This window comes from Archocentrus centrarchus, chromosome 7 (genome assembly GCF_007364275.1).
Source record: "Archocentrus centrarchus isolate MPI-CPG fArcCen1 chromosome 7, fArcCen1, whole genome shotgun sequence".
Lineage (NCBI taxonomy): Eukaryota > Metazoa > Chordata > Actinopteri > Cichliformes > Cichlidae > Archocentrus > Archocentrus centrarchus.
This window is the reverse complement of record NC_044352.1, coordinates 19873448-20004061: the sequence shown is the minus strand read 5'-3', so window position 1 is coordinate 20004061 and position 130614 is coordinate 19873448. Positions and strand designations below refer to the sequence as shown.

Sequence of the window (130614 nt, the reverse complement as noted above, 5' to 3'; positions counted from 1 at the left end):
AAATAAATGAGCTCCAAAACTGGACCAGCAGACATGCACAAAGCTTTGAACGCAAACAGAAATATGGAAAAAATGTTCCTCCCTTGGCTTGAAGGGAGTAGAGGGGGATGTGAGGTGAGGCATGCATTAACACACATTCATCTCTCCCCTTTTATCTCTCCTCTATGCTCCCTCACTTCTACCTCCTACTCCCCCACACATACACGCAGAGGACTCATCTGCACATGTATGCTTGTTCAGATGCAGAGGAAGCAACTTGGAAGATGGAATAAAAATCTATACATTTACATTCACACTGAACTGGACTTGTTTGCAGATAAGCACTCTAGTAAATGGATGGGTATGACATTTTTATTTAGAGCTGGGCAGCCAAACAGGGAGGAGAGTATTTTGTTTCCAGTGAAAGAGAGAGTGAGCCACATTTAGAGAGGTGTGCTCAAAGTAGAAGATCAAGTATGATTTATGAATGTGCTGTAAATCAGCTCATATGCAACATTTCCTGCTCATTCTTTGTGCCACTCTTGGGATACATATATTGCAAACACTATACGCCTTGCTGAAGTAAAAACATTCATAATGTACAGCAATAACTTACAGAAGGAGCAGCCAAATACAGAAAATTATTGTGATATAAACATGCATGCTAATAGGTACAGCAAGTCTCAGTTCAGCAGATACGCAGTTGCTTATTCACAGTGTGTTTCCCAACCCCCCACTGACATTAGCCTCTCCCCACCTCATCAGTCTGCTAAAATCCTGCCAAAATATGCTCACTACTTTTCACTTTTATACCTCTTCCTCCTTCTCCTTTTCTCCTTTACTTCCTCACTCCCTATTTCTTTCCTTATTTTTTTCTAAGCTCTTGCTATTTCTGAGTGCCAATTAAGGCAAGCAGGCATTCTGGACAGGCCACTATGAGGGGGAGGTTTTGGGGTTTTTTTGGCTGAGGTCCCATCATGGAGCAGAAGTCATGAAGTAACTGTCCTGTTCTTTTCTCGTCTGCCCTGCAGAGAGCTGCTGTTTTTGTCCAATTAGACTAAACTACACACTGCTAGCATACACCGGGGAGACAGACGGGTGTGCCGCTCTCTGTCTGTGGGTGCATGTGTGTGTGAGTGTGTGTGTGTGTGTGGTGTGTGTGTGTGTGTGTGTGTGTGTGCACACTTCACCACTAGTACCATTGAGTACCTCCCATTGTTGTACCTCACCAAGCAGAGCTGCTCTCAGGCAGCCGTTCTGCAGTAGACTGCACAGAGGGGAGGTCCATGTTTCACTATATTCACATACCACCCACAATTACAAGCATACAGAAAAAGATCTGCCTTTGCACAAACATATACTCCTTTCCCCATCCAACTCATATTTTTCCAGCAGACCATGGACTTCAGCTGAAGCTTGTCAGAGTTTTCCACCTCCACCTGGCCCACAGCATCCCTCCCTGTCTTTATCTCCTTGGAGCTGAACTGTTAATCTTGCTCTAGAAGCAGCATGCTGCCGCTGAGACTTCAGGACTGCTGGTGACTGAGTTCAGGGCTTAAGTATGATCAAAAACGCCACCCAAAGGATAAAAAGGTAATTAAACAAATGCAAACCCAGGGGATTCTCTGTTGGAAAAAATAATTTATAAATGGCAGCTCTGTTACAACATGAGTTGAACCTAGATGAAATACTTCTGTATCCATATATAAAGATATATATCCTCCTTATCCACCAAAATACTGTAAAAACCTGATACTGCATGTCACTGCTGTGTTCACATTTTTTCCACTGCCCCCAAGTGGCCAAAACATATTTAGTTCAAGATGAAGAGCAAGCTTAGTTAGCTGATTGGTGATGTGAATTCAAGGTAAAGTAAAAAAAAAAAATTAAAGTAGATGTCTGCATGATACACCTTCCTATTTGACAAGAAGACCTTTTTTTTTTTTAATGGTTTGATGGTGCAGGTAACATCAAGACTCAAGAACTGAAACAAATGACAGAAGATCTGGGTACACTGCAGAGCAATCATGGTATTATCTCATCATTACACAGCAACAAAGATGGTACCTGTAATATTTATGATATAACTATAAAACTCCAAAAAAAAAAAGTTATGGCTATTTATAGGTTGTACATATAAGATGTGTCACCATTTTTGCTGATAAACCTCTGTGAGTTAGTTTTAGTTTATCAATTAATAATTATTATTATAATGATTAAATTTATATTGAAATTATATTACAGCATTTATGCATTTATCACATCTCTTCTGGGCAAAACACTAGACTTGTCACAAATAAACAGAAATAATTGTGTTGTTCAGTAAACTCTCCCTTCACTGGACTCTATACAATATGATGCAGCTTCAGGTTGATCTCTGCCCATTTAAGGTCATACACACATAGTTCAGTCCCAGGGTCCTTGGGGATCAGCACTCCGTGAATGGCACACTCTCCCAGCCTCTCGCAAACCAGATATGGACAAAACCGTGGATTTTCTGCACATTTCCCCTTACATTCACTTATAAAAAAAAAATATGAATAGTTTAATTTGAGAACCAGTGAGGTGCACTGTGCCAAACTGGGATGATTATCCCAGTGAACAAGACTGTGTTTCTATGAATTTCTCTCTGTTCTTTTGTTTTGATCCCTAGTGTTACACATTAGGAATGATTACGTGTTTCATGGTTTTATTGATATAAAAGTGTGATATCAACTTTTAATATTCAAAGTACCAAACAAAAAATAGTGTTCCTCCCACATTTCTGATAACTGCTGATCTCATATCACGTTTTCAGTAGTCTTCCTCTACACTGATGACACACATGAACACATTTAAATACAAATATGCAAGATGTTTTCTGTACACGTGACCCTTTTGTGTAGACATATAGACATATAAATATAAATTTAGACATTTATAAGACATATAAATTGAGCACTTTGCATTACTGGTTCAGTGAAGAGAAATAGAATTACTTTGCTGAGGTAACAGGCAGGTAACAGGTAATGTTACAGTACACAGCATAGTTTGATCTTTGGGCACCAAAGTTTCATGTCACCAATTCAATAGCTGACCAAATATGAAATACAGTTACAATCCTCCCTTCTGTTTCAGAGTTATGCTGATAATAAAGGGACGACATGTATTTCTAACAGAAAGTTATGATGTCACAGTAAAGTTGTCACTTTTTGATATAAAATGTCATTTTATCAACGTGTTTCTTTCATTAGACAGGCAGGTATACAACTGGAAATATTGAAGGAGAGGTCAGATTTAAAATACCAATGGCTGTGGACGTTGCCTTGTTTCAAAATGAAATAAAAAATGTAATTCACAATCAAAAATATTTTTGAATTGGAGAAAAAAACAAGGAAATGAACTGAGAAGAGGGAAGGGGGAGAAAAAAGAAAGTCAAAGTGTAGTAAGATTCACTAAAATGAGAAAAAGAGAAATGTGAAAAAAAATTAGATGAAAAGGGGAAATCTGAATTTTTGGAAGCTGGCACTGGCCTGTGATTCCTGGGAAGCCACTAGCAGGCATCTTGTTTCTAACACATAACAGATGGCCTTTATGGGCCAATGAGCCATGTCTTTGAAGAAAGCAGGGGCCTGTCCTCTTTCCTCTGTCCTACATTTTGAAAGTCAGAAATTGTGAAAAATCTTGATGATAAAAATCTATTTATATAGCACCCTTTGAAAGCGAGGATGCTGAAGAATGAGTAATTTGGTGTTTAACTTTGAGGTTACCAAGTCTGCTAAACAGTATTTTAAGGAAATGATTTTAAATGATTGGAATTAATGTGACATTGTGTCAAGGCCATAAACCAGAAGAAGTTGCGCTTTGTGGTTTCATGTTCTCTGCGCTGCCAGCGCTGAGCAAGAAATAACTGAAGTAGACAAAAATAGATATTAGGTAAGTAAGCAAACACTGAAGTAAGACCCCAAAATACTAAGGTCCAAAAACTTAATGAAATAAAATAAAACATTATTCACTTTGATATCTAAGATCACAATGTAAGAAAATTCTATTTGTTGATTTACATGTTAAAATCATAGATTCATGTAGGGAAATATAAGGTTTCTATTAAATGGAGAGCCAATAAATGCAAATGTGTATTGCCAAACCTACTCTGGGCAAAGACAAAGTCTGTCTGGTGTTTCAGTTCAGATGTTTCTGCCTTGTGTTTCATTGATTTTCCATCCAATTTTCCATCTAGAGGAAATTGGGCTGTGCAAAAACAATTGAGCTTGTCTGGAACTGAAGTAAACAATCTCCTTTTTGGTCATCATCATTCTACATGGCCCTGAATAATGCATTTCTTCACTTTTTTTTTCTCCCCCCCATTCTGAGCTCTGACCAAAAATAATTTCTGGCTGCATCAACTTCAATAGCATTCCCTGTCTGAGTAAGACCATTACAGATAAGCATCGCTGACAGCTTCCTCTGGCCTCACTCACACCCCTTCTGTAAGCCATATACTGTTCTGCACAACAGTTAGTGGTCCAGCCACATGGTACACACCACCAAACCTCCAATATATACACACACGCTCTAACCCAAAACCAGACCCGGCAACAAAGCTCCTTTTGTTCCATTCCACTCAAGTAAAATGGCAACGCACGCAACCCTTTCACAGAAAAATCAAAATAAGTTCAACTAACAGTGATGGGGCAGAAGGGGAGGGCAAGCAGTGGAGCATGTTTTCGCACCCCATCTGGAAAGCATTGCTTGTGTATATGCATACACACAAGAAGTCTTTTTCTGTCTCACGTACTCATATATGGTACATTACAGCAAAGCAATTTACTGTTATCAGGGCTAATAGAGGATATAGAGGGTGGAGTTTAATAAAAGCAAACCACCAACATTCAGGTGACTCCAATCTGATACTTTTCCTGAAGTTATTACTGCCTAATGACCATCATCAGATATGGCAGATGGGACCCAGGCCTGTTTTGAGTCGCATATGGCTAACATTCAAGAACAGGATGAACTGAGAGCAAAAGCATGGGCAGTAGCTCATGGCTCACATGTACCTTATCATTAAAAGAAGCTTTCTTAAATGTTACTTAACAGAAATCTGAGACAGCTCATAGCTGGGTCTGGAAGTTTTGGTTTCAGTAAGTCTTTAAGCTCTGACTGCTTTGGTGAGAGCCAGTGTTTGGATAGCACTGAAGGTTTGGGGTCGCTCGGTGCAACGCTTTCAGGTCTTACCTGTTCTTTCTCTCTGTTCTGGGCTTTCTGTAGTAGTGGCCTGCTGCTCCCAGTCCAGCCCCTCTGGCTCCCACTGGCCCTGGACAGGCCCCTTTTCTTCCTCGCATGATGGGAGGTCTACCTCACCTCCTTCTGAGAGCTATACACAGAGAGATGATTTTGTCAGCAGTGAAGCCCTGCATTCTAGGAGGAAGTGATTGTAAGATTGTATAGAGTACTTATGGTCACATAACCACAGAACATTATACCAGTGGCTGATTTTTTTTTTCCACAGTTTCCTGCATCTTTTTCATCCTTTTCTCCATTACACACTGAACAAGAATGCAATGGAAATGAGGCCCTACTTTTGCCACAGAGCTTGGATGAGAACTGTTTCACAGAAAGAGGTTTGAATCTGTATTTAAGTCCCAGCAGCACCAAAAGACAGGTTAATAGGGGCAAGCCAAGTTATCACTCCTCCGCAGGGATGGAGAGAGATTAGATTCACTGTTATGTTTTTTCCCTATATCTGCCAGAAAAGGAAATAAGCTATCAAAGTAAACATTTTCTAAAAGAGAAACAGATCTTCAAAAAGGAATTCAGCGGACATTCTGGTACCATCCAACTTATGTTTTGTGGTTTTGTTTTGTTTTTTTCACTTTTGTTTCAGGCACATCAGAACTTGTCTAAAAGAAGAGGAGGCAGACTGACAAAATAAAAGGAAAGGAGGGAACAGAACAGGTTTGCAGGGTTGGAGTGAGACATTAGACCTGCATGACTTTGTTTATGGTCAGATATTTTAATCAACACAACTGAGCTTCCTGTTCCACTGAAACATCCAAGATTCCTCCAAAGCAGTGAACAGAGACAAGCAACCTTTCCATGCCTCTCTCTCTCTCACTCTCTCTCCTCTCCCTCCACTCTCTGTCTTGACCATTTTAGGGTTATGACCAGGTTATAACAATGACACACACAAAAAAAACTCCAAAAACTTGGCATGTATAATGTGGTTTCTTGGATACGTTGTGCTCCGTGAACACTGAAAAATACCTCCATATGTGTCTATTGCTTTCAGTTTGACTTTGTGGCATTATGCTTTCACATAAACAGACAGTAAATATACAAACAAATATAAAGTGAGCCAGCTGGTCAGCAGTCACAACTCACCCACTGTTGATTGGGCATGGCCACGGAAGTAAGCACATCAGCCATGGCTCCTAACATCTGGTCAGTGCGTCCCTGATTCTTCTGTAGAGCTTTCATTCTCCTGAATACAAATACAAAAACTCTACAACCTTGGTCTCCGATTCCGGTGCAATCTTCGCTTCTTTAATGTCCCGTGTGAGTCTTGTGCTCCTGTTTTCTGCCCCTTCACAGTGAACAGTGCTGCAGTTTGGAGCTGAGCCCACCTCTTTCTACCATGACACACAGGAAACCTCATGTGTAAGAATAGATCAAGGAGGAGGAGGGCTAGTGTCCATCTGGGAGCATGCAGTTGAACAGGAGCCTCAGCACGTCCCTCTTCCAGTACGCACAGGTGAGCTGGCTGCAAGTGTCTTTGCAGTTTACTCCAGTAAATGTCTACACACTTTTGTCAATAACCTAAAAACACAGATAGTTTTTTTTTTCTTCAGTCTCCTTCTGAGTTTTTGTAAATTCCACTGTTCTCTTCCTTGTTCTTCTAAACTAAGAGGTTTGTCAGTGCAGCAGTATTGTGAAGTTGGCCTTCTTCTATGTTTTCTAAATGCTGAAATGAAGAGCAGTGGCTGAGCACACCACCCCCCCTGAAATCCTCCTTTCTTGTTCTTCATTGGCTATAGAGAATCACCACCCCCTCCCCAAAACCTCACCCTTTCCATAATTCTTTCTCTTCAGTCTTTCCTTGCACCCTGTCTCTATTACCTGTATTTTTTCTCAAGTATTTCAATCTGTTTTTTCTTTGAACTACTGTAAGACTCCACACTTTCTTCATCTTTGCCCAAGTCTCAGGCAGTGACACATGGATTGTGTGAACCCTTGAGCACTAGGGCAGCCCCAAATAAGGTATGAATACAAAGCAAATGAAGCTCAACTATTTAGGAGACTGTCGCCAATTGCACATTTATCTTACTAATTTATTTAATTGCTTAGATGCTCATTATTTACAGTTTGACACTGCAGGCCACGTAGAGAGACCATGTCAAAGAAATGTGTGCATGTGTGTGTGTGTGTGCATGTCCTGCAAATTCTTAATTTTTATGGGAGAACCATATTTAATCAAACTTTCAAGTTCAAGGGTCATGTGATTCTATCTTCTTTGATTGTTAGATTTTAACTGCAGCATTTGTTGTGTTCTTCCAAGAGAAACACATGTATTGTTCTCGCTGTGCTTCTAGCAATCTATATTTGATTGCTGGAACCTGATTCGCATTACTCCAGCAAAGAATATCAAGTTCACTGTGCTAGCATGTAAGCTACCATTATGTAGTACAGAGTTAAATCAGCAACCATTTCAGTCAAAGGAGGAATGACATTTTCACCTGCGCGTATTCATATATGGTGGTATAACAAAGAGAGATGCCTTGATACAGAAAAGAGCTAGTATCATTAACAATAGACATGATATTAATTCAATCAGACAGAGAATAACAGCGAGGGGCTAGGCTGGAAGTGGGCTACAAAGTGGCTTGCAGATGTGCAGCAACAGTTGACAGCTGGGAGGATATATATACAGTGCTTCAGTGCTTGACAGTTTAAGGGTATCTGTGCTGGCCAGATTGTCATAGCAACAATAATTAATCACTCACAAGGCAAGTTAAAGAGCTTTGATCAGTTAGCATGAGCCGAGCTAGATGCCTGTTACTATTTCATATAGCACTTCCCCTTTATTTGGATGTCTAAAGAAAAGATGTAAAATCAACTGCCCTGCTCTTTAAGAATAATTTTAATATGTGATTAATAAGTGATCTGATTGTCCAGTAGCAGCGCTGTCATATTTGAATGAACACTTTTTGATTGGATGGTGTCTCAACATTTTAGTGCAAGTGCATGCGTAGAAGGGTATCTGCTCAGATGTGGAGTGGCACTAGCATCGATCGCTATCAGCTGGGATTGGAGGGTGATTATGAATTAGTTTTATCGATTCATTTAGCAGATCAGCAGCCAAACAGTAAAGTAATTCTTACTTGGACATGTCTGTTTAAAAAGCAGCTGGGTCAATGAAATGATTATTTGAAATTTGATTTTGATTTTATACTGCTAAATGCAGACAGACTGAACATTATCCAAAACATCCCAAAGACAACTTGCCCAGATAAAAAACATTATTAAATACATTTGTTGTACTGCTTATTTGAATCCTTTTTTTTCCACTTATTGTTTTCCACTGAAGTAGAAATTATATAAATTTTTATAACAAAGCCTGTAAATAGCTGCTAATCATTTAAAGAACAAGTGTCAATCTATTGACACTCTAGTGCCAAATCAACTGATGTGGTGTCAATCTAGTCTGATGAAACATACAAATTACCATATGAAACATACAAATAATACAAATAAAACATATATATATATATATATATATATATATATATATCCTGGTGGAGGAAAACGTTTCCTGACTCGCTCCTCCAAAACACCCCAAAGTGGCTCAATAATATTTAGATCTGGTGACTGTGCAGGCCATGGGAGATGTTCAACTTCACTTTCATGTTCATCAAACCAATCTTTCACCAGTCTTGCTCTGTGTGTATTGGTGCATTGTCATCCTGATACACGGCACCGCCTTCAGGATACAATGTTTGAACCATTGGATGCACACGGTCCTCCAGAATGGTTCGGTAGTCCTTGGCAGTGACGCGCCCATCTAGCACAAGTACTGGGCCAAGGGAATGCCATGATATGGCAGCCCAAACCATCACTGATCCACCCCCATGCTTCACTCTGGGCATGCAACAGTCTGGGTGGTACGCTTCTTTGGGGCTTCTCCACACCGTAACTCTCCCAGATGTGGGGAAAACAGAAAAGGTGGACTCATCAGAGAACAATACATGTTTCACATTGTCCACAGCCCAAGATTTGCGCTCCTTGCACCATTGAAACCGACGTTTGGCATTGGCATGAGTGACCAAAGGTTTGGCTATAGCAGCCCGGCCGTGTATATTGACCCTGTGGAGCTCCCGATGGACAGTTTTGGTGGAAACAGGAGAGTTGAGGTGCACATTTAATTCTGCCGTGATTTGGGCAGCCGTGGTTTTATGTTTTTTGGATACAATCCGGGTTAGCACCCGAACATCCCTTTCAGACAGCTTCCTCTTGCGTCCACAGTTAATCCTGTTGGATGTGGTTCGTCCTTCTTGGTGGTATGCTGACATTACCCTGGATACCGTGGCTCTTGATACATCAGAGAGACTTGCTGTCTTGGTCACAGATGCGCCAGCAAGACGTGCACCAACAATTTGTCCTCTTTTGAACTCTGGTATGTCACCCAAAATGTTGTGTGCATTGCAATATTTTGAGCAAAACTGTGCTCTTACCCTGCTAATTGAACCTTCACACTCTGCTCTTACTGGTGCAATGTGCAATTAATGAAGATTGGCCACCAGGCTGGTCCAATTTAGCCATGAAACCTCCCACACTAAAATGACAGGTGTTCCAGTTTCATTGTCCAACCCCTGTATGTATGTATGTATGTATGTATGTATGTATGGATGGATGGATGGATGGATGGATGGATGGATGGATGGATGGATGGATGGAGAGAGAGAGAGAGAGAGATAAAAAAAAATTTGAGGTATAGTTCAGATTAAAATTAGAAAAACCATTAATTCCTGCAATATATTCTTATCACATTATCATATTAAGAATGTGTAACAGCAGAATGAGTTAACAATGGCTAAAATCTGTTTGCCTAATTTCGTCAATCAGCCTTACTCAGGCCTTTGATTAGAGCAGACACACTGTTAATGTTACACAAATAACAGGTTAGACAAGAAGCCCCCACGTGGTTCACATATGAATTGGGTTAAGTTATGAAGTGTATGAATACAGAAAAAACACTCTCTCCCTCTCAAATTTAAACTTTACAACACAGATATTTTTATTACATTTTATGACAAAATAACATCTAAACACAAACCATCTTTCTGAGGTAACTGTGGACAACTATGAGATATTATAATTTTTGCATTTAGCATCTTTAAAGTTACGGCAGCGTGAGGTAACCCTAAAAATCTAATGCCTTTGAGACAACTATAAGGTGGATGATTCTATCAATCATAGTGAATTACACATATTCACTGAGGAACAGCTGCATTATCCATCCATCCATTTTCTTCCACTTATCCTTTTCAGGGTCACGGGGGGGGCTGGAGCTTATCCCAGTTGTCACAGGGCGAGAGGCAGGGTACACCCTGGACAGGTCACCACCCTGTCGCAGGGCTAACACAGAGAGACAGACAACCATTCACATTCACATTCACAACTACGGGCAATTTAGAATCACCAGTTAACCTAATACCACATGTCTTTGGATTGTGTGAGGAAACCGGAGTACCCAAAGAAAACCCATGCAATCACAGGGAGAACATGCAAACTCCACACAGAAAAGTGGTTTCAAACCCAGGACCTTCTTGCTGTGAGGCAATAGTGCTAACCACTGTCCCACCGTGCTGCCCAGAACAGCTGCATTAATGAGAGTGAAATTTAAAATGTCACATAACCAGAAAACCACTATAAGAAGCCTCTGTGTTTCAGGAACTTTTTATTTATTTCTTTTTTCAAAACTTTTGTGAAGGATTGGAAATAATGCCATTCTATCTGCATTTTTCCTTCATTTATAGCTCATCTGGACAAAGGACAGATGAATTCATGCCACGGCCAATCATCCATCATCATTTCATCTGTCCATTCGTCCACTATTCACAAGAATCGCTACTTCTCCCATAATATTGGTCAGAATTTAATCAAACTTACACACAATGATCAACTAATGGCTCTTCACCCAAAGTTGCTCAAGGTCAAGGTCACAGTTGTTGTTTTAGGGTCAATAACCTTTGACTTGTGATGTATTGGGAGTCAGATGAGTTATGTTGAGTTATGATTTTTTGTGCCATGCTGATATTTTTGACAAAAGTACATCATCACCATCAGGGCTTAGTTATAAATAAATCTCAGGAAGTTTCCACTTCACTCACACTGACTGACTATGAACACATCAGAATCAGTTTCCATAAATCATGGTAGCCTTGCAGTGGCTTTTCATTTAATAACATACTCTAATATTGACAACTGATATTTTTGACCACTTTTAGCATTTTCATAAAGTGGTATTCTATAGTGCATGCAAGTGTGAATAGTGCTGTCTCTATGTGTTCAACCTGCGACAGACTGGTGACCTGTCCTGGGTTTACCCTGCCTCTTGCCCTATGACAGCTGGGATAGGCTCCTCCCATTTTCCTGACTCCTGGAGGATTTGTGCTTTAAGGCAAGTAGCATTAGAGGTGCTTCTGTTTATAGCCACATAAATGGAATTAATATAGCAGATGCACAGTCCTGCACAGGCTGCCAACAGTCTAATATTAGCTAAGCACGTTGCTGTTGTTAGAATCAGTCACTAAGCTGGCTAAACTTAGTTCACGTCGTCCCAAGCCTCTTTCCAAGTTCTTTTGCTCCAGCACTGATTTGTGCTGGGTAATGTGGTGTCTGGGGAGAAATTGGGCTGCCTTTCACAGTGATGAGTAAATGACTCTATGAGGAATTTGCAGAATAGAAAGAAAATAACTGACCCTAAAAGGAAAGTCTGAGTACTATCAAGAGGTGGGAATCAGAACAAAATGTACTTTAACTGCTAAATCACATTCACAATTGACAACTCATAAATCACATTCACAACTCATTTTCTTTGAAAAACCAGAGAAAGTACTTGGGCAAAAAAAAAAAAATGTTGCTAAATGTGCTATGCTGCCCTCATCTGGTAAAGCAGATTGGCCTCTTCTTTTTACTTTTTTTTTTTTTTTTTTTTGGAGATCTCAAAGGATAAAGGAAAGCATCCAAAGTACACACTCAACCACTACCCCACCCAGTCATGCCAAACAGACTTCCTTTTCCTTTGTATTATTTCCTGTCAGTTTCATTTCTGTTTTGCTCCCAGAAGCCATAATCTTAACTCCCCCAGGCATGCCCTTTTATACTCTTCCTCTGTTTCATATCAGTGAGGAGTCAAGACCCACCTCAGGGTCTTGTGTCTAAACATAGAACCTTTTGAGCGATGGTTAAGGTCAATTTGACACTATAGGTCCAATCTGATGCTTTGAAGCTGAAGATGTGTCGCCTGATAAGGAATTGTCTGTGGGATATTTGATGGGATTTTGTGGGATTAGGTTGCTGGAGGGGTGTCAGCTTCAGCCGGCTGTTGTCAACATGTCTCTGTTAACTCTTGAGAGCAGATAACCATCTGTAAATCTCGGTATCAAATAGCTTTTGAATGAATGTCCGACTTATTATAACAGCTTTACTCGGTTATAACTGGGCTCTACAGTGATGGGCATCTGCTATTTGAATTAATGTTGCTCTTTAATAATGCTGGAAGACAGCATTTGAAGATAACTTGTATGAACTAAGAATAAATTGTATATATGTAACTTCAAAGGCAACATGTGCCTTTTTATAAGTTTGCAGATATATTTGGAAGTGTAAGCAGTAGCTAAAGCCTACAATAAGGAATAATTTTATTTTTTATCTTGCTGAATGGCAACACATAAATTGTGCTCATGTCCAGGTGCTCCATTTCTCAGTCTCGTCAGAAGAGGGCAGTCAGCATCCCTCAGACCAAGAGGTGCTGTTACATAACACAGACTAACAATCATATGTTTAAAGTGAAGGCCTGGCCCTACTCTAGTTCAATATAAGGGTTCGTCTGTTTACATGCACATTTGGACCCACATGATTGAGACACTGATACTGTGAATACACCTGTTAACATGATATTCCCATTCACATACGAGATTCAGCCCTCCAAGCAGGTAGGTCATGGTCACAGTTCAAACAGGACATCCCTAAACCAACAACGCTAAAAAAGTTAATCAGATTTATTTGAACTGTAATATGGGATTAGTTATCAGACTTGCTGTACTGTATTTGTAACAATGTTACTTAAATGATCATGTTAATAGGACAATTTTTGGGCACTGAAATAAAAATGATGCAAGCAGTCCCCCTGTGCAAAAGCACAGTGTGGAGTACCTGTAAATCTACCTTGATTTCCAAAATGCTTTATCATGTAATGACTGAGATGTCTCAAAACAGGTGCTTACCCTAACCTCCTACAGCATCTGTGACAATGCACAGTAAAGTTATGATTGTTTGTACCCCAAAAAATGCTAGTTTGTTGTCCCAGCAAAAGGATTTCCATACCCAAACGGACCCGAGACTTTGTCGTCCATCATGCAGACACACTGGAATTATTCAGGCAGGGGGTCCTCAGCAGCAGAGTGGATTTGGGAGCAATAGCCTCCATTGTTCAGTCACAGGACTTTTTTTGTACCGTTAGAGGGGTTTGCCCTGACACAACAGACGGACAAGAGAAAGCTGCAGATGGGCAGATTCTGAGAGAGCAGAGACAAGTAAAAGAAAGAAGAATGAGAGAGCAGACCAACTCAAAAGACTGTAAGGGGAGCAAGGTTGGCTGCTGTCTGTTTCTTTCTCTTAATCCTTAAATCTTCTGTAATCAGGATGAGAGGAAGAGAGCACGTTGCCTGATTTAGGACAGCAGAATCTATGTTGGGACCTGGCTGATGAGGCAACCTTAGCTGCCATTAGCAGAAATGGAGGGAGGGGAAAGGCTTGAGCTGCAGTCAGTTTGGGAAACTTAGCCTCAACCAGTTTCTACTGAGCACCAACAAGAAGAGCGGAAGTCCAATAAAACATGATGGTTTGACTATCAAGAGCAAGTAAGAAACCAGACAAAGAAAAAGCAGAAGAAGAAGACAAACCCATGGCTGGATTGTTTTCAGGTGAGATTTGGATTATTATTATTATTAGTTCTAATATTTGCTATTTTTACTTTAGTTTGGTGTGAATAGTTTCATTTTTGCAGCTTTACAGCACTATTAAAAGGCAACCAAGACAGTTGACATTTAGGATTCAGCGGATAAAGGCTGCCCAGATTGTGAAGCGTTGCTCAACAGGAAGTGGAGGCCACTATGGCTTTCACGTCCACACTAATGTTAGGCCGTTAAATGTTTGTGCAGAATGAGGAAGACAGAGAAAAGATTTGTGTGGCAACTGTGATTTATCTGCATGAGTGCTGAATTACAAGCATATGCTTGTGGAATTAAGGGATTTATGGAAGTTAACAGGATCTCATTGAAAAGATAACTAATTCTAATAACTTAAAATTAATGTGATTGACAGTAGGTGCAAAACTAATTTGCTGAAAAAAAAAAATCTGCTTGCTTTGTAACATATGCAGGACCAAGGCAGAATGATGACTGACTAATTCATCACTGATGCACATACACATCCAGCTCTTCTTTCATTCTTATTCTTAAAGATTATAGGGTCTTTACATTCTGTAAGCCACTGGATATTCCTGTGTACTGACATACTGAAGAGCAGTATAACACTGTTAAGACACCATGACAGATGCTGTCACTAGACTGGCCTCCCATTGCTTCTGGCACCATACGGCCTCTCTCAACCCAATTGAGTACTCCTATGCCTTCATTTACTTTACTATGCAGACTCCGGTCTGCAGGGTTTCTTGTTTTATTGTTGCTGTTATTTGTAGATTTGTACCTTCACAACATTTGTTTCAACTGCCTTCTCAGTTCTATAATGGGCAGTGCCAGTTAAAATTCAACTGGCAAAAAAAGCATGTTACACAGGGAGGCTACCTATGTTGTAAATCAGAGACTTACTTTGACAGGTAAAGCTCTTCATCCTCTTTAGGCATCATGCCTTTTATACAAGGCTTTTTCAGGTCACCAGATATATTTAAAATGCTGACACTAAAGGCCATCATTTTACAGTCACATGGGAAATGGTCTAAGAAGGGGAAGAGGTCACATACATTCTGAAACTAGACTGGAATGAAGAAAAATCCACGATAGCCACGATGGCTTTTGCATAGGAAAAAAATCTGCACATTTCTCATCTGGTTGTGTGCACAATTTTGCCAGCACCTGAGATATGTCAGCTTATCAGAAGCATGCTGCACAGTGTTGGAATCAACAGTGAAGACATTAGAGGCTCCTCTCCTACATCTTTTTGCACAAAAACTGTTTGACATGGACTCGAAAGCTGGTTTTCTTCCTCTTATGTCTCCTAATAGGCAGCCAGGCTCAGATTATGTATTGCTTTTTATAAAAACTTTATCCCCTTTACATCAACACCAGCTTCCTGTCTACTCAATCTGAACTTAGATACAGTATGTGGCTATGGAAAAAATATTAAACATTGACTTTTTTCTGTTTAAGATAAGGGGTCTGTGCAGCAGTCCTGACACCCAGGTGTGACCAGAGGCAGAAGGGGTTCCAATGGCTACTGCAAATGATGACCCACACCTGGGCATTGGCCCATCTGAGGACTCAGAGATCTCCCTGGATGACTCTGACTCAGGGAGTGTACTTTCTGATGACTCAGTTCTTCCCAGCTATGAAAGGGATGAAAAATCTACAGAACCGGCTGAAACACTGTACGAGGCCTGCGCAAAGAATGATGCCGCATCCCTGCGCAGCATCATGGAGAGAGGAGTCACGCGAGATGAGGCCATGGAGCTAGACATCAATGGCAGGGTGAGATAAATTTGTCTTTTTTTTTTTCCAGGCAAGGAATGTGACAATAACATAATATTAAAAATAAATAAAGGTAATCTTAGCATCTATAGTAGGGCTATTTATTTATATCTTGTTCCCCTTAGAATGGTCTGATGCTGGCTGTGTCCAAGGGTTTTGTAGACATTGTCACCTTGCTTCACACGTGCCCATTAATAGACATCAACCACCAAGACAATGATGGCAACACTGCTCTCATGATTGCTGCCCAAGCAGGTATATCTGATGACACCACATAACCTCAACATCAAGTCCTAAACCCAAGAATATTAACATACTGTTGTTTTCAATCCAGGCTTCATCACCATCCTGAACTATATCCTTAACTACTACTCTTGTGTGGACACTGAGATCAGGGACCCCCGTGGCTTCACAGCTCTCATAAAGGCAGGCCTACAAGGCCGAGAAGAGTGTGTTTCCGCATTGCTAATGCATGGTAAGTATGGATGTTTTTCTAGATCAAATTTTCTAATGATGTCCCTTACCTGTGACTGAATGTCAAGCCCACATAGAGAGTCAGGATGTACACTTCAAATGATTTAGGAGAAAAGAAATATATATGGTTCAGTGTGATTATGTTAAACTCTTCATGATCGGGGAAAGGTGTAATCTATAAATGTTGCATATATGTAACATACAGGGTAAAGCAGGACATCTAACCTATGAACTAATCAGGTCTTTCTCCAGACTGCAGGGATTAGTCCTGTATAAACTGTGCAGGGACACATTTAAATAAGCTCTGTAGTAATTCAGTCCACATTCTATTGGACATTTAATGACATTAATCTATAATCGATTTGTATTCATAATGTGCAACATAAATATTTGATTTATGTCATGATTATTTGCCAAATTGACTTCCAAAGTTTTCCAAGTAGGCATGACTGTCTTCCTCCATGAATGAGTTAAACTATTAACCAGACATGGCAATAAAACAAGTCAGCATAACTCTGGCATAATGTAGGGTATTTCATATATCTAACAGCAGTCTATGTCACATCCCAACATGCTGTGATTTGTTCTTTGAAGATGTATGCTATCATCTACTTAATAATATGTGCTCCAAAATTCACCACATGGTGGTGTTGTTACACTGAGTTGACAGCAACTGATTTCCTCCAACTCAACGTTTCTTCTGTTTTCTCTCCTTTTTGTTGTGCAGGTGCAGACGTCAATGCAATAGATCTCGTTCATGGGAAAGGTCTAAAGGACTGGACCCTTAGGACGGGAAGGTTTGAGACTCTGAATAGACTGCGTCGCCTGCAGACTCGTCCTGTTGCAGAACAATTCTGTGAAAGCTACATTCCTGAGTGGCCTGAGTTGAAGCTACTGGTGGCGAAGGCTACAGCAGCCAAAACAGCTAGTCAGAAGCTGAGGCAGCGCTTAAAAGACAGCCTTAGTTTTAGCTTCCCACATGACCCCCAAGACAATGGGGTCATGGACCACATGGTGCGGATGACTACAAGCATCCACAGCCCCCTGATAGCTACTGGTTGCCGTCCACTCTGTCCCACCAGCCCCCCAGAGATTGGCAAGCGACGGTTTGCCGTACCGGAACTGCTTGACAAGCACAGCAGCAAGGAGTTGGAGGAGAGCACGGTGTCCCACAGTAACGGCTCCATCACCTCAGCTTCACCTGTGTCAGCCGCCTCTGTATCACTGACCTCCTGCTGCCAGGACTCAGAGCGCAGGCAAAGCTTGCCAACAGGTGGAATGAAAAGCTTCATGCCACGTAGCATGGCGCACAGAAACAGCATCTTCCCCTCAGGCTGTATTCCTAAAATTGAAGTTACAAAATCTGCAGAGCGCACTCCAAAGAAGGAGAAAAAGAACAAAAGGCAAAAGGGTTACCTGGAGCCTCCTGTCTGGAAGTACAAGGAGGCCAAAGAGGAGAAAAAGAGAGAGAAGAAGAATCAGGAAAAGGAAAAAGAGGAACAAAAAAAATCTAAGGGGTCCAAACATTCATGAAGTGAAAATGTCTGTGTTTCCTTTTGAACACGTGACAAAGAAGTAACAAAACAATGTTGGAGTGACAGCTGATAAGTAAATAATACAACGGTGGATGTGGAGTTTGGGTTGGCATGAGCTTGAGAAAGGTGGAGTGGCTGCTTGTGATGTATTTTTCAGCATCTTTGTAAAGCGGAAACTGATGCAAACCAAATGTTATTTGGTTTTACAGATACACAGTAACTTTGCTGTTTTCCTATCAGCAAAGGTGGACTGGTGAATCTTTTGAGGATGCAGTTACGCTGACTGCAGACGCCTGCAACGGTGTCATTTTTCTTTGAAACCTCACTTTTGTGAAGATTTCACCCATCTGTATTTTGTAAATAACTTCTAAGTAGCATGCCATTAAGGCATTTAACGACAATGTAAGCATATAGGTGATAGCCAGTACTGTACATATACTGTATGTGATCAAATGCCTTCAGGAAATGCATTAATGCCACATTTAATCAAAGACTGTGAAAGGCAAAAAAAAAAAAACTCTGGTAAAAATAATAATAATAATAATAATAGTAATAGATCTTAAGGCTACAAATTTTAAAAATTACAAAAAGGGTGTCTTGGCAAGATGTTGGATCACTATGTGCTACACTGAACCTTGGTATTGATTCTAGACTGTTCTTCCAAAAAATATTCCCATATTTGCTGTTTTGATGGTGGATGTCCAACACTCTCTGAAAGACATTCAACTTGATTGAGTTCTGATGACTGCTTAGGCTATGGCATATGATTCATATCATTTTTATACACGTCAAACTATTTACTGACTCCCTGTGCTCTATAGCACAGAGGATTGTCACCCTAGACGAGGATAGAAATGTTCCATCATGGCATAAAAATTGATGACTCAGAACACTTTTTATTGATTTCTATCCCAGCTCGCCTCTTAGGCCTGAAATATATACCCATACAGATCTGTGTATGGCAGCTGCAGAAACTATGAACAAGTAGCTGCTTTTATTATTTTACTTCCTATTCTGCTTGGAGGAAGAATGCACATTTGGTGTAGTGGCTGTGTAACAACAAACTGACTGCAGACATTTTTAGTTTTCACAGTAGGGAAAGCACAAGTGTATAATTCATGGCTCAATTCCATTAAGTGTCTCAGCGAGCCATGACAAGGAACCAGCATGCAGTAAAGCACAGCCTCCTCTGAGTGGGATGCAGTCAACATTAATACACCTGTGCTTTCCCTACTGTAATCAAAATGTCTTCTCTGAAAAAGGTATAGGGTTCTGGTTCTTCCTTTAATTTGTCACATGTCTGTGATTTGTTTGTTCTTTTTATGTGAGCTTTCTGAGAGCCAGCTACGCATCATGCAGCATCTACCAGATGCCTTTGTCTTTTCAACTTCATCTGAATTCTCCAAACTGTTTTTCTGTGTCATGTAAATGATGTTTGTGAGATACTCTGCAGCATCTTCTTTCATAGAGGAAAAAAATGTTCAGTGGTTCACAAATAGAAATCTTCAGCCTGCTGATTCATGGACTATTATTTGAAAGCCAGAACTGTTGCTACTCAGGGAAACATACAATGGGCATATTATCATCAGCTCAACAAACTACATATTCAGTATCTCTCAAGAACAGAAACCTCTCATGGAATATAGCATGTTTTGGGTATTTTTAAATATTCTCTTTATAGATAAACTAACTAAAATAATCAATTATAACAAATGTTTATAACTGAAATAAATATCCCAAATACAACTAAATATGTTTAATTGTGTTCTCTAAAAACTATATTTAATTAGATACATTCTTGTGAAAATTTAGACAAGCATTTCTGGGGTAATTTAAACTGAAAACAAGAGGGGGTAAAAGGGGCAAAGAAAAGTACGTCAAAAAGGGGCAAAAAGCTCTTCAACATCTTTATAAAGTCTGATACAAATGAAAATGTGTGTGTGCATGTGTGTAAGCTTGGAATAAACTGTCTGACCTTTGCAAAGAGTGAGTGTGTTGGTTTTTATTCTTGGCTAAATATTAGTGTATTTGGTGTCATCACATAGTGGCCATTCGGCAACGGCAATTTCATTTATATAGCACATTTCATTGCATGTAAACTCAATGTGCTTACCATAAAAGATCAAAAATAAATAGAAACCTATGTAGGCCTATTATGCCTACTATTTGTGCCTTAAGGCAATAAAAACAAAAAAACAAAAAACCTCTACAAAGAAATAAAATAGTAATTAAATGTAAGCCTGTGAGAATAAAAAGGTTTTTAAGTTTATTTTTGAATGGAGACACAGTTATAACTGACCTCAGGATAGCAGGCAGCTTGTTTCAAAGTATAGAACCAGAGTAACTGAAAGCACCCTCAGCACACTTGGGTCTAATTGTGGAAACAGTGGTGGTGATGTAGCACCTGAACAGGAAAAGATTTTTAAGTTACCTTCTTAATACTTACTTTATACAACTATATTCAAATTCTTACTATTGTATCCCATGAAAATATAGAATATACACACTAAAAAGATAAAAATATCACCCTAACTGGTGCATGTGACTGACGAGCCCCGTGTCTGGTGCGTAACCTTGATTACTATTTCACAATGAAGTTAACTTGATCTTCTTTAAGAAAGCCTATCACGCACTACAGTGGCATGGAATGACTTTTAAACTCCAACCTGTAATCTTTTAATCCACTGCGCTATATAATGACACAACAATTAGCTTTCACTGGTGGTAAGATAAAATCAAATGGATATGTTTAATTTCTTATTTCTAACAAAATTGATTATGTTGTATATGATTATTTTTAAAGATTAATGCACCAACAATGAACTAACACCTAAACAGAGAATCAAAATTTGCATTTCTGGTCATGGGTGAAACATTGCCATGTTTGTGGCTCACTTCCCCTCCTCAGAGGGGAACCTGAGGTCAGGCTTAAAATAAGGACCTATCTAGAGTTCAGTGAAGGAACCAAGCTCTCAGCATGTCTATGTAGACTCAAGCAGTAAACACATATCTTCAAACACATAAACTGGATCAGACTGTTTAGATTGTTCAGCACTGAAACTCTGAGACTGAAGCACCACGCTGTGGTACACAACTATGAGTATAGTTATCGCAACATTTTAGCTTGCGTGTTGTGTGTCGTGCTGTCTGCAGCTAAGTTACTGTTTATTCAACAGTATTAATGAGCAAGTCAAAAAGATCTCCGCTTTATCACCAATTTGCTTTCAAAAAAAAAAAAAAAACTGTGAAAATGTTCTATGTCAAAATCATATCACACTTCCTGTGCTCTAGATTATATTTTTTTTAAAAACAGAGACTCTTTAAGAAAATCCCTGAGGGAACAGGCTCTTCAAATCCAAGAGATTAGTGGGAAAGAAAAATAAGTGCTGAATTCAAAAAGAACAATTTGCTCTCTTCTACATGACAGCTGATGTGAGCGCTTCCAGCTGTGTCTGCCGCCGTAAGCCAAAAGGGAGAGATTACAAGGCCTGAGAACCAAGAGGGGAATTTATATTACAGACATTAAGACATCTCTCTCAGGCGCTGTTGAATGAAGTAATGTCACACAGTGCAGCCTCTCTGGCAGCAATGCATTTACCACTTAAGACACACAATTGCTATGACAGAGCAGCACTTGAGCGCTATTGTGCTAGCCACACTTTGAGTGGACATGTATACAATAATCACCACATACATTAGACACCCTGAAAAAACAGGATGTATTTTTAAAAGGAAATATAAGTCTTAAAGTCACCTTACATTAACAATGGTGCAAAGTGATGTATATGCAGAGTTTAACCTTAACCTTAACTAAAAGGTCAAAATGGGGTTATTTATGATCCTATTATATTTTCTGTAGGAACATCTGTTTCTATTATCATTGCTTTGTTTTTTATTTTTTTATGCATGCTTTCATACTTACTTATACTGTTTCCTTTATCTGTGGCAGATAATCAAAAAGGGGGTTTAATGTTATTAATTACAGTTCCACCAGACTTTTATGCCATTTTTGGCTGGTTTGGAAGGGTTTTACTGCCTAAAACTGCACCCAAGTGCCCCATTGACCAAATATCCCTGAAAGCATCGAGTTTGTCCATAGCCTGCCGGTCTGCTCTAGTTGTTCATTGTCAAACCACATGTGCTTCATGATATCTCTGACTGTTGTGCTAAGTCTGCTAGCTATAGTTCTCTGCAAAACATTACAGTGTGATTAGAAGTGGAAAATGACAATAAAATCAAAAAAATAACATTATTCCATTCTTTCTTTGCCACAACAATGGGCCAATTCCAGAATTCATAACCCTCCTTTTTTTTGTTTTTTTAACTGCTTATCCATTTCAGGGTCAGGCCCTATCAGATATAAGAGGCAGGGTACACCCTAGACAAGTCAAGAGCCTATCACAGGGCTAACACAGACAGATTATGCAAGCCCACATTCACACTTAGGGACACTTTAGAATCACCAGCAAACCTTACCTGTCTCTGGACTGCAGCAGGAAGCCAGGAGTAATCCACGCAGGCACAAGGAGAACCTGCAAAATCAACACAGAAAAGATCCAGCCTGGATGGATTCTGTGAGGTGACAGTACTAACCACTGCATCTCCGTTCCAGTTGGGCCAATTCCTGTGGGGGGAAAAAAACTACAAAAATTTGTATGAAACATAGATTATGGCAGGAAATATTTCATTACAATGGCAAAAATGTATATAGAGCTGGAGTATAAATGTGTGTAAGGTGAGTCAAAAACACCATGGATGTGATAAGAAAGAAAGTGAGGTCTGACACCCTGAGAAGGAACATTGGAAATGGACTTCTTGATGTATTTTATGAGATTGTGACAAGAAGGAGCCTTTGGCAGCTAAACAGTCACATATTTCTGTCTGAAGTTGGTAGAGAACAAAGCAGAGCGCAAACAGGGTGAATAATACACTTATATTCCAAAGATGGACAATAAAGGATAACTCAAATGAACTTAAAAAGTATCTAATAACTGTTGTAGTGACAGCTTGTTTGTGCTGCCACCAAGTGGACAAAAAAGACAGGCATCAACTTTTGAATCTGTACAGATTTTTCAACATTTTTGCCAAGGGACTAACTTATTTTGCAAGTAAACAAAAACACCAGACACAAAAACTATTCCATGAAATGTATTGAAAACTGTCTAAAAGGGATCTGAAGCTTAGCCTAAACCCCGCAGTGGCTCCTGAACTGACACAAAAACCAGAATTATGATTTTAGTAACTGATAAAACAGATGTCAAACTGCTAGCTTCTCCCTGGCTTTATTGCAGTAATATTATTGTATCGCAGTGGGGTCTTTGAAGCGCATTCCTTTCAGTGCAGCGCAGACACAGGGGAAAAGGAAAATGAGAGGTTTAGCAAGCAACAGGAAAACCGCTATGAGAACACATTCCAGGCCGGGCAGACCCTGTGCGGGACAATAAGGGGTGGGACAGACCCGTATACTATTTAAAAATCTGCAATCTTTCCTTTAAATCAGGGACACAGAGAAGAACCAAAGTGTTCTTACATAATAGGAGAGGACTTGCTGGGGAGCAGTCGTTTGTGAAGGCGTCAGAAAGCGGAAGCAAGAAAGACGTCGGTGGTTCTACCTCTGCGGTTTATCGCCGCAGATTTGAGCCGAGATGAGATAGGCTACAGCTTGTCGCTATTTGTCCTTCTGTCAAGACTCAGCCAGCTGCCAGTTTCTCTTCATTTTCACTTCTTCAGTACTTCTTTTTTAGAAGTGCGCGTAGCTGTGGTTTTCAACTTTAATTCGAGAGGTGAAAAAAAGGACGCACTTTTCTCAGAAACCGCGGCTGATCGACATAAACGGCAAAGGATGTGAGTTGTGGAACGATCTGCATTAGAGCCGTTTAGACGAGAAGAAAACCGGGCGGTAAAAAAAAAATAAAAATAAAAATGAAGCTGCTTGCATGTTAAACCTGTTTTCAACTTTTCGTTGAAATACTTGAACCAGCGGAAAACACTTTGATATGGGAGACGTGAGGCGTTTGCATCTGTCAAGTTAAAACTCAAGCAGAAAACAGGTAATGTGTGTGTGTGTGTGTGTGTGTTTTCCTTTTATTGTACTCATAGATATATTAAGCTGTAGTTTGTAGCACCGCAACTGTATTAAAAGTTACCTTTGACAGCGGCTTACGTCACTCCACGTGTTTCCAGATGTGAACAGGTGTCAAATGGCCTAACTTTGATTAAGTCAAATTAGCAGCATTTTAGTGTTTTAATTGCTCCATGATGAAAGCGCAGCTTTTGTTATCATGGGTACTCTGTTATGTTATGGCCTAGGGCAGCCACGGTGAGCTATGCAACGGAGCACTGCAGCCAGTACCCTACATTAAATTGTGCTCCAGCAGACTACATGGCTAAATGTCGAAGTTGCTTACTTTTTCCTGCCCCGCGTGTGTTACGTGACAAATGTGTACTGTCGTGATATTTTATTATCAGTACCATCCTCAAAACTCAAGTATTGGTTACTTCTTACCTTGGCCATTAGGATTTAAAACATCCTTTGTACTTGTATTATATCATCACCCAATAAATATGAATATGTGCAGACAGACAACGCATTAGTACGCCTATTTGAAGTAGTTAAAAATAGCTCCCCCTGGACCAGCTACGTCATTTAATTGATGCTCGCATGTTAATACATTCATGATAGTAATGCAATTATATTTTAATGTGACACTGATGGGGAACATTGGGATACTTCCGAAACTTATAAAAAAATGCAAAACATACACATTTCGTAAAAAAGGTTTATTCATTCATGCATGGCTATTTTTACTCAAATAAGGATGTGGGTACTTCCTTGGCATATGCCTTGTGACCTTTCTTTTTTTTTTTTTTTTTTACAAGTCTATTAGGGTGAAAAGTTCATTCTTTTTCACATGTGCAGAATGTGGCATATTTCTGGTTAAGCTGCTCTACATCTCAAAGATTTACTTAAATATATCTACACAGATTTGTCCACAGTTCATCATAAAAGTGCCGTAGGCTCTTGTGGGTGCTGTTGCTTAACCTTCAGTGTGTATCACTCATACCCAGTCTTCATGTTTGTCACTTTCATGTAATTCTTTCTCCTTCTTCTTGGGAAACAAAGGCCACTTTTTGTGCACAGTATGCGTGAGGCACAGTAGTATTTTATTTGTCTTTTATGTTCCCAGACAAACTTTCATTATAGGTATCCATGTGAGAGGGACTGATTGAGTCATAAATCCTGCTAAGCCTGTCTGCATCTATGAAATGAAGGCGTAGTCAGGTCACAGTAACTAGCAGTTGATTACAATCACTCGGTTAGGTAAAGAACTCATTCAAATGACTCAGTGTGAGGTATAAACCAACAACAGATGCTTTTACAGGAACTCTGCTTTAAGTTACGGTCCTAAGACAAAGTTAAAGAGGTTTTTTTTTCTTCTTTGTTTTGTTTTGGTGGAACGAGGCCTAGCAGAGGGGCTGTTTGAGACCGCTGTGCTGTGCCCCCACAATCCAGCTCCATAACCACACAGTCATCCAGATGGAATGAGAGATCTGTCTCTCTAAGTCAACGCTCTGCAGATGACAGGAAGAGATGTCGATGAGTCTTTTCCCCTTGGGTTCTGCGTGTGTAGTTTAAGACAGAATGGAGACAAACAGGAGAGAGCTTAGAGAGGAAGTCTGCTGGAGTATAAAGCTAGGCTGCCTACGATTGAGGGCATGATTACTGCACTCTCATATTAGGACCCAGTGGATGGTAAAATTATAGTTGGAGAAATGAGAAACAGTTGTGCTTGTCCACTGAGAATATGAACATTCTGTGAAAATAGTCATGTTTATCCTATCCCTCTCCTGAACTTACACACAGTCTGCTTGATTCAGGAAGTGCTTTTTGCTGTTTGGTAGACTATGGCTTGTGGTTTTGGCGTGCTAGAGCTGCATGCAGTGGGGTTCTCATCGGTTGAGCTAGCAAGGTATGAAGATAACGTTGGTGTGATTATTTTTATCAGATAGGAAACAGAAATTTTCAAGTTTAGCATTTGATTTGACACATTGATAAATGCGGGAAACTTTAAAGATGATCTTATGTAGAATTTAAGTAAGGATTGCAAAAGACACTTAAATGCAAACTACAGACATACAAATATTTCTATTTGCCCTTCTGGGTTTCTCATTAGTGACATTTGATATAATTTGATGAAATCACTAAGGTGACTACATCCTGTACTGCGAACTAAAAAAATATGTAGCTTGATGCACCAAAACTGAAGGAGGATATCTGTGCGTTTTTGCTGACATTTGAAAGCTTTGGTGTCACATGTGCAAAGTTGAAGGGTTAATTGCTCCCAGAGATGTGCAGTTGGTTAAATATTTCTATTAGCATACTAAATGATAAACATGGGATGGCTTTTCAGTAAAAAGCATAACTTCTGTATAATTTACACAGTGTACCAGGAGTGCGCAACCTGACTGCCTCGCGTGCAGGCACGCAGTTGCTGTAAAAGCTAAAGGAGACACACTGTTGAAAAGAGGAAATCTATGAGTGACAAAATATATGAAGTGCACCTAAGGAGCAGAGCTAAAGCTAACTGAGGTGGCTGCTACATAATCACGCTTACTTTGTCATTAGGACTCAGGTCTGAGAGCTGTTCTTTTATAATTGCACCCAGATGTCGCTGCGGACCGTCCCGCAGTTTGAAATTTTACTTTTGGTGTTTCCTGGTGAAGCTACAGTTTATCATGTTCCATAAACATCTCACATGTCAGCAGATGGAAGTAAATCACTAAATTATTAAAGGGAAATGAAAAACAACTTTTAGCCAGATTATTAGAATTGTTCGTCCAAACAGCACTTAGTGAGTGACTACGATCATTTCCTGCAACTCTGTTGGATTAGTTGAAACAACTTGGCATTTTGTTTCACACACCTTTTAAACCCTCTATTTCAAGTTGCATTTCCAGGTTGGCATTTTGTCTTTACAGCTGCTGTAATTCTTTGTGGCATACATTCAACAAGCTGCTGGAAACATTCCTTCGAGATTTTGGCCCATATTGACATGATAGCATCGCACAGTTGCTGCAGATTTGTTGGCTGCACATCTACTTGGTACTCCACTTGATTGAGCTCTAGTGACTGTGGAGGTCATTTGAGTACAGTGAGATAATGTGAGCTTTGTGACACGACGCGTTCTTCTACTGGAAGCAGCCATCAGTAGATGAGTACTCTGTGGTTATGAATGGGATGATCAAGAAAAATACTTGAGTATTAACACCAACATTCTGATCCTATTGTCTGAATGTCACAGCAGAAATCAAGACTCATCAAACCAAACAACATTTTTCCAATTTTCTGTTGTCCACTTTTTTTGGGAGTCTGTACTAATTGTACCCTCAGTTTCCTGCTCTTACGTGACCCAGTGTGGTCTTCTGCTGCCATAGCCTGTCTGCTTCAAGGTTCAATGTGATGTTTGTTCTACATACCTTGGATACAACGAGCGGTTATTTGAGTTACAGTTGCCTCCTTATCAGCTCGAAGCAGTCTGTCTATTCTCCTCTGACCTCTGGCATCAACAAGGCACTTTTGCCCGCTTACTGGGTCCATATTTTCTCTTTTTTTGGACCATTCTCTGTAAACACCAGAGATGGTTGTGTGGGAAAATCCCAGTAAAGCATCAGTTTCTGAAATACTCAGACCAGCCAGTCAGGCACCAATAACTATGTCACGCTCAAAGGCACTTAAATCACCTTTCTTCCCCATTGTGATGCTTGATTTGAACTTCATCAGATCATCATGACCATGTCTATGTCCTTAAATCCACTGAGTTGCTCCCATATGATTGGCTGATTAGATAGTCAGTTCAAATCTCAGTATCCATAATGGTATGGTCTGTATTATTGCACATGGCATGAGTAATCTGATCATCTGTGAGGGCACCGTTAATGTCAATATACAGCATACCGATTTTGGAGAAATAAATGCTGTTATGCAGAAGATGTCTTTTTCAGGGAGGGTCTTGCGATGGCAAACCACAACATGGCTCCATAGTAAGAGTCCAGGTACTAAACTGGCCTGCCTGCAGTTTAATTCTGTACTGAAAATATTTGGCACATTATGAAATGAGCTGCTGAAAACATAGCTATTGGTTTCCTCAGTTCCAAAACGCTTACAGAGTATTGTTAAAAGAAGAGCTGATATGACACAGTGTTAAACATGCCATTCTCCCAACATTTCCCAATGTGTTTCTAGCATAGATTTCATTTTAATGCTGTCTCAACTTGTTTCGAAACAGGGTTGTGCATTTTGCTATCACATTAGACGCTCGAGAAGCAAAACAGGCTGGCTTTTATGTGATAGCTTCGTATTGCGTGACTCTCAGCAGTGCAGCTCTAAACAATGAGCAGACCTGAGTCTCGCCGGCCAGCCGGGTGGGGCGACGTAATGGCAGGAAGCATAGCCATCAACATTTACTCTGCAAGAGCGGTAGTCCGGGAGTCGGCAGGCTTGGAGCCTGGGTAGCACAACACAACACAAAATCCGAGCACACATACACAAACACGCTGAACCGCCTCCTTCCCCTAAGACCCCTTTTCCCACCCAATCCAATTACAACACAGGCAGACAGACTGGGCCCTCTGAGTGTTGTTTTTGACCTCACAGCTTCCTCCAGCCTCTGAGTAGAAGCTAAAATATTAGCAAGCTCCCCTTTTTTTTCAATAAACCTTTAATTACATTTCAAGACAGTTCTAATAACATCACTAACTGTTTTGTCATTATGTAATTACATTACCTGCTGATATTTTGATTTTCCTGCTTTTACAGAGATGGGAAGCTCTGCTCTGCTCACAGGGTTGATAGCTGGATTGTTTTTGTGGATTTCTGTTGCACATGCAGGTGAGTCAGATGGAGTGAAACCTTTTCACTGTTGTAAGGACTTTCCCTTTGTTTGATTTGATTAAAGGTGCATTACAGAGTACTTTTAGTCCTGATACTAAATCTTATTAGGCTGATGTGAAGGGTCTGATTGCATTGCAGAACCCACTGAGGATGCACCTCATAGGTATTTGTTTTGGTTCTGCAGCCTGCACACAGACTGTATGGTTCAGTCACAAACATAAGTAGCTGTTTCTAATAAGCAAGTTCAGACAAGAAGGCTGTGTACTACCTGCCAGACATGAAATGGCAGAATAAATGAGTGCCTGGTGAAGATAGTCAAATGTCAACTGGAGAGCTGGAGGAGCTACAGTATATCACAGTTCTTCCTCTTAGCTTCCAAAAATTGCTTACGGCAGCTTAAACTATTTATGGTTTCTACAGACTTCTGCTTTTTTAAATTCACTAATATTTAAAGGTGTTACAGGTTTTTGTGGCTTCTCATGCACACACTGTATTTTAACACTGTATTTAAATGTATTTAAATATGCTACTGTATGCATCCAGTGAGTTCAGGCCAACTGTCCTGACCAGTACTTCCAAAACAAACACTGGACTCACGCAAAGCCTAATCCAGAGAAATAAACAACCCTTTTTAGGACCATAACGCAGAATCTTGCAAAGATGGGAGGATTTAGAATATAAAAAGTCTCTGTTTATTCAAACCTACCTCATAACAGTTTCTTTCTATTACAACTACCTACCTAATTACATCTGAAGAAGCTAAATAGAGTTTATCACTTTTCTTTTACAGAGTGAATGATAAGCTAATTTTGTTTCTTTGTGTACTTGTTTCCTGTCTTGAAACTTGTTTCAACACTTTCCATGTATTTCCCTGTGCTTCAGACACCACAGATGATGGGGCGCTGCTGTGTACATGCATTAATGACAAAGGCACATGTAAGAATGGAACGTGCAGAGGAGACTACTGTTTTTATACGTTGGTGAACGACCTTGAGGAGCGGGGCTGTTTCACTAATAACCACAGAGAGCAGTGCTACACCTCCTTTAAGGGCTTCTTTGTCCAGTGCTGCAAAGAGGAGAAGTGCAACACCTTCATTACACCACCTTCAGTCATAAGTCAGTACCTAAAGCCCTTCTTTTACAGTATTGCTACATTGCATCCATGAAACCAAGAGCTAGTGTGACGCTGTAAATCATGGTGTTGTTTTAATTCTGTTGGGCCTCCCACAGTTTAGTTTCATTCTGCATTATTTTGTACTGACATGGCTGTAGCTTCCCTCTAGATAGCAGCTGGCTCCCCCTTGTGGTCAGTAAGAGCATAGTGTTATTAATGTCATGCTATTTTTACATTTTTACCTTTCACTCATAAAGAATGTCTAAACTGTCTAATCTTAAGAAATGTTTTCATCTTCTGTGTGTGGATATGTGCGTACACGCCTGATTGCTTCTGTATTTTCAGCTGGGACGCCGACAACAACGTCCCCAGAAGCCCATCGTCCAGAGCTGTGGATCACTGTGTCCTTGCTGTTCTTATTTGTTACTACCTGTGCCTGTGGCCTGATGTTACTCCTGCGCTTCCGACGCACAGCCTGCAGACAGCGAGATCCTGAAAGCCATGATGTCAAAATACTCAAAGTCCCCAGTGGAGATGACCCCACATATGGCGTAAGAGACACTTGAGGGTTGATATCAAAGAGAATACAGCCAGTTTTTTTTGTTGTTAATTGTGGATTTTATTTACCTGTCTCCTTTTCTCTCTCCAGAATATCTATGATGAGTTTTGTACATCTGGGAGTGGGACAGGGCTTCCATATCTGGTCCAAAGAACTATGGCCAGACAAATCTCACTTGTGGAGTGTGTCGGTCAGTCTCCGTAATCATTTTTTAATTTGTCTATTTATTTCTTTTGCAATTGTTTAATCGTGTCACTCTTTTTATAGGCAAAGGCAGGTATGGAGAGGTCTGGAGGGGAACGTGGATGGGGGAGAGTGTAGCTGTCAAGATTTTCTCCTCTAGGGATGAGCACTCCTGGTTTAGAGAGACAGAGATCTACAATACTGTACAGCTACGACACGATAACATACTGGGTATGACAGCAGTCCCTCACAAAAAGTGCCACCTCAGAGGAAAAAAAAAAACATTAAAATAACAATCTTTTCTCTGTTGGCTTTTAGGTTTCATAGCCTCCGACATGACATCCAAGAATTCCAGTACCCAGCTGTGGCTCGTCACCCACTATCACGAGCTTGGCTCGCTCTACGATTTCTTGCAGTACAGCAGCTTGGACCCGGAGAGCTGCTTGAGGATGTGCCTGTCTGTGGCCTGCGGCCTGGTCCACCTCCACACTGAGATCGTTAGCTCCCAGGAAAAGCCAGCTATTGCCCACAGAGACCTGAAAAGCCGAAACATCCTGGTAAAACGCAACGGACAGTGCTGCATCGCTGATCTCGGTAAGGGCTGCATCGCAGCAAGGCTGTTCCCAATATCTGCTAACAGTTTCTAGTAATACAATTAGAGAAACAGCTATTTAAAGCTAAATTTAGTAGTTTGGCTCTTGATCAGTTTTGTTTTCACAATAAATTTAAAGGTTGCATCTGTTGTTCCATGTTCACTCTTTCCTCAGGATTAGCTGTCATACACTCCCAGTCCCATGACTACCTCGATGTGGGCAATAACCCTCGTGTGGGGACCAAGCGCTACATGGCCCCTGAGGTGCTGGATGAAACTATCCGCGTGGATGTTTTTGAGTCCTATAAGCAAACTGACATCTGGGCTCTTGGGCTGGTCTTCTGGGAAATTACCCGCAGGACTGCTGTCAATGGTAAGGTAGCAGTCACCTATTTTTAAGCCTTTCCATTAGCAGAATTCATTAGCAGAATCATCTGGTCTTAGGTTAAACTTCAGGAACCAAATGGCAGTATTGATATAATATATTCATAGATTTGTTAGGAAGTTAATGTATTACACAAACTGACATGTTAAAAATGAGTTCTGTGTCATGTCTGTCTGCTGTAGCAGAGCGTACATAACAAACAGTCAGTCCCATGTCTCTCAGCAGTCCAGTGTTTTTCTAGTCTGTGTCTGCCTCTGCTATCCTCTCTCATGATTAGCGCTACAGTAATTATAAACAGTCTTATCTGGTGTCAGCACTCGCTTGTACATAGTCCAGATGCCCGTACATGCAATTTTTATATGCAAGTACACAGCCATGCACACACGGCCGTGTGTGTGTGTATGTGTGTGTTTGTGCATGCGTGCGTGTGTGCACATGTGCGCTTTGTGGCACACTCAGCGGGACTTCCAGATTTCCATCCCAGTGTAGTCACCAGGGAGTTCATATCTCTCCCTGTTCTCTTGTTTAGTGAAACGTACTTTACAAAACTCCCACTGCAGCCTGTCTCAATCTCCAAGTGTGCTATTTCAGGCCTTATATGAAAAGACATTTATGTTCTGGAAATGTATGAAAAGATTAAATCACCACAAGTGGTTCACCTCATTAGGCTTTTAATTTTGTAATTGTAGCATCGTTTGACTGAAGTTCAGAAACATTCAGTCAAACTGAATGTTTCTGAACTGTAACATTCAGTTTGACCACCAAACTGAATGTTACTACCAACATTATTATTTCAGTTGTTTTTCTGCTCAGCTAGAGAGGAACAAGTGAAAAACTGAATGACTGTTTTTTTTTTGTTTGTTTTGGGGGGGGGGTTTAGGCATTGTGGAAGATTACCGTCCACCCTTCTTTGACCTGGTGCCCTCAGATCCCAGCTTTGAGGAGATGAAGAAGGTGGTGTGTGTGGACCAGCAGAGGCCCAGTCTGCACAACAGACTCCATTCACACCCTGTAGGCCATTTGACATAGACACACACACACACACACACACACACACACACAGACGCACATGTACAATTATATTTTCAGGAGTGTGGAAATGTGACATTTGTTTCTGTGTTTCCAGATATTGTCAGCCATTGTAAAGATCATGAAGGAGTGCTGGTACCAGAACCCAACAGCCCGCCTCACAGCATTGCGAATAAGGAAGACTCTCTCCAAACTGGATCACGACAGTGACTTCAGCATTGAAAAACTCAAGCGGGACGTGTAGACTAGAACACTGAGATGAAACGGGGACACCAGACTGAAAATACCAGAAGAGATTTTGCACCACATTACAGCAAATCAAAGGCATATCATTATCATATTCTGAACTAATCACTGACACAGTAACCATTAAAACATATGGCTTTGTGTAGCAGCATCTCGAGTCTCTTGCACCAAATGTTATACTTTTTGCATAAGCAAATTTTCATTGATTCTTCGTACCTCTGAATGAGGGGCCTGTGTTTATATTTATTGCCTTCAGCTAGTAAAAGTTTAGGTCAAATATTTCTAGTTATCACACACTCAGGCTTTTACTCATTGTCTAATTCTCTCATTGTTGTGACAGAATGGAAAAGCATTCTTTTAGGTATAATGTGAACTTTCACAGAATGACCAATGCGCCTTAAATCCATCCATCCAACCTCTTCCGCTTATCCTGTGCAGGGTCGCGGGTGCGCCTTAAAACCACTAATAAAATACAGGAAATATTTAAGTATTTACACACTCAAGGTAAGTACATTACCTGCCCTGCAAGTATATTTAACTTAACTATACATTTGTTATCTACACATAAAAAATATTGAGTTATTTAGCTGTAAATACTTTTACATTTGAATTTTACAGTTGAATTTTATGTCTTCTATCACCATTGTATTGTAAATATATTTCAGGAGAGATATTGTTTTTTATTATTCAACAGTAAGACTATGTTAATGTTACTTTTTAATCACACAACTTTAAAAAAAAAATTAATACATTTTTGTAAGCCTGAACTGTACCACCACAATCACTATGATCAGTAAAGGAATTCACATACATGTAATAAAGTATTTCTTGAATAAAGGATTGTATTTTTCAAATATTTGTGCTTTGTTTTTTAAGCACTAATGATTGCAATTCTCACATTGACCAGCAGAGGTCATCAGATAATAGACAAACGAATCCACAATTTTCATTAAAAAGCCCACATATAACCTTCAACATAATAAGTTTGAATATACATTTTGTCTTAATCAAATGTTTTAATAATTGCCTCAATATTCCCTTCACTTTAAAATTTTTTAATCTATTAAATACAGATATTCAATCTGAGGACTTTAATTTCAAAATAATTCATAGATCCTGTTATAAAGGGGAAAGCAAATGTATTTTTAAAATGAATGACTCCTTTCTGCTCATCAAAAGAATTATGTTAGTTCAATCTTAAGATGACAGCAACTAGCTGGTTTTAGCTTTACCCTCCATAATACAGCGTTTGATCAAATTTTGTCAAATGTTTCTCATTTGTCTAAAAAAAAAAATATATATTAAAAGTGAAGCACAGAAGCAACTAGTTTGATGTGCAGCATATCAGACAGTCAAAGGCAATTTTAAAAAGTCCAACAGGAATTAAAACTGCAGCGCTTTAAAAACGTTGCCCAGTCACTGGTGAAAATAAGGGTATCAGCTTTGTCCCCTTTGTGTAATATCAGCATGCCAATGTTTTCTTTCTGTATCTGTCATGCTTACCCTTCCTTTATCTGTTTATGTCTGTCTCTGTGTGAGCGTGTGTGTGTATGTGCGCGCGTGCGTGTGTTGTCTGTCTTCCTGGTTGTTGAACAAACGCCAGTGAGATAATACTCCCTCAAAGTCCCAGTCTGTCTGGTCAGTCAGATGAAGAGCTGGTTATTTTTAACACTGCAGGGGGTTGTTGAAGTATCAGAGAGGCCAAACTCCGTGTCAGCGAGTGCAGAAGCCCATCTCACTTCTCCCTGTGTTTGCCTCCTCTGTGTGTTCCTTTTCACAGTGGGATCATTCCCAGTGGCTCTGTAGAGATGGAGAGATTTGTTCAGCAGACAATGCCTCCTGAAGAAATGCGCAGATAAATTGGACAGGGCCAATAATGGACAGATATAAAGCCACAGAGGAGGCCATGCAGACACAATTAGGCTTAGGGATAGATCGGTGAGAGTGCTAGTAACAGGACAGGTGATAAAAGCAGGCACAGATAAAGTCCCAAATGCACCTGGTTGCAGCCTGGCTCACCTCTTCCTGAGCTACATTCTCAGTTGGAGGCAGATGAATGTGTTAGTATAGACAGGTTGGGTCCCTGAGGAAAGACAAAATCCTGAATAGAGCTGGACCAAAACACCTTTTGCTATCTTTAGATACTTGATTATTTTACACTAAAAATTGCAAGCAGATTTAGCTCTCCAAAATCTGATACAGTGGCTTAGATGTGATTTGAGATCAAGCAGAAAAATAAGAACTAAAATGTTCTTTTATGCAGATTGAACCAGAGTTACCTCTAACGCTTGGATCAGGGAACAGCTGATGATACATTAGTCAGATGCTGTTCCCCATAGCTGTAATATCAGTGAGGGATTTGTTTGATAATTAATCAATTACTGAATGTGGATGGATAAGATGAATATTACTGATTGAATCCTGGTCAAATACAGGGAGGCCTAGAATCAACTCCACTCATGAGGCCTGTGATTTTAAGCTCTGCATCCAAACTATAATACATGATAAGATAAAGGGGTTTGTCACACACACCCACACTGGTTTCCTGTTCCATTTCCATTAGATCAATGTGCCTGCTCTGAATGTAAGCTATGCAAGAGCTTGGTGACTGCAGAGGATTCGATTTTGATAGAACATTGTGTTAACAGCCGTGACATTATGTCACAATTTTAAGTGTTTTTAAATGATCAACATGAAAAACGTGTTATTTTGTTTCATCAAAGGGACACCTGATGATTTTAAGTGTTGAGCAATAATTCTAATGAAAAGCAGTTTGACCCAGTTATATCCTTAAATAGATTTTTGTTCACCAAAAATACAGGCAAGTACGCCCAATCAGCACAGCGCAGCACATTTGATAAAGATTAATTTATCCTGCAGCTGAAGCACATGCGTGAAAAAAAACAAAAAAAAAACAGACCTAGTTGTACTTTGTTTATGCACTGAAGCCAAATGTGGAAACATATTTAGTCACATTTGAGACATTAAAGAAAAAAGCATTTCTGTATTATCATTTTATGTCATAAAGAGACATAATTTTCATTTTCAGAAATAATACAGATTGCCAGTTAGACTCAATTTGTTCCCTTCCTTTCTTTCTTTTCACAAAATGCCCAGTGATGAATAATAATTTACATGAAAAATACATTAAAAAAATAAACCTTGGGGATATAAAAAAACAGTATATTCACACAAAAAACAGCCTGTCAGGGGAACATGGTCATAGATCTTTGTTTCTAGTAGATCGTTCACCAAATGTACAATGTTAGCTATATAATGACTCCAGAAGGCTCAGTTTGTTGATCTATAAAATCATGAAAAACACGCTGAAATCAATCATTGCTGGATATTAAAGATTTTACTGAATTCGTTTAACATCAATCTGAAGGATATAAAAATCATCATCCAGGAAAGGGGAAACCATCAGTTCAGAGAATTGCCTTAATTTATAAAGTTTATCATAAATGATACACACACTGTTCGCTCCTGCCCGACGTGAAACAGGAAGAATGTAATTCGCCAACCGCTTTCTTTACCACACACAGCCCTGACCCCGGGGGCAGAAGGGGACGTGCGGCACGCAGCCCTCCCCTTTAAACTCGCACGTACACACCCCTTTAAACACGTCACTGGCTGGCTGGCAGGCTGGCTGGCTGGCTAGTATCTTGGTGGTGGTGGTGTGCGGTTGGACTGTGGTTGTGTTTCAGGTCTGGTCGTGTTGATAACGACACACTTCCGACGCATTTCATCGCGGAGAGATGGGAATTATGAAGAAATGGCTCTAAAACAAATCGCTCCAACCCTACTGGCCCTGCTCGGGCTGGTGGCCGTCGGTAATGGTAAGTTTCATCCGAGCACCTCTCCGGCTTTTGTCTCGATGTGTTTTCCTGGACTGGGCATCGCCTGTTGTCGCTAATCGTCATGGCGCTCTATCGCGGATTTGGCTAGCCGTATGTAGCTAGCGTCGACCTCAAAACCGCGGCTGCTGTTTGGCCGAACCGGCAGCCGTGTTGTTTGATGATTTTATCGATATTTATGGCTTTTAGCAACTGACAAAATCAATTCAGCTGCTGTTGAACACAAGTAGCTAAACCACCACGAGCACAATAACAACAACATGGTGGGGCTGTTTATTTCGAAGCGTCAGCTAATATTTAGTAGTTAAAGTTAAATAATGTGATAATGCTTTTTTTTTCTTTTTTTTTTTTAATTTGACAAATACAAGAATAATATAAATATTATGGTTTCATATGGACTGAATAATCTACAGGCTGCTGTTGATGCTGAGGTTAATCTCTGGCTGGCTGTTATGCTAACTTATTTACAAAACACTGTTTTTCTGGCTTGTGACTGCTTATCACTGTTTGGCTTGGGGACACCAAGTAATGATAGCTGGCTGGTTAAATTTGCGTAATGTGGTCAGTTACAGTTTCGTCACATGTTGTGAGGACTTGTTTCCACGCTGGACGGAGAAAGGAGCCTCTGAGTGAAGGCCTAACCTACTTTGTGCATGAAATGTGTTTTGTTTTTATTAGGGTAAACACTGGCAACTCTGCCAGTGGTTTCCATTTGTAAGGCGTGAAAAGGGTGCTTAGTGAGGCCCCCCCACGGCTGGCATAGGGCGACAGCAGCCGTACATTCAGCCATCCCAGACAGAAGTCAGAGTTGAAGTCTGGGTTCATTGTAATGTAAATGTGGCAAGTGGGGTCTTTTGAGGCGCCAGTTACGGGCCTTCTTCAGTCCGAGTCCGCCCCATCTGCTGGAGCAGCTGATACCCAGTTTCACACAACAGCACCACATCGCAATATATTCAGCTAAATCACAGTGTTTGGCCCTTCAGCGCATCTAACTTTGTTCCAAACATCCTTCTCTTTCTTTAGGCTTTAGTCAGTTAAACACAAGCATGCCTTGTTTTATGCAATTTTTTATTCTCTTCCTGTGAGTTCTGTACCTTTTTGTTTCAACTTGCCACTCACTGAATACACTTTAAAAAAAAAAATCACCCTTGTGCCAGAAAAAATATCTTTGCTTCATTTGCTATCCGTTCAAGTATACTGTGCTAAACAATTGAGTCATCCTTCCAAGAATCATAAAACTGTTCCTCCCCCGCTAGTTTAGATAAGGGTGCAGTTCACTAAGGTTGATCAGTTCATACAAGGCATGCTGGGAAAATTGTCACACCTAAGTGGCCAGTTTGTTTGTCTGGGTTACACCAACATTAACAGTGATGTGTGAGGTGGAGGGTGGGGGTGGGTCTGTGGCCAGAGCAGGGACACGGTCATAATGGGTCTGTCCATCTGGCAGGGTCTGTCATGAAAAGGGCCCACAAGTCTATCATGAGCTACTTTCACACCATATAATGGATTACACCACGCAAAAGCTGAAACCAGACAAACCTGAAAGCTGCTACGCTGGAGCAGATTCCAGGCCTTTGCGAGTATGTATGAGTATGAGAATATGTTTTACTCACAGGTTTGAATCTGTCACGTGTTGTTGACTTCATGCGGATTAGGAGTCACTGGTGTTTTGGGCATTACATGTCTGCGTGACGCAGTCAGTCTGGGTGACTTGAACAAGGTAGAAATGTGATACAGGCACTGTCAACTACAGTGCCGCTAGGTAGGGTGCGTCCCTCCACTTCTCTCTACATTCTCCATCCCTCTTATATAAAAGGCCTGCTCCTTTGTCAGAATTTAATCTGTACTTTGTTGTCTGTGGTCCCGTTTCTGCTTTCATTCACTTACTGCTATCAGGGTGTTGAAGAAAGCTTTAGTTTGGGTTGTTTTTCATCTCTAGGTTAGAGGAAGGCCTTTGGATAGATGAGCTCCTGCTATCTCTTGACCTCTGAACTCACCTTTAGTAGCCCTTACACTATCACCAATCCTGGCAGAGTATTGCTTTTTTCCTGATGTGCCTCTGTAGCACTTTTAAGTCATGGGATACATAACCCTGCTGTCTTCATTATCTGTTAAAATGACTGCAGTCTGTTATTCAGGCACAGGCCACTAATGTTCCTTTTTTTAAAACATTTTTACACGTACAGCATTGATGGATAGAACCACATTATCTACTCTGTTTGCAGTATCTGTGAGATTGGATATCATACATCAAGTAAGGTATATCACTTGATGTATGATATCCAATAGAAAGCAAATAGAGCAAATAATGTGGTTCTATCCATCAATGTTGTATGTGTAAAATTAATCAATAAAGGAACATTAGTGGTATATGTCTTAAAGACAGAATGCATGAGATCAGTTTTCTGACTGCAACGTAGTGGGTGAACGTGAGTGTATTCAGAATGTGTTTTTTTTTGTTTTTTCCTTGTTATGAGCAACAGAGACGCACAGCAGGCAACTGTGATTCACCGTGGCTTACATCAGTGGATTGTAATTGCATGCATGCCTATACATTTATGCAACTGCATAGGTTTCAGACTTGTGCCATCTTGGAAAAACAATGCTTGTCTATTATGAAGTACAGTCTAGTCAGTCTGCTACTTATATGGCGGGAGGCTGTGGTGCTCATTAAGATGTAAGGCAAAGCTGTTCAAGTACGTTCAGATTAATGGAAAGACTTGTGTTGTTGAAATGTGGTTGTGACTTCAAACTAAGAAACATACCTTTCTTTCAGTTTAAACAGGGAACTCGCTGTACAGAGCTAAATGGTGCAGGTGCTTGTTTAATGTCAAATTTGATGTGAAAGAGTTCAGGTGGTGGAAGTGTGAGCCAGCTGGTTTGGAACATGCATATACCTGCCTGTTAGATTAGAGCCGAGGGAATGTACAGAGAAAGGTCGAAACTTTGTGCGTTCCAAGGTATAAGCCTGTAAAGAGAAGAGTGTGGACAGGCGAGGGGAGATTGACATTTGTATTTCTAGCTGGCTTGAGTTTGAAAAGTATAAAGTTGTGTTTTTCCCCTCAGTGTGTAGCAGTTGTTTAAACCTGTTCTAGGTAGATGTTTTTGTCTGCCAGATCCCTCCAGCTAAATTGTGATCAAGTGAAGTTGCGTCACATCCTCTGTATAAAATTTCATGTTGTTTCCTGGCTCAGACACGACCTCCCTTACAATCTGTGTTTACTAACAGTTTCCATAATGTGGCACTGAGCCAGTCAGGGTTAGGTCAGGTCCAAGGTGGTCTAGTTTTCCTTCCATAATGACCAGTGTTGTTAATGACCTCCGTTGGCCCGGAGGCAGAGAGCCCTAATTGCTACAGCAGACAGCATAGCCCCCGACTGACCCAGCTTCTCCATTACTGATGCTAGACCACAAGAAATTACTATCACTTTAGAGCCAGCCAACTTCTTGGTTGCCTTCTTCTGCCTTCAGTTTACTCTAAAGCAGTAGTCTGTGTTTAAAGCGTTTTTGCGTATTGGCCATAAAATTGCTTTTGTTTCTGTGCCATATCTTAAATGAACACAGACATAAGAGCTGTGATTGTCAGTGTTCCCAGACAGACTTGATAGCTATGTGAATTCATGTCTATAGAGCTAAACCTGACACCCTTCCTCCATTACATGTCTCTTTGTAGATGTGTTTGATTTGGAGTTTTTTTTTGTTTTGTTTTGTTTTTTTCTGGCTGCTGTTGGAATTTAGACCAGATCTGCTCTGCCTTGTAATTTTCTGCTAGAAGGTATGCAGCCTACTTGTCAAGTTTTCTCTAATACTTCCCTGACAATGATTTACTTTGATTGGTGTGATCCAGGGTAGGGCTGTTGGTAAGACTTTTGCTTTGGGAATGCAGTGTGAGTCTCTTATCCAACTAGCTCTTCAAATACCATTTAAACCTCTTTCTTGGGCTCCTGTAGTGCTGGTAGCTTAAACAGAGCCCAAGTATGTTATGAATAAGTGTGTGAATATGCAAAATAGTTGCTTTTTTTTTGAGTAGTAAAGAGAACTTTACTGGATTTGTGCCAAAGCCTTATGGGGTTCATGGAGCAATGCTGCATTTTGGCCGGGCTGTTTTATTTTGTTTTCACAATATTATTAGCTTAAGGATTATTTGCAAAATGACATAATCTGTCGTTTGGTTTTTGTCCACAGTCAAAAGCATGACATAACTAATAAAATGTTAATTTTAAATCCTTTTGTTTTATTTATTTATTTTTTTATATATATATATATATATATATATATATATATATATATATATATATATATATATATATATATATATATATATATATATATATATATATATATAATTTTTTTTTTTTTTTTTTTTATTCTTTTTCTTTTCATTCTGATAATTTTCTCTTGGTTATTTAGACAATGAAATAAGAGTTACAACAAAAAATCAGTGGCTTGAAAAATTCATTTGGTAAATTTTAAGGCTGGGGCCTGTGTGAAATTCTGTTAATCTGATTTCCAGAATTTCAACACTTGTGCCAGATCTGTTTTTGTTGCCTTATTTTTTTTTTTTTTTTTTTTAACAGTTTAACTGTGTAAACACAAGCAAACTAATAGTAAGAATTTTGCTCTGAAGCACAAATTGTTCTGAGTTTAATTAACCATCCCAGCTCTCTAGTGTATTTGGTGCCACTTTTCAGTGTTATTGGTTTGTAAGAAAACAGTGTTTGTGTTTTAATGGACGACCGTAACCAATGAGGAGAAAAAAAAAAGTTGACACTTTTGCAAAAATCCAGGGTGGGTTTCAAGCCACTTCAAATGGCACTGGCTCGTATTAGCACAATATATTTTAGAAATCAGTTTGAGAATTTGAGCACTAGTGTCAGTAGCAACTCCAAAGTAAACTTGTGCTCACACTTGTGTGCCTTTGAACCCGTCCAGGACAACAGACAGACAGGAAGGGATGTAGCCTCGGGGTGGTGGTTGGTGGAGATAGTAGAAGCAGCCTCAGCCCCAGAGACTTCACTTTAGAATCAGATCAGTAATCTGACCCTGAGATGCAGACAAAGGTAATGACTTTCCTCCTTCCCCTAGCATTGATTAGGACACAGTTGTGGTGTGTGCATGTGCATGTTAGCCTGTTTGTGTGTTGCACTCACACTGTCTGGTGGCGTCTGCTTGTCTTGATCAGCTCTCAGTCTGGTATCTGTATGGATCTAATTTCAGCCAGTGCATTTTGGTAATGGTTCTCCCCTCCCCGTACACGCGCACGTGCTGACTGTCTGTCTGAGCCCCCAGAAACCCACAGTGTTTGTGTAACCTGCCGCCCTACGCCAAGCACGTTTACAGTATTTTCCACTCACTTTATGATATTATCATGCACAGAACTTCATCTGTGTTTTGTCAGGGCTGTTTCCATCAAGTAGGTCTGAACAGCACTGTGATATGCAGAACGCCGTCATCGTGGTTGATGGGTAAAGGTGTGTGGAGTGGGGCTGTTCTGTGGTGTGTCTATTTTTTTTTTTTGGTTTTTTTTGTTAGGTCCAAATTAAGGCAGTGCTGTTTATGGCAACAATGTTTTATTAATGTTTTCCTGACTATGTCCTCCATTTCCTGTCTCAACACGAATGGAATGATTGGAAAGGCAATGAGAGGGATTGCTTTTGGGCTCTGTTCTCCCTGTTTTTGTCGTGTTCCCTTTTCCTGCTCCCTCCTGTAAGTCAAAGTCTAGACTGGGTTTTAATGACAGTCACAGCTGGTCACTTGGGCAGACTTCAGCCGCAGCTGGGGGGCCCTGTGAGCCCTGCTTGCCCCCACCCCCCCTCTGTATTGTCATTCCCAAATGGGGACCAGCCCCCATCCTGTCTGGCCCAGAGCAGCCCCCAAACATTGAGGTTGTTACTGGTAACCCCAGTCTGTCCCCTGCATGCCACCCATCCCCCAACACAAAAGTACTCTCCCCCACTCCAGTCTTTGTTCATGTAGGGCCAGTCCAATCCCTCCTCATGTCGCCTTAATCTCCACACAAAGGACCAGTGTAAAGACCACCAATTATGTGGATACAAGAGCAGAGTTCACTCAAACTTCACACACACAGCCTCAGATCCAAGTGTATTTAGGCTCGATATTATTCCTTCAAGTCTGGCTTTGTAACACTTTTGCTGAATCCAGTGAGAGATGCAGAGCACTCTGCAAACAACACAGCATTTGGGTAAATGATTCACATTTGAGTTCTCGTTTGATTTTTAGTTAAGTAGCAGAGCTCCATCTTGCCTGACAATCAGCTTGTTTTTACACTACCTCGTGCCATCTTTTTCAAAATTTTGTTTGGGGCTATGATTTAAGCAGTTAGATGAATATATTGCCTGATGGCTTTTGGCTGAATTCATGAGCAATTTGTTCTTTTGGACTGAATTTGAAGGCCATTTTTACTATGCTATTTTAGTGGTCTGCCTCCATGAGGATCTAACTTGGCAGATAAAGAACCTGTAAAGCACCTTTCAAAACGTGCATTAATGAGCTGAGTTGGGCCATGTTGTGCACATTCTTGTTCAACTGATTTCATTCTTTTGAAAAGCTGAACGGTGACATTTGCATGTGTTTAGTGTTGTGCAGTTGAAATAAATCAAATTTGAAAACCAAACCATATGTGCACCCATAATGGCATGTTGTTATTTTATTGATCCTGAAGGAAATTCTATTCCCAGCAGTTTGTTTGTTAAGAGGATATGAGAGAGATGTCCTTCACCTCGCTGCTTTGTTTATGACAGTGTTTTTTTTTTTTTTTGGGTTTTTTTGTTTGTTTGTTTTTGTTTGTTTTAAATTGATCTTCAGGCCAAACACTGTTTTGTGGCAGTATTCAGCCTGTGGGATTTTATTTATGTATTTATTTTTTTTACTTAAATGTAATGGCTGGCTTTCATTTGTTAGTCATTTAGATAACTGCATTAGTCAGTAATGAAACCTTTCCATCAACTCATTTTATCTATAAACTTGTGAATCAATCACCTTCAAAATATCCTGTCATATTTTCTTCATATTGAACACCCATAGTATTTTTTTATTTTTTTCCTCTGTAGCATGGAAGCAGGCTGCACATTATAGTCACAAGGTAGCCCTAAATGAAAGGGAGGACTTGCCACAAACCAACTCTTGGTAGGCCACAAACCATCCATGGTAGACTCAAGAAGCAACTGTGTGTGTTTTCAGCCATGTTTGGTTTCCTTCCTGAGCTTCTGTCTGTGTGTCTGTGTGCCATCTGTCTTACCACACACAGACTCTCCAGTGATGAATGTGCCTGTTCCTTTCAGATCACCGTGTTCTTGTCAGAGCTCTCCTGTTAGCTCATTACCGTATATTGGTGCAATATGTTTGTCATAAAAACTTTCATAGCCTTCAATTTGAGTTTTGTGAGGAGATTCAGTCTGGCTTACAATACTGAGTGTGGTGAGGAGAAGCTCTTTCTCTTAAAATGTGCTGTGTATATTTCCTTTTAAATGCCGCTCTTACTTTGAGGATGTATTGATCAAAACGACTCGATTCACTTGGAAAAGATTGATATGCTCCACTAGAAAGCCATAAACAGCAGGGCTGCAGAAGTGGATTCTGGTGGAAGGAGGTGTTTTAGGTTGTCTGAATGTGATGGAAATCGAGTGTCGTCCAGCACTTTAAGCCTACTGCTGCAACTCCTGTCATCGGGTTTTATTTGGCTAAACTATTTGCTGTAGATTAGCGTGATGTGGCACAGGGCTTGTTTTTCTCTTTTTTTTTTTTTCCTCTTTTTTTTTTAAAAAATCTGGCGCAGCCTGCTTTTACCTCTGTGTAATCTGCAGGAAATTCCATCTGCATGTGAACTTCAGCAAAACTTGGACACACTCAGCATAGAGTTCCTGTCACTTTCCCACTCACCTCCTGAAGAACAAGAGCCCCCCCCCCCCCCCCCCCCCCCCCCCCCCACACACACACACACACACACACACACACACGCTAAACAGATGTGAAATATTACTGAAACTCTGCTTCAAGTGTTCCATATTTCCAGTTAGCAGTGAGTGAACAAGCATAGACGCATCAGCAACACGCTACACACAAAAAATGTTCCCACACAGAAATCAACCTTGATGAGTTCAGTTAACTGAAAATCACTCCTATGACACACTGATTGCACCATCATCATGGCCAAAACCATAAACCTTGGTGTCAGTCATTTTCTCTTTTTTGTGTTATATAAAGTTAATGTTCTAGACTCTGCTGACTGCTTTTTGAAAGACCTCCATGTTGGTTCAAAAAGATCAGTGAGCTCATCTGGTCAAAGAAGCCCTTGGTATAAGACTCAGATTAGTGGAATCTTGCCACTCTTCAACTCTTTCTTTCCTCTAGGCCAGGCATTGTCAGCAGTCCCAACAAATGCTGAGCCTCTTTTTGTAGAAGAATACAGATTGAAATTCCTCTCCTCTTTGTGTCTCCTCCTGTGTTGTTTTTGGTACAGTGGTCTTGTCTTTGCTAATTCCGCAGTGATTAGTCTCAAGTGGTCCAGCCTTTGTCTGGCCTCACCCGTGGTAGTGTCCTCAGTAAGTTTTTCATTTTGGGTTTTCCTGTGTAAAATGAATAAACAAAAAAAAAAGTCCCACATTCCTACAACCGCCTAACTATGTCATGTCCTGCTGTGTGCTGTGGTAGGAGTAAACCTTAGCAGAAACATGTTGTGCTGGCCTTACTCTAAATGAGAAGCATGTGTGGTATGACTCGAAATCACATTTCACTCCAAATCTAATCAGTTTTCAGTTTCTTGCTCTCTGGATTGCTCAGCCAGCCCTGGTTCTGTTTTAGATGTGGCAGATCTGTGAGGATTTTCTGGCACTGACCTCATTTTCGCGTGTAGATGGACCACCATAGTTTTATTATGGCTGCGGCAGGAGTTCCAGTGTGTCACCTTTAATAGGTCCCTGCGCAGGAGAGTGCTGTGTTTAATAAAACTCTGGTCTCATTAGCTGAAACAGTGGCAGCTCTCAGTGTCAATGTGAAAAAGACAGAGGAATGGAGCAGAATGCTGCATTGGGGATTTGGCAGGAGCGCTCTTCCCTTGTTGGGTTTCACTTTGTCTGTCCCACTGGGCAGGACTGTCTCCACCCTGCGTGTTTGGGTTCATCTGCAGTGAAGGATCTGATTTCAGGGCCGCCAGGGCCGTCTGGCTGCACCTGCTGAACACTAAGGATCTGTGTCTGCACGTCATAATATGCCCACAGTTGAAAGGGACACTCTTTACATTTTGCGTTGAAACAGTGTTGTACGCTTGCCCCCTGCTGGGCAAAATGTACAAGTGAAACCTCATGGCTTTATCTAAAAAAATTATCTTTTTTTTTCCCCCCTCAGCTTTACGTTGCAACTGCACAAACTGTGAGAAGACGGGCTATGAGTGTGAGACAGATGGTGCCTGTATGGCTTCAACTTACTATGTCCAAGGGAAGGAGGAACACGTACGTGTCTGCATCAACCAGGACAGCCTTGTCCCCCCTGGACAGCCCTTCTACTGTTTGAGTGCTGAGGGCTTCTTCAATACTCACTGCTGCTATGTAGATTACTGCAACAGCATTGACCTGAAAGTCCCAGGTGAGACGTCATTAAACACCAGAGCTCTTTCAGTTCAGTTGTGACAGTGTTCATTTTGTTGATTTTTAACCATTTATTTTGTTTTGTCTTCTTAGTCCCAACCAAGGGGGGGGACTGGTCAAGCCAAGTAAGCAGTTGGGGGCCAGTGGAGCTGGTGGCGGTGATTGCAGGGCCCGTGTTCCTGCTGTGTGTGTTGCTGATGGTCGGCGTGTTCCTGTTCCAGTATCACCAGAGGGCCTACAGCCACAGACAGAGGCTGGAGGTAGAGGATCCCTCCTGTGACCACCTATACTTGGCTAAGGATAAGACCCTGCAGGACCTAATCTATGACATGTCCACCTCTGGATCAGGCTCTGGTCAGTACATGCTTCTGCATGATGTAACATACTGAAAATACTGTGCATGACCAGTAGCTTCCATATAACATCAGATATATCGGTATATCCAAATGATTATTCAGGCACAACAATCAAATAATCCTGACTTGGAATCTGTTGAGGATCCAAAATTTCTGTGAAGCAGTTCATCAGGGAACGCTTGTTTATTTGTTGCCCGTCTGTTGCCCCCTGCAGGTCTGCCCCTGTTTGTGCAGCGGACGGTGGCCAGAACTATCGTGCTGCAGGAGATAATAGGAAAGGGTCGCTTTGGTGAGGTGTGGCGAGGGAAGTGGAGGGGAGGTGATGTGGCAGTGAAAATCTTCTCATCCAGAGAGGAGCGCTCCTGGTTCAGAGAGGCTGAAATCTACCAGACAATCATGTTACGGCATGAAAATATCCTAGGATTTATCGCAGCAGACAATAAAGGTGAGAGTGTTGACTGTATGGCTTTCATTTAAACAAAGCATACAATACAAGAAGTATGCTCTAAATAACCCTTTATTATAACAAATGTTAAGGCTTTTTCAAAATAAAATGAAGGTGGTCAGGATCTGTATTTAGCTTGCTGGTGTCTAAAACTTCTATTTTATATGCACTCTGTTGGCTTAAGTAGATGGCTGATTGTTGGAGTGAAGTTATTCATTTGTTCCCTTTCAGACAATGGCACTTGGACTCAGCTCTGGCTGGTGTCAGATTATCATGAGCATGGCTCTCTTTTTGACTACCTGAATCGCTACTCTGTCACTATTGAGGGGATGATCAAGTTGGCACTGTCAGCTGCCAGTGGGTTGGCACACCTGCACATGGAGATCCTAGGCACTCAGGGTGAGATTAACCTTCATATTTGTAAAGTGAATAATATTAAAAAAAAAAAAAAAAAAAAAAAATCTGAGGGAAGAGAGAGCCAATTGAGCACTGCAGGAGCATGCTCTTGACGCAAAAGTAATGCTGTTATTCTCTTGCAGGTAAACCTGGCATTGCTCACCGTGACCTCAAGTCAAAAAATATTCTGGTTAAGAAGAATGGCACATGTGCCATAGCTGACCTCGGTCTGGCAGTCCGCCATGAGTCTATCACAGACACAATTGATATAGCACCGAACCAGCGTGTGGGCACTAAGAGGTAAATGTTTCCATACTTATCAGCACTCAAATAGATACAGCACACATGGGATATTGCAGGTCTTCCCTAAGGCCTTAATGAATAAGTCTGCCAAGTTTCTTTTTTTTTTTTTTTTTCTCTCTCTTATAAAACTTTAAATTTCATGAAGAACTTTGAAAAGTCTCATTTGGCTTTCAGACTTTCTTCATTCATTTCAGCAGGAACGTTTTCTGTCACCTGCAAAGATGCAGGGAGACACACAGGGATCACTTTTCCATCATCCATCTGTCTCTGTGTCCTTCATGCCTTCAATATCTCAGTAACCGCGCGACGTAGGATAGATGCGTATGGACAAGTACAACTGCAGAGCACAAGAACCATAACCCTACCTCCTCTTCTACTGGTTGAATCGCTGTCATCAGTCTTTGCATCATTTGTTCGTCTCTCAGCTGTCTCATCTCTGTATTTCCTGTCAGATATCTTTATCAATGTTGAATGAAATTTAATGTATAAAATGTACACTTCTACACAGTATCCATTGAACAACAATTCTTTACTGTAAAAAATTTGTAAATATTAACTAAGCTCAAGGCTTAATCACTTACTTTCATATACATGAATTTACTTTGACAAGTCTTTGAGCAGGCAATGCGTGTTCTTTGGAACATTTGTTCATAATTCTAGTCTGTTAGAGGTGGTACCTTCTTTTTCTGTCTGTGCCACAAAATTCAGACCTCGGCAGAACTTTGAGGTAGGTGTGCTTTGGTGACGAGAGTGCGGTGAATCACCCAGTTGTTTGAAGTCTGGTTTTAAGGCCTTGAGATGGAAGTTTTTGCCATCGCCTTCTTGGTGTTGTTTAACTGCATTCTCCATGAGCGAGAAGGGAATCTGACTGTGAAACTGCACGCTCACTGGCTAACGACTTGACCTTTCTCAAAATCGGCTCATTCGTTTTTATTCATTATGACCAGAAATGAGTCACTGAGCCCATAAAGTGATCGGGAACGTATTTGCTGAGGTCATGTCCGAGGCTGTTTTTCCCAGAAATCTTATTTGCTGCCATTGCCCCCTGGTGGCTCTTTAAAAAGAATGCAGGTTTGAGACACTTCTGTGTTGGCTTCACATGACTGACTGGCTGTCATCTTGCTTCAGTTTCTATCAGTGGTGCTAAAGTTCTTGCCCTGTGTGTTCACCCTCAGGTATATGGCTCCAGAGGTCCTGGATGAAACCATCAACATGAAACACTTTGATTCCTTCAAGTGTGCCGACATTTATGCACTGGGCCTGGTGTATTGGGAGATTGCGCGTCGCTGTAATGCAGGAGGTAAGAGCACAAATGTTGGCTATTTATAAAAAAAAAAAAAAATATGATTCAGTTAGTCAAGTGAACAAAACATGAAATCAGAGACTGAAAAAGCTTCTGTTATGTACAACAGGCATCCACGAGGAGTACCAGCTACCATACTATGACCTTGTGCCCTCTGACCCATCCATAGAAGAGATGAGGAAGGTGGTGTGTGACCAGAAACTGAGGCCCAATGTGCCCAATTGGTGGCAGAGCTATGAGGTACTTCACACTACGTGTATGAACAGCTGTACTGATGGTTTCTAAAAATATGTCCAGTGGCGGTATAGGGAGCAAATTGGGCTGTACTAGTTTGGCAGTACAAGAAGTACTAATGTAGACTGACAGCTACTGAGTCAGTGTTGCAGGGGAGTATTAAAATAGTTTTATGTACTCAGAATCAGAAGGTTTTTATTGCCATATGGGTAAACAGGTTCACAGCATTAGGAAATTGCTGCGGTACTTCGTGCTTACAGAAAAAACAAATAAGTATAAAAACTATAAGACAATATACAAGTATACAAATTGCAAATATACAGAGATATTAGAACTATAACTATAACACAATATTACAAAATTACAAAATATACAGTGCAGAGACTAATTAAAAGATAAAAGAATGTAGACTATATTCCACTAATATGTACATCAGTGCAATCAGACAGGTGCATAGACTCAGTCTTCACTGTTAAAATTTTGCAAGTTTATGACGGGGCTGGGCCGGCTTCCAACACTTACTAAAGCAAAATTGGGGTAAATCAATAATTTTTTTTTGCTGCAAAGCAGAGTTTGGGTTTTTTTTTTTCTTTTTCGTTTTTTCTTATTGCATGAAGTACACTCCTGTCCTTTTCAGTGGCACCCTCCATACAAGCCCAGACTATCTGTTCAGTGCAGCTCAAGAAAAGGTAACAAAATGAGTGCAGCTAACAAGATCATCAATAGGATGTAAACAAAACAGGGTTTCAGTTTTCCTGTTCCACAAGGAACAACTTAGAACCTGCAGTTGCCTTTGTCTTCATGTTTTTTAGGGTCTCACACCCAGTCTGCATTCTTTGGTGTGCAGACCACAGAAAGGTCCACCTGAGGGCAAAAGCACGCGCTAGGCCTAGCTTGCTACCGGTTGACCATGTGTCCCCACCATGTCTATAACTGCCATGCAGCTAAAGTTTAAGTTCATGAATAATCATAAAATACCTGAGACTAAAATACTACCCAAAATAACTGAGCAAGTCCACAATGGGTTTGTGTTTTTTCAGCTTCTGTTATTTCCTTAGTGTAGGGCTCAGCAGTCTTATTTCCCTGATTTAGGTACACAGGTTTCTCTCTGAGAGATTTTTCTCACACACAGAAGCTGGTTTAAAATGCACAGATGATGAATTCAAATGTCTAAGAGTATAAGTCATGCAAGTCTAACCCTTTGTGACCTTTTGCTGCACAGTCACTGCGCGTGATGGGGAAGATCATGAGGGAGTGCTGGTATGCCAACGGAGCAGCCAGACTGACAGCTCTGCGTATCAAGAAGACTCTGTCTCAGCTCAGTGTGGAGGAGGATGTGAAGATGTGAGCGGACAGGTGGCGGAAAGACGCTCTGGAGACGCACAACCAGACAACACTCCCATAGGAAACAAAAACTAAAGACAGACTGCAAATAAAAACCCTGCCAGTTTTAAAGCCACACTCCAAGTTGTGACAAGGCCTACCTCACCTTTTTAGCCAAAACTACTGAGAATCACCCTTCCTCCTCTTGACTTTTCCCCACTTCCCTTTGCTCCTCATGTCTCTTCCTCCTTCCCTCTGACTCCCTTCTCCACGGGCCACAACACTACAGCACTACCACTGTTAATATCATCACTCAACCTTTCTTTTTTTTTTTTTTTTTTTCTTTTTTTTTTTTTGGGTCGTCTCCCATGGCAGGAATTATAACTCTTGTACAGCGAGAGGAGTCTTCTGTTTTTGATCAGGTTTTTGTTTTTTGGACCTCTCTGAAATTGTCCAGAAGAGTCAGGCAAGTTGTGGGTTTCGAGTTTAGGACTTTTCATTCTGTTGGCCATACATCACATTCTGTCGCTGTAAGGGGGGAAAAGAGGCTGAAGCACTGTTTTATAGTTGTGTGTAAAAAGGTGTCTGGACTACTAGCATGTTCCCAAGACACTAAGTCGTCTACTGGTGTAGGCTATAGTTCATTAGACAAAATCAGTTATTGGACATGTGGTAATTAAGCATGAACAGCTGGATTGTGCTTCTTTTTTTTTTTTCTTTTTTTTCTTTAATCCCTCACTTGAATATTCTTCAAACACAAATTAGTTGCACTCAACTGTAGCTTCCTCATCGTGTGTGTGTGTGTGTGTGAGACCGGGCAGGTGTCACATAGCAGATGCGGTCCGGTCCTGGTGTTAGTTTGAAATGTGGCAGGGATAATGTTTGGGATGGTTTTAATTTTTATTTATTTGTTCATAGTTTTTATTGCATATTGATGAACACTGTGAGATGAGACGTGACAAACTAGAGTCTTGATATGAAAATTAATGTTGTAGTTCAGTCCAAGTCTTCGGATTCGTGGGTTATTGCATTCATTTTTTTAAGTAAGATGCTGTTTGAAAACGAATGCAGCCGCAACCCTCGGTGGTGACAGGCGAAGACATCTTACACACGGTGCAAATAAGAGGTGTATGAAATGGCAATGAAAAATACTTTGTTTTTTAAAATGTCTATTTTTTTTTTTGTGTAAGATCATGATGGGTGTTTTTCTTCTGGCTTTAACATTAGACACTACTGATGATGGGTACATATGATTTGTATATAAAACATATACATATGAAACATGCTTTTTTTTTTTTTGTTTGTTTGTTTGGTTTTTTTCCCCATCTTTTTATGCCACAAGCTCCAGTGTGAACAGTGATTTTGATTGGATGGTACTTTCACAAGTCTGTTTGATCGGTCTGTATGGTTTCTAACAGCAAGGAAATGGACTGCATTATCTGCTGGAATTTGTGTTTCACTTGCGCCTCTCATGGTAATTTGGTGGTACTACTGATCCCTGGCCGTTTTGCTGCAACTCATGTTTTGTTTTGTTTTTTTTGTTTTTTTTGTCGAGCTCTTTGAAGAGCCCAGTAGTGCAGATCTGTTTCTACATACATCTTCTGGGGTGACATCTTTCTCATTGACACTGGAATACTTAGGAGCTTCTTGTAAACCTTAAAATTCTGATACTGCCACCGGCTATTTATTCAGAAATCCAGACGACTGCTGACAGTTTGCACACAGAGAACATACAGTTAGATGTAAAACGTAGTTGAAGTTTTACCTTCAAAGACTGACATGCTGTAAAGAGAAACTGCATGTTTTCATTCTGCCTCTGCATTTGAGTCTGTCTGCAGACGGGACTATGAAAGTATTACACTGACATTTGTCACCATTGGGCTCTGCACTGTTATGTCCACAAGGGCGATTAGTTAATGTTAGTTATTCCATCACTTGATCCAGAATCCATGTGTCATGTTGGTATCCATTTTTGCATGCTGTCTCAAACACTGGGTCCTCTGCACTGAGGTAGATGAACTTAAGGCGTGTATTTCCCACTTCGTGTATATGTTTGTGTGTGTGAGAGTGTGAGGGGGGGGTTGGTTTTGTTTTTTTGTCATTGGCTGTGTACCCCAGAAATGTTGCTGCTACTGTTAACATGGGTCGAAGTTCAGCAGGCAGAGTGTAGTGAATAAAGGAAAAGGGAGGGGAAGTGGGAGATTGCTGTCAGTTGAACCAAAATTGTCAAAACACTCCTGTCCATGTTTGGTTTGTTGCCATGGGTATATGACCATCAGACATCCTGTTCATAGGTAATAAAAATAATATTGTGCAGATCTTTTCAGAATTAGTTCAAAAGTGTATATAGATGATATACAATAAAATCCTCTTTTTCTTATCTGTGACTTCAGCCAATGCTCATTTCAGATTTTTTTTTTTCTTTTTTTTTTTTTTCTTTCTTTAAAAAAGGGCATTGACACACACTGGTTACGTCATTCATTTATTCATTCGTTCATTCATTCATTCATTCCTAGTACTGTTAGACCCAATTTTTCCTTCAGAACTTTTTTTTTTTTTAATTGCACAGATTCAACAAGGTGCCAGGAAGTGCCTTCATGTCCACAGTGTACCTATCTTCTGGATAAACATGGTCAGCAACAGTAGTGAGTTAGGCTCTGGCATTTAAATGATGCTTAGTTAGCGTTAAGGGACACAGTGTACCAAGAAAATATCCTCTTCACCATCACCAGCCTGAAGCTATGAAGGTGGACATGATCAACAAAAAAAATACTTGGGTTTTTAAGCCACATCCTGATCCTACCATCTGAATGTCGCAGAAAAAATCAAGACTCATCAGATCAAGCAATGTGTTTTTTTTTCTTTTTTTTTTTTTTTTTGAAGTCTTCTGTTTATTGCTGGTGAACCTGTGTGAATCCTCAGTTTCCTGTTCTTAGATGAGATGAGCGTGGTACCCGGTGTGGTCTTCTGCTGTGTGCTCAAGAGATGCTCTACTGTTGCCTTCCTATCAGCTCAACAGTTTCTTCTCTTACCTCAGACATCAACAAGGCATTTTCACCCAGCGAGCTGCAGCTCACTGGGTTAATGAATTTGAACAGGTATACCTAACAAAAGGCCCAGTAAGTGTACTTCATAGTCTATATAGAAAAGTACAATAGAACACCTGACAATTAGACATGCTGGGATGTGCATCACTGCTTGCTCAGGGTAGTTATGTTGACAGTTTTCTGATGGCTGCACCCAGCAGGATAATGCATCATGTCTCAAAGCTCAAATCATCTCAACTGGTTTACTGAACATGACGGTGAGTTCACTGTACTCAAATGGCCTCCACAGTCACCATATCTCAATCCAATAGAGGACCACTGGGATGTGGTGGAACAGGACCTTTGCATTGTGGCTATTCAGCTGAAAAACCAGGGTCCAACCTTGTACTAGCAAGGTTTACCTTATAAAATGGCCAGCGAATGTAGTATATCACATTAAAGTGGAACATCTTCCACAAATGAGATACTTTCTGCTGGCCTTTATGGGAATATAGTAAAGATTCTGAGGTGACAAAAATAATTTTTGTATTTATTTTTACTGGGTTTTTGTTGAGAACTTCATGTTTTAAAACTTCTGTATGGACTGAGTACTGATTTAATAATTCTGAATCTCATGGGAGTTTCCTCAGTCTGCTTTTCAGCATCACGTATGTAAGTATGCCGCGGAACATACAAAGGGTCGCATCAGTGCCATGTGCTGACAATAGAAAATGAGCAAATATTTAAAATGCATTTTATTTTTCCTTTACAAGAAACAAAAGCAGACAAAGAAATAAGATGAAGGGGAAAGGAAGTGGAAAACCAGTATATAAAGAGATGCAACCTCTGGAGTCCTGAAAAAAATTATGTACAATTCAAAATAATATCCATATAAAACATGCCACATACAATAAAAATGATCATTATATTTATTCATATTCCCTAAAAGTATCTCTGCTGTACAGATGCAACATTTTTTTTTTAAAGTAGGTGAGGTTTAAAAAAAAAAAACTTCAAATTTTGAGCAAACTTTATTAAATTATAAGATATGCAGAGAACTTAAATTAAGATTCAGAGAAGTTAAAAATTATTCAGGCAGAAATCCAGTGAGCGGCATAATGTCTCGTGTTCTTCCCTTGGAATAGAAACATACCAAAAAATATAGATATATATAGATATATATATATATGTATATATATCACTGCTTCAGATACTTGATCAATATCTACCACTTCAGAGAAGGTTTCTGTTATACTACGAGAGTGCAATTCATTACCAGGTTAAGTATGGGATTAACTTTGATTATTACATCATAAACATACATCAGGCCAAGTAACCATTTCACAATGTTAACCAACACATTCACTTCTATAGGGAAGATATTAAAAATAAAAGCAAAACACTAACAATATTCTAGGGAATTCAAGATTTTTTCCATTCAAGACTATATGAATCCAATTTTGACCGATTAAAGGGGGAGGTTTTGGTAATCAACAAGCAGTAGCATAAATAAAAAGAAAAATAAACACGAACAATATTACATAAATACAAATGCTATGCACCATTGTACTGCTTTATGCAAGAAGTGATTTTCCACGTCTAATGACTCTCCGTGTGAATCCAAACAGCTCCGTAATCACCTCGGCTTCCTGTCGCGTCCGATTGGAGGAGCCCGGACATTTTCCTCACACCTATTTTAACAAACTTGTCTGAGAGCTTATAGCAAAAAACACTAATAGAAAAAAAGAAAAAAAACAAGTAAATGCAAAACACTCTGGTTCATATACATAAAGATATTAGTTTGCCATTTTACATATATTTATATTTATGTACAGCTTTATCTGTTAAAATGATATCCAGTGGTTGATTTTTTTTTCCAATTTTATTTTTCTACACTTTTGACTTTATTGATTACAAAAGGGGCTGGATAAAGAGCTGTTGTTCCCTCCCCCCAATGCATATAGTATATTTACAGTTTGTACAACTTTGCATTTTTAAAATCACGTGAGGTCTTAGGTTAGGGGAAGGAGGAAACAAAGTAGTATGGGAAGGTGGAGTTTTAGTAAAGCTCCCTTTAAAGACTTTTTTTTTCTTCCCCCCCTCATTATTCTTACACAGAACTGAAAACAAATGCCCTTTTTTCCAATAAGTCTTTCCCTGCCATCAGTTCAGCCTCGAGAAGACAGTACCAGCACTAGAAAAAGCACACTACAGGGGAAGTAGAAACACTGCAGGCTGTACTCAGGCGGAGGAAGACTTACTACAGTAAAAGTTTAACAACAGTCCATTAAATAATACAGAGAAAGGAAGAGGCATGATTAAAGTTTAAGGTTGACTTGTTGGGGAGTAAAAAGCATTGAATGGGGACAGTAGTCATGCATCTGCTGGCTCCTTTTTTTTTTTTTTTTTTTTCCAAACAAGTGGAATTTCCATGTGTGAAGCAACCAGCTAATGGGTACTTGGTTAACTTTGGATCTATGTGATCCTTGAGCCAGTCACTCACACTATTACTGTCATAAGCAACTCAAAAAAATGTGGATGTTATTGTGCTTTCACACAGCTAATAGCAGGATTTTTGAGATGCATATGTAAGAACACAAAAGCAAAAGCTACATCAATATCCAGGATGATTTGGTGGTATACAGAACACCCACTAAGCTTCTGATTGTGACTTTAATGCAATATCTTATCAAAACTGTCATATATTTCCTCTGTATAAATAATTCATGAATAATAATTATGTTGGCTCATTATTGTAAATCATCATCAGCATAGAGTAGATAGAGCAAACCTGCTGCTTAAGATTCCCTGCTTGTCCGAGAAGGCTAAGCCCATAAAAACAACCCTCCCCACCCCCCGGAAAATTCACCATCGCTCCCCCCTCCCCGACCCCCAGAGTATTTCCACAGTAGCAGTTAACAGTATTTATACAAAGCAGTCACTTCTCGCTAAATCAGTGAGGTAGACTGGGTCCAACTAACCCACCATGGGACTCCACACAGTCAGAACATCTGGTGCCACTGAAGCCACCGATCAATAGCCTCTTAAATTTTATATTAACTTAGATTTTTTTTTTCTCTCTCTCCATCGATCGCATGTAGTTCTCACACAGAGCCACATCAAGATTGTCTAGCTAGCCAATATCCATGTTGTCGTCATGAGTCATTGATGGGAAAGTGCCTTTTCTGGGAGGTAAGGGGGAGGTGTGGTCAGGTGGGACAGGAAATAGGTCCGACTTAAAACATTAAAAAAAAAAAAAATTAAATTAAAAGAAAATGCATCCTTAGTTCATTCTTAGCATTTTTAAAATGGCTTTTCTTTTTTTTGTCGAAGCTCCAGGTGAGCTCTGCACTACAAGTACTGATATCAGAGGGTCAGAATCTTTTGGTAGATGTTGAGGATTGTTTTTCCAGCTTATTGAGAACAGAACAGTTGGGAGGGTTGGAGGGGGGGAGAGGAGGGTTTTGGCTGAGGAAAGGGTGATTCACTAGTCCAAACACAAAAGTTAGTCCCACCATCAAGCTGCTGCTGATGTAAGGTGGTCGGCTGCTTTTATTGATTAATGCTCTTCAAACCTTTGGCTACAGGTAACACTTTAGTCTTTTAATAGCGGAGGCCAGCCTTCCTCCATATCTTTATGAACAGCTTATGCACTGGCGATGTAGGATTTTCATAGGCTTTGGCGCAGGAGTGTTCTGGTACCAGCGAGAGGGAAATTTCCATCATTCCATTAGTTCATCCATTTTCGGCAATTCCAGGCTCCGCAGTGGCAAGGGATCTTGTGCTGATCATCCTCAAAATCAAACTGGTAGTCGTACGTCAGCTGGAATTAGGAAAGAGAAAGAGAGTTAAGTGCTACAGAGATTTAAAAAAAAAAAAGAAAAAAAAGAAAGTGCAATTACTCTGCTTATTTATTGCAGTGTACCTCCTCTCCTTTAGGAATCCTGCGGCTGGAGATGATGATAATCTTGTCTTCTTTGTCAAATGTTACAACCTCAGCAACACAGTTGGGTGCACAGGAGTGGTTGACGTAGCTGAGAAAGGGAAAGAAAAAAAAAAAATCAGTTTGAGAGGGGAGGAGAAGAGGAAAAAAAAAAAGACTTAAGGGTTGAAAGAAAAAGAAAAAAAATAAGGCAGCACAAACCAACACTTACCGAGCTGGGCCACCTGTTAAGGTGGCATCAATCACCTGCTCGTTGTTGATACGGAACATGTAGATCCCTCGGTTCTACGGCAAAAGAGCAAAAAAAAAAAAAAAGATTCTATATATATATACACACATTTGAGCAACACAAATAATGTTTCCCTACATCCATTATTAAAGTTACTTAGAGTACCTGCGATTCATAGATCTTCTCACGGCGATTGGCCACCTCGTTGCGTATGACAGTACCGATGTACTCAATAACCATCGTATGCTTCTCCAGATCCTTTGCAGCGTACAGCCCCAGGCCCTGAATGCGGGAACGTGCCAGGTACACATTGTTTTTCCACTCAGTCTTCAAGCGCCGATACTGGGAGGATTTGGAGTGAACAAACTGCTTGCTGTATGGTGTGTTGAGTTCTCCAGTGAAGGTACTCTGGTAGGCCTTGGACACACTGGTGCTATTAAGCGTGTGAGGCCTAAAGAGAAAGAAAAAGAAAAATCTGAGCTGTAAAGCTTTTCATTTGAAAGTTTTATAGTTGTTTTGGAACAAGTTACCTGCATACTTACATTACATTTAAATGTTGATTATTTAAAGTCAACATATTTTGCTTGTACTTTGGTAATACTGGATAATTTCACAAAAAAAAGAACATTTAGTCAACAAGCCTCCTCGACAATGTTTCACGTGTTTAATGGCGGCACGAGTTTTACTCTGATAATATACCAGGACACGCTGAGTGCGCAGCTACTTGCTAGAACAATGCTTTACCTCTTGCAGTGTGTGGGGACCTTGGGCTCAGAGCGAGCACAGCCAGTGGGATTAATCATGAGTGGGAGCTCCATCAGAGGGTGCCGGCCATATCTGAACTGGTAATTCTGGCAGTTCTCCACTCCAGGCAGCTAAAGCACAACAAATCACACCAATCAAGCATTTCTGTGAATCACAGAATGGACTCATAATGGCTAGAAAGCTCATTTCTGGTCACACTCAGTTTAGTTAATTTAAGACGTAGCAGATGGTTAGTGTAGTAAGCAATGTTTTGTTCTGTCATCCACCCACAGATTAAATCGAATGCAAGCAAATGTGGGAGATGAAGACAAAATAAATGTGACATAAAGTGATACTTCATCAAGGTGCAAAATCCTTACCGACTCAGTGATTCGCATGACAGCATGAACTGTGAGGCCATACATCTCTTCTCCCTTGATATGTTCAGTGAACAGTTTCAACATGGATGATTCCTCTCGAAGTTTAGCCACCTGCTGAACAACCCGGTCCCAGATCCCTGAAGACAAAGACAGCAAATTAAAATCAGTTATTTAAAGTTGAGATGTATAACAGATAATGCATCAACAAAGTCAGAAAGCACTTTTTTTGTTTTACCTTCTGGAGTAGTGTCGCGGTACTGCAAATCCTCCATGCCATGCTCCAGAACACGCACCTCAAACAGGGGGCGGGCATCATCTTCACTGATGCGGCAGCGGTAGCGGCATCGCTTGTTGGGCACGCGTGTGCTCCAGTAGATGCGTGTGGCCTCGTAGCCAACAGGGAAGATTGCAGTAGGTGAGTGGAAGTTGGCCATCTGAGAAGGCAGCAACTGGCCAATAGCATGAAAAATGAGACTTCCAACACGGAACAGGTGGATACGGTCCCCTCGCTGTAAGATGCTGGCAATCTGCTTCACCTCATCGCGCTCGATGTAGACGCGGCGCAGAACGGCAAATGTGCTGAGTTCGTCGTCACTGGGGCCCTTCAGCTTATGCTGGGTGCACAACATGGTCTTATCCTTAAAGAACATGCAGCGTGCACGAATGGCACAGGCAAAGTGGTAGACATTTGGGCAGCGCAGTCTGTTGCAGCTGTTTGTGGCACCAGTTTTCTGGCAGTACGCACAAAGAGTCCGCAATCCGCGACGCAGGGCTACCTCCACATTGATTAGGGCGCCACCCTGTGTCTCGTATACTTCTGTGGACCACAGAGCGCAATTTAGGTGCACCCACAGGTCCACGTCAATGTTGAGCAAACGAGCGGGCCCATCTGTGGCGCCATCACCTTCCTCGTGGCAGAAGCAGCATTTGCGTTTGTCCCGTGGTAGCTTTTCTGGTCGAAGAGTAATGCGCAGGCGCTCCATCAGCTCAGACACCTCACGGCTGCTTTCTTTCTTAGACCCACCTTTGCGAATTGAGATGACAATCTGAAGACGCTTCCAGCGAATCCCCTTCCATTTCTTCACTTTGGGATGTACCACCTCCTCATCAGGTGAGAGAGGCCTGCGTTGCTTGACAGCTTTAGGGGAAGACTCCATGGGGGTGGGAGAATCTTTAGGAGGTTGGACTGAATCAGTGACCAAGTCTTCCTCCTCCTTGACAACAGCCCTCAGATGATCTTCAGAGGGAGCAGCAGGATCAGGAACTGCAGAGGCAGTTGCTGCATCAGTGCCTGACTCTGGAGCAGCAACTTCAGGCTCTATGACATCAGTTGGTTGAGCAGCATCCATAGGAGGATCAACATCCTGCTCAGGCTCAGTTGTTGTTTGGACAATGGTAGGACTGGATGGAGAAGGTGATGAAGAAGTTGATTTTTTGGAAGGGTCAGCTTCACTAGCTGTGACTGGTAAAGATGGAGGAGGATGAGGAGGAGGTGGTGATGGGGGTGGAGACTCCTCCACTGGTATAATAGGAAGGTGGCGTACATCCAAATCATTTACATTGGTTGTGTAACAGTGCTGAACTGGTTTGTCTTCTGTTTCTGGGAATTCCTGAGAGCAAAATGCACACATGAGAGCTAAGCTTTCAAGGCATGCAGTTAAAAAAAAAAAAAAGAAGAAGAAATAAGAGACCTTTAGAGACAAACCTGTTTAATAAGGGCCAAAATGTCAACTTGTTTCTTCAATGTACAGCCAGGCAGAGACACATCAAACTGCCTTAACCACTCTTCCTGACTAGGTGAAGCACCGTCCTTCGTAGACAGCACCCCTGAAAAACATAATATAGATTGATAAACTCGAAATGTTAGTATAGTCACTGCACTACAACAACACACACTTAAATCGCAAAGCTGCTCAAACTAGCATGCTCAAACTACTATCATGAGGTTGAAATAACTTCATGATTGAATAAGACTAAAAGCCGAGGGCTAATTCAGTTCAACTGATATGTTATATTAGAAGCACATGGTCAACCACACTTGTCCTATGACTTTGAGGCAGAAAGTTAAATGTCTTGACACAGATTCACACCTTGTTGCTGTGAACTAGAAGAAACTCACAAACCCAAGAAGTTAAAAAGTTAAATCAATAGATAGAGTGATTTAAATGCCTACCTGATTGGCCAGGTCCTCTCCCAGCCCCATCCACTCCAGGCATGTCAGGGTTTTGGGGAGGGAATGTGACCTCGTAAGTACCTGGCATCCTGATGTTAAGTAGCTGGGCCATGACCATCATCACGTTATTTAGTTTCTGGGAAATGTCAGTTCAAGTTTAGATTTTACCAACATTTTTGGATCAAACAAAAAAGTCTGTATAACAACACCATGGCGTAGTACCTTGGCTGCAGCAGATGACAACATGAAGGTAACAGACACCTCGTTGCTTTTGGTCTTATCCCAGTGATTTGATGTGGAAACTATCTTGCCATCAGGTGCTTCAAATGGTTTATTTTCTGTGAATGCTGTAAACAGATATGTAAATGTAACTTTTGTCTCTATCTTAAAGATGTAAACAGATTTAATGTTAAAAAGAAATAAGACAATGGAACAAACAAGTTTCCCCATGACTAATGTATCCCTGCAACCTTATGAAAAAGAAAAATTAACTTAAGTTTCATCCTGTGGTCTGCTGAGGTAGCAATGTTGCTGCCGTGTTTGGGGAATTACTGTATAATACCTGGGATGGCAGTGCGAGGTATGAGGGGGATGATGGGGGATATCGCCCTGTCCGTCTCCTCCTCTTTAGGCTCCCGCAAATGAGGAAAACGTGGAGTCTCATCTCCTACATTACTCTCGGGAGATGATGCTGGAATGATGCTTTCTGGAGCATCTTCATCATCACTCTCCATCCTGTTAAAATACATTTCACACATTTATAGCTGGTTTACAAAAATAAATCTATGTGCACTGGCTGATAAAGCACAATAGTCCATGTGTACCTAATGTCCTCATTCTGGTTATGTGGTGGTGTGGGGAGAGCTGCTAGAATGTCTACGCTCTTCACCTCCTCTGGAACGGAATCTGCAGGGGAAGAAATGCAGCATTACAGTACAATGTATTTAGAAACAAATTATTGCATAACTGTGGATTAATAATTCACAATAAATTTACCCAGTGGCTCTTCAGCAGGCTCTCTGTCTTTCTGCCTCTCAGCGAGGTCCTCCCCAGCTGTTACGCCATTCAGCAGCTTGTGCTGTACTGATGGTGGAGGAGTAGGTGGCAGGGATGATGGGGGGGTTGGGGGGTTGCTGAGGTTGCTCTGTGAATGCACAAACAATATGTTCTTGAAGACTTCGTTCTGCAATTACCATAATACCTCAACCAAGATGTTGATGGTATATTGGCAGCTTAGTTTTACCTTTGTGAGTAACTGAGAATAGTAGTCTGGGATATTGTCTAACACTGCATTTCCAAATGAGCCTTTTAGCTGGGCTTTTCCATTGGCTGGGCTGCTTCCGAAAGGGGCAAAAAGATCCAGACTGGCAGTGATTGACGGCTCCATCAAGGGCAGCAGAGAGAGACCCTGGAGGGTAAAAATCCATTAGTCAACAAAAGGTAGAATCACTCTCCAGAACATCAGCGGCAAAAATCATTATGGGAGAAATGCTTTTTGACATTATTGTACCTGTTTGAGTTGTTTTATGAGGGCTTCAGCACTTTTTCCAACTTCTTCCTTCTTGTTTTTCTTTCGTGGGTTAGGCCCTCGATCTCCAGTTGCCTTATTAGTGCGTTTTGGCTTTTGTACAGGAGCCCTTTTCGTTATTGACTGTAAATCCTGTAAAAGGTCAAGAAAATAAAGATTTTCCCCACAAACAACAACAAAAAACAAAACAAAACAAAAAATGAATGCACTTTAGTAAAACATACCTCCATGTTTCGTGGAGTCCCTTGAAGCTTTTGCTCAAGCATTGCCAGTTTGCTGTTGATGTGGCCATTGATCTCACTGTGGATGCCTTCAGAAGGCCTCTGAGCACCAAGCTGAAGGTTCTTCGTTCTAAGGAGTTTCTGTAGCAATTGCTGTCCAGTCTCAGATCTAGGGCTTTGAGTCACAGGATCTCTAGCAGCATTTCCAGCATTAATAAAGGTAGTGTTGTTCCCAGCATTAACCGTCTCCCCTGTTGCTTCACGCTTTATAGGCCCAGGAGGAGTCTCTGCTGCACTGTCACACTGGACTTCCCTTGGTTCCTGTTTAATGTTCTGTATTGTCATCTTGCATAAGTCCCCTTGTTGGTCTTCTGTCCCCTGCTGCCACTGTTGCTGAGCATTTATGCCCTTCTGCAGCCCATTGGAAGTAACTGAAGGTGTCAGAGATGTTCCACTGACTGATAACTGAGTGTCTGCCTTAGGTCCTGGACAATCAAGTGGACTCTTGGCTCCGGGTGACCTGAGTGGAGAGGCCTTGACTTGGCTATATGGACTGCCCCTCCCAGCCCTGCTGTCAGCTACAGAAGGTGAGGAGATATGGGATGAATGGGGTGAGGCCGGATGGACTGGGCTCATGCCAAAGGGAGCTCTTGGAGAATATGCATGTGATGGAGAGCCCTGCAAGCGGCCTGCCATTAGTGCTTGCTGTTGGTTCTGGTTGGGAGTGGGTGGACGAATCCCCATAGCCTGATTAAAAGTGTGCCGTTGTGGATCTCCAGGTGAGTTGGCTAATGGCTGACGTGGAGATGCTGGCCTCAACATAGGGCTCTGGTCCATTGGGGAACGTGGCACCTGGCCTCTCATATGTTGCTGCACCATCTCCCCAACTTGTGGTTGCTGTCCATGGACCATCATTCCTTGCTGTATCTGAGCAGTAACACCAGGTTGCTGGCCTGGCATACCTGGCTGCTGCTGATTGCCCACTGCTCCTGGATTCCCCATGGTTCCGTGTGACATCTGATGGCCTTCCACCCCTAGCATTTGCTGCCCTACCTGTGAGACCTGAGGCCTCAACTGACTTTGTTGGCCTTGACCTATTGGCATCCGCACCATCTGTCCTGGTTGCCTCTGTGCAAGCATAGCTTGGATGTGCTGTATCTGCTGGTTTGGGGGGAGATTGCGGAGCTGAGGATTCTGAGCAATAATAGCCTGGATGTTGATAGGGGCACGGATCTGTCCAGGAGGAACACCAGGTCTCTGTCCCATCATTCCCTGCTGCTGGGCTCTCATCATGCCCATCAAAAACTGTTGTTTCTGCTGTTGGGCCATGAGGGCCTGCTGTTGTGGATTATGCCCCATCACAGCAGGTTGTTGCTGCCCTGGATGGCTCTGTCCCATGATCTGCTGCTGCATGGTGAGATCCTGTGACTGCTGTGTGGCATTCTGAAGGATTTGCTGCTGCTGAGCTAAGAAATCAAGTGGTTTTCCCTCCTCTTTAATAGTCATCAAACCAGGCTTGTCAGCAGTGAGGGAAACTTGCCTCTGGACAGTGAGAGGAAGTTGTTGATGCTGTTGCTGCATACCACTTTGCTGGTTTCCAACCAAAGCTGATTGTTGCTCATGTACAGACTGGGGATTTGATTGTTGCTGCTGGCCAATATAAACTTGATTCTGGTGCTGCTGTTGTAACTGCTGTCGTCCCAGGTCAGTTTGATGATCACCTGCAGAGCCGAGTTGGGACATATGATTGGGAGTGGATGGTCCACTCTGCTGTGGTGGCGTTCTTGAATCAGGGCTGAGGATCCCACCCTCTTTTGATCCTGAGTTTTGCCTCTCTGTAGATCCCTGGGGTTTGGGTGTGTTACTTCCTGCTGAAGGTGAGGAACCCATTTGAGGGGTGGACGGCTGGGAAAGCCCTCCTTGTTCTTGGCCAGATTGGTTGATCAACTGTGTTGGTTGTCTTTGTTGTGCCATTTGCTGCTGCTGAAGGTGGGCTAAATTCTTTGTAATAGTTTGATGAGATGCAAGCATGCGTTGGGCCAGAATATTCTGTTGTTGTGGAGTCAACTGGGCATGGGGACCCCTGAGGCCAGGGTGACCTGGAGTTCCAACCATACCCTGCTGTCCCATCATCAGCTGAGGCCTCTGCTGCTGTGACAATGCAACTTGCTGGTTGCCCATCATCCCTGGCTGAGTTGATACCATGCCTTGAGAATGGTTAATAGGCTGGCCACCTACAAGATTCTGTGGTGGAGCCACAGTCTGGCCTCCAACCATTCCTTGCGCAACCTGGACCATGTTCTGCTGATTAGCCTGATTGGTTAGCATACCCTGCTGAGTGTTCACCTGTTGCTGGGCCATAAGTTGGTTCCCCATCATACCAGTCTGCTGCTGAGTTATTAAACTAGACTGTTGATTTGGGTGTGGCACTGGTTGTTGGCCCATCATCACCTGTTGCTGTTGCTGGAGCTTTGCCATCTGTATCCTTTGCTGAAGCTGTCTTTCTTGAATAAGCCTAGGGTCTGCACCTTGCATTCCAGGCCCCTGTGGGAAGAATCCTCCTGAAAGCCCAGGAGGACCCGGGGCCCTGGCACCACTGGCTCCAAGAGTCCCAGGAAGCTGTGGCTGGGCTCCGCCAATAAAGGGCTGACCTTGGGGCATCCTGACAGGCATCCCACCTTGGGGCATCATGCCAGGATGCTGCCCCACTACCGGTGCCCCCTGCTGGCTCATCATCATCTGGCCAGGCATTTTGGGAAACATGTGTGATGGCCCCCCCTGTGCAGAATGACCAGGGGTTATAAGACCAGAACCTTGTTGATGTTGCTGCTGATGCTGCTGCTGTTTGCTTCTGTACTCTGCAATTAGATTGGTGTGCTCCTTCTGTTGCTTGCGCACCTAAAATAGAAGAATTATGAAGATATTAATTTGCATATCAATGTGTCATTTGCCTTTTTTATGCAATCCAGCAGCTGTTTTCAGAACATTTAAAATCTACACACCTGGTCAAGTTGTTTCTGAATTTTGCTTTGCTCTTCTGTAACCAACTTAAGTTTCTCTGCATCTGCCTCAGCAAACTCCCTGCCAGCTTTCTTAGCAGTGCGTTGCTTTGCACACAGCGCCTTGCGTGATTTTCGATGAACTCCAATCTGTTCCTCCAAAAATTTCAACTGCATTTGGAGTAACTGCTGGGTATGAAGAAGCCATTCTTCATATTGGTGCTGTTCAGCATCATCTGCAATTAAAAAAAAAAAAAAAATCCTTAGCCATCAACAAATGTATGGAGACAGCAATAAAACATATTTTAAAATGATTGAGTACAACTCAAAAGCAAGTGTTGATGAAACATACTGATGATTCCTTGCACAAACTGAGGAGGGTTAGGTCTTGACTGGGCAGGGTCACTTGTCTCTCCCTCCTAAACACAAAAACATAGCATTTAAATAAATCAGCTAGATCAGGTTTACAATTAAATCAATCACTTCCTAAAAGCAAGACAACATACCTTTGGAGGTCCAGATGCAGGTTGATTTGGATCTGTGGCTGGGGCAGAAGCCAGCCTCTGAGCAAGCAGAGAAACTTGTTGTCTGAAGAGAAAGCAAAACAGCACTGAGTGACATTTGCTTTTTAAAAAAAAAAAATTTAGCATGTACCTAAACAGCTGCACTATTGGCACCGTTGATTGTCTAATAGCAACCTTTAACAATGAAGGTACCATTGTTGGCTTGCCTCTGACACACAGCAAATAATTGGTTGCTGAACTGTTAACCGGGTTGTTGGTTAACACTGGTGTGAAGGATGCTACTTTTCTGTTGATCAGCTTACAACAGCTTGAGCCAACAACAGAAAGTAGATGTAAACAGAACCTATAACAGAAATACCTGTTAATGCCAGGAGGAACAACCATTGGATCCTGTGCCAGCACTCTCTTAATACCCTGAAGTGCAACCATCTTTGCCTTGGCAATGGGATCCATGATGTCATCAGTGGCAAATTTGTCCAAATCTGTAATGAGATAGATCTGTTGACAAAGTATGGAGGGAGAAAAAAAAATACATAGAGCAGAGTCATAACAGGGACTGGCCGTGGAGCTTACCTTTATCTGGGAACAAGTTGTTGGCCAGAGGGGATTGTTTTACTGTTGGCTGCTGCTGTGGTTGTTGACCAAGTCCTGTATGAATTCCTGGCTGCCCCGCCCTCATCATGGTTTGCTGCTGGGGCATCATATGAGTTGGAGGTACCATGCCAGCACCCATAAGCCTTTGCTGCTGCAACATGTGTGGAGCACGGGGTACCATCCCTGGCTGATTCATCATACCTTGGGGTGGTGGACGATGGTGGTGTGGTAACATTATTTGCCCAGGTGCTTGTTGGTTTGGATGTGGGCTTGGGATGCCAGGAAACTGTTGTGCCATGCCTCCCTGTTGCAGGGAACTGAGCTGTTGCTGTTTTTGCAGTTCTTTCTTTTCATGCTCCAGGAGATCTTGTATTAGAAGAGGCAGCTCACCATCTAAAGAGCTTTCTACCTTTGCCAGATCTACAGCAGGAGAGTGCTGCTCCCCTACATCAGGTAGTCCTAAGGGATCATCACCAATATCTCCATGTGGAGCAGCTGAAGAAAAAGGCAATGGATCAGCTTGGCTTGGCAAGGGGTATGGAAGTCCCCCTAGTCGAACAGAACTGAGTGAAGCAGACTGGCTTTCGCTTTGTGGTGTCTTGGCTGTTGGTGTGGTCCCACCAAGAGGCATGGACACTGCTTCTCCCATTTCAGTTTTCACCACAATCTGTCCCGGCTGCAGCTGAGAGGTCACACCTCTGTCCTCTACTTTAACTTTGGAAGCATCAGCAGTTTGTGAAGAGGGTGTTAGTTGGGTAGCAGACTCCAGTGCAGTGGAAGGGACTTTTGTCAAAGCCTTCTGCTCTGGTTCCACCTTGGCTTTCCCTTCCACTTTAACATGTGCAGAACCAGAGGAAGATGAAGGGCCTTCACTTTCTGCTTCTACCAGTCTCAGCTGGTCTGAGAAGACATCTTTAGGGTCTCCTTGGTCCAGTTCAGGGTCAGTGTAAGCCAGCAGGTCAAACTCATCACTGTTGAGTAAATCATCAAGATGTGGATCGTTGGTTTCAAGGTTGTCCAGGTTGCCTAAGTCATCGTCTCCTTTGTCAGGGTCCAGGTCAAGAGCCAAATCATCATCTTCTACGCCTCCATCTCCTGGAGCATCTCCTAGCCCGTCGAGGTCAGGCTCCGGTAATTCCTCTGCATTTTCTACAGCTGCTGGCTGAGGCCCTGTGACTACACTTGGTTGTGAAAGTCGATGCTGATCAGTACTGGGAGTGTTTTGGGCTGAAGTAGCTGTTTGAGGCTGCAGGTGAGGCTGTTGTGCAACCGACCCTGTAGACTGCTGAGGCAGTAAAACTGACAGTCCACCCTGTGGTAACCCCAGCTGTGAGTCACTGCCACCACCTTGAGCTACAGGAAGTTGCTGAACATAAGGTACTGGCATCTCTTGGTCTGGGACAAAGAGACGTGGTCTGGGCTGGGGTCCACGGGGTATAAACTGGTGTCGCAGGGGTAGCCTTTGTGAATTATGTCTCAATTCGATGAACTGAGGTGGCGGCCCTTGACCCATTGGCTGCATGGGTTCTCCTCCATGCCCTGGCATTATGGCATGAGTATTACCCATGCCTTCCATACCCTGGATGTTGACAGCAGGGTTAAGATTATGCCTTATACCCATAGCTTCCATGCCAGGCTGAGGGAACCTCCTTGGACCTGGAGCCTGGCCCTGCCACTGAGGGGGTAATGGTGGACGGGCAAACACACTCTGTGGTCTGGAGGATCCTGGTAGCCTGAAGAAAAAGACGTACAAAAAGAAAAATATATTTCTGACAATTAAAAGGGAGGGGGAATAATTTAAGGTGCCAACTGTGTCTTTAAGGGCAAAGGACCTATTTGTGCCAGAATTTGGTTCATTCATTTCAAGTATCATAATCATATAAGTGCTTACCTAATTGGATCGACAACTCCAGGGTTTCCTGGAGGTGGTTGGTGAATGAGCTTATCATCCATGGGTATCTTCCCTGCCACAGAAGCCTGAGCACCTGAACCAGCAGCAGCAATTCGATCCTAAAGGAAGTAATAATGGCAGTAAACATTAATGGTAAAGTAACTTTACCATTACTGTCTAATAATTTGTCACTTGACTCTTTAGTCACTGAAAGTCAAAGAAAGCAAAAAAAGTAATTTTTTCACTATATCTGCATACAAATCAAACACTTAATACAGAGACATCTTCCTGATTGCAATGTCACAATACTGGCAAGCTGTTACATTAATAATGTAATGTTAAAATCACAAGATGTTTACCTGTGGATAAGGTGGTGGTGCTCTGTGGGTTTTATCCTGCTGAAAGGCTCCCATCTCTCCTCCAGACCAGCTAGGGGATGGACTCCCAGCAGCAGCAGCAGCCTCCTTTTCTTGTCTAATGGAATTTCTGTGCATTTGTTGTCTGATCAAGAATTCCCTCAGTCTTTGGCGCTACAAAACACACGAAGCTTTGATTAGCAAAAAAAATATATATTTAAAAAAAAAAAAAAACAACACACACACAGAAGTGAATTGAATGACTGCCCCATGACTAATATTCTGATACCTGTCTGTGCTTCTCCAGCTCAGATGGGCTGAGTCCTACTACTGAAGGGTCCTGCACTGCTGAAATATCAGGAATTTCTTGAGGGCCTGGCAAAGGCTGCTGATTAGACATGTCTGAAGTGTGAACAGCAGGTAGTTCTTGAGCTCCAGAAGGAGGTGGTACTCGGGAGGTAAGGTTGTCTGCTGACAAAGCTGGATGAGTTTGTGGCTGGGGTTGCTGCACCATTTGAGTCTGCTGTTGTGTTATTTGAAAGCCTCCTGTGCTTGGGCTGCGACTGAAAGTAGGGGGAACTGATGGCTTACCAGAGAGAGGATCCCCTATAGAAGTATGGCCTGGAGGTGGTTGATTAGGATGAGGTGATGTTTTGTAACTTGCAGTTCCCTCTGGGGCAATAGAGGGAGTGCGAGGAGGTTTATGGATTGTTGCAAAAGGGTCTCTAGATTGTGGTCTTGAAGGTGGTCGAGAACAAGGGTCTGGGGATTGGAAACGAGGAGCAGCAGGAGACTGGACAGAGTAAGCATCATTGGACATGCCACCAGGAGTGTGGGGAGACTGAGAGCTGCCCTGGGACTGTGGGCTGGAGGGCACTCTAGGACATTGCTCCTGTTGAACTACAGGGTGTCTCTGAGGTCCAATAGAACAATTATCACCTGACTGTGGTCTGGTAGTTACTGGAGGTTGAATGTGGGGGTCAGAGTGAGAGGGAGACTGCCTAAAGCCTTCAGCAACATGGCTAGGTGAAGCTCCAGGATGAAGGGTCCCACTCTCCCCTTGGTGCATTCGTGGCGTCAAAGGTGCCTTGAATAAACCATCTCCAGACTCTAGCATCCCAGCAGGGGAGCCAGCGGATAGCTCAGGTCTTCCAACTGCAGAGGAGCGTGGAGAGGGTGCACTCATATCAGCCCTGTACTGTCCTGTGTTTGCAGGAGAGGAAGCCACTGCAGAAGGTGATGGTGATGAACCATATTCTGACCGCCCCATCCCTTGCTGGGTTCTGAAGGGGTCTCCATAGTGGGTATTGTGGGATGGTGAAAAGATAGCTGACTCCCCAAGCCCAGGACCTCTTGAATGAGGACTTTCTGGAGGCCCTAGGGACTCCTGAGAGCCTTGCTGGGATTGCGGAAGAAGACCCTGTTGCTGCTGCAGCTGTGATCTGAAGTAGGGGTCAACCTGTTGAGCCCGTCTGGGGGTTCCAGGAGTTCCTGGTTGCATGTCAAAAGGGCCAAGACTGGCTGGCCGTCCCTGAGGAGGGCCCTGTGGGCCGGAAGCAGAATAACCTGAGGAAGAGGCCTGTACGGGGCTGGCCCCAGCATTAGAGAAAGGTGTGGTTGGGTGTGAATGAGAATGGGGTGACTGAGGAGGAAGCTTGGCCAAAGGATCTGTCCGGATTTCAGCTGATAATGGGGTTTTGACAGGTCCATCTGAGAAAAAGACAGAGGATGATCCTGAATCGGGAGGCAATGGAAATGGGCTGCCTGCAGAGCTGGGTTGGGAAGAGACTGATGCAGAACCTGAAGGTGGTGGGATCTGGAGGTGTAAACTTGGCCGTTCTCCCTTTGCACGTGGCTGCTCTGTTTTCACTGGCCTGCACACCTGACTCTCTGCCTGCTGTGAGAAGCAAAGAAGAGCACCAAAGGAACATTAACAACCAACACCAGAACTCTAATGAAGTCTTTTGTTACATTTAAGAGAAAAGGACTCTACTTTTAACTCACCTTCTGTGCCTTGTTTATCCTCTGAGCTGCTCGGTTATCTTTGGCCTTTTGCTACAAAAAAAAAAAAAAAAAAGGGTATATTTTTACTTTTTTGCTATTGTAAGCTTTTTGTCTATTTAACTTCAAAAAATATAACCATCCTAATGCTAACATTTCTCCTAAGATTTTAAATTTTATTAGCACTTGGGGAAATGCAATGGGGCCAAAACCCACCCCTAAAGAAACCAAAAGGAAGAAAAACAAAACTAAATATATTAAACAGGGAAATATATTTTTCCATGTTACTTGGCAATCATTTAATTTTATCCCAGCCTGAGTGACCACTGTGTTTTTCTTAGTTTCTCTCTGTGAACAATGCATTTTTGTCTTTTGATGATGTCATTTCCTGCACACAAGTCCAGACATAAACTAATTAAAATATGACGAAGCACACATCATTCCAAAAAAAAAAAAAACCCCTGTATATGACTGACTGCAATTTAGAAATATGTATTAAAAAGAGAACTACAGCAAAAAACTGATAATGTGAAAGAATAATTTCTTAAACCAGACTTTAAACAAAAAAACAAAACAAAACCCCAAACCAAAAAAAACCACACAACAGAACCTACCAGATATGGAACCTTGTCAGCAGCAGGCACCTTCCTCCAGATTTTCATGATCTGCTTGCAGCGACTAGCCCAGTCTGTGACAAGAGAAATATTTAACACTTCATACCAGTGACATAAACTTACTTTGAAAAATCATGACATGTACATGTGTTTCTAATACATTTGTATATCATGGTATTTCTTCTACACTAACCTGGGTAGTCCTGTTTGAGAGTAGGGAAGTTTGTATTGGCATAAAGAACAGGGGAAATGGTTGAGAGCTCGCCAAGCTCCTCATCTTTTTCCCAACGCTGCAGACTACGCTGGTTATAGGACAAACCATCACCCTCTGCCTCTGTGGGAGTTGGTGGGGAGGAAGGAGTTGCTGGGGTAGAGGGAGTTGCCCATGGGCTCTCCTCACCCCCATCTGGACTGAACAATGCTCCTCTGTCACTGTACACAATATGATAAGGTATAGTGGGGTTTTTTTTTGGAAAATAAAGGCCACATGTGAATAAATGAATAAATCATAGCTTCTGCTTTTATTGAGTTACAACCACGTGACTTAGATGTTGTGAAATAAAATGGACTAATGAGCCTACCGCATGTCGAAGAACGGTGACTGAGAAATTCCAGGAAAGGCATCCATCATTCCAGCTGAGGGCAGGGACCCTGCAATTTCAGTACATGAATTCCAAGTTAACAGGATTTCAACCCTGCAACAGGTAATGGCTGAAGTTTACAGGGTTTTAGCCAGAAAAAAAATTTCAGCCCAGCACAAGGGACTAATGCATTTTTGGGGGTGGGGTGTTGTCTGAAGCAAAGTCCGGGTGATGCTGAAGCATATGAAGGGATGTGGTACAAGCAATGTGTGTACACCACATTAGATAAAACTTTAATCCCTATAGAAGGATTCCATTAGAGAAATTAAACAGTTAAATTAAAGGAGTGTCAAAGGGGTGTCAAACTCAATCACAGAACAGGCCAAAACTGAAAACATAGTCTAAGTTGTGGCCCAAACAGGAAGTTTACCTTCATCTAACAGTCTAAAACTGAAAATCTCATTCTCTCTTATTCCAATCCGGTCTTTAAGTCTGACGTCATTTCCGGGTCCAAATGCTCCTAAATAAATAGCAATGGCATAACCAATGACTGTTAATTATTACAGATGATTGTAACATACCTTATCAACTGCAGCTATTTCCACTTCTCTTTCTCATCAGTAAAATGACAGCTGAGTGTGTTTTTTTCGAGTCGGATCGGTTAAAACAACCAGGGACACAGCATTGCGGCATATTGATCACATGACAGTTTGGACCCGGAAATGGAATTCTATGTCATCACTTAACAACCAGATTCTTTGCTTTCCATGAACTGACAAATTTCCTCAGGCAGCTCATCGCACCTGTGTGATAAGGCCTGTCACCAAATTCAGAAGGTATTTCCTCCAGAAAAGACTCAAACTGCCAGTGATTCAAACCTTTGCCTCTCATAAAGTTCACTGTCTGTGTTACGGTGCTTATGATGCATTCTCTCTTCAGGATTTTGCTGCGCAGCATTTCCTGGTGTGTGATGCTGTGATGCACTGTCAGCTCACCTGTGCAGGTCTCCCTCTGCATCATTGGCAATGCTGGAAAACGGATTAATGCACAGGTCTTGACCTGCGCAGCAACTGTTGTAGTGCACAGTGGGATTTGTAGAATAAGTGGTGGGAGCACTATTTACCGATGGGCCATTAATCATAGCCATATTAAATTATCTTGCCTTCAGTTTGACACATGTGGTGTACACAAAACATGGCATCAGCAGAGGATTTTGGCTTTCTGGTCTATTGCCAGAAGTCGCTGAATTCACCGGAAAAAGTCACTAAATTTGTAGCTTTTGAAAATTTATGTTTAATAAGAAGTTTGAAATTGTCACTTGTGCTCCCCTTTCAACTTCTTCCCCCTCATTTTACTGCTGGTTGCTTTCCGTGGCCACGCAAAATCAAACGTGAACAGGGCTGTTGTGAGATCACATGTGCACGTTGTGAATGAAACTGGCCATTCCTGGTGGTAGATTGCAAATTGCATTGAAATAATACTATAGTGCAGCAATCTAGCAAGAGCAAACAAATCAGTCTGGTATCAGTGATGGGGCGGAGGGTGCTGATTGCTTGCCCGCTTGCTAATTGCTGCGATAGTGAAGAGTTCTCAGCCCGGCGCAAGATGACCTCAGAATGGCGCAGCGCTGGGCGATCAACCTCTGGTCTAGCTAGAACCCTGGGTTTAATTATATGTACATCTGCAGGAACCCCTTGTACTCACCTGAGGGGAGAGCTCTCGGCGGCAGAGCACTGTGACTGTGTTCTCCCTTATTGCCCTCCAAGATGGGCTTCATGCCGCCCAGGGAGGAGCCATCTGGCACTCCTAGAACCTTCCTGAAGAACTGCTCAGAGTCCTGACTCTCCACCCCCTGTGGAAGACCTATCACACAAAGACAACAGCATGAAAAGAAATACATTAAATTATATTAAATCTTACTTTAGGTAACTCTTGTATTCTATATAGCAAGGTACCCTCTCAGGAAATTACCTTCACTTTTTTCTACATCAGAATCATGAGGATCAGCTGACACCTGGTTCGTCTGCGATGAGGATGGTGTAGGAATTCCTAAAAGGTATAAAATTTTAAAATAACCTGGAATTGTAAGTTGAAAAAGGAGTATTAACTTAAGTGCCCGTATAATCACTTACCTGCACCATCTCCCTGAGCCTGGGGGGCCTCACCCCCCTCTTGCTTGAGAGGATAATTAACATCCACCACACGATCCCGAGCATCAGCTGGTGAAAGAAGCACAAAGGTCACACCATCCTGCAGTGACTTTTTCCACAACCAATATCCCAAATCATTCTATAGTGAATATCACATAGTATCATATCAAGTTAGTATTCTTACTCTCTGGGGTAACAGTTCTGACTGCCGTTGGTGCTGGTAAAGAAGGTCTGACGGGGCCTGCACCTGGCCTCTGCCCTGGAGGAATCATCACAGCCTTCTTACTCAAGTCTATCAGTGTCTTGCCAAAGAAAGCCTCCTGCAGGGAATTAGAAATGTTTACAATATATACACACAATACATGCATTTCTTTATTTTTTTCATTTTTAAAAGACATGGGGCATAGAAAGACAAGAAACCTGGAGATAAGCTGGAAACATATCCTCAAGTTTGCTCCTCTTCCGACCCCGACGTTTCTTGGCCTGTTCCTCTCCCTCCACTGGTTTAGGATCCATAATATTGTCTGTGTCAGGGTGGGGTCCTAAAAATAAAATCAAAAAATTCAGATTCCAAGTTTTACAGTATTTGCAAAAATTCAATGGTCCCACTTCTACTGGTTAAGCAGAGATTTAGATATTCCAGAGAACAGCTAAAAAAATGCAGAAGTTGTTTCAGCATCCATGTCAGATTAAATAGCATTGTGGCTTTAAATAAATAAGGGATCAAGGAGGTTTGATATCAGTGGTTTATATCAGCTTGAATGCAGCCTTAGGGATCAGTAAGCAATAGAACAAGTTCCACTGTTCCATAGCTAGCTTTTTGAAGTGACATAGCATTGAAAAATAATATTTACTCACTACCACTCACCTAAACACAACTTAAATTAGAATCATAAAAAGTGCATAAAATATGCAGTAACAGAGAAACTATAACACTCGACAAACTTAAATTCAACAGTCTGCTGTCGTCACAAACCTTCTTCGATAGTTCGCTCGATTGGCTGTCCATCCAACATAGTCTCTCCGGCCAACTGGGCAAAAAATTCTTTCTTCATCCGCGTGTGACACTTCCTTTGTCGCACCATGAATCCTCCAATTCCTAGCATTATTTATAGAGAACATATTTTTAATTATTTTGGATATGATAATATAGCTATATAGACAGTTTACATGTTGTTACAAAGCATTCAAGTTCACCTACCAGGCCTGTAAGGTTTTCGCTTTCGTTTTTTGCTGTCATCTGTCTCCTCTGCTCCCCCTTTAAGACCCTCACAGTCAGCCATGCCATCAACACCTCCCTCTGCACCTGCATCCCTGTCAGGGCTCCCAGGTTGCTCCATCTTAGAGTCACACTCCATGGGTTCTCCACAGCCTGGTTATACAGAGCAACATTAAAAAAGGGCACAAAATACCCCTGAAACTTGTTCAGAGACTGATGAGTGAGTGGAAATTGTGCTAACCTTTTCCCTCGTCCCCTTCCCCTTCAACCTCTCTCAGATCCATTCCATCAGGACCTCCTTCAGAGCACATAGTGCCGAGACGGGAGCGACGTTGCCGTCTCTTGTGCAGGGGAGACATGGAGATGCTACGAAGCAGGGACATGCCTGACTCTGTAAGCCAAACACCCTCCAATCGGTAGAATTGGGGCTCTATAAAGTGATAGTCACAAGTTTTAGTGAAAATAAAAGGCTACAGACTCACAGAATGCAGCTGCAATTAATTAACAAATATGCACAGCTAATTCCACTTACCTGGTTCTTTTATCTTTATAGAAGCCATAATGGCTGACTCTACTACTGTGACCAAAGTGCAAAAAGTAGAGAGAAAAAGCAAAAGAAAATTGTGTCATCAGTTAAAATAAATAAAATAAAAAATAAAAAAGACACACAACAAAAAAAAACTCACACTTCTGAAGCCACATTTTTATTTAATTATTATTTTTTAAAATACTGTCAATCTGAGACTTACCCACAGGTTTTGGAACATATGGGGTGCAGGATGTGCAAGCAAAGCCCTCATCAGAAGCCTGTTCCACCTCATCCTCTGTGTACAGACTCTCACAGACGGCATGGACCCATCTGCATAGGCACACATAAAAACCCAGCTAGGCGCACTTTTCAACAAATCAAAGATGATATGGAATAATTTATGATATGAAAAATACATAAGTAATCCTTTCCCTGCTCTCATTTTCTGTTTATGCTGCGTGTTTGTGTAGTTGCAATAATCAGCACCCACCGATCGCAGTACTGACACTGCAGCAGCAGCTCCTCCTCCATGAAGTTCTCCCGGCATACCGGACAGGTGACAAGGCTGGCACAAGGCCCGCAGTGTGTGTAGTTGTTTTGCCACTCGCAGTGGAAACCCGGTGAGTTGGAACCACACTGCACACAGCAAACACACCTGGACAGAGGTACAGATGTAGTGAAGTACCTCATAACATTTACTCAGATAATATGCAAGATTAAAAAATATATACTACTGATAACAATGTGATTGGAGCAACAAATTTTCTGTTGCTACAGAAGGATGGGCCTCTGAATTGCAAATGAAGGCTGAGCCACCAGTGTTTTACATAATATGCAAATTTTAATGTAATCATTTCCATTTGACCCAATTCAAAGCTACACGGCTGAACAAAGCTTTGTTTCTTTTCTTTTCCCTCTTTTACCATTTGCACTTCCAACCACCCTTGGGTACAGTGTGCAGGGGTGGGTCCAAGCAGTAGGTGTGATAGCTGACATCACAGTCATCACACAGCAGCAGACGCGAGGGGTCTGAAGCCTTTCCACACACTTCACACACAATACATTCCAAACAACGCCAGCCCTTACGGAGCATCGTCTTGGTGATCTGCAGAAGACATCAGGTTTAATCTATCTGGATTTTCAAAACACAGGCATGAAAATGTAATCAAACTTTAATATTGTTCTTACTTTGCTGTTAACACAATAAGGATGGTAACACTGGGCACACTGAGCACAAGCCAGCAACTGCCCTTCCACACCCTTTCCAAAACTTCCACATACGACACACATGTCCTAAAAAATGGGAGAGAGAAAACAAAAAGAACTTTAGGAACAAAAAAAGCCCATTTGCATTCATATGCATGCGTCAATTGCAGCTCTCAGCACAGCAAATGCACACAGGGGGAGTGAGTATGTCAAACGAGCTTTACCTGTAGCAGGACAAATTTATCGGTGTTTGAGAAAAGAACAACTGTGTTCTGCATGGTGTCATCTTCTTCATCATCTTCCTCCTTACTCAGTCCAGTGTCTGAGGTCATGCTTAGCTGTGGCAGTGTAAAATAATATGCAAAAATTTCAATTTGTGAAAATCCTAGAAACTAAATATTACTGCATTATAAAAGTTAAACATAAGAAAAAGAAAATGTTCAGAAGGCAAACGCTCACCAAGAAGGCATCGATGCAGGAGGCCATAGCTTTAAGGCGTGACCTCCCACCACGCCCTCTCCCTCCACCACCACCACCACCACGAGGTCTACGCTTCCCAGGGAAACTACTGCTTCGTCCCTGCAATTTAACATAAGAACCTTTTCAATGTAAAGTTATAACAACGACATTTAAAAAAAAAAAAAAAAGTGCCAGCTTCCAAAAAAATACTCGAAAAATATAAATCGACTAGTACACTGCAACCTTACCTGTTTGACCCTTGAGCGGCCTGGGGAACCTCTGCGTTTGGCCTTTTCTCTGTCACTTCTGAGAGGTTCAAAGGGAAGAGAGTCATCAGTCTCAGTGAGCAAGTTATCGGTGTGCGAGCGGCTGGAAGGTACAAGGCCAAACTCCATGGAGAGCTGAGGGTCGGGTTCTCCTGGAGAGCCCAGAAAGCCGCTGCTGCTCTCATCACCATGGCTCATATTGGACATTTCATCCAGCAGCAATTCTGGCTTAACCTCTTGCAGTCTTCTCTTGATGTCCTCATTGTGTCCTTCTCCTTTCATTTGCTCATCATCGTCTTCCTCCTCCTCCTCCTCCTCCTCCTCCGAGTGAGGTAGTAACCTCCCCTCTATGTCAGCAGCAGAGAGAGACTCTTGTGTGTCTACTGATAAAGAAAGAGTAGGAGACTGGAGGTCCTGACATGGACTTTGTTCCTGCTTTTCATCCATAGAAACAGGCTCCGTTTTGACCACACAGACAGAGGAAGCTGGTAACTTCTGTGGATCATTACTGAATGGTTCTGCAATACAGATGTCACCAGATGCACTCTTCAATAACTCTTGTGACAGTTCTTGTTTAACTGAGGGAGCAGCCTCTTGCTTCTCCTCAACCACCTCCATAGTTTCAGGGTCTTCCTGCGATACTCGTGTTGGTTCTACTTTACAGTTGTTAGATTGTGTCTCTGCTGTGGGACCCTGGGAAGCAGTGGCTGGGTTCATCTGACTCTGTGCCTCTTTTGCTCCCTCTTCAGCACCAGGTATACAAGAGGCCCTGCGTTCTGTTGTTGAATTATCTATTTGAGATGAAGGAATGCGCGATTATCAGCACATCGGAAAAATACGGTTCTGCTTTGTGTTTATTTTCAAATATAGTACATCTATAGTGTGATTTGAGTTTACCTGTAGACTTGAGCAGAGCAGCTGGTGTCTCAGAACCAAAAGCTTCTGTTGCTAAGTGTGGCTCTCCCATCACTGTTCTCTCCACAATGTTTGTTGTCTGAACAGCTGTAGACTCCACCCCTGAAATGAAAAGTAACTCACTTACATAGAAAACATCACTGACATAAAAAAGGCCCTTGCATTCTTATGCAAATACAATAAAACTCAAAACAGACATTTCTTTTAAGTTTGGTCTAATGTAGAGTCCAGTAAAGACTTACCCAAGTCCATGGGTGCCTCTTTATCAGGCTTATCTTCAGCCTGTCCCGCCTCTAATGTGCCCTTCTGTCCTGGTGTCACTTCTGATAAGTCTGTCTGCTCTTCTGTTATCGTCTCAGTATCCATTTGGACTGCCATCTCCACCAATTTCATGTTGCCTTCAGTCTCCTCAGGGGTCTTTACTGTCTGCGTCTTCATTGTGTATGGTTCAGCAACAGAGTGCTGCTGAGCCTCCTTACAAGGCAGGCAAATGATCTCAGCTTTTGGAAGCTCCCCCGCTGAACTACACTCGTCGTGCACCCATCTGAGACAAAAGATTAAGTTTTTTGTTTTTTTTAAAAAATGATTTAAGACTGACATGGCCACATGTCATAGCAACCTCTGTTGTATTTTAAACTAACCTGTGGCACATGCTGCAACACTGCAGAGCAACAGATGGGTTGGCAGCTTTGCTGCACACGCAACATACAGAACTGCGGTGATGCTGGCATCCCTCACACACTGTGTAGTTATCAAACCACTGGGCTGAACCTGGCAGCACTAGTCCACGGACTCCACACACCATACATACACGACATCTCTAATATAATAAAGATTATAGGGGAAAAATAATGAAAAAGTCAGGCTGGGAAAGAAAAAAAAAAAAAACTTCTACAAATGTCTTGTTAAACAGAAACACTTTAAAAGTAAGATTAAGATTTAAAAAGTAAGTGAACTTGATTAAATGTCTGTGTTCAATATATGAGAATCTCTGTGGACAGTGGTGAAAACTTACTCTGCATTTCCATGGGTCAGTGGGAAGAGAATCCATGGCTGGCTGGAGACAGAAGGTGTGGTATCCCTTATCACAAGCATCACATACCAACATTTTGGAGTCTTCCCCTGGTTGTCTAAAAATAAATAATAATAAAGTGGAAAAGTGAAATTACATCTCAAGTAAAACGGCACACAGGTCTTAAAAATAAATAAATAAAATTGACTTACCTGCAAGTCTGGCACACTTTACACTCTGGGCACTGCCATCCTGCCCTCTGGATGGGTGTGGCTCCAATCTCCAGACAGGCTGCATGATAGTGTAGACCACAACCCGTGCAGAACAGCAAATCTGTGAGCTCCCCTGCTGAGTCACATACTGCACACCAAGACTCTTCACCAGCTATTTAAAAAGGGGGGGAAAAAAAGAAAAAAAATGTGTCTAATAAAATTTTTTTTTCAGTTCCTCTTAAATTATCATTATCAAGGACTAACAACAAGGCAGGGTGCTAGCAATCAACTCATGGTTGTTTTAGGCAAAGTACATTTTTAAATTTTAGAAAAGGATAAGTTAACGATTTATTTTTGTCTGCTTTTAAGCTGACAGCTTATAACAAAGATTTTCAAACTGACAGTCCACATTTGATGAGCCAGATATGCACGGAGCAAAAATATTCTGCCTTTCTACTTCTGTGCTGTTTAATTGGCAGCTGGCAGCTCATAATGTGTGTACATTCTGAGTTTTAAACTGTGCGCATGTTCCAGGTAACAATGACATCACAATTTTGACAAACACTTCTGTCTCACTTACCCAACTCCTCTGCCTTGTCTATGTGCTCCAGACAGAGGAGAACCAACTGCTTCATGGACTGGAAGGATCCACTGGCTGCTGAGCAGGGGAAGTGGTAGAACCGCGAGCAGCCCTCAGCATGGCATTGAATGGTTGCACCCAGCCTTTTGCAGTATGCGCAAATCTGAAGCAAAGCAAGGGTAGCAAGTTTTTTTTAACCTCTACATTTTCATCCAGTACATCTAATCCAAGTTAATGAAAACTACACTTACCCGCTGTGTCCCTGAGATAACAGCTTTATCCACATTCTCCAGCTCCTCATCTTCTGTCTGCTTTACTCCCTCTGACCACACTGCACACCAGTAGTGAACCCAACATCCCCCTGTTTATAATAAAGCCCAACATTAGTAAAATATCTAACCAAACCTCAGTTCTACACATTTGTGCCATGCATCTAGTGAATGGAGTGTATGATGTGTAAAGTAATTGTAACACCAATTAAATATAGTATTAAAACAAAAATATTTATTTTGACTTTAACCTGAGTCATCAAGGAGTGCTGTCAGACAAGGCGAATCAGAGAATCCAATGGAAGACAGGTCATCATTTCCAGGCTGTGGCAGTGGAGAAGCTGATGGCTTGAGGGTTGGCCGCTCAGAAAATGGTCCAAAGTGCCTCAGTTCCCGCTGTCCATGCAGGCTCCGCTCCACACAGTTACAAAGCGCACAGGCTCGAACGCTCTCGCTGTACAAAAGAACAAAAATGATTGAAACCATGTAAACAGATTTGTGGTGGTGGTGCCAACAATGAACATCATCTTTGGATAAAGCAACGAGCACAGCAGGTTGTAACATCTAATAAAGGGCTTACACAGATGTGTTAGAAGAAGCTGCATTAGCACCCGACTCATCAGCAGCAGGAATGACCTTAGATTCCCCGTCAGAGGAGACAAGCTGCTTTGCAGTGGTATTGTCATCAGCTAGAAGAGAGAAAAAAATGCTTAAAAGGAAAAAAAAAAAAAAGCAAAACAAAAAACTCAACAATAATGCACAAAACACACAAATAGCAACTTTTGGTTGCTCTCTTATTCACAGTGGGTTGCTTCGCATATTAAATTTGGCAAAGATTTTAACACTAAATGCTCTTCCTGACGCAACCCCAAAGGATCTGCATCTCCTTCTAGGATTGAACTGAGGATCTTTTCACTTGTTAGGTGAATGTGTAAACCACTACACTACACAAAAAAAAACCAAAAAACAATAATTCAAATTTGTTGGGCTGTTATCACCTTCAATTAAAAAATTACTATTTCAGGTAAATCCAAAGATCTGCTTTTATTCTCAGCTATGTGTATTTCTCTTACAAGGCAAAAGCACACCATTATATTTATACACATGCAGAAGAGTGTACAGAGAACAAAAAATACATTACCTGTTGGTTCAGAGTCATTCTCTTCGCAGTTTGTTTTCTGCTCGTCCATCCCCCGTACTGATTTTGACCTCCCTGACAGAGATCTGCAATTTAAAAACAAAGTAGCGACAGTTTGTGAATGCTGATCATAAATAAAATAGTTATTCCACAAAAAAAATAAATAAATCTTTGAGCCTGATTTTTTAAAATGCCAGTGTCATTTTCATCACATAATACAGAGGGAAAAATTAAAACCAAAATAAATACTTTCCCTCTTTTCTCATATATAAAAACTGAACGGATAAGTGGTCTCCAGGTTCTCACTTACTAAGGCAGAAACCACCAATGTTCATAAGCCAACATATGTATTATAAAAAGCCATCTTCATCTGCCACAACATGCACACACTAGCTGCTCTGTGCATCCAAAACCACTTTTAATATAAAAACCAACAACACAACTAAGTAATAATATCTGCTGCTTTTTTTTTTTTTTTAAAGATGATTTCCTTGCATTTATCTCAATAATATTACTACCAATACAATCGAGCTTTTTCGCAAACTCGTAAAAACAGCGTAAAGGTTATAAGAGCACGATCAATCCGAAAAGCGCTTTAACAGCTCGAGTTATTTACCCAGCAATTCATAATCCAAATCGGTCAAGCTGTTTTGGCGGAAAAGCGCGAAATGTTACAACTAAAATGGTGTTTTGCTAAATAAAACAACCATAAATCGGGATACACAAAGAACATACAACTTCCGTGTGTGGAGCTTCCTGTTGCAGCGGGGCTCCTTTCGTGCAGAACCTCTTCGCTAGCATCATAGTTCCGCTGCGAGGTTCTCGCCATTAACAAAAATACTGTAAAACAAACAGCGAGGGCCTCACCATATTTTGCCCACACAGCTAATGAAACGAAGCATTCACCTGAATGTAACGTTTAAAGCTATTAAGAGATATTTTAAAAGAGGTCGGCCGACTTCAATTCGCATGGTAGTTCGTGTGTTTTTGGTATATTACAGCTTCGCCAGTATTTATAAGTATGATCGCGAAAGCGAAAATGACAACCGAAACAATCGACAGCGATGCGATGTTGTTAAATAAGTGCGACGATGGCTTTAAAGTACAAATCCAATGCAGAAGAGCATTTTTTTTTTCACGAGTTACAAAATCAAAATTGTGCCATCATACTTGAGGAAAAAGCTTTCCTGTGGCCCAACGCTGTCATACACATTTCGTAATGTTTCCTTTTCATTCTCACGGGGGCAGCTGGAAGCGGATCCCAGTCTCAGGGCGGCTGGGTTTTTCTAGTGGTTCATGCACAGAAAGCATCACTTATTATTACGAACAGAAATTGAACGTACATAATGCAGCACTAACCAATAACAAAAGTAGATGCATCATCATCAAAATCACTCGGGGGTGTTTTGAATGTCTTTTCTATTAGTAGGACCAAAAAGAAAAAACAACTCCCAAACAATTTAAACTTAACACGACTAAAAGTACTATCACAATGCATGGTGCTGCATCATTACCAGATCGCACAAACGCTGCTACTAGCTGAAGATCGCAACTGGGTAACTGCACGAAATGAAACGTTAAGATTGCACGTCCGTATTAAACACACTCGACGGCACTAGAAACGCACTCTCCTCATGACAACAAACTAGACGTCCTAAATCTAACTGACCTTATATCACGGTTCATGTGGATACCGTATATACTTTGTCTCCAAAATACAGTTAGTAACGCGCAGGGCAAAAAAGTACCGCTACGACGGCTGAGTAAACGTCTTATAACATCCTGGCTAGCGAAGTTGACGTTAAAAGTGTTAATATTACAAATTAACTTGCACGGTAAAGCTGTTTACTCTTCGTTTACACTGTTTACCAATAGCAACTGCGATTTGTTACAGGGTCACTGTAAAGAACAAAGAAAAAAAATACTGATATTTTACAGCTGAATAACTGCAGCGCTAAGCACTATTTCTCAATGTAAACATCGACTTCAAAGGGTTGGTTCTGTCCAGAAAATTTCCATGTCCATGTCACTGGCGGCAGGCTGAAACGGAAAAGCTAAAAACTACCAACAGTGACGTAGCTGCAAAGTCTTCCAAAAGAGACAAAACTACAGAAAATACATAAAAATCCCACGCACACGAACTTACCTTTAAAAATGTTAACCTGCTACACCGCCTATAATGGCGCGGAAACAGTCCGCGTATAACATATTTCAACCTAAAGTTAGCTCCCAGGTAACATTTGCTACTTCTCCAGCAATTACACAGTCCCATCCAGTTGAAGCTAACAGCTAAACGCTACCGAGTGTAGCGCTAACACCCGGTCTAAGGTCAGGGTTGGCGTGTCTTTAGGTAAGAAGTTCAAAAGAGCCACAATCAAAACAGCTCACCTCACAAAAGCAATATCTTCTCCTCATGTATCAGCAAAATCCACAGAGCCACACAGCGTCCCAAAATGCTGATGGTCGCTTCATTTTATGCACCGGACTAACGCTGTGGCTAGCCGGCTGGAGTCAGAGTGGGGGGGAAGTGCACGTCGGCGGAAGGCAGGCTGAGCGGTGGTGCTAGCTAGATGGATAATGCCATTAGCTAACAAGCGGCTTGAGCTTTTGTGTAGAGTGTGGTCGTATACTACCAGGGGAACTGTTAGCCGCAGAGACAAGTCTCGAAAAGATCCCCCGGCTTCATGCAATGAATCAACAAACTTAACGACTTTTCCTTGCTTCTGGATTTTAGCCGGAAAGGCTAACATCAGCTAGCTTTTTGCTCTGCTCTGGAATCTCACTCGCGAGGTTGTTAAAAGCTATTCCAAGTTTGCACCAAACAGTGTATGCGAAAATTACAGCGCTGAACTTTGTTGGCAAGCCACTAAAAGTATATTTTTCTTTAAGTGTTAGTCGACTGCAGACTTTTCATCTACCTAAATCTGCGGATCAACTTTGCATGGATACCCTTGTGTGGGGTCACTTAGCATCTCTTCTTCACTTTGCGTCCTGAGACGGCTGTTCTGCCAAGTGGCTAACCGCTGCTAGCAGCGCCAGCTAATAACAACTACGTCAAAAAATTAATTCATGCAAACCAACGGGGAGAAATTATATTTGTTACTAGTTACTGCTTAACTTGTAAGAGCTTGAGCAAATAGCTGAATAACCCTGTGCGAGGTTGACAGTTTTTAGCACGCTAGATTTTAATCTGGTGAGCGCTGACCAGTGAAATATGGTGGATATTAGATATTAGGTCATTTTGATTTTCGCATCCAGGGAAGCCATTTTTCATTAGACTGTTATGATTGTAAGCTGCTGTGCACATGCATGCTGATGAATGGTTTGCTTGTTTAAGTGATGGGCCACGATCTGTGTTTGTTCAATTAGGTTACATTTGTCGTGGTGCAAATTCATTTTTATAATTGATAAAACAAATGTGTTCATTATGTTTAATGATTTTTTTTTTTCCGCCTGTTTTTATGCTGGTCATTGCGCATTTGGCTGGAGCTTCTGTAAAACGGTAACGTATGTAATTGATGAGTTGTAATCGATGATCTAAAAAAAAAAAAGTTTTCAGCAGGTCGCGCATTTTCAACTATTGCATGGTGTAATCGTTCATTGTTCTGTTTTGCAATATGATAAACGTCTTTCAAGGAAGGATGACTCTTAAAATAAAAAAAAAAACAGGAGTAACAATAATTTATTTTGTTAAAACGCCCAGCCTTTAAGCAGACACCTTAAATCTTCTATCTGATCACGGTGTGGATGACCTTTCCATTAAAATATTTACTATTGTAATACTAACAAAAATCTGATTTGCAGATAAGAATAAAGTGCAATGGTAATGTTAAAGAAGGTGACCAAGCCACATCTCTTGTCAGCAGGTATGGTGCCCCCCCCCCCCCCATTCCCCCTTCTTTATTTTTGTTTTATCACCAAGAAAACTACAGTGGTACAAATACCAGAGACAAAGTTCAAGAAAGCTATCTTGAAATCTGCTGTAAGACTATTACTGAGTGGTGGCAAGTTACTTGTAAACTCTGCATGACAGTAAATTGGTTATTTTGCAGATAACTGTAGAAATTTATAGTGTGTTAAATCCTACACTTTGTGGGATCTGTGGACTATAAAGATGATAGTATATCTGCAGCTCTAATTAAATCAAGACATTGACCTCCTCCTGTCACACTTTCATGACCCACACTGAAACACCAGGAGCCCGTGGCAGTACATACACACAGTAAAGGTTGGATGTCATTGAGATGATCCAGTGAACCTACAGAAAATTAGGTTGGGTCCCATTGCTAGAAGGTCATAGGTTTTATCTGCCACTGTTTAACTCTTATTCTGCCCAAGTGTTACAGGTACAGTATATACCTTACTTATAACTCAACATTTTTAAGTAACTGAGGAGAAAAATCGCTTTGGGGTTGCATCAGGAAGGGCATCTGGTGTGAAAACTCTGGCACATTAAAAATGTGGAGTTCCATGCTGTGGCTGACCCTTGTGAATAAGGGAGCAAATGAAAGTATCTTTTTTTTGTGTGTGCTGAATGTCACAAATGTGAAGTTAATGTGACGGATCTGAATTCTTAATTCATTCTTGTGTACCTGCTGCAGGGGGGTGATCTGCAGTTAACCCTGCACTGGTAAATTTATGCATTAATTTCACATGCGCAGAGGCATAGATTTACGTCGGGGTTTAGATTAGGCCACGGAAGAGAATAATGTTTAAATAATAATTTTAAGCTGAGTGAATGCATTCAAGACAAATAAATAAGGAATGGACTTCTGAGTGTGACCCGAATCTATAATAAAATGTTCTTTGTGGGCTTTTTTTTTTTTTTCAATCCAATTTATCATTGTTTGTTCGGAGCCATCTTACAGTTAACACACCTGAAGAATGTGATGTAATGCTATAATTAGGTTGCCAGGAGCTATTTGCATTGACAAAAATGAAAACACTTAAATCCATTTGCTAATAAAAAAAAATTAAAAAAATGGAAATGTTGGCAAAAAATGTCTTTTGTTGATTTTTTTTTTTTTTATCACTCAAAACCACAAAACGTCCTCACTTTTGCCACTCACCACTGACACTTGTTTCTGTTACAAATGGTAATATTCAGTCAACTCCTTGTTGACTTTCTCAGTGCCTGAATGTGGGGAGTGCATGTTTCCATTTTGAAAAGAGGTTATTACTGAGCCCCCTGACAGGATTAGTTAACTCCCCATTCAGCTTTAGTAAGATTGGATTAGATTTTGGGGCGGCTGAGACTGGTTGAAAGACAGTTACTGATTGGCTGATGGATGTACGTGGAGGGTGGTATTAGGGCACCGAGTCTCTCCTATTGGCCAGTCTGTGAAGCCGATGCTTTCCCATCTGCCTCCTGTATCTCAAGGATAATCCCCTGGAATACCTTCACAGATGTTTACAACAGAACAGAAAGAAGAGAATATATTCTGGTACAAGAGTAATAATGATAGTTAAAATAAACAATCCAAGTTACTTTTATTACATAGAGTTTAGTCTGTTTTGTGGTTTGATTTATTAATATTAATTGGTCTTGAGTTCATATTTCTGTTAACATAGTATGGAGTGCCCCCTTTGCCATAGTCTGCTGTTGAAACAAAGTTCTCCTGCTTAAAAGGTGCATTTAAAAATTAATATCTCATTGTAAACATTGTCACCAGTAGCTACTCTACCACAACTGTTATGAATCAAATTGAGGGCTGTTTAATTAGAGATGATCAAGAGTATTTGCCGTTTTTGTGCAGAAATTCAGTTCCTCCACAAGGGGGGTGTATAGCCTCAGACTAGTCCAGAACAGAGAATTACACTTTATTATGAACCTTGGAAAAATTAGTTTACTTGAAACCTGTAAAAAGTAGATGTTTAGTAGTATTATTTTATTCTCTCTGTAGGAAGTCACAAAGTACTTTGTAGGACAGACTAGAATTTTTTTTGGAATGCACAAGCGGGATGTAACAGAAAACAGCATAAACAATGTGTGACGCAGTTAACAGATAATTGTGACAAACTGATGTGTTGTCAGTAAGATTTTAAGAAACCTTAAAAACCCTAAAGTGGCCCTTGGAAAGCAAAGATCTGTGACTGTGATAAAGTTAAGAGTGTTTGCACAGTGTGGGGGAATATTAAGCACTCTGGGCTTTTCATTAACCTGGATTTCCACAGAGGGTTACACAACATACATTAACTCGACTGTAAGTGCTGGGACGTATCATTTCCTTGTCATATCTCTGTTTTGTCCACAGAGCGCAACTAATTTTTGCTTAATAAGTAAAATATAAAAATCAGCTTGACATGCAAAATCTGTTCCAGAGCTGAAAAGAAAAAGCAGGCTGCCATTTCATAAAATTCCATTTTAATTTGATTTATGACATGAAAACAAGCAAGGGCATGCAGCACATGTAGTAGTAGAAAAATTATAATAAAACAAAACATTTATATTTATATATTATGATTCGGAAAGTACAAAAATAAAGATTCTATTATTCAGGGATTTAATTCTTGTCCCAATAGAATATATATTTTTACATATATAGCTGAAATAAAAAACATACAAAAAAAAAATCCAAAACAAAACTATGATACAGTCATTTGGTTTTACTGTTTTTATATTAACATGCTCAAAGTGTCTCATCATGTTCAGTTTCTTATACAGTTGTTAGCATGTATAATATGACAGATTATTATACAAAAAAAAAAGAAATAGTGGAAAAAAAAAAGCTAGCAAAAGCATTTCCAGTGTCTTTCAATCCTTTAAGAAAGGAATTGGAGGTGTTAGCGTATTGTATCAAAGGAGCAGTAGGCTATGGCATGTATTAAGTGTGCATAGATTTTAGTTTTTAAGGATGAAATGACTTGGAGTCTAAAAGAATACATCCAAAACTGTAGAGTAATCTAGCATACCAATGCACCTCTGATGACTGTGTTTGCAAGGGCTGCTTCTCTTTAGTTTCTATCCTCAGAGGCTCACTCAGATTGATTTGCTTGATCAAAATGCCATTATTCAGATACACACCTGCTTTGTCCCTTGTAGCCAAAGTGCTAACATGTATTGGAGTTTTAGTGCAACTTTTTTGACTGTCAGTGTCCTGCTGTTCTTCTGCCTTTTCCCCCCAAAGTAGCTGCTCGAACGAGAAGAAGAGTCGCAGAGGTCCAAAAGCCCAGTGTGCGAGTCTGTGGTCCTCCACCAGTGCGTAGCTGGATGCCAGCACACCATCAACAAACAAAGTTCCAGCTTCTGTCAATGGTGCATACACTCCCAGACTTTCCGTTAGTGAAACTGATATGATTTGGGATGGATGTACTTGCTGCTCTGCTGTATGGATGAGAACACAGTCTCCTGGTCTGGCCCTGCTTGCAAATTGACCCTGGTACTCACTGTTGTCTTGTCTGCAGTGTGGGTCTAAAAAGAGCAAGTGATTTGCAGTAAGGGCCAATCTATGTCCATCTTCTGTCTCCAGAGACAGAAAAGTAGACCAGCTTTGTTGATCCTGATGGAGAAACAAGAGGACTTGGCTATACACGACTTGGCCTGTCCCAGATAGGGCCATGACTCTGTCCCCAGGAGAAAGTGATGACAGGGTCTTCTGCATCCCTCCAGCAACAGTTACCCAGGCCCAGCCTGGGAAACAGCCACCTTTCTCCACAGCAAGAGAATGATCTGCAGGAGAATCAACAGAAAAAAGCCAAGATGACTAAACTTACTGTGTTCCTTTTTTAGTCTTAAATATCCTGATACATTTCACATTGAAGTAAAGCAATTTTTACTAGCATGACCTTTAATGAGAGTGTCCTTCTTAAACTTACCAGCTTTTACGGAGCAGTGGACGCGATGTTTGGACTCATAGTGGACCCAGTCAAAGCCTGCCTCCACAGCCAGCTGGGCCAGGATACCATACTTATCAGGTCTTCTATCAGACGTGGTTATATCCACAGCCCGGCCTTCATAGTGCAGAGAGCCAGGAGGATGGTTACCATCTTCATCCCAGGCCTCTGTCACACGCAAGTGTATCCCTGGCCACTGGTTCATCACTGCAATAGCCAACCTGTTCAAACACTCCTTACATCGCTAGGGGCAGAATGAGATAGATGGGAGATGTTTATTTTGGAACGCTTACAATTAGAAGCAACATAGAAAAAAAACAAAAAAAAAACAAACTTGTCTTCACTCAGTACTGTGTTTCTCAGAAATCCCAAGCTAACACAGGAACATAAGGGATGGGTTAGATGGTTGATTTTTAGGTTTTCAGAATATCTTTGTACATTCGTTTTCTCTGTATTATTGTAGGGTCTTTACCCACAATACAAAGCGCCTTGAGGCGACTGTTTGTTGTGATTTGGCGCTATATAAATAAAATTGAATTGAATTGAATTCATTTTGCATGTGTTTGGATTTTTATGTTTTTTTGTTTTTTTTTTAAAGGAGTTCTCAATTTGTCTATAACAGAAAACTGGATGTCATGTACAGTACTGGCACCAAATTAAAGTGCAAGTGATAGACAGTTATAAATATTAACAATGCCTAACAAAAGGCAGAAAAAAAAAGGTATGCACAATATGTGGTTCTACGCCTAATTCCATAAAGTGATTTCAGTGCGCCTCAGCAGACAGTGATTCCAGTACTGTCCAGTTCTGTCACTGGCTCCCAGGTTATGATTGTTAGTCAGCTGGCATCATCACACAGTTCCTCCTCTACTCTGCTAAAGGCCATCTCAACCTTGCTCAAACAATCAGAGTACAAGAACAAACCCTACTGTAGCCAGTTTGGCACATTCCTTGGCCTTTTCAACAGGGTGACAGAATAATCAAGGCCATTCTCTGCCTTTCCAGATTGTTCCAGGCTTGAGTTTCTCAGTTTCACCCCTGAGACATGTGATCAAATATGTGCACAGCGACTCCTAACACCCCCGTGGGCCATAATGTTACAGACTGTGTCAGCATTGTTGCAAAATAGCAGACTGAAAAATAATGACGTCAGCATCCGAGGTGATACAGTCATACATCTACTGAACGGCACCATCTTGTGACTTGCATTGTAGCAGGTTTTGAAACCTGTAATTATGACAATAAAGCTCATCTTGAACAAATAACGTCACGCAGTCGAAAGAGAAAGTGACAGAAAATGATGGGAGCTGAAGTTGAGAGAGAAGAAAGCAGTGTGGTGGAGGCCTGAGGTTGGGACTAAAAAGAGAGGGCAGAGGGGAAGAATGTATGGGCATGGACTTGGGAATGTGACAGCAAGAGTGAGAAAAAGAGAGAGGGACAGAAAACAAACTGGGTACATTTATCTCGCAGTGCCATTGAAGAGAGGCATTTCATTGTCACAACTACAATAGTCGCTTTTCCGACGGTGCCATTACTTCAGTAGGAGGGAATTTTGTATAGGCGACCCTTCTGAGTCTCCAAATGACGCACAAAGAACGTCTTTCACATCTGCGCAAAAAAAAAAGGGGCACATGCACACACACACACTCAAACTGGGTATCAGGAGGGCACACATATACAACCACAGATTTCCCTCACATACAATCACTACGGGAGGAGAATGAACACAGATTAATATCCTAAACAATCACACAAGGCCGTAGTAGCCAAAACTGCTGAGTATCTGAGTGTGAGTGTAGCCTGTGTTCACATTCAGAAGTGTGGCATTCCAAATGTCTTGTTTGAAAGTACTTGAAAGCTGCCCGGATCTTAAATCCTTGAGGCCATGGACTGTCTTTTCAAGGCACTGTAAATTTGGCTACCTATCCTCAGTAATCAATCAGGAATTTAAGTGCCCAGCCTGGATTCTTCTTCTGCTAGGCACACTGAGAACCTGTAATGGGAAGTGTTTTATTTCCAATAACAAAGACTTTGGTTAAAGATTAAAAGGAAGTGTTCCTGTAGGGGAACTCAGCCTCTTAAGGGTAGTGTTGAATTACATCCTTATCTTCTTAGCTTTAAAAAAAAAAAAAAAAAAAAAAAAAAGTGAAGTAAGACTTGGTTAAAACTTAGCCTGTGTTGAGCATTTTTATCTATTAACAGACTGGCAAGGGCAGGCAGTGAATAGTACAGAAAATTAATGAACGGGATTATATCACTTGATTTGGAGGTGTGATGATGCAGCGGAAGAGAACAAGCTGCAAACTGCAGTTTGTCCCTTCAGGTGAATTTAGCTGGTCAACCATCCAGCAAAGGCACTGTCCAATCAGAGCATCCCTTAGTCAATCTGGTGCTGCATGTTTCCGCATTTATTCTACTTACTAAACAACAGTCGCCAGCGACCACTGGAAATAATGGAAATTATTGTTACCATTGTATTAGATAACCCAGCTCAACACTAGTCTCACCTTAGTCATTAAGCGGTCTGCGCCGGTGTTCTCCTCGTCCTTGAAGACAATGTCTGGGTTGTAATTGGACACAAGTTCATTGAAACGCTCAGAGTTGCGTGCGATCTTGCCCTCTGCTCTCCCACTGGCCCCCAGGTTGTTCTCTGATAAGTTGGGGAAAAACTGCTTGAGGCGCATAGCTGTGAGCTTTCTGGGCCTGGGACGGGTGCCGTATCGCGGGCCTGGTCCACATCCCTGGACCAGCCATATAAAAGTCCACACAGCAACCAGACTGAGCTGTGCCAAATGGGCCCACCAGAACTGCTTCATTGAGGAGGGTTGGGTCTCCCAGAAGTCAGTGCCTCACAGTGTCTGCAGTGTTAGCCCAGGTGTGATAGCAAGTGAATGAGGGTCAGATCTTGGTCCATTCCAAATCATGGATCATTAGAGATGATATTTTTAGCCCAGAGACTAACAGCGTGGTGGGGCATGTAGGTTACTTCTTATCACTGTGTTTTCGCTTAATCAAAAAAAAAATAAATAAATAAAATGCAACGCGAGTGCTTCACTGTTTTGGTGACTGTGCGATCTGATTGGCTGAGGTCTACTGCTGAAGTCTGGCATGCGTTATGTTACCCAAAATATAAAAATGTAGGCTCTTTGGAGGTTTTAAAAATTTCAACACGGATCAGTCGGATCTCTTGCAATCTTGTCTTGCGTCTCTTGTGAGCTGAAAAATCATCTTCAAACATCCTCCAGAGGTGCCTGTCTTGACGCAGGTGTTTTTGTGGATTTCTGCTCACTTACCGCCTCTCTCTCTCTCCACGCTGCCTCCTGGACTGGACGCACAAACTGACGCACACCCAAAGCCCGATAGTTCCCTGACTCTGGAATTTCTCTGGGCGCTCCTATGAAGCTCCTGTCCCTTTTGTCCATCAAGCTATGCCCCTATCGGCACTTCTTTCTTTTTTTTTTTCCTTGTCTGCTTCGTCCACCGTCTTTTGTCGCGTTTCAGCGCTCCTGACCACCTTGCGCCAGCCATTGGTTCTTATTAGCGTCCGGACAAGATTGCCCTCCCTTCCTCTGCGCGCTCCCACCGCGGCAGCACACGCCTCCATCCATCCATCTATATAAAGAACATATCATTTGACCACTTACGTTAACACCATGAACCCCACCCCCTAATTGAAATACTGAAAACTTAGGTAACTTACTCAAAGAAAACTGTAAAGTTACAACAAAGATAATAAACGAATCTCTTATTTTTTTGAGACAAATTGTTAGTAACAAATACTCTAAGCTTTGAAATTTAGGAATCATATGGAGTTTTTTTCCAAAGTTTTTTTGACAGCTGAGTTACTTTCAGGGGACATGCCCTTGCCTCTGTTTGCTCATCCCTCCCATCACAAGCATACCCTGCTCGTGTTATAAATAGATAGAGTTGAAGGTGAGGACCTAAAGATGGAGCACGAGTGTCCAGCCTTGACACCCCCAGACTATGACTTACAGTGCTGCCTTCCTGTGTTTGGGGAACTAGCCTGACCCCCTTGAACCGAGCACACTCAAGACCTCTTCGGTGGAAACACCCGCTGGCCCTATCATCAATTTATTATTTTTATCCACCCTAGAACAATAGCTGTGAGAAATATAAAAATGTGTCTGATAATGCCTAAAGAGGGAGCAGAAAAGAAAGTAATCACTGCGTCTCAAGGGTGTGACATCTGTAATCGCAGGGGGAAGCTTAAATTAATGGCAGATTAAAGGTCAACATGTATGTCACTATCCTATCTCCAGCTTCCTGGAACACATGAAGATTTAATGCATCAGGCCTTCTTCTGCACAGAGAAACAGACCAGAGCTGGTCTGTTCTTACTGACTGTTTTATATAGTATATTTCTTTATGGATTGTTGTGACTGAAGATAAAGATTAAACAACTTATAATGCCCGGCCTGTACAGGAAAAAAAAAAAATAATCATATTAAAAAGTGACTTACTGTGCCTGACCTGAACAGCCCTAAACATTTCATTTTGCACAGTGATGGCGCTTAGGTCACTGAGCTCCACGCTGACCATGGAAATGCATCCTTGCTGGGGAAGTTTCTAGATGATCCCAGGATGTTGTAGGGAGGGGTGGTAAGGCGAAGCTGCATGTTCCTGTCCTTATGATAAACACAGAGAAAGGTTTAAGTCTGGCTCAGGCAACACAGATGAGAGATATCGGCCTTTGTAACAAACACAGGGAATAACTCAATCAAAAAAGTAACAAACACTTTCATATCTACAATTACTCACATCAGTGTTTCTCTTCAAAGCTACACAAGAAAAAAAAAAAAAGATTTCCATCTGACATGAAAGGGAAAGGAAGGAAGCAAACATCTGTGGGTTGGAGATGGAAAAAAAAAAAAGTCATTATTATTAGTTTTTATTTTGGTGCCCCCATCCTCCAGCCTCCCCCTGCCTCCTTCTGGCTGTTAGCATTTTACTCCCTCATTTCAGGATGGGAGTACATGACTGGGTGAATGGTTCAGTTTCCTGCAAAGCCACAGCACAGAAAACGAGATCTTTCCTGCTTGGGTTAGCCTACCCTGCTTTGTTCTTTTCAAACACACGGCTGTGCTTGCACCTGAGCTGGTCTTTAAACTCAGTGCCTTTGACTACAGAGTTGTAAGTGACTTACAGGTGCACCGTGAACCGGCTCATAATAGTGGATGTCTCAGAGTGCAGCACGGGTTGAAGTTAGGATCACTAAAACAGAAGTTACATTTTTAAACAATGCAAGCTTTGACATTTCAAGTGTTAGTCCTGTCTCATAGAGCTGAATAGACATTCTGCAGGATCCACTTCCTCAGATGGAGGCCATTAGAAGGGTTCGGGGGAAAGGAAAAGTCAAGGAACTGACACCTAACAACCTCCTACCCCTCTCTCTCACACACCCATCCTTTCTCTCTGCCTGCCACTGTCCACTGTCTCTCCCTGTGTTATCAGTGCAGGAAGAGGCAGGGTGGTTCATTCTAATGCAGCTGCACATACTGTATTGTAGCTCTGGGTTGGTGGGGAATGCATCACTTCATGTCATGTTTTTAATTCAGGTGTGCCACATGTAGCGACGTGAGACGTGGACATTTGCATGTTATGTCTAAGGTTAAGCATGCCTGATGTAGCTGGAATATGGCTTATAAAAATAAAAATAAACAGAGTACCAGTGAAGTTGAGGCGATGCTGCACTAAAGTGGACAATAGACCGAGAAGGGTGGAACTTCCTGGCTGCTGACAAGCAGGTCAAAGGTCAAACATGATGCTATAGGTTTTGCAAACTCCATCCCCAAAATTAATTTACATTGTAAAGTACTGTGCAAAAGTCTTGAGCCAGTTTTTTTTTTTGTCTTTTGTTCCCAGGCAGCCAGACTTTGTTGTATTTTTTTTTTCAAGTGGTCTTGAGCAGTAGTTCCCCAGGCTTTCTGAAGTTCTGTCAAAGTTTTTCTTTGGACATTGGCTGCTTTTTCATTTTTTAGTCCCGTCCTCATACCTGACCATTTTCACATGAATGTTTTGTTTGTTTGTTAATCCACTTAACACTGAGCTCTGAGTTAGTTGCTTTTTATGCTCTGATGATTCAAAGGATGAAACAGAAATGTGTCTACTCATAGCAAACACCTGAGCAAAGAACCATTTTTTAAAATTGTGTCTTTAAGCACTTTGTTACTTGCAGCCTATCAGTAAAACACAATCTGTTTCCATTTCTTTATCTGAATCAATGAAAATGCCAAAGATAACACAGTTTGACAAGCGTAGAACCAACAAGGTGATTCCCAAAGGGCTATGGGCCAAAAACTTGGCATATCTTGGCATGATGTGCAGTTTCCTCAGAAAAAAAAAAAAAAAAAGAGGAAAGTGGACAAGTAGAGGACAAGTAGAGGACAAAAAGAGGACATGAGAAGCCCCCCATACACTCTCTCTCTCGCTCTTTAGCAGAACAGTATTTGAATTTCATGTCCTTAAGAAACTAGAGAAAAAAAAATCCAGCAAAAAACTGACACAAGACCTGAGAGATTTATCTGTCCCTTTAGATGATCCATCTGCTGTTCACTGAAACCTCATCAGAAATGGTCTCAGTGGAAGGGTAGCTGTGAAGGAGTCATTCTTAAGGAAGGGAAACAGGGAGAAAAGTCTAAGGTGTGCAAAATTACACAAGAACTGGACTGAAAAAAATCACTGGCAGCAGGTCTTATGTAGTGACACATTCAAAATTGAAATTTTGGTTAAAATCGTGGTCGTTATTATGTCATTTGATTGGAAATGGATTCATTTTTCAACATGACAATGATCTCAAACACACTGCCAATTCAATAAAAGCATACCTGAAAAATAGAAAAATACACCTGGAACACCATCAGTCATGGATTGGACTCCTCAGAGTCCCGACTTCAGCATTATTAAAACAGTGTGTGATCATCTTGACAAAGAAGAGAACAAAAGGCAGCAACATCCAGAGAAGAGGTTTGAATGTCCTTGAAGGAGCCTGGAGAACTATATCATGTGTTTTGGAGTGTGGGAGGAAACCAGATTCTAAATTGTCCATAGGTGTGAATGGTTGTCTGTCTCTGTGTTAGCCCTCTGACAGGCTGGCAACCTGTCCAGGGTGTACCCTACCTCTCACCGTATGACACCTGGGATAGGGTCCAGCCCCCCCAAGCCTGAAAAGGATAAGTGGAAAATGGATGGATGGATAGATGAAAGCTGTTTTTGCCCTTTATACTGTATTTCCATTTATGGTTGCACAAGTTTCAATAAATCACTGCGCCCATTTCCCATTTTCCCTCGTAAAATATAAAGAAATGAGGGGTGGCTCAAGACTTTTGCACAGCATTGCATGTATTACATATTGAACACTTGGATTTCTATTTTGAACAGAATAAAATTGCGATGACACACGTCACGCTGCACCGTTCACCCAACGAAACAAAGGCCTGCGCCAGTCAACTGTGTGAAGTAAGTGTGCCGTGAGTGTGCACACAGGATGGCGGGCGGCTACAGCAAGTGGACAGTGTGGCCCATTATCAGTTGATTAGCAAGCAAGTCTCGCCTTTTCCGGAGCGATTCTGCATTTGCAAGTGTAGAAAAGAGGGAATAACAGCCCTTAATGCACTTTGGCACAAACTTCAAACGGCCGACTGTCAGGAAAGCTACTCTTGTGTCTTTTTCCCCACTTCATTCTTATGTTTTGACAATAAAGATATCCTATCTCATTCCCATAACAAGCTGGCCGTTTCCCGCCTTGTCCCTGATATTCCCGGCCTGTATTACTATAGTGTGTGACCAAAAGCGACCACTGAGTCACTTTGATTGCATTGCTATCAAGCTTTACTTTCTGCTATAGGGAATAGTGCTATCTTAGTATTACACCAACCAAATTCAAGGCTAAGAGTGTCAGTTAGTGTTGTTTCATGATGCAAATGTGTGCACAGTGTCCTAATAAGACAAATCATTAAATCCAGTTAGCCACAGCTGTTAAGCTCTTAAGGCCAAAAAAAAGAGGGAAAAATTAAAACACAAACTGCACCATTTCTCCAAAGTGCAAAACAGTTTGGTGTCTAGAAAGACTTTAAGTAGCGCAGAGTCTGCAATAAACCTCACAAATTAAAACTTATTTTACCAGAGGACATTTTTCCACCAAGGGCGTAGGAATGAGTTTACTATTGGGGGGGACACATATTGGAAACCTGACAGATCCGTAAATACTCTGAGGTGGGACAAATGCGCCTGTCTCCAATATTGGGGGGAACATGTCCCCCCCGTCCCCCCCGGTTCCTACGCCTATGTTTTCCACCCATTTAGCATCAATCAGCAGATGTCCTAAATGCATTTTTCTAGTCATATCCAAAGGAAATAGAGAATAATCTGTGTAAATTTCACTTATTAAATTGCCTTTGACTTTTCAAATCACCACCTTTTAACCCCACGAGTGACAGCAACAGACTGGGTTTGTTTAAACCTAAAATCACATTTAACAAATTACTTTTTTTCTGTCTGATAAAACACTGGCAGTTTTCTCTAATATACACCTTTTAACTCCCTAATGTGTCACTCACTTCAGAGAGCAACAGGCCTGCAGATGTGCGAGTAATGTTACGGCGACATCTGAGTTCATTTCCCTTTAGCAAAGGAAATGAAGTCCAAAAACAAAACCTAAACCAAATAAGCTTAATTAAAACATCCAAAAAGAACCCAAAACAAGAAATGCAAGCAAAAAAAAAAAAAAAAAAAATCAACAGGGAGAAATTAATCAGCTGGGGTTTTCTTGAACTGACTTCAGAAAAAGAGGAAATGAACAATAGGCAAGGAAAAAGGAATGAAACAAAGGAGGTGGGTGGTGGGGATGTGAAGGAGTGATCTTAAGTGAGCGCCGCTTCTCCTGATTTGGAGGGTTATCTGGCATTTGCATCGAAGTGGGGAAAGCGTGGGCTACGGCTGCAGTGGCGTCGCGGGTGGACACTGCTGACAGACAGGCCCAAATACAGCTTTCTTCTGCTGCTGATTAAAGAAGTGCAACAAAAGGGTGGAGGGATGCAGAGGACAGATGCCCCTTACCAGTCACACACACCCACTACAGGCCACATGCTACTTTCTGGAAAATGTAACAGCATCAAAGAAATAGTTTACATGGGGAAAAACAAACAATAATAAGACATATATGTATCCTGATGTGTGCTCCAAAAACACATGAAGAGGTTAAAAAACACAAACATCTTTATTGATTATTGTCACATGATAGCTTAAAAAAAAGTATTTAGGAAAATCTGAAACAACAGCATTTCAAAAGTAAACAAAACGTTTTTCTTAAGAATCTTTGAGAACACGTCTAAACATTTTCTTTTTTAACCAAATCCTAAGAGTAATGAATCAACATGTGTAGTATGGATTCCCAAAAGCCCATAAATAATTAAAAAAAAATATACATGATGCCATTTTAAAAAAAAAAAAAAAGAAAAAGAAAAATGAAAAAGAAATGGAAACAAATATTCCCAGAAAAAATGAAATGAGTAAACCTCAGAGTGGTCCACATATAATATACATGTACAACAACTAACCAGGCAGAGCTAGGGTTACTTTGCCATTGGATTTAAGAGATACTGTCCCCTGCTGGTCAAACCAACAGCAAATAACCTGCTGATACAGCAGCAAAAGTATCACCATCACATATCAGATGATGAAATAATGCTGACAATAGAAGTTTTAACAAAACATTATATATATATATATATATATATATATATATATATATATATATATATATATATATATATATATATATATATATATATATATATATATATATATATAAAAATAATCTTCAGAAATTCTGACATTTTCACCCCAGTTTCCAACATAGAGGAATGAGATGAAAACAAAATAAACTTCACAGAAAATTATTGGAAAAGTTGACTTTTGGTAAAGTTAAAACGTGTGCTTTTACATATACAATATTGCACTTTCCCCACAAATTATTTATGATTCACAGTTTGATTGTTTTAAGGCAGTGAGTTCCCCCTAGTGAGTGTCACATGGCATTCAAATACATTGCATAAGACAAAGTGTAAAGCTTTCTGGACTTTTTTTTTTTTTTTTTGTAAATCATAGACAAGCCCTCACACAAAACGCTCATAATCCTACTGGTAAACTGAACGTGTAAAAGACCTCCAACACAGACTATCACATCAACCTCACCCGCAGATCCACAGACAGGCAAAGTGCTCTGTGTCCCATTAGCTCCCCGCTAACTTCCTCTTATTAACCAACATAACACTGGTGAAGAATGAAACATCCAAACACATGGAAGTAGAAGATTCCCAATCTTAAAATAGTGGTAGTACTTAAAGAGGAAGGCGTGGGGGAGCCACAAAGAAAGAGAGAGCACTCAATCGACCTGAATAAGGAAGAGGAAATTATGTCACAGACAGAATGTAATATTTCAAAATAACCCTGCTGACGTTCACACATGTCAGAGAACCGGCTATTAAAGGATCCTCTTTTTACGAGGCATGACTTTGCAGGGGTATTGCTCTGTTATCGTTGCTAATATGGCTTAAATCCCTTTTCCCCTTGCTCCAGTCACACCTCTGACTCAGTAACCACTTGTACTAATATTTGCTTTTGCAGTCAAAAAGCAGTACAAACTTGGACCCTGATATATTGGTCACTGAACACAGCATCAAGCGGCACTCCCACTGCACACAGTGCAAACAGACTCACGTTCTTCAGTCTCTTCACACATGGTGACCCGATCCATGTACCAACTGGCAAAGAGACTGAGCTGTGATTGCCTTTAATCCAACGGGTGCACCTCTGAAGTGGCTCAGTTTCTAAAGGTTAGGAAAGGCAGTGGTGAGAAGGAAAATAAAAAGTCACTGGATTTTAGACAGTCCACTGGCCAGGAGGAGTCTGAAGGGGACTGTAGAGCGTGACACAGTTAAAGGTAGTCTGTGGAGACCTGTAAGAAAAGAAAGAAAAAGGGACTATAGTGTCACACAATCACAAGGTAGAACACTAAATTTATAAAAGCTAGGAAAAACAGTGATTTAGGTGAAATGAAAGTCTATTAATCACAGAACAAAAAGTATGCTGGGAGGCAATGGGAAAGTGCAGCAGAGCTGCCACAGTGCAGAGATGCTATCTGGATTGTGAGGAAGGGGATTGCGTGTATGCGTGTGTGAGTTTGGCGTGCCCATGCTCCGAGTGGTTGTTTGTGTTGGGTGGAGGTTTGGAGGGTGTGTGTGTGTGTGTGTGTGTGCTGTGAGGGGTCTAGGGCGGTGTGCCTGAAGGTCCCCAAGGGGACCGTTCTCTCCTCTTGTCCCTTTACAATTTCCTGAAAGAATTGTATTCTTTCTATCTGAGGAAGAGAGACCAGCCCATAGGGAAATGGGGCCAAAGGTGGGGAAACTTATGAAAGAGATATCCAAGTGCAATGAATTTCAGCACAACTCAGTGTCGCTGACAGAAATATATATTTGTACATATGGATACAGCATACTTTCACCTTGCTTCATAAATTCAAAATGAAAGTAGACTGACCAAAGGCACGGATGAGCTCTCTTTGTACTGCCCAGGTGACGGTCTTTATCAAGGAGGCAGAGGTGAGGCCGGCGAACAGCATGTTGTAAAGAAAGACAACATAGAAGTTCCCGAGCCAGTTATACCGACCAAAGTCTCCCAGAAGGTCGAAATGGGTGATCCCTAACACAAAAGAACAGAAGCAAAACAAAAAAGAAGTTTCACTTGTGAAAAATCTGCTAGAGCCCTGACTCACCTGCAGGCACAGTATTCATGGCATACAAACGCCCTCTTGTGGACATTGTTAAAACTACAAGTAAACACTACATTTTATAGATGAGTACTTTCCATTTTTTATTTTTTTGCCACGAGTGAAGCTGATGTAATGCCAAAAAAAAAGATGTTATTGTTGCTTTCCATTATATTTGAACTGACTCAGTGTCTATTTCTTTCAATATTTAACAGCTGCATGTGACTTTTTTTCATGTACACACTGCATTGTAAGACTACAGTGTACATAAGCAAGAAACAGTTTGGTATGCATCACAGTTTTAATTATATGCTCACTCACAAAATACACTCAAAACTCTGGCAAACTAGCAAAACTCTGGACAAGGCTATAATCTTTGATATTTTAATGCTCCATTTGTCATTTCTGCTTCATGCTTACCAAGAGTGCGTGAAAAGACAGGCAGTGCAGAGCTCAGGATCAGCAGTGAAACACAGTTGGCAATTATCTGAAAGGAATTTAAAGGTTACCATCCTGAGTGAAAACACCAGTTTCTGGATATTAAACTGTGAGACAAAATAGATGCACAGGCTGACTGTTAGGTACCTGTGTGAGGTTGGTGTCTTGTGCACGAGGCAGGAGGCCAGTGAAGAGAGGAGAACTGTAGAAACCAACCACTGAGGACACCATCAGGTAACTGAAATTCATTTTAAGGACAACAGTGGAAGGCAGAATGGTAAATAGCAGCCAGGAAGTAGGCTACGTTAAAAAGAAAAGAATGAGTCAACGCCACACACACCCTGGTGAAATATCAAGGGCATCCTGGTGAGTGGCTGAGCCAAATGTACTCAACTAATTAACTCTATGTGCACCCAATTATAAGACAGGGGGATAAAAGGATACAGAATGAGGACTACTTGAACTGCAGCACCCAGTGAGCCAAACATTGAGAAGGAGGCCATCCCAAGATGAGGGTCCTGCAACGCACAAAATTTACAATCCTCAATATGCATACATAGTAAACTAGCTTTTATACACCAACCTTAAAAAGGGTCACGGTGCCTTTTTCTTGACAGAATCCTCACCTCCATTCCTCTGGGCAAAGCTGTTTCATCCAGCAGCAACTCCAACACGTTGAAACAGACCATCAGTACACACATCACCTACAGACACAAGAGGAAATTACAAAACAATAATAAATAAAAAACAAAAACCAAAAAAAAAAAAAAAAAACACTTCTGGTCTTAATAAATTTAAGCACAATTAATGGTTATACTGATAAATATGCAAGTACCGTCAGTGCGAGGAGCACAAGCATTGCCAGCGGGTAGCCCAGGTTTCGCTGCCATGGGGACGCTTTCCTACGCATCTCTGTGGGGAAAACAAGAAAGACAGAAAAGTGACAACAAATGATTACATACTGTAATCACTGTGCAAGAAACCCAGCAGAGAGCAGCCTGTTCAGGCAGTCTTACCCAGAGCGACACGCTTACTCTGGACGACTTGGTACTCTTTTTTCAGAGCTTCCATGTTCAGCTTGACCCAGCAGGATGTACTGCCACCTAGAATCAGACAGGGGGGGAAAAAAAAAAAAAGCAACCTGTTATTTTATTTTTACTTATTCGGGATAATAAGCTGGCTAAAGGAGAAGACAGAAGCCTCTGACATCAAGACAAGAAAGCTCCTTACCATGCATGGAGGGTTTCACCCGAAACCCAGCACCCGAAACAACAAAGATCCATGAATACATCAGGACAAGGCTGGGCTGAAGGACAGCACAGAGGCACTAATCATGGCAGAGTCCAAGCTCTAAGCACAAGATCGATAGAGGCTGGGGTTTACCACACAAGGCAAGACCCCAGGTGCAGGCTGTGCAGAGATGCCCCTGAGATAATCCAGCACACAACAGCAGGGTGCAAGATGCTAGCAGGCAGGACAGATATGGAACGCCATAACCAAGTTGCTGACATAGTATACAGGAACATCTGTGCAGAAAATGACCCGGAAGGCCCACGGTCAAAACGGGATACGCCCCCAAGGGTGGTTGAGAATAACAGAGCTAAGATCCTGTGGGACAAACTTGTGATGGCTAACCAACTGGACACAGTAGTGTTGGACAAAGAGGAAGAAAGCCGTAGTGATAGATGTTGCAATACCAAGTGATAGCAATATCAACAAGAAAGAACATGAGAAGCTCAATAAATACCAAGGGCTCAGAGAAGAGCTAGAGAGGATGTGGAAGGTGAAGGTAACAGTGGTCCCCAGTGGTAATCAGAACACTCGGTGCAGTGACCCCCACACTGGGAGAATGGCTCCAGCAGATTCCAGGAACAAGATCCGACATCTCTGTGCAGAAGAGTGCAGTCCTGGGAACAGCTAAGATACTACGCAGGACCCTCAAGCTCCTGGGCCTCTGCTAGAGGACCGGAGCTAGGAGGACAAAGACCGCCCGCCCAGCGAGCTGGGATTTATATATATATATATATAGAGAGTCACATTTTAACCATCTATTCACAAAGTACTTTTTCTATACCCTTCAAGTACTTTACCTCACATCCAAGGCCAATTTTGAATCCCTACTTAACCTAACATGCAAATCTTTGGACTGTGGGAAAAGAACCCAGAGGAAACTTTCCTGTAAACACGATCACCTACTTACAGTTGATTTTCCTGGAGAGAGAGTCTTCCTCAAATGTGGTGCAGCTCAGCGTATCTTCAACATCTTCCAGCAGCTAGAGAGGACAGGAACAATCAGTCAATTTCATTTTTTTAACCAGTTCACAAGCACAAAGTGAAATGGTCATTTTCAGGCATGCGTGCAGCTCTAGAGTTCTGACACAACCACAAGCTTCAAATTTGGGGTTTGGATTGAAATATTTAAATTACTTTTGGATGGACTGCAGTGAAATCTAGTAAAGAAATTTAGGCCATAATTTTAGGTTGTCTAATACTTTGGTACAACTAACCAAACCACTGACATTCCCCATTCTCACCTGTTGCTCACTGCTAGTTAGCAAAGGTCAGCATGTTAAAGGAAAGCTATGTTTAAACCATAGTAAATACTGTTCTACAAAGTGCGTACTACATACTAATTATGTACATTTATTCTGTTATCTTGCTCTACATTTTAATAGACTTTATAAATCAACTAATTAAACTTTAAAAGAGGCATAAAAAGGGTTTTCCTCAGATTCATGTTGCTTTTCCCACCAACCACAACTTATTTTAACTGTTTACCACCTGTACGTAGCGTCCTCATTTACTTTGTGTATTCTACTGACTAGTGTGTTTGTCAACAACACACTCAAAATTGAATATTTAGAATTTTATTGTCTGCTTTCAGTATGCCATCTTTGGTTGCATCTCATATCATAAAGACACTAAAAAGTAACATGTTTGGAATCAGCAGGAAGAGTGGATCTTGGAGATGGATTAAGTTCTGGTAGAACAAAAGTTATATTGACTCAGTGGGTTGCTAGCATAGCTTTAGACATCTAACCTTGTTTAAATTCAAGACACTGAGTCTGTGACTCACCCGTGGTTTGACTAGCAGGCTGCCTGTTACACTGAACATTCGTGACAACCCTAAGGGAGTGCACACTGAGGACAGAAGCACAAAGATGATGATGATATGCAAAAGCCATACAGCCAGGTTTATAGCTACTCCTGCAATTGTGAATGAGATATACTAACATAAAAGCAGCAACACTCCAAGCAGAGAGATCCCCGAGTAAAGATAGGGAAGGTAATACTCCCACAGGTCTGAAATTCAGAGAAAGAGTATCATAAGCGGCTGTATGAAAACTATAAAACTACTTGTCATTGAGGAATCTGTGGGTAAAATGTAAGTGACTCACCGTAGAGGCTCTTTCGGGCTATGTTGTCATGTAGGAGGGCTGATGCCACCCACACAATGCCCAGTACAAGCAGGGCCAGCAGCAACAGCAGCACAACTGCTTCATAAACTCGTGCCATTACACCCTACACAACCAAAGCAGATGATGTGTGAAGAGAGGGTGTGAAAACAGACGCTGTCAACTTGCAGTCCTAAATCATTTTGAGTCTCCAACGTGAGCTTATGCTAAAACTGGTACCTTTTTGGACCCTGCAAATCCCTCCGACTCAGTGAAGAAATAAGCAAAAGGCATGAGGAAGACCAGGGACAAATTGGAGAAAAGAAAAACTAGGTTCCACAAACCTGCCAAGAGAGATTTTTCATTTGTTAGATTTCAGTGCAAACGCTCAAGAGTTAGAACAGCTTTGGCAGTACCCAGATCGGCCACTGTGAGGCTCAGTCCTGCCAAGACTGACAAGACTGTATCCGTTCAATGAAATATCCAATAATTAAACAACAAAATAAATGAAATCACATTACAGCTGAGGTTACTGTCACATGAAACGGCACTACAAATATTTTAGAAAAAGACACTGACATTCTACTGTGGCTGGAAAACTAGGCCGAGGCGAACAGTAAGGTCACAGCTACTCTGTCCATAATAATTATCAGTTTGGACACAGGCCTGTGCAGTATTGATCTAGAGGGCATCACTACTGATCCTCACTCTGTTCCAGTTTGAAACAGATATATCTTCTGTGGTTTTTACAATTTTCTCTTTGGTGTTTGATTTGGTGTTCTCTATTTTAAAAAAAAAAAACAGTCAGATGTACCACGGATAAGAGATCCATTGAGCCACTGCATGTAGTAGCTCTGTGGGAAGGTAAGCAGCACCTCATTGGACAGAATGGAGATGGGGAGAAGGAGCACAGCACACACTGCTACAGACAGGGTGAAAGTGCACAGCCACAGCCTGGAAGAAGGAGAAAGACCATCTATGAGTGTCATGCCTGTGTTTGTGTTTAGCCTCAAACACCACAGCCTAGATGAAAGGCTATGGTGGCCATGAATAAGGTAATACAGCACCAACGTGTGAGGACAAAGGGCAGAGTGACATGGAAGTCCAGCCACTGCAACCAACCGTCATATTCACAGATAGGCACACAGACACAAGACTAGGCAATAAAGTCAAAGTCAAACTCTTGGATCATTACACGTCACATGGAATTGATATCTGCTCAGTCATTTGAAGTGGCACTCAAAGTGCAGATTAACATCAGCCTGTTAATCGGTGTTTTCCCACTTACGCAATTTTGTTGACAGTGGCGTCTTCGACATCATCTAGAAGAAAACAGAGTAGGAATACATTTATTACACAAGTGACAGATCTCCATTTGTTTATGCATGTAACTACCTGACTTTTACATTGAAGGAAAGTGTAAGCACAGATCATTCTAAGTGCAAATCAAATAGGTTATCATAAGAAAGGTGTGTGTATGTTTGTGTGTACTGTATACAACTGCAGCAAAAGCATGAAGATTTGGGGGGGGCGAGGGACGAGCATGTTTGGAACATTCTGTTCAAGCAGTACCAAGACTCAAGTAAAAGTGAATTACCTATGAGTAGGATACTGCAAAGAGTGGAGCGATAAGAATACCAAACAAACCCTTCTGCAAATGTCTCAAAGCCCTCTTTAAGACGAAAAAAAAAAACAGTTTAGGATCATGCAACAAACTACAGCTCACTAAAGCCACTGTACGAACTGCAGTAGTGAAGCACGTTATACTACACCATTTTCCTATGTCAATATTGGCACAGATGGAGAAATATGAAGATAAGCCTAAGGAGCAAAAACCAGTTCTTGACTCTTTAAAGTCAAAAACAACTTTGTGCGGTGCCATTGCATAACTGTCACTTAGCTGCAGGGCACAACTGTTCCACTGTTGTTGATGTACAGACTTTTACAGCAGTGAGCTAATATATAGCAGGTTTTCCTCTCTTTTTCAAAAAGAAAAGAAAAAAAAAGCAGCTGGCCATCTCCCAGGCTCCCACCCATCCACACAGTGAAGCAGAGATCTAGCTAGTTGGACATCCCACATCTGCTTCCAATTGTGGCAAGTTATTGGATTTATTGTGTAACCGTTTAAAGTTCTCCAGTCAGACTGCAGAACTTTAACAGATTTTTTTTGTGTTAAACATTAAGAATATGTGAACACAATCACATTGGATTTTAAAGAAAACATTCCAGATGTGACTGAAGTGCAAACTTTCAGCTTTAATTCAAAGGTTTTAGCAAAAATATTGCATTAACTGTTTGGGAATTAAAGACATTTTTACTCATCATCCTCCATTTTCAGAGGCTCTAAAGTTAATTGACATTGACCACTGATAGACAGTTTCATGGCCAAGTGAGGCCGGTTCATTTATAATTTCATTATTTCAAATTAAGCAAATAAAAGATCTGGAGTCGACTCCCAGTGACGTTGCATTTTGGTAGCTGTTCACGGACACTCTCAATACGAGGTTCAAAAAGATATTCATGCAAGTGAAGGAGGCCACCATTAGGCTGAAAAAAAAAACAAAAAACGAACAAAATAAGCCTATCAGAGAGACAGCAAAAACCTTTGGAGTGGCCAAATCACAATCTGGTTCATTCTTAAAAAAGAATGAATGCACCTGCCAGCTCAGCAACACCAAAAAGGCCTGAAAGACCACAGAAGACAGACTTATTTACATGATTAAGAAAAACAAGTTCACAGCATCTAACCAGCTCAAAAACACTCTGGAGGAGGCAGAAGTGTCGTTATCAAGGTATACAATCAAGAGACATCTTCATGAATGGAAATGCAGAGGGTTTACAACAAGGCACAAATGACTGGTTACACTCCAGCACAAGAAGGCCAGAAAACATCCAAAAGGGCCTGCACCGTTTTGGAGCAGGATGAATTCTGAAGCGTACAGAGCTATACTCTCTGCTCAGATTCAGCCAAACACTCCAAAAATGATCAGTCAGCACTTCACAGCGCATATGGATAATGAACAAAGCATACTCCAAAAGCAATCCCAGAGTTTCTCAAGGCAAATAATGAGGATATTCTTCAATGGCTAAGTCAGTCACCTGATCACAACCCAGTAGAGCAGCTTTTCAGCTATTACATACAAAACTGAATGCACAGAGACCCACCAACAAGCAGCAACTGAAGGTGGCTGCAGTAAATGCCTGGCAGAGCATCTCAAAGGAGGAAACAGCGTTTTTTGATGTCCATGGCTACTGGACTTCAGGCACTGACTGCAAAGGATTTTCATCCAAGTATTAAGGACTATCCTTATATTTAAAATTATGTTAGTTGTGAGCCTCTGAAAATGGGAGACTATGTATTAAAAAGGGCTGTAATTCCTTAACAGTTAATGTAATACTTTGATTAAACCACATCAATTACATCAGTTAAAGTTGAAAGTCTGCACTTTAATCACACAGTGACTGCTTGACTAAAAATTCACTGCAGCAGTTCAATTCAAGGCTGCTTTTGTAATGCCTGTGCATTACAAAAGCAGAGCCTGCAGTTTTCAAAAAAACAAAAAACTTATTTTATCATGTTTAGGGTACACGGACATCCTACCTACAGAGGTGGCTACATGTTTTGTCACATCTAGCTTGAAGCTGACAGCTGCCTTCCTGCTAGGGTGCATATACAGCACGTTCATGTATGCAAACACTATTGATTTTAGTGCTTGTCTGAGCATTATTGAGCTTTCTGGGGATTCTTTAAATACAGCTAAAAAGAGAGCCTGCTGCAGCCTGCACGCAAAGTAGAAAACAAAGACTGCTCAAAATAGAAAGGGTAATTTCCAAACACCACCTGTGCTTGGTTGAAAAGTATTGCCTACTTCCACCCACTCTTCCACCAATGTAGACATGTGTGCCTGTCAACATCATCACCGGTTCTACTGCAGGCAATTTTTTATAAGCCTTTGATAGAAAACGTTCTCATAGAGAAGTCTTCGTGTGTTGCATAATACTCACCGGTGACAAACTCTGCAGTCTTCCTGAAGTGTGTAAGGATGAGGTAGGACAGCATGTAAAGGCATGTAAACAGGAGAACACAGATCTGCGTAAGAAACAGAAAGAAAACGTTACTGTTATTTTCGCATTCCAAGGCCTGAGAAGAGGCCTCAAAAAAGGGGCCGGCAATTTACTTGTTTAAGCAGTAAACTGCATAAATAAAGTGTAGCTGTGGAAATGACCTGTCATGTTATGCCCAGTACGATGGGTGAGCCATAGATTTGAAACTGCTCACATGTCTGGTTCAGTATAAGTTGGAAGAAAGCACAGAAAGGACATCTGGGGATTAGAAGATGTGGTCCCCAGAACAGCCAAAAGCATCCAGTTTCCCTAAGCTAAGAAAGACAGATGGAGTATGAAGATTACCCCCTTTATTCCAAAAAAAGAGTGAAAAAGGTCACAGTGATAAACTGAGAAGGATTATGGGGGAGCAAAACAAAGAAGGGTTAATGCCAGCGAGTGATACCCCCGTACTGCTTATAAATGTCACTGGCTGGCGTTACATTAAAGCAACAAATTTAGGTTAAACCTGTCTTCACTGAGCAATCTGTTGTCTGGCGAAGCCCCCAACATGCCAACTCTAATTAAATCTCTTTACTTGAGGGCAACAATGGATCAAAATACAAATTACATTTCAATAAAACAACCACATTTTTGCATCAGTGTATCGTTCAAACCAGTCCCTGCCACAGAGGTGACAATAAGGAAGCACAAATAATAGCTGCTGCTCAGAAACACACTCAAGCGTAAAAAAATATGCCTGAGCAATTAGGACGAGCTCAGCAATGTAAGCCAGTTGCTGAACATGCAGGAGATGCGACTGATCCAATAGTGAATGTTGATTTATCTGAGGACGAAACAGTGTGCCATTAACTTCACGTCAGTACCGGTAAATTATATCTGTGCAACAAAGTGTCGCTCTGACTCATAAATGAACTGATGTTGCCAAACCACAAATATCAATGAAAACATTCCTGCTTCAAAGCCTCCGGGGAGCCCTGTATGTGTGGCACTATATGGACGTTTGTCCCCAAGGTAACAAACCGCAACAAACAGAGGGAGAGGCTCAGGAAATGTGACATGATGCAAAACCTGTTTCTGAAAAGGATGTAAAAATCAAGTCTACACAAACATTTGTTACATTAGCTTAATCTTGCACTTGCCATGTGAAATAAAACAGTTGAGTCTGTGTGAGTGGAAATGATCAGTGGCAGCACAATAGCCGCAACCATGCAAACAACAAAGGACTGCACACAACAACTAATCAGCTCAGTTTGTGAAAGTTGTTCAGTAATGCAGTCTAATTTGGCAGGGAGCTTGCTATGGTTAATTCAACAACAAGAAACGTGCAAAACAAAGGATGGGTATTGGGTGAGAAACATGTGTGTGTGCGGGGGCACGTGCTAATTGGCTGTGTCGAGAGCTGGAAGGCCACAAAGAATTTCAGGATCTAGAGTGACGTCACTGTGTTGAACACAAATTCCCAACTCAAGAGTATTTCAAAATTCGCAGAGTAACTCAGATGTTGTTCTGCTGAGGAAAACAAGAACCAAAAAAAGAAAAGAAAAGAAAAACAGCTGAAGCTCAAATGTTTTCATCCTGCAGGCCTTGCAGTTCACATAAAAATTCAAAAAGAAGCAGAAGAACAGCAGCAAAGCACCTCCATCCCAAACTGGGCTCACGCTGAAAACACACATTAAGCACAATCTGTTCAATGGTCTGTAATAACTAAAACTTGCAGTAAAGCTGCAGGAGAGCTCACATGGAATTATAGAAGTCTGAGAAAAAAAAATGAGTGAGTGGGTGACAATGTGCCTTTCATTATCGAGGCTCTCACAAACTTTAAAAAAAGTAAAAAAAAAAGCTCTATAACAAAATAACCACACCATCCCCTATTTTCCTTCTCTCAAAAGTGCTACAGAAAGTCACTCCTAAGACTCCAACACATGAGTGCTGAACTGTTTCAGTCAGACACAGCCTCAGACTCAGGTATTATATAAATAACACAGTGCTCTTTTCTGAATAGATATCAGTGTGTGCTGATGCTGGGTGTTCCAGTTCTCCACAGCAAGATTTTATCATCATGACCTTTTAGTGTGCTAGACACTGATCCTTCTTGATCCCTCTAGGCTCAGGCTGCGGGCTGTGGATGAGCACTCCTAGCTCGGCTGTTTACCCCATCTCATATAGTCAATCTCTTTAATCTACACTTCAGTTTTCTTCTTTCTGCTGATATCAAAGGTGATTTATAATAACACAATCAGCTCAAGTGAAGAAATGCACTTGGCTGTAAATCACATTTTCCCACTGATTATCAGCTGGTTATTATGCCTTTAGCCAAACGGGTATCTGGCACCAAGTGGTACAGCTGAGATCATTCTGACTAAAAGCCAGAAAATGTCATGTTTCACATAAAAACTGCCTTCCCCCCTCCCCCTCAGTCAACCATAGAATTTACCACTTGTCTTTGTTCCAACAAGGTATTTCACTATTAATATTTTTATTATTATGTAATTAATCTCATCTGTTCTCAGGGAAGGCAAATAGCTACAGGCATTTATCCTGCCTACAGGATTTGCCTTTGCAGCAACTTTTTAGCAGGATAATTTCCTGGATGCATAACATATGTAAAAAAAAACAAAAAAACCCCCACTAATGCTAAAGGTTTGTAGGTCTTAGAAATGCATCTAGTAAGTATACGAGAGCATCTTTAATAGCTGACCTAGTAGATATATGCATCTATTACGGACACGTTGGTATAAAAACACCTCTTTTGGCTGATAATGGCCTTGGTGGCTGCCACTGGCCTACTGGAAAATAAGCTGACATTTTAGAAGTAGCTGATGTTTATCTGTAGTCTAACATCAGTTTTGCACTGACTGAATGTTCAAATACAGAACGTAAAGAGCTGAGAGACTTCAGAAAACACTTCAGTGTTTTTTTTTAAATTATGATTTCCTTACATCTTCACAGACCTCGGCATTTCACAATTGGTGCAGACCTATTTATAACCAAGAGTTGCAATAATTGGTCAAACATATCTTTAGTTGAGCTATAGAGACTCAATCGGTAACTAATCCGATTTCAGTCATTTTAAAGCAAAGAGTCTCAACGTTACCGCTTTGCCTTCTCAGAAATGGGGATGTTTTTAAGAATCTGATTACAGACTAAACAACTATAAAAAATATAATAAGATTAACTGACATTTAAAATAAATACAATGCAGTAATAGCGTATCGGCACAATGGTGGGGCGGTTAGCGGTGTTGCCTCACACCAAGAAGGTCCTGGGTGCAAATCCACTGACTGTGGAGCACGCATGTTCTCCCAGTGCCTGTGTGGGTTCTCTCCAGGTACTCCAGCTACATTCCACAGTCCAAAGACATGTATGTTAGGTTAATTGGTGCTTATAAACTGGCCATAGGTGTGAATGGTTGTCTGCCTCTCTGTGCTAGCCCTGCAACAGATTGGTGAACTGTCCAGGGTTTACCCTGCCTCTCGCCCTGTGATTACTGGAATAGGCTTCAAGCTCAGCAGTTGCAGTTGAGCTTGAATCCTGCACTTGGATAAGTGAAAAAAAAAAGGATGGATGAATGGAACATTGTTTTTTATATATATATATATATATATATATATATATATATATATATATATATATATATATATATATATATATTTGATTTTTGGATATCAAGGAGTGGCTCTTACCTGTAAAAATGCCTCATCCAACTGTTTCTTCCAGGGGAAATTGTTATTCTCTGCCTAGCACACATGCACTTCTCCCACAGATTCATGACTTTAAAATAAGCTGATCAAAGATAGGCTTGGCCTAAAGCCATTAATAACCAGAGGTGCTGGGGCAGCTGACCAGCCTGAGAGGTTGCAGTGTAAAGAGGAGGTAAGCTGGAGACTCACTACTGGCTAATAGCATTAGGTATTTGAAAGGGACAATGACAAAACAAGGGCATTAGAAGAAATACAGTCACTTTGTTTGTTGTTCATGTAAAATCTGTTCTATGAACAGCTACATAACTTAATATATATATATATATATATACACACACACACACCTCTTCCTAAATATAGAATGACATTTTAAGTGGCATTTTCCAGAGGATGTAATCTTGCTTGTGATGCCTGATGTGGGCAGAGAAGAAATGCCATTAACAGCTTTAATGTGCAAATATCTTCGCCTGCCACTTGAAAAACAGGGAGGACGGTTTCTGAGTCAGCTGCAAAAAAAACACCAAAACTATACTGCTTTAGACGTTTTCACTGTCAAACGCGACAGAGCCTTTTTCATAGCAGAAATTTTGACTTGCCACACAAATAAGCGCAGTATAACTGATCACAGTCATAATGCCAGCTCTGAAAAAGCTCTTTTGGGTTCAGTTTCTTTGCTGCTGCAGTGACTCAGTCTCCCACAGGAATTACTATTTTTCATTTCACACAGTTCATCCATATACACACACTCTTGCTGTCCCTAAAACCTCACGTTTTTCCCCCCCTCAGGATCTTCTGCAAACCACAACTATTTAGAGCCCAGCAAAGCAAAACAAGTTGATGAATCAACCCCTGATGCTAAGACATGAAGGTGATAAAATGTTGCCTGACAGTGTTTTTAATGACAGGCTGTTTCAGCAATCTCAGCAGACGGGCCCCCTCTAGGTGATGTGAGGGTTAAAGGTCAGTAGCCGTGTGCCTTGCTGTAACTGAACCGAGTCTAAGGTTCAATAGTTACTGTTGCTTTTTACAAAAAAAAACTGCGAGTGAGCAGCGCAAAACCCATTATCAGCATCAATAGCAACAAAAAGCCGTGCCTCTCCGCTGCCTGCTTACCAGCTGCATCCGTGCAAAGTTTGTACACAGGTTCAAGCTAACCGTGCGAACAAGTACATTTCACCATTATTCTAACTGTAAAAAAAAAAAAAGACACCTCTGCTCGCTGTGGGAAAGTGAGACGTGCTGTCTACAGCTGAGAAATAAAAGTCGTGCCACTGTTATGGAAAGTCAAATAAACAGATCTAAGTGAGGTGGCTTTCTCACAGTGATGCGACTTGGATTGCTAGCGGGGACCCTCATATGCATAGCAACTGACGGTTACAGAAGTTCGGCGCTACTTACTATGGTCTCCCGGACGCGGTTGTGGAAAAGTTGCTCTCTAACCGACACGTCGTCCGTTTCCATTCTCCGAAACCATAACAGTGTCCTTAGGCTTAAAGGCGCTGGGGTAAGGGGAGGGGGGAGGGAACAGTTAAAAAGTTAAGGGACTTTGCATCTTCTCTGCATGTGCCGTGGATGTGTGGCTAGCAGAGTTCGCTCGCTTTAAAGAGCTAACCTGCTGCGCTTAGCTCCGCTGAAAACCAAACAAGGAGGGGTCGCAGGAGGCGGAGCCACGGAGAGCTGTGTTTGCCGTCAAACAATTTGTAATATTAATGTGGACCTGGCCTACTGTACAGGTATGTGTGGGCCACACCCACTGGCTGATCAAGTAGCTATGCTTGGGTAAAAATAAGTTGGTGGCAATGATTTCCCTAGAACCACACAGCTCTCCAAGACACCTTCAACAAAACTGAAAATAACCTTCATAAAGGCAGGGTTTACTTCAGATGCACAAGACTGTTTCACATTAGTCTGCTTAATAAATTGGCAAAATATTTTCTGAATATTGGGGGGATTAATATAAAGTCTTTCTTGGCTCAGAATGGGTCTCTGGTGTTTTCACACATCAGCATATAGTTAAGGCAGGAAGCCTTTGTTCGGTTACATAACAGAAGAATGTGCTTTGTCATAATATTTCTAGCCATTTTCAAAACCAAAACATTTTTTTACTTTTCTAGTTCTGGTGACTTTCCTTTGATGGAAGACTAAAAGCTGCCTCTGTAAGCATATGTTGGTGAAACTGTATATAATAACTTTTCATCTCCAACTGAACTAAATTATTATTAACGTATATATCACATATTTACAATTAGCTTCATAATCAGGGGAAATGCTGCTGACACGCTGATGTATTAGTAATAATTATGTGATATTTTAGCCTATATGATAATAAATATCATGTTATACGGTTAAAATGCTTTGTATAATAAAAGATTAAAACAAAGGATATAACATACTTAATGTTAAGTTTATGTTATGTACCTTTAAGTAAAATTGTAAATAAAGATTTTGTAGAGAAATTGTTTTACTATTGGCTGGGGCACAGGCTTTTTTTGGGGTAGTGTGTGTGTGTGTGTGTGGGGGGGGGGGGGGGGTTCTCACCCCATGTTGAAGTTTAATATATAGGCCTAATGCTTTAATTTAGAGTTTAATGTCATTGTTTCCCTTACAAAACAAACGGAGGCTCTCTTTGAAGCATTATCATCGCTGTCCTTTCCTCATCAACATTGATTTTAGCCTTTTTTTACTCATCTTATCAGTTTGAACAATTATAGGCTCATGTTGCTGTGCCTTGTGCACTGAGGCCACTGCGCAAATCCATTGTCATGATCCAAAGTCCAACTGTTGCAACAACATGCAGCAACTTCAACTACGGAAAGCATTGGAAAGGAGTTCTCTGACTAAGGATTTGAAATTATGAGCTCAGTAAGTAACCTACTCTCTCTTTTTTTTTTTTACACAAATTGATTGTATAAGAACAGCAAATATCATCTGTCTATAAAGAAAGATAGTTTCACTCTTTGTCAAAAACACCGTGTTTTGGATCTTATAATGAGTGAATGACAATGCCCATAATGAGCTAAGTTAAATCCCCCTTACATAATATATTATTTAACCAGGGAAGTGGAGAGCAGAGATTAAAAATCTCTGAGCGTCCTGGCAAAGACCAAAAGACGGATCACAGAGGGCAGTGTAACACAGTCTAGTTATGAAATGAATGAAATAAACAACATATCAGTAGATGATGTAAGCACATGGGATTAAAGATTCAAAACCAATAAAAAAAAAGCAAATATGTACATTTTTATCCTTTAGAACAAAAACACATAATGATAAATTACAATACATGATGTCGATGATACATGAAGTATCGTAAATACTGTACCAACATACTCTTAAAACGCTGACATAGGTTTGGCGGTAAAACTAACACTTTTTGTTACTCTATTGCAGGCCTGTAAGGATGACTGATGACCTGTATAGAAGGTGATCCACTGAAGCCTCATGGTAAAAAGTGTAGTTGTTGCCTACGCCCTGTGGGCAGTAGGTGGGCCTTTGGGCCTTCACCATTTATATTTAGGGAGAGACACCCATGCTCTGTTATGGATGCTAACACTGGGAGGATTTGGGTTTGGGTGGGTTCGAGAGTTTATACGCATCCCTGCTTATGTTAGTGAGGCCAATCAAGAAGCAGAGGAAGAGAGGAAAAGACCTCCCATCTTGGTCCCTCCACCTTTAAATCCTGTCAGATTTGCTGGACAGGTGTGCGTTGGGATCTACTTTGGCACTGTGGCTATGATAGGACTGAACTCCCTCAGTTTCTTTTACTTGATCGTGTTGCCTTTATGCGTGGGTGCAGGGGTGCATCTGGTGTCAAATGTTGGCCAACAGACCTCTGATCTCCAAAAAACATTGACTGCTTGTCTCATAACCTCCCCATTATTCTACGGCAGCACATTATCACCTCTTCCTATAAGCTTGGCTGCCAGTGTCACTGCTGCACAGCACCGCAAGTTCAAGCCTCCACGGACACCTGGGAGTACAGAGAAATTAGGTGGGCTGGTTTGAACAATCTGAGATTATTGGATGATTCCACTATGCACATTGATAATAACGCTTCTGTCTCAGTTTTTAAATAGCTTTCTAAAATTTGATTTTTTTTCTCCTTACCTTTCATTCAGGTCCAAGGCTTTATAAGATCAGTCTAGCTTGGCTGGCCTTCTCTGCCCCATTGGGTTACTGTATTTTCCACAACACCACAGCCACCCTGTACTATCTGTCTGACTCTATAGCAGCACTGCTGGATATTTTCTGGTTCCTCCCTTGGCTCAGAAGTGTGTTGGAGTACCTTCTTTTAATGCCATATCGGATACTGTGTGTTCTTACTGGAGGAGGGTACTATGAAGAGGCCTGGAGGAAGGTGCTAGAAATACTGCTCAAAGAGTACACTGAGAGAGAAAAAGAGGCGCTGCAGGTAATGTGTGCTGTATGTGTCTACATTTTCTGTGCAGCATTTAACCATTTTCATCTTTAATTACTGTATTTATGTTACAGATATTGTCTCTGGGAGCAGAGGCCTCTCTTGAAGAGATAACTCGAAGCTATAGGGAACTGGCCAAGAAGTGGCATCCAGACCACAACCCCAGCAAGGATGCTGAGAAAATATTTGTGAAGCTTCAGGAGGCTTATGAGGTCCTTCTACGGTGGCACAGGCCCAATCGATTCAAGTAGTTGCCCTCTGTTCTTTACAGGCTGGCTTGCATTGCTTTTCAGTAATTATTTTCTATTGTTCTTGCAAAATAAATCAGGAGAATGCACAGAGACTTGCACTTTGTTGTTTATAACACACTTCCACTGTGTGTTCACGGCTTTGCAGTTGATCATTTGGGAAGTGTGGCCCAAACAGCAGTTTGCTGCCACCTCCTGGCGACACACATGAAGTATAATTGTAAACCATGTCATGATAATTTCAACCTGTTTTTCTTTTAATATCTGCTTGCTTTCTGTAAGACGCTTCTACATGTACATCTGTTTATAGGGGCGCATTTATTTACATATGCCATTATTTTACTGAAACCTTGCAGGCTCACTGGCCATACTGTAGCCAGTATTTCACAAAATATATTCATGCGCAGCAGCAATTTATAGTGTTTTGTAGAGTCCGAGTTATTCCAAAAGCATAAATTTCACCACATTATGGCCACCAGACATGCATCGATGCATTCGACAATCACCAAATCAGGAGATCTGATGTACAACTATTTGGTCTGTATCCCAGCATGGGCCCGGAAGTTGTTTGGGATTCCGATTCCCAGGTAGAAAAAAAAAAAAGAAAAAAAAAAGAAAAAAAAAAAAAAAAAAGAAAAAAATCCCGGAGATGCTGTCGTCGCCTGGGAAAACAAACAGCTATCCAGACAATTAAAAGGAAAACACCGATCGGTCGCCAGGTAAGGAAGAGGCTTGTGGACTCCGCTGCGGCTCTTGGTAAGACCATCCATCGGTGTTAATTTGGAGGTACGGCATGTTTTTTAGTAGTTGGTAGGGTGAATGCCATTTGTCGTGTGGTCGGGTGCCATAGCAACGGCTCATGAGAAACATTGTAAAGCCCAGGCCAGTTTGACGTGCTCAGTGTTGGATGACAGCCTCGTTTATGCGGACAATGTGGAACTCTTGCAACAAATTGCCGTTGTGTCTCGTTGTTGTCTCGACTGTCCGTGAGCTGATTGTTGTCATAACGGACCAAATGCACCGAGCGGCTAAAACAAGTAGCAGCCCTGCGTGTGGAGAACCGTGGCAGTTATTTCTAAATGTATATGTTTTATTGCACGGTCGCTCACGCTGGGGAAGGGGGGGGGGGGGGGGGGGGGGGGGGTCTGCTTGTCAAGCAAGGGTCGGCAACGGTGCGCGTCCCTTTTTTTTTTAATCACCGTGCCCTGGTGTGACTGGCGCGTCTCCCGGCTGCATCAGCGCCTGTTGCTCCCCATGCGCGGCCAATGACAGGATATTAATTTTTTTCCCTGCGATGTGCTGTCTCCGCCCCCCTCCCTCCCCGTTCACTCCAAAGTCTCCTCTGTCCACTGCTGTCATCCATTTGAGCAAAAGGTGCAGCCTTGAACGTCTTGTACTTTTGCTTCTCTCGTCTTTGAAATTGTGTTCAGCTTTAAAGCGTCATTTATTCTGGTCAATGAAAATGAACATAGCCAAGTGTATGTCTGAAGACGCTGTAACTCAGCAACGCCTGTGCAGTCTGGTCTTGGTGTAGTCTGCATACCTCACTTTGTTTGCTGTGCAGTATTCGTTTTATGAAGGCCTGACACAGCCTACAGTACATTTATCTTATTCTTAATAACAATAATAGTAAAACTGCAAATCCGTCAATAAAAAAGTAATACTGTAAATATGTTGCAGCCAATACGTAATGCAGCATAATGCAATTTAATTTAATATAACACAGTATGATATTAGTATCAAATAAGGAACATTGTGGTGGTGGCACACTGGAATGCTTTATAGGTGAAGCTGCGGCAGCTATCCTGTTTACCCCTGCAAGCTTTAACTCCTCCTTCAGCTCTCTTGGCCATAAATGTGGAGCCTCTCTTAGTCATTTACTTGGTGGAGAAGAATCGAAAGGATACAGAGATTGTAGGGGAGACCTCAAGTTTACTAAAGTACTTTTATTATTATTATTATTTTTTAATAAGTTTACAGTGAACTTGTTATTTAACACTTGAAAGAGAAAGCATACTTCTTTCTTTAAAAAAAAAAAAAAAAAAAAAACCTTATTCTTGAAGCAACAAGCTGTTGCTAAAATTATCAATCCATCTATTTTCTTCCATTTATATTTTATATAATTATTATCCAAGGTATGATATGAAGTTTTTCTGGGAGGGAGATTTGAACATTTTTATACAGAAATTCTAACTATGAATGACAAAGAATAATATTTACAGTCTGCCTTTAAACTGTATTTCTGTAGGCATCTGGTGAGAGAATGAATGCTGATGACTGCAATGGACGCTCATACACACAAGGTAATTGTAGATATAAAAGAAAAACTACTGTACACTGGCGTGTGCTGTCTCCACCAGACTTTCGTGTTTACTTTAATAACATGGGCATATTTGTATTTCAGGTAATGGAGGAGAGTCATCAACAGAACAGGATTTTTATGGCAGGTTGCAGGGCCCTTCGGCGAGATCTCCAAACAGTCAGCAGTCCTCACCACACCGCTCCCTTAGTGGTTAGTTATCATTCCTTTGTTACATTGCAGCCATGTGGTTTGTATAGAATACCTTCTTCATATTACATAAGTAAGTAAATATACATTTCTTCCCCTCTTTCTCTCGGTACAAAGCAAACTCCATCAAGGTTGAGTTGTGCAGTGATGACGAGTCATCAGGTGCTCCACAGCCAGAGAACAAAGAGGCTGTGAGGGTTGACGACAGGAATAATGACCGGGGAGACCCCATGGAAGAAGGTACTGCAGAGTTTGCTGGGGCTGGAAGAGACAGAGCAAGCATATACAGTGAGTTGGCCAGTCCAAATTCTGCTTCACCAGGACCTATCAGACTGCCCAATGGGAAGCTGCAGTGTGAGGTGTGCGGGATGATCTGCATTGGACCCAATGTGCTGATGGTGCACAAGCGTAGCCACACAGGTAAGAAGAAACAGCAAGGCAGTGCTCATAATAATACAAGACAAGCATTTGTTGAGGGCAGTTCCTAGTGTGATTTGCCCCTCAAATCCTCTGTCCATCCCTGTGTTTGCAGGTGAGCGCCCATTCCAGTGTAACCAGTGTGGAGCTTCCTTCACCCAGAAGGGAAACCTGCTGCGCCACATTAAGTTGCATTCAGGAGAGAAGCCTTTCAAATGTCCCATTTGTAATTATGCTTGCCGCCGGAGAGATGCACTGGCTGGACATCTACGCACACATGCAGGTAAATGATTGACCTCTTAGATGTTATCATATTATTCTTCTCTAACACTTGAGGCAGATTGTCAACTGCTACACCCACATCACATATGGAGAATTTGGAATCCACATACATAATCTGGCCAGCTAACACTGGTGGATAACAGCCAGAATCAGCTCAGAGCTCTGAGATTTTACAGCCATACAACAGTACCTAACACATGAGATACATTCCATGAGGAGATTTTTCACAAATTGTATAGTTATTGTTTCAAAGTAATACTATTCCATAGTGTGAATAATTACAACGTGTGAAACAGAGGTAAGTAAATAAAGCGGAGATTTATTAGAATGGTCCATTCCCCACTTCTTTGAATCTCAGAGGAAATAGATCTTTATGAGAGTTTTCTGTAAAACACATGACAGAATATGACATTTAACTGTATCAAAACAGGAAATCCTGTTGGTGCTCTTGAACAGATATTCACAGGTGTTCATGTACAGTCTTGTTACAGTAGGTCTTGGTCGCTCTCCACAGGTCTCAAAGGTTCATTTTCGAAGAAAAGATTATTGCAAACTGGATTTCAGTGAATTGACGTCAGTCTTTCCGACAGCTTACTAAGGTGGAACCTTGCGGTTAAGACTTAGGCGTTTTTTCTGTCAAGTAACATAGGTCAGTTTCAGGAATTGCTAGATAAGGGGGAAATCCAGTACTTTTTTTTTTTTTCCATAAAAAAAAAATCCCCAACCATAAATAAATAACAACAATTAGCCTTATATTTGATCAACAGGTTTCATCAGCTTAGCCATTTTATCTTTATCTCAGATGAAATTAATATAATATTTTCTAATATAATATTTTTTTTCCTTTGAATCACAGTTTCTTCTCCGACAGTGGGAAAACCTTTCAAGTGCAGCTACTGTAGCCGCAGCTACAAGCAACAAAGCACACTGGAGGAACATCTGGAGCGCTGCCATACTTATCAAAAGACTCTGGACCACCAGGCAGCTGTCAACACACAGACAGCACAGGGTAAATACATCGCATAAACATAAAACTCTCAAATTTCACAGACAACGGGCCATGCATATTATAAATGCAAGTAGACTGAACAACAGGTTTATCATATTTATATGCATAATTTGACAGTAGATTGATGTTAGACTGATGCTCTCTGTTTGTAGGTGAGGAGTCAGTAAATATGGAGACAGCTACTAAACCTGCACTCCAGCCAATCAATGAAAAAATCCAGTTTGTGGATCGACTGGCTATTAGCATCACCAAACGTAAGAGGTCAACACCACAGAAGTTTTTGGGTGAGTTTTATTATAAACTACTGTTATTTGTGAGGTTGGGTGGGTGAGTGTATTTCACATTGTCTTGTATATCTTAGTTATAGTTCCATAATAAAAGTGAGATATATCTTTAGCTTGATAAGATACTGAAAAAAAAAATGCTGCAGTTTAAGTGCTGCGGTCAATGTCAGCGTGCTTGTGCCACTTTGGAGACACTGGGTTTCAGTTGTGCCAAGACAGTTGGTCAAATTTAGCCTTTTTCATCAATTCAGGGAAGATTTCATTTCAACTGATATTTACTCTTTTCATAGGTGAAAAGCACATGCACCTTGACCCACCTGAAGCACCTTATGAATTGTCGTCTGGCTCCGAAAAAGAGGGGGACCTCATGAGTTCTCAGTCTGTTGGGGACTCAGCTGGGCTAGCCAGTTCACAGCTACACTGCACCAGAGGAAAAGGTGAGAACCACGAGTCGCCTGCACTGTCTCAGCTCCATCCCACCTTCCTGTCCGAGCTCCGCACAGTTATGGGCTCCATTGGCAGCAACATGACCCCTCAGGGCCCCCGGGCCCATGGTGGAGGTGGGCTGGCACCAGTGTCTCTGGGCCTGGCTGTACGGGAGGCAGGTGAAGGCCGCGATGACCAACCCACAGCACACAGCCACACCACCTCACCCAATGGCTGTCCTGACTCCACAGACACAGAGAGCACAGCAGAAGAGCAGAGCACAAGGGCTGCTGCCCCGACAAGTACCTCCAACAACCACCACCTCCACTACCAAACCTCAGCACTGCCCCGCAGCCATCCCACTTCCAGCCCCAGCCAGGCCAAAGACTTGGACCCAGAGTGGGAGAGAGCGTGTCCTGTGCCCCCCACTATAGTAAAGAGGAGCCCTGGCTCACCCATTTCTTCCAGGGACACTGTGCAGGTGTTAGACCGGGATGGCAGGCCTGTGCGCTCCTTCCACTGTCGGCATTGCCGCATCCTCTTTCTGGACCATGTCATGTTCACCATCCACATGGGCTGTCATGGCTTCCGCCAACCATTCGAGTGCAACATCTGTGGCCACCGGAGCCAGGACCGCTACGAGTTCTCATCTCACATCAGCCGTGGAGAGCACCAGGTGGGCTGAGGAGAGGGGACATTGGCAGGATGAGGAGAGGTGACTGCTGCTCTATAAAGTTGTTGGCTCACGTTTGTTCTGCACCAGATCAGTTGCTTTAAATCCTGTGTGATTTTATTGTGAGAATATTTATTATACCAAGGCAGACGCGAGTGAAGGAACTTCGTACTGCACCAGTCAAAGTTTAGTAGAGACAAATTATGATTGATTGCACTCCCATATCAAATCATATAGCAAAACTTATGGTTTTGCTTTAAAAGTGCCTTCTTTGGGGATTTCCTCTTAAGTGAAAAAAATTAGGGGGGGGTCTGGTGCTCAAAAATCTTGACTAGCCATCTTTTCCTAAGTGATTTTAAGTAGTTAGTACTTTTAGGAGATGCAGTTAAGAAAAACATGGCATGTACATTTTAAGAATTATATTGCTTAGCGTGCACTAAGAGCTTCATTTTTGTTGCTGTGGAGGGTATTTTGTGAATTGTGTCAGGTAAGCTTAATATGCACTGAGAGCTTTGTGCCTCTATGTTCAGGAGGAGCTTTGGTCACAGACAAAGCACAGAAAGGGATTGCCTTAACTCCTACAGTGGTGCGCTGTTGTAGGAATACATATTGTTTACAGCGTGGTTTTAACAGTGCGTGGAGTCAACTCAGAAAAAAAAGTCATAGAGGAAATGAACTCAAAAATGGGAGTTCAGGGCTAAATTCTAGCTAAAATAGTTGTTTTTGGATTTTGGAAGCCTTAGAAGACTGGTGCAGATCAGACCATGAGCCATGTAGTGTATATTAAGAGTCCGACTGAGATAGCCCAGGGTGCTATACCTATACAGGATTGCACTTTTAGGTTCCCTGCTTATATATGAACATCTTTGCTGAAGCACTTGATGGCTTTACAATTTTTTTTTTTTTTTTCCAATTGTTCAACTGCACTGATGAATCGCTTATTGCTCACAATAACTGGTCATCTAATTTGCAACGCCAGTATATTTCTAACGAAGCCGGCCTTCTACAGAATCCTACAGCGTTCTGCGGTCTGCACTCAAGTTTGCTGCATTGTGTGACTGACAATTAAACATCAGTTCCAGCTAAAACCATTCTTTTGTGGTTTCGCACTCAGCGGTTGAAGCTGAGATTTTAGACAATTTCCATAATAATAAGTGAGTTAATAAATTATTTCAAAATTAATTAACAAGGAATCACTTTGGATCTGTTCAGTTGTCACTTGTGGTTATCTATTTAGTGTTGTTTGTTTCAGCCTTGGTGTATTTAATCAGCTATATTCCAAAACTTATCCAGCATATTCCTCAAGTCCATGAAATGTTACCTCCTGCTTCTTTATAGCACCCAAATACCTTATTGCTACAGTATGGTGAGTTATCCAATAATGTTAATATTGGGAACATGAATGAGACCAAACTCAGTATTCTTACTTGTTATTGTGGGTTTGCTGCTTCATAGTTTTAACTTTATTTCCTTTAATAGCAAGCAAAATGTACTTGAAAATGTTTGAGAAAAAAAAGTAATTTAAAATGCACTTGATTTGATAAGTAGAGAAATGTGTGTGTGTGTGTGAATGGAATATAGCATGTGTGCTTGTCATTTTCTGCTTTTACCTAAATTGTGAATTATTTTTGAAATGTAAAGTAATTTCAAGAAGTGAAAGTGAGGCATGGGTTTTTGTCTCCTTGTGTGGACTCAATGTTATACAATATTTTGTGAATGATGTAACATGACAAAACACTTTACCTCAAAGTTCAAGATGTACAACTGCCTCATTATTTAAAAAAAAAAAAAAAAAGAAAGAGAAGAAGAAGTCATGTTGCTTTCCAAGATGTTCTTGCAGTTACAAACGCGCGCCCCTCGATATTCTCAAAACTTTTTACTGTCAATAAAGTTACATTTATTGTAAATGGGATTTTCACATTCTTTTATTTTCCTCTCAAGAATATCTTTTTTTTTTTTTTTTTTAATTTGAACAATAACCACAAAACAAAGATACAAACAAACAAAAAATAAACTCCAAACACAAGCAGCAAAGTTTAAGATTGACATCAATACACACTCTGACTTTCCATTAGAGCCACAACCTATACAACATTCACAAACCTTTTCAAACACCACTTCAATATGTAGGTTATCCTTTTTGGTGCTGGGTTTGATACCATGTTTTTATCCAGTGCTTAACATTTGGTCTAGAACCCCCCCCCCCCCCCCCCCCCCCCAAAAAAAGAAGTAATTTTAGTTTAAAATTACTGCATTGAAATTCAGATCACGGTGGGCCATGTATGCATTTAGTGTATATGTCCAGTATATTTTCAACACAATTTGACTTGACACAAGTTACATTTGCATGAACCAGTTAAAGGGTTAATCTGAGGTGTGTATTCACCATCTGAGTGAATACCAATCCTCTGCTATAATCTTACTCTCCAGAATCATGGTTTGATGCATTTTTAGGCTATAATATGAATTATTTAATAAACAGGCTATAAACAGATTAGAACATTTTGACATAAAAGTCTTTTGAGATCATTATTTCTGATGGGTGTTTATGGGTGCTAGTAATTTAAATATGTCAATGTGCTTCTGCAAAACATCTCAGCTGCTGATATTTAAAAAAAAAAAAAAAGTGCTTCAGTTTATGCCTCCATTCTTCAAAGACATGACGATACTGAGTTTGGATCTTAAATCTTTCCAATCCCTTTAGAGGTTCACAGTTTAAATGTAGCATCTGCTCTACCTGGGGTGAAAACTAGTTACCCCATAATGGGCTGTGTTGTGAATGTGAGTTTGGTTTGTTTAAACATGTTTTTTATCAAATGCTTGATATGATAAATGCAGTTTTTTTCATAGTGTCACATCTGAACGAAAGTTAGAAGACTACAACTGAGATACTTAAGTATAATATTAAAAAAATATAAAAACAATTTTAACAGTGACTAACAGGATATCACTTTATCGATTTATCCAAGCGAGCATGCACCAATTCTTGTTTTTCATAGACAGAAGTCACAAAGTGTTTTATAGAAAAGAGTCTGAAGAAATACAAAATAATAAAAGAAAAAGAAGATAATGAAAGATAAAAGAATCTAAAATTAAAAGAACAGGGAATTTAAGTAACGCACACAAAATAACAATTATTTGCTCTAATTAAAAACAACAAAAAAAAGCACAATAAATAAAAGTGGAGTCAAGAGCAGTACAGGAATGAAAATTTAGAATTGTACTTTGCATAAAAGCAGAACTGGTGCAAACATGTTACAAACACATTGTGTTCGAGTAAACAGATACACCTTAAGCTGACTTTTAGAAGAGTTAGGCACAGTGACCTCAGACGACTCTTCAGACACGCTTGTTTTAACTTATAACGAGAAACTAAAGAATCGTTCAATTAACTATTATAGTGAAGTAGGTTTTACACCTGCCTTTTTGATTTTTAACATACACAGCAAGGTTCATCAGTCCATGCAAAATTTTAAGGGTGTAGAGAATAAAAATTACCTGTGGTAATCTGTATGATATATTGAGGTAATAATATGAGAAAGATTTATGGTGGGTTTTTTCGATCACTATCTGCGTAAAACAAAACCTAGACACTAAAAAATAAAATCTCATTATGACAACTGTTAAAGCAAATATTTGATGTTAACTTTATTAGCTTTAACTGCACACGTTTGGATCTCAACATATTTGCCTAAAAGTAATATTTTATCGGTCTGCTATGGTCGGGAATCCCGTCATTTAGCTTCACTGTGTCAGTGATGAAAATAACAAAAAATATAATATACGTTATGACAGCTCGAGCAAGAAGCCACAAACTTTGACTTTCGTATTAACATTCAGAATTACAGTAATTATTTGGGGGGAAAGACAAATCAATCTGTCCGGATTCTAAAGTAAAGGAAGTGTTGAAGTTAAGTTTTAATCAGCATGAAACACGAGGATCACTTACAAACGCAGAATATCAAGTTTTGTTTCCGTAGTCCAGCTTTTACAAAAACAGGTAGATAAAATTAACGATAATTCATTTATATAATTATAATTGTAATCTTTCAATTAGTTTAGTGGCACAGAAGGTACATTACATTGTACATTAGAGTACAGTAACCCTCAAATACATATTTATAGTATTACTACGGTGACACAAAAACAGTTCAATATTTTAAATTTAAAATCCAAAATATGTAACTTTTTTTTCTGTTTTTTTCTGCCTTCTTATGGTAAGCAGTGTATTTTTTTCTGAGAAACACACCTGCAGCAGATTTTAGAAGGGATAACCTTAAACGTTACTGCTCTCTCCTCATGTGACCTTTGCATCCATATCACAGCTCTTTGCTGTGCCTGTTTCAGGTTAGCTTTAACCTTTTCTGTCCTTTGCTGAGGAAAATCTGTTTTGGCTGCTCCCACATACAAATTCCAGGTGTAACTGAAAAAAGTACCTCTTTGTAAATAAACGCCAAACTCTACACTATAACTATACAAATAACTACAAATAATAACATAATACAAATAGTCAGTACTTCTGTAAAAACTGCTTTATGTGCAAAAGATCAAATGATTCGTTAGATGATGTTTTCTGCACACAAATGTTAAAGTGATAAACCGGTGTTTGGTAAGTTATCTTTTTACTTAGTTATTTTCAACTGAAAAAACTGGAAAATCCCTCTATATAGTGAGGGATATTGCTGTAAAAGCCAAGTAAATTGTAAAATGTCAGCACACCCATCAACAATCTGATGAAGGCAACTGCACTGCGCAAGAGTGCAGAGTGTTTTATTATTGACAGATGGAGTTTTCTTGTCAGTTTAACCATTGGCTGCTTGTGCGGTTCAAAACCATTTCTTAGTGCTTTTGTCATTACGTTTGTAATCTGCAGCCTTAAATGTAAGTAGATTACACAAATGCCACATCATCATCCATACCACTCAAGTATTTTGAATGAAAATGTAGTATTTTGAATGACGACTCCTCTGTGGTTCAGCACAATTCACACAAGCTCTTTATGGGAAACTACTTGAAAAACATCATATACCTGTGGTGTGCAGCTTTTACAATTCTGAGGAAACAGTCTGCTTACAATACTTGTGTGAGTAGTGAATTTACAAAGAAATGCCACCTGTCTTCAACAGGAAGCTTTCAGTCAGCACTCCCCTTTGAGTCTCTATTATGACTATTTTGCACGTTTTTACCGACTTGAAACACTTTCCATCACTAGATTACTACAGCTGTCTATTTCATCATTGTTAATGCATTATTTATATTTTACTGTAGCATCCTACCATTGTATTACAGTATAATTATGAATCTTTAGACACATGGTCTTCACTCTCATCAAAATACAAGAATTTGCTTGAAAATTTTTATTCAAATAATATAAACAACACAGACTGTTGGCTATAAATTCCTAATCCTACCCAGTCATATGTAAAGTGCTAATGCCTATAAGTATGTGACCTACTTGCCACTGGGACACAAACTTCAGTACAAGAGCAGTAAATTTAGGTCAGACTAATGAGCAATATAGTAAACTAACCACCTCCTATTAGCAGTTTTAATTCATATATTATTAATTGTTATTCTTGCGCACCCCCCACCCCTCCCCCCACCGCGCCTCAGTACCTTCGCGGCCCACCAGGGGGCCGCAGCCCACACTCTGGGAACCAGTGATCTAGCTAAACATCTTTGATAAGACTTTTTTTATGAATATGATCTGATCTCAGAGTAAAGACATTTTAGAGATACCTCACAAACGGTTTGTGTTAATAATCCAAAAACTTGGGATCTACTTGGGATGAGGTTTGGTGTTTTAAAGCTGCTTCCAGGAAAGTTGCTAGCTTTCCTTAGCATACCCGCTGGGACAGACTATGGAAGTTCTCCAAGGAGTTGGTTCAAAGCTTCACGTAATTCAGGCAAATTTACGTTAACAACTGCTCTTTGAATAGCTGTAAATGGTTTACAGGTAAATGAGTCTTCCTATTGATTTTTTTGCATTTCCTCTTAATCTGCTCAGGGTGTCCCTTAAGTCTACAAGTTAGCTATATATATATATATATATATATATATATATATATATATATATATATATATATATATATATATATATATATATATATATATATATATATATATATATATATATATATATATATATATATCTGTGTGTGTGTATCTTGTGCTTACAGCTTTCATGATGGTTCCCGTTCTTGCTCCTCTTCTTTCCCAGGTTCCTGCTGCCTGAGGTACTCACTAAGCACATGATCAGTTGTGTCCATCTTCCTGATCCAGTGGCTTCTATCTCCTCTGGCCAGCTTATTATCCCAGCAGAGTATCTAATGACCAGCAGGGCGTCGGTGTTGATTGCTAAGATCTTGTTCTTCCCATTCAGCTGACTCTTCAGGACTTGCCTTACTCTCTGCAGATATTTAGCGGTTGCAGCTTTCCTAGCGGCCTCTTCATGGTTCCCATTTGCCTGTGGGATTCCAAGGTAGTTGTAGCTATCCTCAATGTCTGCAATGTTGCCTTCTAGTAGTGCATGTCTCCAGTCCGAATGGCATTCTGATGTCATTGCTGTAGATCCCATTGCTGTAGATGCTGTAAAC

The 130614-nt window shown here is 41.2% G+C and overlaps 7 protein-coding genes across 21 annotated transcripts; 4 read left to right on the top strand and 3 right to left on the bottom strand.

Annotated features, from left to right (window-relative positions):
- Positions 1 to 13939: 13939 nt before the first annotated feature.
- ankrd33aa (ankyrin repeat domain 33Aa) lies at positions 13940 to 19946 on the top strand. The gene is made up of 5 exons (XM_030733678.1): positions 13940 to 14165; positions 15630 to 15947; positions 16073 to 16202; positions 16282 to 16422; positions 17149 to 19946. The coding sequence occupies exons 2-5, from the start codon at positions 15690 to 15692 to the stop codon at positions 17952 to 17954; spliced, it is 1335 nt and encodes a 444-aa protein (XP_030589538.1). The 5' UTR covers positions 13940 to 14165; positions 15630 to 15689; the 3' UTR covers positions 17955 to 19946.
- Positions 19947 to 23400: 3454 nt separating this feature from the next.
- On the top strand, positions 23401 to 33809 carry acvrl1 (activin A receptor like type 1). Its single transcript, XM_030733392.1, has 10 exons — positions 23401 to 24006; positions 28773 to 28844; positions 29730 to 29963; positions 30307 to 30512; positions 30611 to 30710; positions 30788 to 30934; positions 31022 to 31297; positions 31471 to 31668; positions 32561 to 32691; positions 32807 to 33809. The coding sequence occupies exons 2-10, from the start codon at positions 28775 to 28777 to the stop codon at positions 32951 to 32953; spliced, it is 1509 nt and encodes a 502-aa protein (XP_030589252.1). The 5' UTR covers positions 23401 to 24006; positions 28773 to 28774; the 3' UTR covers positions 32954 to 33809.
- A 2777-nt stretch (positions 33810 to 36586) lies between these two features.
- Positions 36587 to 53154, top strand: acvr1ba (activin A receptor type 1Ba). The gene is made up of 9 exons (XM_030733123.1): positions 36587 to 36794; positions 46176 to 46412; positions 46508 to 46768; positions 46985 to 47215; positions 47447 to 47614; positions 47755 to 47911; positions 49090 to 49214; positions 49327 to 49457; positions 50674 to 53154. The coding sequence occupies exons 1-9, from the start codon at positions 36731 to 36733 to the stop codon at positions 50797 to 50799; spliced, it is 1500 nt and encodes a 499-aa protein (XP_030588983.1). The 5' UTR covers positions 36587 to 36730; the 3' UTR covers positions 50800 to 53154.
- Positions 53155 to 56866: 3712 nt separating this feature from the next.
- On the bottom strand, positions 56867 to 85497 carry kmt2d (lysine (K)-specific methyltransferase 2D). Of its 6 annotated transcripts, XM_030734168.1 has the most exons (56): positions 84922 to 85497; positions 82537 to 82619; positions 81976 to 82084; positions 81647 to 81849; positions 81378 to 81487; positions 81127 to 81289; positions 80547 to 80718; positions 80338 to 80452; positions 79964 to 80142; positions 79565 to 79866; positions 79305 to 79424; positions 78390 to 79198; positions 78142 to 78261; positions 77907 to 78020; positions 77665 to 77769; positions 77400 to 77581; positions 76967 to 77131; positions 76697 to 76806; positions 76480 to 76524; positions 76189 to 76377; positions 75930 to 76100; positions 75705 to 75827; positions 75149 to 75270; positions 74913 to 75048; positions 74711 to 74797; positions 74550 to 74627; positions 74283 to 74441; positions 72579 to 72648; positions 72191 to 72429; positions 71998 to 72071; positions 71387 to 71437; positions 69672 to 71279; positions 69386 to 69556; positions 69027 to 69145; positions 67115 to 68868; positions 66900 to 67023; positions 66524 to 66605; positions 66370 to 66436; positions 66021 to 66253; positions 64672 to 65916; positions 63022 to 64482; positions 62780 to 62929; positions 62513 to 62677; positions 62266 to 62413; positions 62094 to 62175; positions 61832 to 62004; positions 61492 to 61616; positions 61270 to 61405; positions 60802 to 60923; positions 59332 to 60706; positions 59097 to 59233; positions 58717 to 58847; positions 58138 to 58423; positions 57955 to 58028; positions 57726 to 57834; positions 56867 to 57623 (listed from the first exon to the last, which is right to left on the bottom strand). In XM_030734168.1, the coding sequence occupies exons 2-56, from the start codon at positions 82583 to 82585 to the stop codon at positions 57531 to 57533; spliced, it is 14841 nt and encodes a 4946-aa protein (XP_030590028.1). In that variant the 5' UTR covers positions 82586 to 82619; positions 84922 to 85497; the 3' UTR covers positions 56867 to 57530. The 6 variants fall into 6 exon arrangements, with proteins under 6 accessions (XP_030590028.1, XP_030590022.1, XP_030590027.1 ...); XM_030734162.1 differs by having other exon boundaries at positions 63022 to 65916; XM_030734167.1 differs by having other exon boundaries at positions 63022 to 65916; positions 76480 to 76521.
- Positions 85498 to 88875: 3378 nt separating this feature from the next.
- dhh (desert hedgehog signaling molecule) lies at positions 88876 to 93900 on the bottom strand. Its single transcript, XM_030733695.1, has 3 exons — positions 92874 to 93900; positions 90349 to 90610; positions 88876 to 90202 (listed from the first exon to the last, which is right to left on the bottom strand). The coding sequence occupies exons 1-3, from the start codon at positions 93180 to 93182 to the stop codon at positions 89382 to 89384; spliced, it is 1392 nt and encodes a 463-aa protein (XP_030589555.1). The 5' UTR covers positions 93183 to 93900; the 3' UTR covers positions 88876 to 89381.
- Positions 93901 to 100463: 6563 nt separating this feature from the next.
- Positions 100464 to 115283, bottom strand: lmbr1l (limb development membrane protein 1-like). Of its 3 annotated transcripts, none has more exons than XM_030733105.1 (17): positions 115152 to 115283; positions 109990 to 110074; positions 107273 to 107306; positions 106799 to 106938; positions 106225 to 106328; positions 105988 to 106111; positions 105824 to 105892; positions 105666 to 105730; positions 104790 to 104862; positions 103606 to 103692; positions 103425 to 103501; positions 103216 to 103293; positions 103034 to 103107; positions 102737 to 102827; positions 102572 to 102638; positions 101888 to 102084; positions 100464 to 101341 (listed from the first exon to the last, which is right to left on the bottom strand). In XM_030733105.1, the coding sequence occupies exons 1-16, from the start codon at positions 115212 to 115214 to the stop codon at positions 101894 to 101896; spliced, it is 1422 nt and encodes a 473-aa protein (XP_030588965.1). In that variant the 5' UTR covers positions 115215 to 115283; the 3' UTR covers positions 100464 to 101341; positions 101888 to 101893. The 3 variants fall into 3 exon arrangements, with proteins under 3 accessions (XP_030588965.1, XP_030588964.1, XP_030588966.1); XM_030733104.1 differs by having other exon boundaries at positions 101923 to 102084; XM_030733106.1 differs by lacking the exon at positions 101888 to 102084.
- A 19-nt stretch (positions 115284 to 115302) lies between these two features.
- On the top strand, positions 115303 to 130360 carry dnajc22 (DnaJ (Hsp40) homolog, subfamily C, member 22). Of its 8 annotated transcripts, none has more exons than XM_030733100.1 (9): positions 119246 to 119499; positions 120204 to 120358; positions 120667 to 120721; positions 120823 to 120930; positions 121045 to 121347; positions 121460 to 121627; positions 122483 to 122635; positions 122788 to 122919; positions 123210 to 125787. In XM_030733100.1, exons 3-9 carry the CDS (start codon positions 120682 to 120684, stop codon positions 124028 to 124030), a joined length of 1725 nt encoding a protein of 574 aa, XP_030588960.1. In that variant the 5' UTR covers positions 119246 to 119499; positions 120204 to 120358; positions 120667 to 120681; the 3' UTR covers positions 124031 to 125787. The 8 variants fall into 8 exon arrangements, with proteins under 8 accessions (XP_030588957.1, XP_030588963.1, XP_030588958.1 ...); XM_030733096.1 differs by lacking the exon at positions 119246 to 119499 and adding an exon at positions 130239 to 130360 and having other exon boundaries at positions 120099 to 120358; positions 123210 to 124060; XM_030733097.1 differs by lacking the exons at positions 119246 to 119499; positions 120204 to 120358 and adding an exon at positions 115303 to 115486.
- The last annotated feature ends 254 nt before the right edge of the window (positions 130361 to 130614 follow it).

Coding starts and splice junctions, on each gene's coding strand:
- acvrl1 (XM_030733392.1), top strand. CDS start 28,775: ATGGGAAGCTCTGCTCTGCTCACAGGGTTGATAGCTGGATTGTTTTTG. Junction 30,513..30,610: donor GAGATGACCCCACATATGGC/GTAAGAGACACT, acceptor TTCTCTCTCCAG/AATATCTATGATGAGTTTTG. Junction 30,935..31,021: donor ACGACACGATAACATACTGG/GTATGACAGCAG, acceptor GTTGGCTTTTAG/GTTTCATAGCCTCCGACATG.
- lmbr1l (XM_030733104.1), bottom strand. CDS start 115,214: ATGGAAACGGACGACGTGTCGGTTAGAGAGCAACTTTTCCACAACCGC. Junction 105,731..105,823: donor TGGAGTGTTGCTGCTTTTAT/GTTAGTATATCT, acceptor TTCTGTCCTCAG/TGTGCACTCCCTTAGGGTTG. Junction 102,639..102,736: donor AAGACACCAACCTCACACAG/GTACCTAACAGT, acceptor AATTCCTTTCAG/ATAATTGCCAACTGTGTTTC.
- kmt2d (XM_030734162.1), bottom strand. CDS start 82,585: ATGGACGAGCAGAAAACAAACTGCGAAGAGAATGACTCTGAACCAACA. Junction 81,488..81,646: donor AGCACTCCTTGATGACTCAG/GTTAAAGTCAAA, acceptor TATTATAAACAG/GGGGATGTTGGGTTCACTAC. Junction 81,290..81,377: donor TTATCTCAGGGACACAGCGG/GTAAGTGTAGTT, acceptor GCTTTGCTTCAG/ATTTGCGCATACTGCAAAAG.
- dnajc22 (XM_030733096.1), top strand. CDS start 120,146: ATGATATTAGTATCAAATAAGGAACATTGTGGTGGTGGCACACTGGAA. Junction 120,722..120,822: donor TGGACGCTCATACACACAAG/GTAATTGTAGAT, acceptor TTTGTATTTCAG/GTAATGGAGGAGAGTCATCA. Junction 121,348..121,459: donor GCACAAGCGTAGCCACACAG/GTAAGAAGAAAC, acceptor CTGTGTTTGCAG/GTGAGCGCCCATTCCAGTGT.
- dhh (XM_030733695.1), bottom strand. CDS start 93,182: ATGAAGCAGTTCTGGTGGGCCCATTTGGCACAGCTCAGTCTGGTTGCT. Junction 90,611..92,873: donor CAGACCGCTTAATGACTAAG/GTGAGACTAGTG, acceptor TTCTGCCCCTAG/CGATGTAAGGAGTGTTTGAA. Junction 90,203..90,348: donor CCACTGCTCCGTAAAAGCTG/GTAAGTTTAAGA, acceptor ATTCTCCTGCAG/ATCATTCTCTTGCTGTGGAG.
- acvr1ba (XM_030733123.1), top strand. CDS start 36,731: ATGGCTCTAAAACAAATCGCTCCAACCCTACTGGCCCTGCTCGGGCTG. Junction 49,215..49,326: donor GCGTCGCTGTAATGCAGGAG/GTAAGAGCACAA, acceptor TATGTACAACAG/GCATCCACGAGGAGTACCAG. Junction 49,458..50,673: donor ATTGGTGGCAGAGCTATGAG/GTACTTCACACT, acceptor TTTGCTGCACAG/TCACTGCGCGTGATGGGGAA.
- ankrd33aa (XM_030733678.1), top strand. CDS start 15,690: ATGGCTACTGCAAATGATGACCCACACCTGGGCATTGGCCCATCTGAG. Junction 15,948..16,072: donor AGCTAGACATCAATGGCAGG/GTGAGATAAATT, acceptor TGTTCCCCTTAG/AATGGTCTGATGCTGGCTGT. Junction 16,423..17,148: donor TTCCGCATTGCTAATGCATG/GTAAGTATGGAT, acceptor TTTGTTGTGCAG/GTGCAGACGTCAATGCAATA.